The sequence below is a fragment of the Notolepis coatsorum genome (genome assembly GCF_963971535.1).
Source record: "Notolepis coatsorum genome assembly, chromosome: 18".
NCBI lineage: Eukaryota > Metazoa > Chordata > Actinopteri > Aulopiformes > Paralepididae > Notolepis > Notolepis coatsorum.
Window position 1 is genome coordinate 39276792 of NC_140182.1, and position 104113 is coordinate 39380904.

The window sequence follows — 104113 nt, forward strand, 5'->3', positions numbered from 1 at the left end:
AGCCTAGCCCAAAAGATCTGAGCACCAACACATTCACCAACACATTCACCAACACATCTACTGTCCATGATGCTGAACGGGCAAAATGTTTGATTGGGCTCTTTGTGGCGATGTTTGGCCCTATAAAAGCACCCCCCCCCCCCCCCACACACACATAAACAATCACCCCCCCCCCACACACACACACACACAAACACACGCCCCCCCCCCCCCCCCCACCCACACACGCACACACGTACACACAGCATACATCTACATTAAATCCCAGCATGCGACCAAAACATGGAACTGTCCATGGTTCTGAAATGGCAAATTGATTGACGAGGTTCTTTGTCTTGGGACTCGTTTGAGCTGAGAGACGTGCTGCTGTGACCTTGAGTCATCTATGGTGGAATTTTCCAAACCAGATGATGAACCATTAAGACAAACTTTTGCCGCAACTGCAGGGGTGTTGTGGTTCCTCCAGCACCCCCCCCCCTCCCCCAAGTGGACGCCGCATTCGCATAAGCCTAGCGACATAATAATCTGATATCCTTTTCCAGCGCTCTCAGCACTCTCTGCTAGCCAACAGGGATGGAGCTATATAAGCCCCTTTCTTCACATAATATCTACTGTTTTTTTTTACCGGGATCTGGAAACATCAAATTAGCCTTCTGGTGCAATTCATATCGACCTTCGTTTGAAACAGCGAGACTGCACCATGCTGACACCCTGCTTAAAAAAAGGCTGGTGTACATAGAGGGTCATTTAGCTCTCATCTTGATCCGTCTCTCTATAGAGTCGAGTATAAAAATAACGAGTACAAAATGATATATGTGCCACTTACCAACATCGATATGGTCGGCGGTCCCCCTCCCCTTTAAAATGCCAGCGCCTCTGATCAGATTGCTCCGAAATGAATGGTGAATTTGGAATAAAAGGCACACAACCCCGGAACGTGTGTAGAAGATACACCCCCTATTCTGTGTTCCCCCACTGCTCCACTGCTTTGCTCCCAAACAACCCACAGCCCCTCGGACAGGTTGAAAAAGCCCTCAGCTCGGAACTAGGCAAAATCTGCATATGGCTCGCCGACAACAAACTATCATTACACATGGGCAAAACAGAGTCCATTCTCTTCGGTTCAAATAACAAACTCAGCAAGACTGACGACTTCTCGGTTACAGTGGGTGACAATATTGTCACAAGGAAAGATGAAATTACCTACCTGGGTTCCATCCTAGAGGCTAATCTTTCCTGTGACAAAATGGCATCCAATGTAATAAAAAAAGTCAACCAACGAACGCGATTCTTGTACCGGATCTCCTCTCTGGTAAACAAGAATACCCTGAAGACTCTAGCAGGAGCACTCATTCAAGGGTACTACGACTATGCTTGCACCTCATGGTACCAAAGCACCTCAAAGGCACTAAAAAACAAATTACAAACATCTCAAAACAAGCTAGTCAGACTACTACTTGACCTGACTCCTAGAACCCACCTCACCCCTGCCCACTTTGACAACCTAGGATGGCTTAGAGTAGACGACAGAGTACAGCAACTTGCAATGGGCCTGGTCTACAAGATACACTACGCGACCAAGGTACCCATGTACATGTCAAAATACTTCCCAAAGGTCAGTGAATACCACGATCACAACACCAGAGGGAGCTCCACAAATCATGTAAAACCCAGATTCGGCTCAAACAAGGGACTAAACACGTTTCGCAATTATGCCACATCAATGTGGAACGCCCTGCCTAAAGCTGTAAAGGAATGTGAATCACTACCCACCTTCAAAAACACTCTCAAAAAACACCTACGTGAGACTGCAATTCGAAACTGGCCCCTACAAATGTCCTAACCTAGTTGTACAGTAAATGACCAAGTAAGGCTTTGTCAACATTCCAATGTACAGTGTAAAATGTGTGTGTGTCCCCTACCCAACCCCCCCCCCCCCCCCCCCCCCCCCCCCACCTCCAATGTACAGCCCTCACCCAACCCACCCAACCCCACCCCACCAACCTCCTCCAATGTACAGTTTCTACGCCAAATGTATATACACTCCTTTTCTGGACACTTTTGTATCACAAACAGTACTGTATTTGCAAATCTGATATGTCATAAATGTATAGATGTAGCAGTACTGTCTATCTGTATGTCATGTATGTCATATATGTTATGATGAATTGAAAATGGGGGACCCTGGTGGAAACAAGACGAAAGTCTTTCTCTGGTCTGCATCCCCTTAACAATTGTATGTATTGAGATGTACTGTACTGTACCCATTCTGCAATCTGTTAATAAACTTTTCAATCAATCAATCAAAAGGACCACACCAGAAGAATAGCCTACACACACACTTTATAATTTATACCACCTTCCAAGGGACGTAGTGTGATCGGTTCAAATAACAGCCACACGCACATTTATTGAAATACAATTAATATAAAATAGATTCCGCCGCCTGTTTAAATATTATATGACATAGAATATATATTCAAAATTATTGGCGAGTAGCTAATCAATTTATTTGTATGGGATGGCCATTTTAAGGTAGCCTATGTTATTAAATTAGGACAAACGTAGTAGCTATTAAACAAGGCTTGGCTGCGCAAAAGCAATATCCCAGAAGGAAAGAAAAACACCCCTTTTTATTTTTCGTTTGACATGTACAGTCTGTTTTCAATTAAATCTACACAGATATCTGACATATCGATGCCGAGGTGATCGATTACTACGACCTGGAACGCGTTCTGTGTTCTGCTCGTCAGCCTGTGGAGTGGTACTGTGTTGTGGATGTGAATGAAAGAGCCCAACATGCAAGCGACCACTGGCTAACGAGGTTTTCTCTTCTTTTCATACTTGGAACTCATATTCACTTGACTTGAAACACGTTCGCTGTCCCGTTGCTATTCATTTTATGATTGAGGCGACACAACAGATTAGTTGCATGTCTTTTAAATAACTAGATTAGCCTGCTAAGCTAACTAGCCAGCACGCCTTTACCACATTCGTGCTGTGCCACTTCTGCACAGTCAGGAGCTGCAGCGAGAGGACATGTGTGATTAAAGGACTTTTTTTTTTATTGGACACAACCCGACAAAAACGTTGTCGCCTCCATCATGACTGAGAGAGTCAACAAAGCCAAACACCAGCGAAGTCTGTCATTGTCCAAGAGGAAAGGAAAGGTGAAAGATGGACAGTCTGGTAACGTTACTAGTGCTGGAACAGCTCCGATTACTTCGTTCTTCAACAACGCCCCTGTACCTAAAGTGCCCTGTCCTCTGTGTGGCCAGGTGGTTCCAAAGTACAGAATCAATCAACACATTGATCTGCAATGTCGAAACTTTGAAAGAGAGGAGAACAAATCTGTGGCATTCAGTAATAGTGATGCACCAAGTGACCCCTTGTCTCCCTCTAAGACCCCTGTACGGGACACACCCTCAGCACAGCAGAACGACAACAAAGCGGAGACCAAGACCAGCCCTTACTTTAAAAAGCATCAACGGCGAGCGCCCCGGGAGACGAGTAGCAAGTCTGTGGTCAGAACAATTGATCTGGGGAGCCTCTCCTCTAAGCTCTCCGGGAGGTTTCCCAGGAGGACACGGAGCGAGGAGGACGTACCGCCTTGTCCGGAGGAGGGGACGAGCTCTGGGGCGCTAAGCAGCTCGCAGAAGGAAAATCATCTTCAAGTCTCGGATGATGATGACAGAGCCTGTCTGGAGGTCATCGATCTGACGGGTGAGATCGATGTCGAGACCCCAAGTATGAAACGGGGAGAGAGAGGAGACGAGCCTAAACGTCAAGTGTCCACACCGGAGACCTCTCGCCGGGCGGCTGCTCGGACACTGTCCTCTCCTTCCTCCAAACAAACTAAGAGAAGGAAAAGAGAGGCTTCCAGAAGCAGGGCATCCTCCTCACGCAAGAAAATGAAACGTGAGATAAACGGCAGAATGTCAGAGGAGACAAAAATGACTACAGTGATGGACGAGGGACATGAAGACAGGACTACAGTGATGGACGAGGGACATGAGGACAGGACTACAGTGATGGAGGAGGGACATGAGGACAGGCCTACAGTGATGGAGGGGGGACATGAGGACAGGACTACAGTGATGGAGGGACATGAGGACAGGCCTACAGTGATGGAGGAGGGACATGAGGACAGGCCTACAGTGACGGAGGGACATGAAGACAGGACTACAGTGATGGAGGGGGGACATGAGGACAGGACTACAGTGACAGAGGGACATGAAGACAGGACTACAGTGATGGAGGGCCATGAGGACAGGACTACAGTGATGGAGGGCCATGAGGACAGGACTACAGTGATGCACGAGGGCCATGAGGACAGGACTACAGTGATGCACGAGGGCCATGAGGACAGGACTACAGTGATGGAGGGCCATGAGGACAGGCCTACAGTGATGGAGGGCCATGAGGACAGGACTACAGTGATGCACGAGGGCCATGAGGACAGGACTACAGTGATGCACGAGGGCCATGAGGACAGGACTACAGTGATGGAGGGACATGAGGACAGGACTACAGTGATGGAGGGGCATGAGGACAACACTCCACTGGTGGAGGTACACAGGGGAGAGCAGACAGCGTCTGGTCCAAACGAACCCGCCAAGGATGCAGAGAGCCCTCATCCACCAAGGTTACCATACTACCTCCGCAACTTCCGTACGGTGCTGGAGGCCGTGCTGGAGAACGAGGACGACAAGATGCTGTTCAACCAGGAGGACCTGTCACCCATAGACTCCTTTGAGAAGCTCTCAGGTATAATGTGCTGTGCTTTTAGATTGTGTGATAAGCAGGGCGACCAGTTACTGGTGGGTGTGACCATACAATCAACATTGGCAGGTCAATGTCGGGCGGCTAGGTGGTGCAGTGGGCAAGGCGCTCACCACCAATGCGGGAGACGCTGGGTTCGAGCCCAGCTCTCCGCATTGCTATCAGCTTGGCTGGTTGTTCATACTAATACAATTGGCAGTATTAGGGGCCCGGGGTGGGAAGCTGATGGGTGGGGATCGGACGTTGTGGACAGCGACTCCTACAGGTCGGTTGGTGCGCCTGCGCAGCAGAATCAGGAAGCGGCGGGGGCGGCGTGCCCTCCAAACGCAGACCCCCGACGCTGAGAGATCGCGCTGTGCAGGTGAAAAGATGCAACTGCTGCTTCCTCGAGTACCGGAGGGGACACGTGATGTAAGGCTTAGTCCACATTGCAGCCGGCTTGTGGGAGGCATGGCCTAACAGCGTTCGAGACAGGGGAGGGTAGAATTGGACGATACGAAATTGGGATGGGAGAAAAATGGGAGAAAAAGTAGATAAAAAAAATTAAAAAAAAATTGGCAGGTCAACAACCGTCACTCAGATGTTGTATTATATTCTAATAATGGACCTATCTCAAACCCCTCCCCCTCTTTGCGTGATGATTGGAGGATCAAGAAAAGAGGGTGGGTTTGAGATAGTCAATTGGTCTGGGGAAGGGAAGGGTCAAATGGTGATTTTCCCAGATTGTAAGTTTTTCTCATCATTTTGCATTTATCTTCCTCAAAGTCATGGGACAGAAGCTGTACGTCAGACTGTTCCAGAGGAAACAGAAATGGCTCCAGGTGAATAAACTGGATTATGAAGAGATCAGCAAAGACATGGGGGCCGTCACTCAGGAGCTGGTTGAAGGTGGCCTCCTACAGACAGGTGAATGGGTTTACCCCCTCCATTTTTGGAAGTTACCGATGCAGGTAATGTATCAGTAATGGACTCTTTGAAAGCTTGTACACTGTCGTCATTCTCAATTTATTCAGGGTATCTGCGGGGTATTAAAAAGTATAAAATTCATAATTCTCAATTTAAGGCCTTAAAAGGTATTAAAAGGTCTTACATTTAATTTGCATGGGTATTACATTTGGGGGGGGGGCAGCCCAGCTGTCGGGAGATGTAATAAATAATATTAAATATATGAAATGTTTTTGTATTCAAGTCGCTGTTTTTTGCGGGGCTACTGGGAGCCTGGTGTGTCTGGCAAGAGCTTGTATGGAACACACATCAATTTAAATTCAGGTCAGAGGTCACATAGGTCGATCACCTCAAATTAACTATGTTCTTAGGAATGTTTCAACCTGACACTATAGAGCAAGAGAGACAATTGACTCTAGTCATCTCTACATGGAGGAAATGATCAGGCTACATTACTAATGAAATATGGATAAAGATTCTATAATTCTATAGTGATTCCGATCGCCTAATTCCCCCTGTTGGTGCCCTTTAGGACATCAGTAGTTATGATTACTAGTGTAGGGCAGTTGTAGACAGTGAAAGCAGTAGGCAGGTATAAATTGAGTATAGGCAACAGAGTTCAAAATGTACAATATTATTTTACGACTTTCTGTTTTATTTGGTTGTGAATAGTCGAAAGAGACGGGAAAGGGGGACGTTTAACATTAAGTCATTAATACTCACCTCAATGAATGTACACCTTAGCTTCCTGCACCCCAGAAATGCTTAATGTCCAGCAATATGAATAATAGTGTCTGTGTGTGTGTGTGATACAGAGAGTGATCTCCAGGACCTGGGGGAGGTTCTGGATCTACTTCCCGGGCCGGAACTTAAGATTCTCGCTAAGACCTTCCACCTGGGGGGTTCTGGGACTCAGAAACAGCAGCTGGTGGACGGACTCCTCCGTCTGAGCAGGCAGAAGTCCCTCTTTGCTCTGAAGACGGGTCAGAACAACATCGGGGCCGTCATCCTCAAGAGGTTAGAAGGGTTACCAGCTGAGATCAAAGTAGGAACATGTTTCTGTTTCAAACAGCAGTCTCAACGATTATGTTTGAACAGATGACCGTCCAATTCCAAGTTTCACCCTCCGTTCATCTGAGATATTACCACTCTTAACATTGGGTAAACAAAGTGCCCCCCCTACCTGCAGGGGTGGAGTGATTCTCCTGTGATGTCGCCTGGGCGCCGCTCCTCGTATGCAGACATAATTATTTTGTCTTTTTCTTTATGAGAAAAAAGAAAAGAAAAAATAAATGTTTGATGTTTTACTCAAAACTGTACTCCTGTATTATTTTATCCTTCAGGGCCTTTTTAAATCTTCCCTGAGAGGTACACAACTTCAACCCGTCACTAAGACTATTCCACAATTTAACTCCCAAAATTTAAACACATCTAGCTTTTACATTAGTTCTTACCTTTTTATATGTTTTAAGAATACACAACCCTCTTAAATTATACTTTCCTTCTCTTGGTTGAAAGAGACATTGAATACAAGCTGGTAGGTTCTTACTCTTAGCACGGAAAATTATCTCCTTGCTGATCTCCTTGCAATGATTATCTTCCTAATTTGCATCTGGCTAACTCCTTTCCTTGAACGCAGGAGGTGCAGGATTGATCAGACAAGCGTGGATTCAATCACCTAGGATATCTGCCCGCTCCCATCTGGGCATAAAGGCAACATGAGTAGATAGACAAACCCATGATCAACAATCATACGATTGGCTGATGAAACCGCGATGAACAATCGTATGATTGGCTGATGGTGGCGTTATGAAACAACCCGAGAAATTAAAGACTACTTTTCTCTCAGTGGAGCAGGTATTAATGGAAGGATATGAGTAATCAATATGGTGAAATATAAAACTGTCAAAGCACCTAAATTGAGAGAACAAGCTTGGTGCAGATTATCTAAATGTGTAATAGAATTGTGTCTAATTGCAGCACTTGTATACTGTAACATTGAAATGTAGATAGTTTTTCTTTAAAGGTCCTGTGTCTTATAAATGGCCTTTTCCAGTGTTTAGCATTGTTTCCTAGCAATGGGGGTTTGTATCAATGGGGTCTGTGTCTCTAATTCTCATTTTGGCGGATTGCTCCAATTCAGTTGAGACAATATCCTCCCCCAGTGAACTAAGCTATTCTGATTTGACTCGCTGTCCTACGTAGGAAGGAGCTGATCTGCAGTAACGCCCCCTCTATGGTTGTAGCGCAACCATTCGCTCAACAACAGAGCGAGTGGAAATACCGACACTTCCTCAAGCGGGTGCCGACAGAGAGAGGCAGAGAACAAGCAAGCGAGGGAGAGGGAGAGAGAGAGATAGAGAGGGAGAGAGAGGAACGGGAGCTTCTCTCTCTCGGGGAAACACGCGCATTTACACACACTCACACACAACCTCCCGACCGCACGGTGATGGAGCTTCTCCACTCGCATATCATTGTCAAAATATCTTTGACTCAGGGGCGCCCTCGTGGCGCACTGCATAGTGCCTCGCACACCTACGCGGCCATCCCGGGTTCGCCTCCCGCTCCCGGTGATATTTGTCGCATGTCTTCCCGGCCTCTTCTCCCATTCATCCTCTCCTCATCTGTCGGTCATGTCTGAAATGAAAAAGCAATAAATGCAAAAAAAAGAAATCTTTAAAAAAAATATATATATCTTTGACTCCGTATTCCGATCCGTGCAATAATATTCACAAACAAGTTACCAATGCATTGTTCCGTGGGATTATGCCCTCCCGCGGCGAAATTAATTAGTATCCCCCTCAATCTCTATATCTCTCTCTGTCTGCCAGTTCAGACTGTGGATGACTGTCACTCAAAGCGCTTATGGGCGGAGCCCAGCCCAAAACAGCTTGAAATGGAAAAATGCTGCTTTAGGCTTTGTGTCCACCGGGGATGTTTTTTTCAAGACTGACCGATTTGAAAAGCAAAAAAAGCGTTTTCCTGTATGTCTCGCGACTGCTGCGGCTCCGCCATTTGCTCGATGTTGATTGGTCGGTCGAAAAAAGTCACCTTGATGAGCGGCGCTCCTCTCCAAAAGTTGAACTAGTTTCAACTTTAGGCGCTGGGAGCGCTCCGCCCAAAAACGCCAGCCGCCGAGAGCACTAAAACGCGAGGCGCGGCGCTGGGAAAAGGAGTGCGCCTGTCACATCTGTAGCATAGAAATGAATGACAGAAAGGAGCTGACAACTCATAAAATGTCCCCGGTCGACACGGGCCCTTAGAGTAGGCTACTTGATTAGAAATACAAAACAATGAATTTTTTGGAAAGAAAACTTGTGTTCCATAGACTCACAGGAATTGTGTAAAGTTTCCCAAATAGTGAAAGGAATAGCAAGACATGTCCCCTTTAACTCATTGGACGCCAGTCACGAGTATAGTCGGGTTAACTCACCGACGCTTGAGCGCCAATCACGAGTATAGTCTGGTTTTAATCGTTATTTATTTTATTAGCGATATCCATTCATTTTCATCCATCCAACCTGATGTTATCGTTGGGAATGGGTCTGAGCTCGCAAAAGGGCAAATACAGCCACCTATCGTCTCCCGGATGGTATTGCACATCATTGGATTGGATTGGCTGGGGATGTGCATCAAGAAAAAAAGTCCGGTCCGGGTTTTGCTTCTCGGGCATGCAGTATCGTTGTACCGCGTTGACTGGGGGGACTGGGAGCAGCGTGGATTATGTGTTTTGGACTATAATGTTGGATCAATGGACACAATCGATATTTGGAATGGCGATCAGGAATTGGATTAATCTTTTTGCAGAACATCTGATGTGAGGTAAGGAATTTATGTTACGAATCTTGGGTTAATCAGATGTTCCTTTCACCGCCATCGGTGTGTGTGTGCGTGCCGACCAATGCACGGATAAGCGATTTTTCAGCCCGCTTTTGTATCGTGCATAAGGACACATATACTATCGATAATCTAGCGTTTATTTGAAAACTATTCATAAATCAGCCGAAAAATGACAACGTGTTTTGTGTATTCCACTAAAGGGCTATTATCGCGTCTTTCTCTGGAATTACTAGAAATCTCCAAAACTATACTCGTATTCAAAAGAGTATATATATATATAAAACCGGAAATGTACTGATGAAAATGTTGACTGCAAGCAAGTCATTGATAAGCGACAGGTGTATTAGACCCATAGCCATAATTTAAGATATATTTTAAGCAAATTTCCCCGTCCTCCCATTGATTAAAGCGCTGGCGTGGTAGCCATAATTTGGTCATATAGGCCTGGCACTGAATGAGTTAAGGTACTCTAATTGACAGGTAGAGGTTATTGGTTAAATGTGGGCCTACTGCCGGCATATGGCTTAGGCCTGTCTTTCAATTAAAACATTGTAAGAATCAAATAAAGGATCTTTGCGATTTTGCAATACATGTTGTCTTCTAATAATAATAGCGAAGTATTGGCACTTGTATATGCATGGGGAAGACATTTGCGTAAATGTGTTGGCGGATGGGGTAGGATTAAATTAGCTTGATAATCGGACTGAATTGCACTAGCGATTGGTGATTCAGCTGTTCAGTCTTCCTTACAGTACACACTACATAAATATCCACGTCTGACGTGAACTCTTTCCTCACAGGGCGAAGCAGCTTGCAGCGTCCTGCGTGCGTCTGTGTCGTGGCCCGCGGGCCGTCTTCTCTCGTGTCCTCTTGCTGTTCTCCCTGACAGACGAGGAGGAGGAGACGGCCGCCGGTGGTCAGAGCCAGCTTTACACCATCCTGCTGGTCAACTCTGGCCGCCTGGCCTTCCCCGGCTACACGGTACAGCGCCATGCCAGGCTGTTCCAGGACAGAGAGGACCTGATCAGGTGAGGACCTGACACTTAGAGGACAGTGCTAGAAAAATAGACCCACAGTACAGTATTAGAATTATTGTTAAGCCTTAAGGTCCCCCTATAGGGGGACCCTGCTTTTCTTTATCATAAATCGATCAATAGAGACCGTATTAGATCCCCAATTATCATATGATGGGGTATCATTGGAAAGCCACACTCATTGGCTACAACCTTGTGCAAAGATTTTCGAGATCGCCAAATGATTGACGGAGCTAGAGCCCCGGGAGTCGGGGGTGGTAATGTGTACTTTTGCGTACTTTGGGGCATGCCTCACATATCGGCATGTAACTCGAGAACCACTGAACGGATTTTGTCACCTGAAAGGGCAATCGACAGGCAACAAATAGGGCTTTAATTCTATCTATATATTGTATTAAAAGAAATGCACACCCGAGCCACTAGAGGTCGGCAAAGAATCGTCCATATGTGGGCCCTTGGATGTTAAGAGGTCATTGTTTTTAAATATTTTTTTTTGTAGCCAAGAGTAAAGACCATAACCCTATCAAAAACAGTAGTCAAAGTGTATATTTTCATTTTTACCGATGTTTTATATGTTTTATCGGAAATACAAATTTATCTGAAAATGCTAATTATCGTAAAAAACGCAAGAAATGACTAAATCCAGATTCAACCCTGCCATTGGAAAGAGGAGCATTTTCCCTATCCATAGATGTATGATTTGGCCATAATAAGGTCAAGTTCAAGGTCAAATATGAATTTATAATTAAAGTCGATTATCATTAATTACTGTATCTACAAATCCTTCTGTTTAATCATCTTCCCGCGGTTCATTTGCTTAGATTTTTTGTACACATGATCTCAATAAGGTGGTGAATGAGCTCAGTGAGCATTTTCTCGTGCCCCGCATACATTTTTGATCATCATCATCAAAATCATAAATCATAATTAATCATAATTAATTGATTCATTACAATTTACTCAGCCTAGTAACAGACACAATATTTCTGACACTGGAAATAAATACCCCCAGGTCCCTAGATGTTCCTAGATACCAAGAACATGCAAATTGACCTTGCAGAAATCTTCAAGTGTTCCTTTATTAATCCCCTTGGTTTAATTCAGGTTTCATAGCAGGGGGGGGGGGGGGGTACAGGTAGAATAGATAAAAAAAAAAAAAATAATAATAATAATAATAATAATAATAATAATAATAATAATAATAATAATAATAATAATAGAACATAAGTAATAATGATGATAGTGATAATAGTGATAACAGTAGTAAACAGTTGTGAATGGCAGGATTCAACCATATTCAGACAGTAGTAATAGTGATGATGGTATACAATGTAGGCTGTAGCGGTCGACTGGTTGGGCACCACACATGGTCCAAACCGTAGGAACACACTGCACATGTAAGCATACATTAACATGCAAGTCCATGCAGTGTTTATTAACACATCCACCGCCGGAAATGCTTTAAAACGTTATTGCCCGCCATGCTTTGACCGCCAGACCACGCTGTACAGCGATATTGAGATCAATATTAAAAAAATTTCGCCATGGCATTCATAATTCATATATACACCTCCGGTGCTGCAGCTGGACCCTACGGCTCAATACAACGACGGCTCAATACCGCCGCCTGGTGGATGGTCGGGCAAGTTACACTGGTAAACAGGATATGGCTGCTGTGCGTCGATTAAATTCATCCGGCCGTCAGATATTGTCGCAAGGCTCCCGACAGACACTATAGTACATATCGATTGCTTTATAAATTTAATAATCAATATGATTTCGGCGTTTATTGCGACATACAAACCGGAAATGGACCTAGGCGATCGACGTCCTATACCTGGGATCTTTCACCGCCAGTCTCATTGACGCACGGTAAGAGAACGCTGACGCTATTTTCAGCCCAATTGTTTATTTATTTCACTGCAAACCGATCTGATCAACCCATACTACATAAAGCATTTACTGATGATCACGGAATTATAAACGCCCCCCCTTTCATCCGCGCATGATGACGCATAACGTATAGGATCATATACAGTTGAATTTTTTAATATAGCGTGTATCGGTAATAAACGACAATTGATAATCTATATATGCGTTTATGCCTATAACTCACATTCTATGAATTACTGCAGAAAACGATAAAAACATACTTATATTCTAGAAGGTATTTTTGTATGAATCTATGAATGAAAAAGTATAATGTTCCTATATCCTGAACGATAGATAATCGATGTTGAATGGGCCATAGTAATGTCAATTTAGCAATACAATTAAAAAAGTTATAGCCCTGCAAAGAAGGTGAAGTTTCAAGTTTCTTTAATAGTTGTCATACAGAAGTACAGAATACTTTCATACAAAATGCTTCTTACTGTTACGCTCCAGAGACTGTGCTAGACAAGATAGTATCAAATAACATAGTATAGCATGTAAATTAGAAGTAGAAAATGAGGTCCTAGTGTTCAGTATAGACATATGTACAATGTTCGATGCAGAATAGACGTAACTGAGTTACCATATAATATACAATACTATGCAGTGTACTAATGTACAATACTATATAGTGCAAAGCAGAAATGGGATGAGGTACAATTTAGGTACAATTTACAGTAAGGTGTACGAGTTGTAGTGCAATCCTTCATCAATAAATATAAAGTGTGGGGAGTGGGTGCTACAGTGTGTTTGTTTAAAGTGAGTGTGTGCTATAAAGTGTGGGGAGTGGGTGCTACAGTGTGTTTGTTTAAAGTGAGTGTGTGCGTGTGGATGTGTGTGCTATGTGCGTTTGATGGTTGTTGTTGTGTAGTGTTCATTGTTCGTTGAGCAGCCTGATGGCTTGGGGATAGAAGCTTCTTCTGAGTCTTTCTGTGCTCGCCTTGAGACTCCGGTATCGCTTGCCTGACCGCAGCAGTTCAAAGAGGCAGTTGTTCGGGTGACTGGAGTCTTTAATGATTCTCTTAGCCTTGCCCCTGCACCGCTTGTTGTAAATGTTCTGGAGGGTGGGGAGCCCCCCTCCAATTGTGCGTCGATGCTGAGGGGGCTGTAGTCCTTGACCCCCGACCTCCTGAAGTCCACAATCATCTCCTTTGTTTTGCTGACGTTTAGGGAGAGGCTGTTTTCCTGGCACCATCCCGCCAGGACCTTGACCTCTTCCAGGTAGGCCCTCTCGTCGTTGGCAGAGATCAGGCCCACCACCACTGTGTCGTCAGCAAATTTGATGATTGTGTTGCTACTCCGCTGAGCCACACAGTCGTGTGTGTACAGGGAGTAGAGGAGGGGACTCAGAACACAGCCCTGGGGGGCCCCTATGTTGAGGGTGATGGATGAGGAGGTGCAGTTGCCTGCTCTCACCACCTGGGGTCTGCCCGTCAGGAAGTCCAAGACCCACTGGCAGAGGTCATAGTTCAAGCCCAGGTCCCTGAGCTTGGCTATGAGTTTGGAGGGGACTATGGTATTGAATGCCGAGCTGTAGTCGATGAATAGCATTCTCACATAGTTCCCCTTCCTCTTGTCCAGGTGTGATGCTGCTGTGTGCAGCACATGGGCTATGGCGTCCTCCGTGGACCTGTTGGGGCGGTATGCAAATTGCAGGGGGTCCATGTTGATGGGGAGGGAGGAGCAGATGTAGCCCTTTACTAGCTTCTCAAAGCACTTCATGGCTATGGAGGTGAGAGCTACAGGGCGGTAGTCGTTGAGGCAAGCAGGCTTGGATTTTTTGGGTACAAGGATAATAGTGGACTTCTTCAGGCAGGTGGGGATGACAGCACATCTCCATAGGCTTTTTTTTTAGAGTCGTGGCAGACTGGCTATATTGATGGATATAACCAGTGGCAGGGAATGTGTTAACACTTTGATTGCCCAACCCGAGTTTTCTCGGGTTTACCCCCCGCGGGTTGAATGCCCACTCACGAGAATTCTCGTTTTTTTTTTTTTTTTTTTTTTTATTATTAGCGATCTGAAATCATATTTCATCAACCAAGTCTACCGTTGGAAATCCAACCACTCCAGGCGCTCAGATGTGAAAAAAGCGCCCCCTATCGTCTCCCAGATGGTAATTCACCCTTTTGGATTGAACTCAATGAAAATGAATGAGAAAAAAAATCCCTGACTCCACATTTTACTTCTCACTCACACAGCCGGCGTCGATCAGCTCCACTAGAGAGCCTCAGAGCAGCGGAGATTATGTGTTTTTACAGTATACACGGTGAATCAATAAAAAGATCGATTTTTTCGAATGGCGATCAGGAATTGGAATAATCCATTTGGATACCATCTGATCTCAGATAAGGAATCTATGTTACCAGTATTAGGATAATCATCATCGTTTTCACAGAGATATAAGCTTTTATGTGATTATGTGACTGCACTGATTGACTGCGAGCGGTCAGGAAATAGGAGAATTGATTTTCAACTCGCGGCACGAGCGTGCATGCGCACACATATACTATCGATAATCTAGCGTTTATTTGAAAACGATTCATGAATAGGCCGAACAATGACAACGTTCTAGAATATTCCAGTAAAAGGTGATTATCATGGAATGTGTTCTTTTTTCCGTGAAATCGAGTGCTTTTCAAAATGCTAGAAAACGGAAATGAAGCGATAAAAAAACAATCTGCTACGACAATGTTGACTGGAAAATTAGTCTTTGATAAGCGACAGGCAGATTAGACACATAGCCATAATTTAAAACATAGATTTAGGTTAGGTTGGTGGTTCGAATCCCGCTCAAGCCCATGTCCATCCCACTGCCGTTGTGTCCTTGGGCAAGACACTTAACCTACTTGCCTCGTATGAATGTGTATGCATATGAATGAATGTTGGTGGTGGTCGGAGGGGCCGTAGGCGTTGATTATTCGCCACGCTTCCGTGAGTCTGCCTCAGGGCAGCTCTGGCTGCAATTGTAGCTTACCACCACCGGTATGACTGTGTATGAATGAATAATGGACTCTGTGAAGCGCTCTGGGTCAGTGAAGAGCGCTATATAAATCCAAGTCATTATTATTATTATTATTATTAGGCGATATTAACGTTAACATTGAAGTGGCCCTGGGCATTCAAGGAGGTAAAAAGGAATTAACCTTGGGCAATCAAAGTGTTAAGAGTGAGATAGTCCTAACAGTGTTTATTATTAACACATTCAGTGCCACGCCCCCTTTGACCATATTAGGGCTACCGTGCCAATAAGGAAGTCAATTGGAGGTCGGGGAAATTTGGCTTAAACTATATCTTAAATTATGGCTAAGGGTCTAAAACACCCCTCGCTTATCAATGACTTGCTTGCAGTCAACATGTACGAAACGGATTGCTTTTTCATTGGTACATTTCCGTTTTATACCGTTTTGAATACAAGTATAGTTTTGGAGAGTTCTAGAAATTCCAGAGAAATTCCGCGATAATAGCTCTTTAGTGGAATACACAAAACACGTAAACGCTAGATTATCGATAGTATATGTGTACTTATGCATGCTAGAGAAGCGGGCTGAAAAATCGATTATCCATGCCGTGCTTAGCGCTAACGTTACGCACACACACACACACACGTTGTGATCGCTGTGAAAAAAACATCTGATTAACCCAAAACTGGTAACATAGAGTCCTTACCTCACATCAGATGTTCTGCAAAAAGATTAATCCAATTCCTGATCGCCATTCCAAATATTGATCGCGTTTATTGATCCAACGTTATAGTCCAAAACACATAATCGAAAGCTGCTCCCAGCCTCCCCAGTGAATGTGGTAACAGATACTGCTTGCCAGAGAAAACCCCGGACCAGACTTTTTTTCTGATGCACATGCCCACCCAATCCAATCCAATGATGTGCAATACCATCCGGGAGACGATAGGCGGCGGTATTTGCCCTTTTCGAGCTCAGACCCATTCCCAATGATAACGTCAGGCTGGATGGATGAAAAATTTATGGATATTGCTAATAAAAGAAATAACGATTAAAACACGAGTTTTCTCATGTGGCAGTGAAAGGGTTAAGAATCAGATAGTCCCAACACTGTTTATTATTAAATTTTTATAGTTTAGTATTATTATTAACACTTTGAGTGCCACGCCGGGTTTTCCTTTTTACCCCCTGAATGCCACCATCGGCGCCAATGTTAACGTTAATATCGCCTAATCTATGTTTTAAATTATGGCTATGTGTCTAATCTGCCCATCGCATTATCAAAGACTATTTTCCAGTCAGTGCTGTCAAGGCAGATTGTTTTTTTATCGCGTCATTTCCGTTTCAGAGCATTTAGAAAAGCACCCGTTTTCAGATAAAAATGTAAATCGTCTTTTACTGGAATATTCCACAACGTTGATATTCGTCTGCCTTTTTGTATTTTATTTTTTTATTCTTTTTTAAAACAAACATATAAACAAACATGACAACACACGATAAGATATACAAGCATTAATTGTCAGGGCACATCCAATGGGATCACCTTTTGGTTAGTTGTTTTATATAAGATATACCCATAATACCTGTTATCTAAAAAAAAAACCCTACATACATATGCTCAGCTCGAACCCCCCCCTCCCGGACCCCACCTTGAGAAGTACCTCCACTATCCCTCGCACCTAACCAGACACTACCATTATAAGCTAGCTTTTATTCTCTCCACCACTTCTAACCACATTGACATTTTGGATTCATTGAGACCCAGAATTCTTGCTGTAGATATTTCATGGTAAATTACATCGAGATATGTAAGAAACCAAACTTTACGGCAAATTTTTTCCGGTTGAAACCAGCGTGATGCGATCAGCTTTTTGGCTACTGTGATACCCGATAAAACCAATCTCTTTAGCTGTGGATTCACTGCAAACTCAAAAACATCATTCAACAGCAATACCGAGGGGTGTACAGGTATATTCCAAGATACGAGTTTTGATATTTGTTGGGTCACATCTTTCCAGAATGCCTTAACTGGTGAGCAGTCCCAATACATGTGCATAAATGTCCCTTCGTCCCCATTTGTACATTGGGTGCATTTGGAATCTTGTTTGAGCCCCATTCGGCACAGTCTTATAGGAGTCAAGTATGTCCTGTGAATATAGTTAAGATTGATTTGTTGATGATCCGGGTTCCTTGATGTAAGTCGGACATTTGCCCAGGCTCCTTGCCAATCAAAGTCATTTTCCAGGTCTGGTATATCCCTCCTCCAGACAGAGTCAAGTTGGAGGGTTTCATACGAGGACGTTAGTAATTGATGATAAAATTCTGAAACAAAACCTCTCGATGTCTCTCTTGAGTAGAAGAATTTGTGGTATCTGTGGTGTTCAATTGGTCTGTCTAATGGAACACCGTGAGACTTCAAACATAGCTCTAACTGTTTGTGAAAAAGCCATGTGGACTTGGTGAGATAAAAATTTTTGCGTATTTCTTTATCACTACAAAAACCCTGTTTGTTAAAAATATCCCCTAATGAGTGTATGCCTTGCTCTTCCCATATAGGGAATCTTATAGGTCGTTTTCCAATTAAGAGAGCATTGTTATTGAATAAGGGAGTATGGTTGTGCCATTCTTGTGGGTTAGGATTTTTTTTTTGTGATTCACGCCATATCCGGATCGCATGAGTAATTATGGGGCCAAATTTTCGTTCACAGTGCTTGATTGGTAGTTTTGTGTATGCTATGTCCTTCAGTCTATGTGGGGCTACTATGTTTTCTTCTATTTTCCTCCAAGATGCTAATGCTTGGGAGTCAAACCATGTTGTCAATGGACTTAATGAGTACGCCTTAAAATATAGGAAAAAATCTGGAAATGCCATGCCACCATCTGCTTTATTTCTCTGTGCGGTGGATCTTTTTATACGTGGTGGTTTGTTATTCCAAATAAATTTGTATGTGGAGGAGTGTAATCTTTTCCAGTAACCCTCTGGAGGGGGTAACGGTAGCATTGAACAGAAGAAGTTGATTTTAGGTAGTACATCCATCTTAACTATTGATATCCGTGCTTGTACTGTGTTCTTAAGTTTTGCCCATCTATCAAGGTCGTCTTTGATTTTGTTTTGGATTTTTGTGTAGTTGTGCTTCACCGTTTGTCTTATGGTAGGGAATATTTCCACTCCCAAGCATCTGAAATGTTTTACCATCGGTATCTGTCCTGGGAGGGTTGTATCTTTTTTTGCAGGGGTGTTAAGTGGAAGGAAAGCCGACTTCGGCCAATTTATCTTAAATCCCGATAAATCACCAAAGTCCTCAATCAACTTGAGCAGATGAGGCAATGTGGTGTTGGGGTTTTTCATGAACAATATTACATCGTCCGCATATAAACAAATTTTTTGTTGTGTGCCCTTGATTACGATAGGTTCTATGGATTGGGATTGTCTTATATATTGTGCTAACGGCTCTAATGATAGATTGAACAGACCGGGACTAAGAGGACAACCCTGTCTGGCAGAGCGTGATACCGGAAATATTTCAGAGATGATTGTGCCTGTTATAATCATGGCCGATGGGTCTTTGTATAATACTTTAATCATATCGATGAATCCTTTTCCTAACCCCATCCTTTCTAGCACTGCCCACAGATACGACCATTCCAGCCTGTCAAAGGCCTTCATAGCATCCAGGGACAGTATCGCCTTAGGTATGGTGTCCTCTTTGTCGGCATCAAGTACGTGCAGTATACGTCTTATGTTCTCAGTGATCAGGCGGCCTCCTATGAAGCCAGTTTGGTCCGGGTGAACTAAAGACGTCATATGCTTTTGTAATCTGATGGCTAATACCTTAGAGTACAGTTTGATATCTGTTCCGAGGAGGCTTACAGGTCTATAACTACCGCACTCGTTGGGGTCTTTGTCTTTTTTAAGGAGGACTGTTATGAGTGCAATATTGTCGGTTTTATGGAAGTTCCCCTCCTTGACTGAGTATAAGATCATATTTAGTAATAAGGGGCCAATTATGTCCCAACAAGAAAGGTACATTTCTGATGGGAAACCGTCTCTTCCTGGAGCCTTACCACTTTTCATTGCGGTTATGGCCATCTTGAGTTCCTCTAGTGTGATCGGTATTTCTAACTGTTTAGCGTCATCCTCTGAAAGTTTAGGGAGAATAATTTGATTAAGAAATGTGTCCATTTTGTTTTGATCGAAGGTCATTTCTGATTTATATAAATCGGAGTAGAATACTTTGAATGTATCGTTTATTTTTACCGGATCTGTTACAAGTACTTGTTGTGCTCTAATGGTAGTTATATCTGCAAATGTTGCATTAATTCTTAATCGCATGGCTAATAGGTGGCTGGGTTTGGAACCATGAGAGTACTGCTGTTGTCTTGTGCTGCGTATTTGTATTTCCGATTGTTGTCTGTATATGTCATTGATCTCTATTTTTAGTATGTTAACTTGATTTTCTAGTCGAGTTGAGTTGTTGTATTTCAGAGAATTAAATAACGTTGAGTAAAGCGTTTCCAGCTCATCCAGTTTTGTGTTTTGATTCTTGCGCATTTTGGAGGAAAAGCTATCCGTGAAGTCTTTGATCATTCCCTTTACCGACATCCATATTATTCTGGGGTCTTGCACCGAGTTTGCATTCTCCCGTTGGAATACTATAAGAGCTTCTTTGAGTTGTGTAATGAATTCCTTGTTGTTAAGCAGCAACGAGTTAAATCGCCATCTTGGGGCTCGGGAGGATAGTATACCAAATGTACCTTTAAGGAGTAAATAACAGTGATCTGATAGTGCGTTGGGTATCATTTCCACTTCATAATTATCAAATAGTCTCTGTGATGCAAAGACATAATCTATTCTGGATAGTGTCTTATGTCTCGCAGATCGACAAGAGTACTTTCGGGTCGTGGGGTTAAGTAACCGCCATAAGTCCTTTACACCTGTAATCTTTGACCAATCCTTTAATGCCTTTGATGAATTCTTTTGTTCGCTGGAAAAGGCGAGGTAAGATTTGTCTATCCTTGGGTTCCAGATGGCATTAAAATCCGCTCCTATTATAAATGAGTAATCGGGAATGTCTAACATTGCATTGGTTAGTGTAGTGAAGAAATCTTCTTCGTACAAATTTGGGGCGTATACCGCTATCAACGCTATTTTCCTGTTCTTATGTTCTATCTTAGCTATAGTTATCCGACCTTCTACATCAGACCATACTCCCTTTAGTACAATATTCAACTTACGTTTAACGACTATTGCTACACCCCGAGTTCTCGTACCAATAGAGGAGTGACTGATATTATGGTATATGTTGTCCGCTAATTTACCTATGTCTTTCCCTAGAATGTGTGTTTCGCTTAGCAGAGCAATGTCCACATGTTCTTTTTTCATCAGTGTGAGCACGCTTTTGCGTTTAAGTTGGTTATTTATTCCCCCGGTGTTCCATATCATTATATTCAAACTAGCCATAGTCTATACATGTTGCATTGTAATTTTTGGTAATGCTTCTAGAGTGCGAGGCAATACTAGATATACATCCCACTAGTGAGGTCCCGTTGAGAGCCGAGCTTAAAAACATACATATATACAAATAAAAATCCCCTACCCTTCCCTCCCACCGAGAGTCGTACAAGATTGTGTTCCATGAACACAACCTTTGCGTATGACTCTCTCCCTTGCACCACCGGATATCCCAGAATGATCCAATTATCCTTAACATTCCTATGTATACCATAGGATCTAACACTCTAAATTCTACCATAAGTAGAATGTCGACTGTGGCTTGGCCACTTACCCGTAAAAAATAAATAAATAAAAATTTAAATGAGATAAACTAAAAATAAAGACCAAAAATAAGCTTCAATTGTCATGCCTTAATCACTTACATTTTATATGAACTTGTAATTTATAGTAATTTATAGTAACCCATGAATAATATGAAGGTATTGAACTGAAGAGAGAGCCTCAATAAATCAGAGAGAGCGGATGAAAAAAAAAAAAAAAAAAAAAAAAAAAACAAGTAAAAGGAAGAGAACATTAACTTAGATCTTAAAAGAGCATTGCTATGCTTAAACATCTAAAGTATTAATTGGAGAAGTAGTGAAATTATTTCCCATTAATAAAAAAACAATTTTTAAATACGTATATGCAGCATTTCCCCCGACCGGGGTGGGCGATGATCGTTGTGTAGAGTGATCTTTCAGCCGGCCGGCTATGGTGGCTCTGTGGTTTTGCATCTAGATAGCTGTTGATTATTCCCCCGAGGGGCTTCTGGTAGAATGAATGACCACGTATTGCTGATATTCCAGAATGCTCCATATATCAAAGAATGCTTCGATGTTCTAGATTATTCCAATATGTCATTTTTACATTGTCTGAATGTTCCAGTATGTTCTGGAGTGTTCCAATCTTAAATCCAATATGTCCGCAATAATATACACGTCGGGGAAAGTATTCAAAAACTCTGAGCACGTAGGTCTCTCTGTCCCAAATCCTTGATTATTAAAGGTTGTACTATATGGTGACCTTGCATAACTGAGATTTAAAAGGCCATTTATACACTAATCTGCTCCTGTTCAGACAGGAATTTGGCTGCCTCTTCAGGCGATTTGAGGAGAACTTTTGCTCCTTGTTTGTCGACGGCGCGAAGTATTGCAGGGTATATTAGTAGGGGTCTGTATTTCCCCAGGTATAGTTGAGACATCACCGTCTTGAACTTGGCACGCAGTTCCACTACCTCACGACAATAATCTTCAAAGCAGTGTATTGGTACCTCCATGTGTTTCAGATTGCCTTTCATCCTGCGAATTCCACGCATAATCATTTCTTTTATTCTGACTTGGCGCAGTACAACTAATATCACTCTGGGCTTAGCGTTGCTGTCACTGGAGCGGGGTCCCAATCTGAAGCTCTCATCCACCTCCGGTATTTTAGGAAGGATTCCTGTTCCCAAGATTTTCTGTAATTCTGTGGCAAACTCTTCAGGGTTTTCACATCTCACTGATTCGTCCAGACCGACAATGCGAATATTCAGCCTGCGTTTTTGATATTCCATCTCGAATATTTTGGCTTTCTGTTCTTTATTGATTCGCGTGAGCTCCTCCGTTATTTCGCTGAGCTCCGTCTTGATTTCATTGTAGTTCCCCTTCATCTCGGCAGTTAGGTTAACTGTGTTAGCCTCTACTTCCTTGTAGATGTGAGTGAATTTGATTTCGTGGGCTTCCACTACTTTCTCCAGAGCCTCGGTGCGTTTATTCTGTGCGTCGGCGTCCGCTCTCAGCGCATCAATTTTGCCTTCAATAGATTCTTTAATAGCATCTACTTTTTGAGTTATTATCTTCTGTGATTCTGTGATCATTTCCTCCATTCCCTCCATTCTCTTCTCCATTGTCTTCCCCATTTCTTCCATTTTCCGGATGATATGTTCGGTATCTGCGGAGGTCTTTGATGGGGTTGAACTTGAAGCGGCCTCTGTCGAGTCAATACTTTCTGCTGTCCGCTGTACGTATCCTGGGTCACGTAGCGGGATCTCTTCGACTGGTTTTTGGTCTTTCCCTGGGTTTTTCCTTGATGGCATCTCGATTCTTTTGGTCAATATAGTTAGTTGATAGTCTCAGTTGATATATGCGTCAAGTTTTAAACGCATTAATGGTATATAATTATGATTTTAAAACGGAAAAAAAAATAACGGGTGAGCAGCTGTGTCACATGCGACCTACTCCATTCTACAGCTAAACCGGAAGTCAAATTCGTCGGCCTTTTTATGAATCGTTTTCAAATAAACGCTAGATGATCAATATTATACGTGCACGCAAGCACATTCGGGCCGCGCACGGATAATCGCCGCGTTGATTTCCTCTCGGACTTTTACAGTGAAACCGAAAGAGTCCATTTCACAAAACAGCCTATAACTTCATCAAAATTAGTCTGATTATCCTAACACTGATAACATAGAGTCCTTACCTGACATCAGATGGTATCCAACTGGTATATTCCAATTCCTGATCACCATTCGAAAAAATCGATAAGTGTATAGATCCAACGCGATACAGTAGAACTCCATGATCAGCGGGGCTCAGAGGATCCAGAATGAACTCCGGTAACCCCGGCTGGATCAGTGGACTGGAAAATGTGGAGTACCGGATTTCTTTCCCCATCCATTTTCATTGAGTCCATTCCAAAATCCCTTATGTCATCTGGGAGACGACAGGGGGCGCTTTTTTCCACATTGATCGCCGGCGCCGCTCGGGTATACTCGGGTAGGCTCGAGTGATGCAATATGATTTCAGATCGCTAAAAAAAGAAAAGAAAAAAAAAATCCGGGAAATCTCGTGAGTGGCTTTCAACCACCTATAAATAAACCCGAATATTCTCGTGTGTGGCAGTGAAAGTGTTAAGAGTCCTAACAGTTCTCAAGTTCACCAGCTGTGAGGGGCAATTGACCCATCTCAAACCCTGCCTTCTTTTCTTGATCATCCAATCACAACTGTTGCATCCCTCACAACAGTTCTTTTTTTTTAAACAATATGTTTATTGGTATTTTTTTTTCTTTTTTTTTTTCTTTTACAGCATCAGTTCAACAGTTCAACAACCATACAAAAGGAAATGCTGCCAACTGCCCCCCCTCCCCCCTCCCTGAGCTACAGAAAAATAGATACAAAATAAACCACCCTGAAAGAAAAAGAAAAAATCAATATAAAAAAAAAAAAAAAACTCTAGGCCAGACCCCCCCCTCCCCTCCCCCAGACTAGGACCTCAACAAATTCATTTTTTTTATTTTTTTTACACATTTTGAGAATTTAGTAAACCCAGTTACACCCGTCTAACAGGTGCCCATACTTCTACACCAAACAAATAAATATCTAACGTTACATCTTTTCTCTTCAAAGAGCAACTAATAACATTTACAGTATCATTCATTGCAATATATACCCATCAGAAAGACAAAAGGGAGCTTCAATAATAGCCTACATCGTCATCCTACTATGTAATCTGTTCTAAGTATTGCCTAAACCCAGCCCAGCATTTATCAAAGAGATGTGGTTTTTTCTTAAGATTGAACATTATTTTCTCTGATGCCATGTACGAAGAGATTCCACTAAGCCACATAGACATGGGGGGGGATTCAGCACTTTTCCACAGCATGGCAATACACTTGTTCCCTGCAATCATGGCCAATTTAATGATCCGCACCTTGCCTCTCTTATCTGGAGAAATGTCAGACATGTCTCCTAATAATGCTAATTTAGGTGTACATGGGATCTCAAACCCTGTGACCTCTCCGAGAATCTCCCAAATTGAGCCCCAGTAAGGTCTCAGTTTGTTACATTCCCAGAACATGTGGAGCAGGCTACCTGTTTCCGTTGAGCACCTAGGGCAAAGGTCAGAGATAGCATCATTCATCCTGTGAAGTCTTTCCGGCGTAAAATAGGTTCTATGGAGAATGTTAAATTGCATACATTTATGTTGAGTGTAAAGGATGTGTTAGAGTATGAGGCAATGAGAACACTCTACTGCTCACTCATCTCACCTTATATCAGTTATTGTGTTGAAGTATGGGGGAATACTTATGGGACAAATATAAAACCATTATATATACTACAGAAGAGGGCTGTACGAATCACACATAAAGTGAGTTATCGAGAACACACAAATATATTATTTATTAAATCTAGAATAATTAAACTTGAAGACATGGTTAAGTTTCAAACAATGTTAATTATGTTTAGGGCAAGAAATAATACACTGCCAGAAAAACTACAAAATCTTTTTCATTTAGAAAGTGAGTTTAGTAGGAGAAAATACAATTTTAAACATCAGTTTGCACGTACCACACTTAAACAGATGTGTCCTTCAGTTATTGGTGTAAAGTTATGGAATTCTCTCCATAGCGAGCTTAAGGGATGTAACAGTGTTTATCAATTCAAAAAAATGTATAAAAAAATAATATTTAGTCAGTATGAAAATCAAAATGTGATCTGAATAGTGAGATCTTTTTTTTTTTTCTTCTCTTTCTTTTCTTCTTTATTCTTTATCATTATTATTATTATTTAAATTTTTCTTGTTTAACTGTGGATTGCGTTTCTTTTATAATGGTATAAATGATTATTTGTGTAAATAAGGTTATACGCCGACCATTAAGAAAATACATGTTAGTTTAGGAATAAGGGGCAGGTAATTATAAGATTTATTCTTCTTCCTGCTCCTTTTGTCCATGGAATGGCTATTTATGATTTTTTAATGAAGAAACTATGATTGTATTATTCCATGTGGCAAATAAAAACTCTGAACTGAACTGAACTGAAATATGAAAAAGATAGTGCAGACTCACATAGTGATTCCCATTCATCTTCATCAAAGGTACATTCCAGGTCCCGCTCCCATTTGTTCTTGGCGTTTAGGGGTATAATTTCTGTACTGGTCAGAATTCTATCATATGTTAATGATAGGATGCCTCTAGTGTGAATAACTCCTTTTAGAATATCATCTATGAGGAGGTGTTTTGGAAGAGTGGAGTTTCCTCCCTGACCTGTACCTATGAAGTGTCTGACCTGTAGGTATTTGAAGAAATTAGTAGTTGGAAGGTGGAAGGCGGCGCGTAACTGTTCAAAGGACATAAGTATGTTATTATCATATAGGTCCCCAAAAGTTTTAATTCCCTGAGTGTCTCACAACAGTTCTTGATTGGAGGATCAAGAAAATAGAGCAGGGTTTGAGATGGGTCAATTCCTATATTTACTGGATACATTTTTTTTGTGTCCATACCTGTGTATCTTACAAAACATACCACCCAACTAGTATCCATCGTTGGAGACGATGTAATGTCCATATGTCACGCCAGGTATGAGGCAGCCATGCGAGTCCTACATGAGGTGATCACAGCCACGCAGGCAGGCCACTGGGACGAGGCCCTGGAGCTTTACACCACTGCCAAGACGGCCTGGCAGGAGCTGAGGAAGACACATGACCTCAGGTAGGGAGGGACCACATAAATTACATCCATTCACATCTGTTTTATCCGTGTTCGGCTAAAGCACAGTTGTAACGACAGAGTTTCCCAGTGATAGCTTGTGTGTTGAATGGGTGAGTTCCGAATTTTGGACGCCTTAGCTCCATTTCCTACTGACCCGTGATGTTGTCAACTACTAGAGTGATTTCTCAGCACAATCCATGCTGTTCTTCATAGTGATACCCACAGTATTTAGCCACAAAACTAGCGCAACGTCAACAGGGGCCACACTCTGTACAAGCCCTTAAATAAACGCTGAAACCTACTTTGGCAGCGTTGTGGAGTATGTTTCAGCGTTTATTTATAACTAGCCAGAGCTGCAGATATACAGTATGAGGAACGACCTGGATTGTGCTTAGAAAGGACTTCTACAACAACATTGGTACGTAGAAAATAGGGCTACGCCTTTTAACACCTTCATTGTGGCTGTCTACCGATAGACAACTACACCTTTTAACACCTTCATTGTGGCTGTCTACCGATAGACAACTACACCTTTTAACACCTTCATTGTGGCTGTCTATCGATAGACAACTACACATTTTAACACCTTCATTGTGGCTGTCTACCGATAGACAACTACACATTTTAACAGTCATTGTGGCTGTCTACCAATAAACAACTACTCCTTTTAACACTGTAATTGTGGCTGTCTACCGATAGACAACTACACATTTTAACACCTTCATTGTGGCTGTCTACCGATAGACAACTACACATTTTAACACTGTCATTGTGGCTGTCTACCAATAAACAACTACACCTTTTAACACTGTAATTGTGGCTGTCTACCAATAGACAACTACACCTTTTAACACTGTCATTGTGGCTTTCTACTGATAGACAATTACACCGTTTAACACTGTCATTATGGCTTTCTGCCAATAGACAACTACACCGTTTAACACTGTCATTATGGTTGTCTAGTTACCAGGAGGAGCTGCCTGTGTTCCTGCGCTGCTTCACCACAGGTTGGACCTACACCTGCATCCTGTCCAGGGGGGTGGACATCCTGCAGAGACTGCGCCGCTATGAGGTCGGCTGACTTCACACACGCACACACGCATATGTGGCCTATGTTTTAAGCAAGATTTTATAGACCGTTTTACCATGAACAATGACTTTTGGGGATATGATTAGATTAGATAAAAATGTATTGTCATTGTACAGCACAAGTACAGTACAACGAAAGAGGTGTAAGGTAAGAGTGCAGTGCAGTGAACAATACAGTGTGTATATATAGTAATATACAGAGTAACAAGTGATTAAATGGAATATATACAACAAATCTACTGGGTAAATATGCTAATCTGATGTATGTACTGTATTATTATGTTCAGTGATACAAGTATAGATATACTATGGTAGTAGTGGTATAACTAATAAGAGTAGGTACAGTATGGGATATATACAGATATAGTATATACAGTGTGTACAATGCACATAGTGGGTATGTATACAGGTATGTAAACTGGAATATATGCAGACATATTAGAGGTGTGTCATGGAAATTGTATATTTAGTTTAGGATGTGAGGCTAAAACTGCAAGGAAATATTCAGAATTTAAGTATTTAAGTTTAATAATATTTGAATCCAACAGCCAAGTACAGAGACAATGTGAGAATGGGTTTAGGCAGAGCCCAATAGCTGAAGACAGGAGAAGAGAGAATGGAGCGTTTTAGGGTGTTTTAATATTGTTCCCCAAGCAGACAGGTTTGACATCAGGAATGTGCAACAGATATGGGTTAGAATGTTCTTGGGGGGATGAGGACAGGTGCACTCCCAGTGCAGCTGTGGGCAGAAGACACAGGTCTGTGTCGAGAGAGAGCAGGAGCACTCCTTGTGCAGCACGAGATGTCCAGGCAGGAAGGTGCACTGGAGCGGGGGTCCTGGGCACAAGAGAAACAAGATTAGAGCACGGAATAATCACAAGAGCAGGTCTAGCAGGTCTTCAGGCTGAGTCGTCGTACCTAGGTAACTAGAATAACACCACGACAAGGTCTGGTCAGAATCTGCCGGTAGATGTAGTGTCTTGCTGATCAGAGGATGAGATACAGCTGTGTTGAGTGAGGTGAGGTGCCTGGCAGCGTGTGAATCAGGAGATGAGGTACAGCTGTGTTGAGTGAGGAGCTTGACAGTGGGTGAAGGGGTGCTGCCCATATATGGATGTGAGGCTTCCGTTGTGAATGTGGGAGAGGATGAGGAGTGAAGAAGGTGTGGGGCTTCCGTGGTGAATGTGGAGGGAGGATGAGGAGGAGTGAAGAAGGCTCTCGCCGTGATTATGACAGACAATGGGATTAGAAGGAAAAAGGGTTACATAGTCATTATATTGACAGTCTCAGCGGAGTGGGGCACATTATAATAGCAACGTATGCTCATCTTTAATAAACTGTTTGGTAGGTTTGTGTTTATTTGGCAACACGTGTCTAATGGACGTCTGATATTCTCTCAGCTTCCTGTCAGGCAGAGTATTAACCTGACCCATCAGACCTGTCACACAGGCAGCCTCCATGCCCATAAGATAACAGTATTTCCTCATTAACACTTTCAGTGCCACCAGGGGGCGCACGACTTAGTGCTTGAATGCCACCATCGGCGCCCATGTTAACGTTAATATCGCCTAATCTATGTTTTAAATTATGGCTAGGTGTCTAATCTGCCCGTTGCTTATCAAATAATCATTTTCCAGTCAGTGCTGTCAAGGCAGATTGGTTTTTTATCGCTTCATTTCCGTTTGAGAGCATTTTGAAAAGCACCCGCTTTGAGGTAAAAAACAGCCCATTCTGTGATAATCGACTTTTACTGGAATATTCCAGAACGTTGATATTTGTCGGCCTATTTATGAATCGTTTTCGAATAAACGCTAGATGATCAATATTATACGTGCGCGCACGCACATTCGAGGCGCGCGCTGATAATAGCCGCTTTCATTTCCTCATGGATTTTACAGTGAAACCGCTGGAGCACATATCAGAAAAAAGCTTATATCTTCATCAAAACGAGTCTGATTATCCTAACACTGATAACATAGATTCCTTACCTGACATCAGATGGTATCCAACTGGTATATTCCAATTCCTGATCACCATTCGAAAAAATCGATAAGTGTATAGATCTAACGTGTATACAGTAGAACTCATGCTTGCCGCGGCTCAGAGTCTCCAGAATGAACTCTGGTAACCCCGGCTGCATCAGTGGACTGGAAAATGTGGACTGGAATATTTTTTTCCCCATCCATTTTCATTGAGTCCATTCCAAAATCCCTGATGTCATCTGGGAGACGATAGGGGGCGCTTTTTTCACATCTGATTTCAGATCGCTAAAAAAATATATATATATCTGAGAAATCTCATGAGTGGCTTTCAACGTAACTATCGTAAACACGAGATTAGCCGTGAGTGGCACTCAAAGTGTTAACACTTTCACTGCCACTCACGAGATATCTCAGGTTTCCGATAGTTATGTTGTCACGAGATTTCTCGTAATTTCTTTATTTATTTTTTTTAGCGATCTGAAATCATATTGCATCACGCGAGCCTACCCTAGTATACCCGAGCGCCGCCGGCGATCAGATGTGGAAAAAAGCGCCCCCTATCGTCTCCCAGATTACATAAGGGATTTTGGAATGGACTCAATGAAAATGGATGGGGGAAAAAATCCTGTACTCCACATTTTCCAGTCCACTGATGCAGCCGGGGTTATCACAGTTCATTCTGGAGCCTCTGAGACCCGCGGAATCATGTACTGCACTGTACACACGTTGGATCCATACACTTATCGATTTTTTCGAATGGTGATCAGGAATTGGAATATACCAGTTGGATACCATCTGATGTCAGGTAAGGAATCTATGTTATCAGTGTTAGGATAATCAGACAAATTTTGATGAAGATATAAGCTGTTTTGTGAAATGGGCTCTTTCGGTTTCACTGTAAAAGTCCAAGAGGAAATGAACACAGCGATTATCCGTGCGCGGCTCGAATGTGCTTGCGTGCACGTATAATATTGATCATCTAGCGTTTATTTGAAAACGATTCATAAATAGGCCGACAAATATCAACGTTCTGGAATATTCCAGTAAAAGACGATTATCATAGAATGGTCTAGAATGAACTGTTTTTTACCTCAAAACGGGTGCTTTTCAAAATGCTCTCAAACGGAAATGAAGCGATAAAAAACCAATCTGCCTTGACAGCACTGACTGGAAAAGGATTCTTTGATAAGCGACGGGCAGATTAGACACACAGCCATAATATTAAGCGTAACATTGGCGCCGATGGTGGCATTGAAGCGCTAACTCTGGCGCCACCTCGTGGCATAGAAAGTGTTAATAGGGAACAGAAAAACAACTTTCACCTTCTAGCCTGTGTGAGTATGATGGTTAGTTGAGGAAAGACCACTCCTTTAGTTTCAAGGTTTAGTTTCAAGTTCAAGTTTGTTTTTATTTGTCACTTATAAAGTACATGTACATTACAGTGAAATGCTTGGTTCTGTATGAGCCCCTGAGAATGTGCTTCATACAGTAAAAAAACCTTTAAGAGAAATAACACTTCAAATATACAGTATATTAGCAATATATTAGCAGTACTATTCATCTCAGTAAATGCAAACAGCAGTTTTAACTCTTAGTATATACAGTAAAAACATTCTTGAACAGCTTAAAATATAGTATATGCAACCTAAATGCTAAATGTCCATCACATGTGCATGCAATTTGGCTTCAGGGACAGTCCGGACGAAGATACATAATGTCTGACAGCCTGTCCATCCATGCGTTCGGTCACCTTCACCCGGTCGAGTGCTTTTGTTAGAATGTCTCTCCCACGGAAAGGCGGCTGAATGCAATAATAGTGTAAGCAGGTGTGCGAGCGCATCAAACACCAAAGATCCTGACTCAGCTCTAAAACTCACTGCAGCAGAGGACTGTGGAGACAACACCTAATTACCATATTGACCTGGATAATAAGACCACCTTCATTAGAAGACGATACCCTCCTTTTTCAAGACTCGTTTTCATAAGGAACATAAGATATAGAATATCTGACCTGAATGTAGGCTACCAGTAATAGTAAGTAAGTAAGTCAAGTTTATTTGTATAGCACCTTTCACAGATACAACATCACTTCCAGGCAAAAGGTGCTTCACAGAATTAAAAGCAAAAAAGCTACGAAACGGATAACACAGTAGCTAGCAGTATCAATTAAGAGCAGATTAAAATGAGCTAAAACTAGTTGAAACAGGACAGAAAGACATCGTCACATACATGATCAAATATATAATAATGATCAATAATGCTGTTAATTAAAAGCCTGTCTAAATAAAAAGGTTTCTAGCTGGTTTTTAAAAGAATGACAGGATTCTGCAGATCGCATCGCTAAGGGGAGGGTGTTCCACAAACGTAGTGCAATGTTAACACATAGAATAAAACATGCTATTGTTCTTTTATTTATATATTTTAAATAAAATTGTCTTGTTTAAAAGAAATAAAAATAAAATCTTTTTAATGAATTTTTGTTATTTAAATCAAATACAACTGTAGCCTACTGGTAGGCCTATTTCTAACATAATGTATATCTCAAAGTGAAAAATGGAACCATGGGTTGTATTTCATTTAGACTGCTTCATTGATCACCATGATCTTACAATGTGAATTAGTCCTCAGTCCTGGCCTTGGTTAACTTGTTTTTACTTTGAACCCTCTGAAGCCTAATGATTAGCTGGTGGCTCCTCCCACATTAACATCACTATGTACCACTGGTATCATATGAATCTTGATATCACAAGGAACCCATTGATAGCTAACATTTCATACTAGCTTACTGTGAAAGGGGCTAAACATCGCTCCATAATTTGATTTATGGCGGCACCTCGATTCGGGAGCAGGGTTCTTCCTACGAGATGTTGTTGGCGGGGAAAAAAAGAGATCCGTAATGACACAGTGTCTCTCCTGTCCTGTTTGCAGGGAGCGGTAGAAGAGCTGCGGTCCTTGCTGGCTCAGTCGGCTTACTGTCCTGACAGCAGGGGGCGCTGGTGGGACAGGCTGGCACTTGACCTTCAGCAGCACCTCAAGCAGCCTGAGCAGGTCAGCCACGGTGGTCTCACCCACCTCAACAACTTAACAGCTTTTCTGACCACGGGCCGTAATCGCTTTTCATTCACGTGGAATTTCTTTCTCTGCCCAGGCTATCTGTGCCATCAGAGACGGACTGAAGGACCCTCTGGTGCGGACGGGTCACCAGCTAGCCCTCCACCAGAGGGCCGCTAGGATGAAGGAGTCTCCCAGCTTCAAGAAGTACCGTCTGCAGCTCAGCGACCTGCCCACCATCCACGTCCAGGATGTCCCGCATGTGAGTACGGACACAAGACGCCGGTGTTTTTGGAATTCCTCCGAGACGCACTTCTCTGACTCAGTGGGTGAACAATGGGATGAGCTGTCTGTGTGTTTGTATGCGTGTCTCCCAGGTGACGATCCGCGGGCAGCTGTTCCCTCACGAGGGCGGCACGGGGAAGTCTGTTTTCCTCATGCCGGCAAATGAAGAGGGTGGAGAGAGCGGTGATGCCACTGTCATGTGCTCGGTAGAAGAGCTGTCTCTGGCACACTACCGCCGGCAAGGCTTCGACCAAGGTGGGCACAGTTCTCCCTTCCAACATGCTATTCTGTATATTCCCCATAATACAATGTAGAGACAGTGACTTTTCTATGGTCACAGGGATCCATGGAGAGGGCTCTACCTTCTCCACACTGTTTGGTCTTCTACTGTGGGACGTCATTTTCATGGAGGGCATTCCAGATGTTTTTCGAAACCCCTATCAGGTACAAGGCACCCGGTGCGCTTCAGGGTTTGGTGCGTTATCCACACGGGTAGGAGAGAGTTTCACACCCGTTGTTCTGTTCCACTTCCAGACCTATCCGTTGGACCTCTGCACTGATTGTTTCTACAGCAACAGGAGAGAGGCGATGGAGGTCCGCGTGCAGCTGTTGAGCGAGGCTTCTGTGGAGACGCTGTGTGGCATGTTGGAGGAGGCCTGGATCTCGCAGGAAGGGAACGCTTGTTCACTGGTCAACTGGGAGCGATTTTCCTCTCTGCGACAGGCCCAGGTATTTACTGTCAACAAGGTGCTATAGATACAATTAGTATGTACAGTAATCATATTTTTTTTTATATATATATATCACACAAAAACAATAGGGTTTCTGGACTTCGTGCTTGAAACCCTAATAATACATCCACAGAGCTTTCAGAAATGTGCGAAATGAAAATATAGATTTCCCCCCCTAAAAAATATTGATTAATGAATCATTGAAAAAAAATGTGCATATATTTTGTATATGAATACTTACAATTTCTCCATGTGGAATGCACCTGATTGGATAATTAGATGGTGGTGCTCTAGTGTGACATCTAGTGGCTGAATGTTATCTATAGCCCCTTTAACACTTTCTATGCCACTCACGAGTTTCCTCGGAATTATTAATATCTCGTTGAAAGCCACTCACGAGATTTCTCTGAATTTTTTTATTTTATTTTTTTTAGCTATCTGAAATCATATTGCATCACGCGAGCCTACCCTAGTCTACCCGAGCGCCGCCGGCGATCAGATGTGGAAAAAAGCGCCCCCTATCGTCTCCCAGATGACATAAGGGATTTTGGAATGGACTCAATGAAAATGGATGGGGGAAAAAATCCTGTACTCCACATTTTCCAGTCCACTGATGCAGCCGGGGTTATCAGAGTTCATTCTGGATCCTCTGAGCCCCGCGGAATCATGTGTACTACTGTATCACGTTGGATCTATACACTTATCGATTTTTTCGAATGGTGATCAGGAATTGGAATATACCAGTTGGATACCATCTGATGTCAGGTAAGGAATCTATGTTATCAGTGTTAGGATAATCAGACTCATTTTGATGAAGATATAAGCTGTTTTGTGAAATGGGCTCTATCGGTTTCACTGTAAAAATCCAAGAGGAAATGAACACGGCGATTATCCGTGCGCGGCTCGAATGTGCGTGCGTGCACGTATAATATTGATCATCTAGCGTTTATTTGAAAACGATTCATAAATAGGCCGACGAATATCAACGTTCTGGAATATTCCAGTAAAAGACGATTATCATAGAATGGTCCAGAATGGACTGTTTTTTACCTCCAAAACGTGTGCTTTTCAAAATGCTCTCAAGCGGAAATGAAGCGATAAAAAACCAATCTGCCTTGACAGCACTGACTGGAAAAGGATTCTTTGATAAGCGACGGGCAGATTAGACACATAGCCATAATTTAAAACATAGATTAGGCGATATTAAGCGTAACATTGGCGCCGATGGTGGCATTCAAGAGCTAACTCTGGCGCCACCTCGTGGCACTGAAAGTGTTAAAGGCCCAATCCATGCTTCTTCTTTTTTCCCCCTTCGTGTGACCATATCATCATATTATCATATCCACACACACTCTTAAAAGGTTTGATCTGTAGATGGAAATATGCTGTTTAGAGCTTTCCTAACTCGTTGTAAATCGTTTCATATATCAAATATATGCTTTGCTCCGGTGTTTACAAACATTACCAACATAAACAAACCTTTTACAGCCAGTGGATACAGTCGATAGAATTCTCAGTCACTCTGAGTTTAGTCACTCAACCAGAGACTAAAAGCATGTCTCTGTTCTTATAAAAGCTGTTCTATGAATGCAGTCCATTTACCATTTATGAGTAACATCAAAGCAAAGTGACTCTTTCTGCATGTTTTGTTACACAGAAGAACGCTAGATATCACTAATGGAGAAGAAGGGATTATATCTCAATAATTTTAGTCCAATTGACCATCCACACAACAACCATTTTGCCCTTATGTCATGCTCAGGTTGGGATTCCTTTTCCAGGGAATTTCTGTTCCATGGAAAGGAATCCCAACCTGAGAGCAAATGGCTGCCGTGTGAATATGGTCAATGACCCCAAAGTAATGGTCTATGTCTATACAGTTCAGTAAAGGTAATAGATTGGAACTGTACCTGATATCGGCTGATACTTACAGTTGTTAACTCAGAATCAGTATCGACAATGGAGGGAGTGGTATCGGTCCGTCCCTGTTGGATAGTTATTATTATGAGGACTTGATATCAGGATCAGAATAGTTTTATTTGCCAATGTACTGATACATCAGATATGTACTTGGCCATCTGAACAAGAACATAACGGCAATCCACGGGGTACACACAGGGTACAGGACAGAGGACATCTCACATCATGCAAAGACAGCACACAGACAGACGTTAGATTATACAACGGACATAACATGTAGACTATGTACACACACCCAACATTTTTATCAACATTTCTTTTTTGCACTTACATTTGCACGTGTCCCAAAGCTCATAGCTTGGCGTTTCCCCCCATGTCATCTTATATTACATAGTAATAAGTGTATGTCATGTTATTACATAGTAATAATTGTATGTTGTGTTATTACATAGTAATAAGTGTATGTCATGTTATTACATAATAAGTGTATGTTGTGTTATTACATAGTAATAAGTGTATGTCGTGTTATTACATAGTAATAAGTGTATGTCATGTTATTACATAATAAGTATATGTCGTGTTATTACATAGTAATAAGTGTATGTTGTTATTATTACATAGTAATAAGTGTATGCTGTGTCTGTTTGTAGAGTCTGGTGTCGTGTCTGGGTGGAGCTTTCCTAGGAGGGATAGTCACACGGATGGCCAAGGACTACAGACACTGTCGCGCAGGTCTGCCAGACCTGGTGGTGTGGAACACCACCAACAACAGCTACAAGGTGCCTTCCCAGTGGAGTGTGACTCTAATCAGATAATTATTAGATTAGATTCAAATGTATTGTCGTCGTACAGCACAACGAAAATAAGTTGGCATCTAACCAGAGTGCAAAGGTAACAGTGTGACTAAAGTGATTAAATTGAATATAATGAAGCTACAGAGTAAATATGCTAATCTGATTTTTTTTTTTTGCACTTACATTTGCATGTGTCCCAAAGTATTATTATATACAGTGATACATGTATAAATACTTACGCTATGGTACTAAGTCATACTGGCCAGTGGTATAACTAATAAAAGTAGGTATGGTATATATAGATATAGTATATACATTATAAATATTCATATTCATATAATATTAATATATTCATTATAACAGTGATTTATTTAACCAGTGTAATGTTTAAGTCTACTGATGTAGGACATGCTGCAGACTTTTTCAGATGGAGTTGTCGCTATGGCGATAACATGATGACATGTTCTGTTTTTCGCCAGCTGGTGGAGGTGAAAGGGCCCACCGACCGTCTGTCCCAGAAGCAGCAGCTCTGGCTGGATGAGCTGCAGAGACTGGGGGCTGGTGTGGAAGTGTGTCATGTGACTGCTGTTGGGGCTAGAGGAGACCGCCTAGAATGACGAGATGGCTTAGGGCTGACGGACACGGCTTTGATGTTAACGAACGACAGGGAGTTGGTCAAAATGAAAGGAGACATAAGGCAGAAGGACTTCCTTAAATCCTAGTGGTTCTCAATGACTATGTTTACATAGAGCTGCCGCGATTACCGCATTACCGCGGTATCGCTGTTACATCACGGCCACCGCAGAGTAGGTTGAATACCGCGTCCTGTTTTTTATAATAATAATAATAATTTACCCTCCTCTCGTTGGGCTTGCGGCTCTGCAGATATACCCTACTCGTCTATCGAGGTTCCAAGCGACCCTATTGGGTACCAGAAAAGTCACGTGAAACATTGCAGACCACTGATTGGTCAGAAGAGAGACGCGTCACACGTTTTTACTTCCTGAATGTCAGCACATCACAACACGGCTAATAACGTTAGCTTTAACTCTCCGCCGGAGTGGACTATCATCGCTCTTCAGGAGTACTAAACGAGACATAATGATTTTACTGTCTGCAACGAATGTTATAATAAAAGCCCTTCGTTCTATACACTTGTCTGATTGAAAACTTTATTAACAGACCGCAGAATGGGACAACTCGGCACGCTCTGAGCAAAGAAAGGAACTGAGATATGAATAGAGTATTGCTTGCTATGGTCCGGTAAATACGCTGATGTTATTGAACGCATAACTATATAATGTCAATGCCACAAAACGAATGCCTTTATTATAAAGTAGTAACTTTAGAGTAATAATAAGAAGAAAGGGTCGGGGGGGTGCCCGCGACACCGAGTGAACTGCGCATCCGTGTTTCACTTTCAATAACTAATGCGTGCTTGCCGAATCCCAAACAATATTCATGCTGCAAAGTCATCCTCTAAAGATAGACATTTAGACTAGAGGCAGGCTATATGCTATAAAGAGTAGACTACTACTAAAAAAAAAATGCATTCAAACTTTTTTTTTAATTTTTTGTGTGCGTGCGGTAAAAACCGCGGCGGTAGGAAATATTTTGCAAATTTGTGCGATAAGGAAATAATCAATACCGCGGCAGCTAGTGTTAATAGCATTGATTTATCTCCAACCCACATGAAACAACCTCATAAACACTTCAGTCAGGCTCGAGAGACCTGATCTTCAACCCAGTTAAAAGTTGAATCCAGTTGCAGCATGTTGTTTACCCTTTTTAAAAATCCACTCAAAGAGAGCATTTCAGCCTAATAGCTCAATGGAAACGGCTGATCGCATCAGACAAGTCCAACACAGGCATTTTCATCATCGGGTTAGGGTAAAACACACTGGGCAAAGACCATTTGCTCTTCTGATGTGCAAGTACTGTTACACATTAATTTGTGCTACTTTTAGGCTACCGAATTATATAGAAGAAGGAAGACGACATAACTGCATGACAACATTCCGTAGACGTGTAAACAGTCTGAACTTCTGTAAACTGTAAAACCTACTCCAATATTGAGAATATTTGTATACAGTTTGGACGGATAAGCCTCTCCATGAGACACCATAGTCCAGCAATCACAACGGTTGCTCTCCTCGGACAAACTGAGGAAAAATACTGTTTCCATTGGAAGATCAAGAAAAGAGGGCAGGGTTTGAGATCCATTAGAGAAGCGGTCACCTCAGTGATGAACACTGATGTTGTCTCCTAGCCTGGGGGATGAACGGATCAAAATGCTTTTTGTTTCTCCCACACCTGCTCAAATATAGTCCTATTCACTTTTAGAGAGGTTATTGGCAGTGTGCTGTTGAGACACCTAGGTGACCATGCATGCTTTGTGAATAGGGCCATTGCTCATCAGCCTGGTCAAGGTAATAACTGACAATTAGTTATTATATAAATTAGAATATTTTAGCCATGTGAAGAAATGCACCTCACACCTCTGTTTTGAACTGTCATTGAACTTTGTTGTAATTTTTCACCCATACTGTGTACATTCTCAGGATAACTAGATGCCAAGTGACTGTAAGTAACATTATTTAGTATGCTCTTGATGAATTACATGATGGTGTAGGAGTTTGTCATGTATGTGTAATTACTGTCAGGAGGATACAAAGGCTTGTTTTTCTAATCACAATTTATACAACCGCATCAGAAAAGCGACAACCAGATAAAGAACTTGGCCACAAGTATTACAGAGGGAGAAGAAAAAAACAGTACTGAGTTTTTGTAAAGTGACATGGTTAACACGAACAGATGTGTTGATGGACACTGTAATTGATGTGATGCCATGCAGTAATGTGCAATGAAATATTAAAAGAGATTTATGTTGTTTTCCTATGTTTGGCTGTGTCTGTCATGGAGGGAGATGCTTATCCTGTGCATGAAATCAGCACATATTCTGAGCCTATGCATCATATGCATAGGCTCAAGAGACACCTACGGGAGACTGCAATTCAACACTGGCCCCTGTAAATATCCTAACCCAACCCCCTCCAATGTACAGTCATTTACCTAGTATGGTTTTGTCAATAGTCCAATGTACAATTTTGTTTGTTTGTACAGAGTCTCCCCCCCCCCTCAATGTACAGTTTTGCTTGTTTATACAGTGTGCCCCCCCCCCCCCCCAACCACCTCCAATGTAAATTACCCAGTATGGTTGTCAATATCCCAGTGTACCCAACCCCCCCCACCCAACCTCCTCCAATGTACAGTTTCTACGTCAAATGTATATACTCCCTTTTCTTGACTCCTTCTGTATCACAAACAGTACTGTATTTGCAAATCTGGTATGTCATAAATGTATAGATGTAGCAGTACTGACTATCTGTATGTCATGTATGTCATATATGTCCTGATTAATTGAAAATGGGGGACCCTGATGTAAACAAGACGAAAGTCTTTCTCTGGTCTGCATCCTCTTAACAATTGTGTGTATTGAGCTGTACTGTATTGTACCCATTCTGCAATCTGTTAATAAAGTTTTCAATCAATCAATCAATCAATCATATAGCGTCCTACTTTGGCAGGCTGACAGGCTTTGCATGTATTTTGGGGGCGTGTTTAGGTGCCTAGGTTTGTGCTGCGTCTGACGTCACGGCGTTGGAAGAGGGGATGAGAGGATTCGGAAACTGCAATAAACACACAGGGCGTCTGCGCCTACCTACCTAACTAGGACAATAAAGTGACAAACGGTTGCTCTCGATGCTCTAACAATGGATTTACCAGATATGCTTGTCCTTAAAATATTCCTCTTCGTATACTTACTGAATCGCACCCAAGGTGAGTGAATGATTTCCAATGACCATTTTGAAAATAACTGTTCAAAAAGAAAAACACGGAAGGAACTGATGAGGAAGCTGAAAGAGGGCGAGCTAACGGGGGCTAGCTAGCTAGCTAAGAGAGCTAACACAGCGGTTAGGCCCGCTTGTTATGTAGGGACTGCACCCATTTATAGGATTAGTTCTCGTCAACAAATCGTATACCGGTGTATTTGCTGAATTGGATGTGTTTAATTGATTTAAGCGGACTGTTTTTGTGTATTTATTGGTAGGTGTTGTCACCGTTTTTATTGTCAGGTTGGTCAGTTTTGTTGTTGTGGTGCAAACAGCGCCGACAGCCATTGTTGTGAATAAGATGGAGATGCTGCCGACACCAGGGTAACGTAGCTGTGTGTGTTACTGTTAGCGGATGCTAGCTGGTGTTAGCTGGCTAGCTGTCGTTCTCCAGCTTTGATAAGATCACTTGTGTACGATCTACTGGGTAACGTTAGTTAGTGTTTCATTTGGCTGTCTGGGGGTACGTGCGTGTTTTATGTTGTCATTGACAACAAGACATCTCAGCAAAAATACGTTACAGTGTTTCAGGATTTGTAACGAATCTTCCTTGCGAATAAGAATAACAAGCCCAATACAGCGAAATATGAGGTTTAGGCGAATTACTTTAATTATAAATGGTATAACGGTACACCTAACGTTACTATTTGAGTATTTGTACACTAGTGTCATGAAAACATTGGTCCTAGGTAGCATTATTACTGCCCTTTTAGTTCTTGCATGCATTAGTCAGTGTGCAGTGTTTGTTAACTTTTGTTATAAGGCTATTGAGTCTGTTTAGAATAGGTTTCTTTTGTTGTATTAACTAGTACAATTGCAATAATTAACGTTGCAAGCCTCTTACAGTCAACCTTATTTGTACATTGCAATCAATTAATATTATTTTGATTAACTTGTGCCGAAAATGGTGCAATATCTTCAAATGTCCGTGGCTGTCATATCCATTCCCTACACATTCATCCTAGTAGGTATTTAAAAATACTAAAATATGAATGGCCTTCATGTCTTATAGCCACCGCAATAAAACAAATGTAATGTTCAGATTTTAATATTTCATAATGCGGATGAAGGGAGACATGTCTGAAGCCCGCTCTTCTGTAGTCTTCCTCCATGATAACATACACTGAACCCAAACAATTAGGGTTAGCTAGTCAAGCATAATGATGAGTTTAAACTTTTAGCCTAGCCTACTAATTATCTGAAGGCTCCTCCTTTTGTATGGGTTGATGTATCTCACATGTAGGTCTTAATGCCCAGTGAACCATGTAAAAAAAATTAATGTTGTAATTAAACTGTAATGCAGTCCTGATAGTTGGCTGCTGTGTTTTCATGGAGCCTGTAAGACTTGCTTTGTGTGTGGGTGGAAGTGAGGTGGATGCCACCCCTAATTCTATGATACAACCATACCCTACAATCTCTTCCTCAGAGCCTTCACCCCTCTGGTGGTGAAGCTATAATCTCACGATGTTGGGGGGGCTGTTGTGGAGCAAAGCTCTAAAACTATCTTTCATCAACTTGTGTGGAATTTGATTAATTTGGAAGGCCAAATCGTGTTGGCTGGTTGTCATGTTGTTAATTCTGCTCAGAGAGTACTCGGAGTACTCAGAGAGCCAGTGGTACTAGGGTAAACATGCTAAGCTTGCTATTATAGCAAGCAAGAGCTTAGTGATTTTAGGGAGGTTTATCAGAACCTTGAAATGAAGGGTGTGCCCAACGACCAAAATTGTGCTTGGGAGTCGGGACAGTACAAAACAGATTTAGGCACAGACCTGGGATGGTACATGAATTCATATAAGCATGTAGCCTAACTACATTCCTTGAATTTGGGAGGGTTCTTAAGTTTGGGAATAGATGAATATGACTGGTGTGGGATGAATATGGCTCTATTTTGGGATGAATATGACTGTAGTTTGTGGTGAGTATGACTGTAGTTTGGGATGGATATGACTATAGTTTGGGATGAATATGACAGTAGTTTAGGAGGAATATGACTGTAGTTTGGGATGGTTCTCGGACAGTTTTGATTGAAACAATAATATTTGTAAGCCCTGGTCTTTGAACCACCTCTGGTATGCATGTAGGCTTGCCTTAGCCTGAGGCTATTTCGTTTTTGTCTAAATGCTCTTTCTCAGAATGTCTTGGTTTACAATGAATTGAAGGGATTGTCAGATTAAAAAAAGGAAAGGCCTTGCGATGGATCCTGTCACTTAAAGCAGACGTGGCACGGTGGCTGCATGTAGTCACTTGTTAGAAAGGGGAGTGGAGCCTCTATCTCAGTACAGTATTTTCTGGTTATTCTCACTGTCTTGAAGAAGCAGCTCGCAAATAAAATGGTTGGACATCACAATGATATCACTGAACTGCTTATTTGCTTAACATTACTCAATGTATTTTAAAGGTGTTTTTAGGAGTAATATTAGTTGTTATTCATTTATAAATTAAAAGACATTTCGGGGCTATTCTTCCTGCCTAATTGTTGATGTGCAACTAAGACTAAGATCCTTCCGTCTATCAGTGGAAATGGAAAATATAGCCTAGTTGTTCCTGCTCGCAAATAGTGTCACAGAAACAAGTTATTAACAATATGCGAAGTACATTGATCCAGAATTCTTTTCTAAAAAGAAAAAGACTGCAGGGATATTTTTTTGTCTTTTCTGTAATGAATGCCAGTCTGTGTTTGCAGGTTCATACGTAGGTTGTTTGTGGTGGTTGGCAGGGAGCGGACAGGATTCAGTGGAGAGGATAGATGGAGTGAATACAGAACATGAAACAGTGTTTATGTGTTATTGTATTCGTTTGGGATATTTGTTTGCAGTGGATCTCTCTGATATTGGAATACCTGCTACACTGCATCACAGAAGATGTTAATCTAACACTATTGGTATCACCAATGAATGCATACTTTGTCTCAACATTTTATAGGCTATCCTGTCTGTTACAGCTATGTCACTCACACTATTATACACAAGTTGACTTGATGGGGAGAGGGACCCTTTATTTACCACCATCACCACCATTATATCAGCCAATCTCCAGGTTCCATAGTTTAACCCATTGAAACCGGGAAACACATTTGTGTGTATATATACAGGCTATATAATGCATTATTAGCAGGCTTTTTAGGTCTAAAGGGGTTCAGAAGAGTGTGTGTCTTGTTGGTGTGGGTTATGTGGGTGTCATGATTGGTTACTTTGATTTAGGAAAGATGAATTGTAATTGTCCTTGTTTGTGATTAGGCTATATTCCTATATAGAAATATTGTTTTTAGTAATGTAGTCTACTATTACTGAGGCTATGTATGTGCAGCAACCTTTTCTCTTTTTAAAGTTCTATTGAGTGTGCTCTCACTCATCCTCTGTTACCATATTCTATTTTTAATCTTTAATTTTTTTGATTGTTTTTCATAGCTCTTGGTGTGTTTTCTTTGGTATTACATTGCTACATTGCTGCCCCCCCCCAGAGATTAATAAAATACCTATCTATTCCCATCTAAGCTGTTGTATCTTCTTTCACACAGGCTACTATGGGAATCCTCTGAGCAAGTACATTCGCCACTATGAAGGTCTATCCTACGACACAGACCTGGTGCACAGCAACCACCAGAGGGCCAAGAGGGCGCTCTCCCACGAAGACAAGTTCCTCCATCTCGATTTCCATGCCCACGGAAGGTTTGTCACTTTTCCCTAGAAATTAACAAAGGCGCTTGTTAATCTTGTTCCTCCATGTCAATCCGCATGCTACACTATACGCCCACAGTGTTTATTATTAGAGGCACGTGGACCGGTTCTCAGGCGAGATTTGCAGCGTGATTGAAAGGTGTTTACATTTAATCTTTGTTTTTGGAGAGCTGCGGTGGTTGTAGAATAGATGACCTTGGTTCTCTGGGCTGAGAGATCCAGTAGAGACCGTCTGGCTGGTTGGTTCTCTGTGAGCTGAGAGATCCAGTAGAGACCGTCTGGCTGGTTGGTTCTCTGTGTACTATGAGTACATTCTTCTTTGCAAGGATATTGTTCTCTACGGCTCTGTGGTGTAGTTCAAAGGAAAGTACACCCTTGTCTCTGAGTGGGCTAAAAGCTTTGATGAAATAATGAATTCCGTACTTCACTTGGGCCTCATGCTGAACGTTTCTTGTGAGGTCCTCCTGAATCTTACGTTCGAAGGAAAAAACTAAATAGAAATGAAAAGGAAAGGGCGGTGGGTGGCGCAGCGGACAAGGCGCTCGTCACCAACGCAAGAGACACTGGTATCGAATCCAGCTGTCGGCGTTGCTTCCGGCTTGGCCGGCCGCCATACTGACTCGATTGGCAGAGTCAGCGGGAGGAAGCCGGTGGGTGGGTCTGGGTCGTTGTGGACAGCGACTCCTACAGTTCGGTCGGGGCCCCTGCACAGCGAGGGAAGGATCTAAGAGGGGTAGTGTGACCTTCCACACGTTACACCCTCTCAGTGAGAGTCCGCGCTGCCAGGTGAAAAGAAGTGGTGGGCTGGGTACACATGTGTCGGAGGAAGCATGTGATAGCCTCCGCCCTCCCAGACCGACGGTAGGGGGTAGAGTGCGCAATGACCAGGAAGGGGATTGGGAATTGGCATAACGACTAACATTGGGAGGGGAGAAAAAACGGAAAAAGAAGGGGGGAAAAGATAATAAAAAAATGAAAAAGAAAAGGGGACATAGGGAGAGGCTGGTAAAATGTGCCAATAGTCTGGAATTAGTTTGTTCACACAGATCTTTAAATGCATAACTTCCTCATATTTAGTAGATCGTTTTCAAATAGCTCCTTTTTTATTGCAGTAAATCTAGTTTCTTTGCATTGATTGTCAGATTACTTCCCAGACCAGAGAATACAAGCCTATACCAAGTGTCTTTTTATGAAATGGGTTTTTCATACCAGTGTCTCAATCGGTTGCATATTAACCTCAAGTGGTACACAGGGTCATCAGTTCTACACTGCACATCTTTTATCATAATAAAACGAGTGAAGTGAGCCCAGTGGAGCGCAAATCTCTCTATCTCTCTGTAGGCTACACGTTAGATATGGCCTACCGTTTGTTCGAAGAAATCCTGACATTATATTGGTGACAATGAAATGGCTATGTAGCTATAGCTACCACTAGAATATCATGTAGCCCATAACAGGAGGCTAAGCCTTATTGTCATCTATTATCATCCAAAATGCAGCAGAAAGGCACAATCCACGGACACAACTGTAGTGCAAAGATGAAAGAAGATGCAAATGCCCTTTGCTGCATTTACCCGCCTTTTTATAATGTGGGGCAAAACATACATAATGATGATGGACAGCTAAATGCCTCTAGAAGCATAACCAGTGAGATGAGGCTGAGCATAACGTAAAAGACCTCGGCCGCTAATGTTACTGTGAAAGAGAGAGGGAGATGTGGCTGTACATTATAACAATGTTAGCCTAAATGATGTTAGCCGCTGCTGTGAAAGTTAGAGAGCCACAATAATAGGGCTGTCTTAACACTTTCACTGCCACTCACGAGTTATCTCGGGTTTCCGATAGTTATGTTGAAAGCCACTCACGAGATTTCTCGGAATTCTTTTTTTTTTTTTTTTTTTGTGATCTGAAATCATATTGCATCACGCGAGCCTACCCTAGTATACCCGAGCGCCGCCGGCGATCAGATGTGGAAAAAAGCGCCCCCTATCGTCTCCCAGATGACATAAGGGATTTTGGAATGGACTCAATGAAAATGGATGGGGGAAAAAATCCTGTACTCCACATTTTCCAGTCCACTGATGCAGCCGGGGTTATCACAGTTCATTCTGGAGCCTCTGAGACCCGCGGAATCATGTACTGCACTGTACACACGTTGGATCCATACACTTATCGATTTTTTCGAATGGTGATCAGGAATTGGAATATACCAGTTGGATACCATCTGATGGCGGGTAAGGAATCTATGTTATCAGTGTTAGGATAATCAGACTCATTTTGATGAAGATATAAGCTGTTTTGTGAAATGGGCTCTTTCGGTTTCACTGTAAAAGTCCAAGAGGAAATGAACACGGCGATTATCCGTGCGCGGCTCGAATGTGCTTGCGTGCACGTATAATATTGATCATCTAGCGTTTATTTGAAAATGATTCATTTAATAGGCCGACAAATATCAACGTTCTGGAATATTCCAGTAAAAGACGATTATCATAGAATGGTCTAGAATTAACTGTTTTTACCTCAAAACGGGTGCTTTTCAAAATGCTCTCAAACGGAAATGAAGCGATAAAAAAACAATCTGCCTTGACAGCACTGACTGGAAAAGGATTCTTTGATAAGCGACGGGCAGATTAGACACATAGCCATAATTTAAAACATAGATTAGGCGATATTAAGCGTAACACTGGCGCCCATGGTGGCATTGAAGCGCTAACTCTGGCGCCACCTCGTGGCACTCAAAGTGTTAAATACTTCAACGCTTCGTTCGATGGGCATGGGATTCGAATATGAAAATAAAATTAGAATATATATAAAAAAAGTTGACGTTTTTTTTTTGGGTGCAAAATCAACTCTGCCTCTCTTTGTTAACTACAACAAGCAATGTTGTTTGTTATTTAAGATGAGGTCGGACTCGGCACTGACAGATTTGTGTTCATTGTGCTGTTTTTATAAAGCCTCAAATGACTGCTTACAATATTTCATGAAAGCAAAGTGTTTCGTTTGTCTAAGATTTTAAAAAGGTTTAAACTTTACAGCACTGACAAAGTTGAACAAAGTGCTGTACAAGTCCCACAACATAAATTTTTATTTTTTATTTTGATCTCGAAGCTTCGAATTAAAATCGAATCTCGGCCCAGAAGCTTCGAATTACAAAAAATGTATCGAAGGTCAGCCTTACACAATAATAATAAATTTTATTTGTATACCACCTTTTCATACAAGAATTGCAGCACAAGGTGCTCCACAGCAGTACAATAGACATACAATTAGCATACAATAGACTAGAATAGAATAAAAGCAGTGCAGAGAATAAGAAAAAGGGTAAAAACGATGCAGGTAATAAAACAATAGAATAGCTCTCATTTACAATACAGTAATCACAGTGTGGATGTAATGAGTGTAATGTGGCAGAATGTATTAAAAGGCTACGTTGAAGAGACACATTTTTAGCTTACTTTTTAAAATATTTTGTGAGCTGGCTTCCATAATGTCCATAGGTAAGGTATTCCATATCTTTGCTGCGTAATATCTGGCTAACATTACGTTAATACTGAATTTGAGATGTAACGTTAGCCTACTGGTGACGTTAACTTTAGCTAGCTTGACACTCGGACTGACTCCAGAAGTTGTTCTAGGACAAAAACTTCACCTCCTAAGATATATCCACATAGTGTCCTTCTCGCACCTGTTTTTCTTCCTTGGGCGACTTGCCCAGATCAGGCTGAGGTCCTTCATACGCTGTTTCCATGGTTCATCTATAGTTAAAGAGTGCTGTTCACAATCACTTGTATGGTGCTGCAGGCGCACTCGCTCATCCCCCCCCCCAGTAGCTCCTGGCCGCTCAGGCCAGGTGGAGTTGACCGTTGATTGGCTACAAGACTAAGATACTAAAAAGGTCACAAAAAAACCCACAAGAGGTCCTTGTTCATATCATTGTGCACAACAAATATTAGACCGACCAGTCTTTTAGTTTGTGAGATTTTCTGCAGATAGAGGTACCGTAATTTTCGCACTATAAGCCGCACCTGAATATAAGCCGCAGCAGCTAAATTGAATGATGTGTACATATATAAGCCGCACTGGACTATAAGCCGCAGGTGTTTTAATGTTTAATTACCATAATTAATTAGCATTGGGACTAGGCCTGCCACGATAACACATTTTGCTGGGCGATTAATTGCCCCCGAAAATATCGCGATAAGCGATATTATTGCGACCGGTTAGAGAATTTTTTTTTTGAGAAATTTATTTCCCAAAACTTTTATTTTGAAGCCCACCGCTCCGTCTTTTCCGGTTTTAGACTTTTATTTTGAAGCCCACCGACCGGAGCGGAAGTATTGTTGTTATTATCCTAGCAGCATCTCGTCCGGTTCTGTGTTTTTGAGCTAATGATAAAACAAATGTTGAGATTGTTGGTGAGCAACTAACTTTAGGTTAGTTTTAACGTTAGCTACTAACGTTAGATGCAGCTACTACAGGCAATCAACGATGAGGAGGAAGCGTCAAAGCCGTATAGAATAGAATAGCCGTGTGGTGCATAGGCACGGGAGCGCAACTCGATTACCTGTTATAATAAATTTATTCATGTTTAACTTGTCCCTGTGTCCAGTCCTTTGACTAGCCCCACCCGTTCATTGTAAACAATGATGCATGTAATTGTATTAACGTTATTCTGTGTTGTAGCTATGCTATACGTTGTATTTCGTTTGTTAGCTATTTAGCTAATGTTGTTGGCATTGAATGAGCATCAACACTAGATATTTTCAGTCTTTAATCTTTATTTAGCAGTCCAGTTTCTCCGGGCAGTAGCGAGTAACTACTTGGGTCTAAAAATAGCTAACGTTACACTACAAAGAACGCTATTTGGTTAAAAGGAGCAACACTATTGAGAAATGTAGTTAAGCTATATGTGGCGTTGCTAGTGCCCCACGGAGCTCCCGTGCTGTGCTCTGTAGTAAGGCCAGCGGCCCCCCACACGGAGTGACTGACGAGGGGTACTGGACTGGTTCCGCCTCATTAAAACAAACGCGCAAATAGCAATTAATCGCGCCCGTCAAAATCATTGCATTAATTTTAATTATCGCGGCAATTAATCGATTTATTGCTTATCGCGGCAGGCCTAATTGGGACACAATACTGTCGGACAAATAACAAGAATTAACTCATTTACAAGTTGTATTAAGTTTAGCAAATAAGGGAACAGATAAATAACATTTCAATGCAGTTAAAAAAGCAATATTTCGATTTTTACATTTTCGGGTTTGGTCACGTCGAGTCACATATAAGCCGCACCGTTATATAAGCCGCAGGGTCGAAAAATGGGGGGAAAAAGGTGCGTCTTATAGTCCGAAAATTATGGTATATACACACCAGACTGATTGCATGATCACCTCCAGAGTGCAATAATTATTTCGGACAAAATATTCAAGCCATATTTAAGATCAATGTCAGATTTATTTATATAGGACATTTAAAAACAACCAAGGTTGACTAAAGTGCTGCACAATACAAAGTACAAAAGTAATGTAAATACAATACTAATAAGATACAACACATGGTGCACAATTTACACAAACAGAAATTTAATAGAAAATAACAAATATTGTGACTCAAATTAATCCTTTATGACTCTTTAGGTTATAGATGTTTTTGTCAAATTGGTAGAGACTGAGGAAGGATGGAGAGTTAGATTGACCCCATAGATCAGGAAATCAATATATTTAACTTCAAAACAGCATCTTTCCCCTATGAACACATGTGATGTCAATTAGCAAATGTATTGCAATATTTGTGCATTTTAAAACTGCATGAGGTCATAGAGCCAGGTACTAGGGCTGGGCATTAGGGTCCATACCATCTATTGTTTACCACAAATAGCCTTACACACAGATTCAGGGAGTACTATTAGATTGAAAGTACTATAATAAATAGACTAACCCTGTGTGTGTATACACAACGCTCAGAGTTTAAAGTGACATCTTTGTTTCCCTGCCATCTCTCTTGATAAACAGGAAGCCACCATTGTGTCCTCGTTTTTTCCGTTGCTACTCTTTTGAGATAAAAGCTGCAGCTTTTTCCATCCAGCAACAGAAAATGGTTGAAATGTTTTTTTTTTCTGCCGAGCTGCTGCCCTTGCTTTCACCTCCTGTGTTTCTCTTCATTTGCATTCCCCCCCCACCCACCTCCCCCTAAGTCCTGGTGAATGTGCTAGCCTACTTCTCCCTACTTCTCTCAAGCAATTTCAATTGGACATTTAGCATGTTTACATGCTGCAGTGCCAGACAGTAAGCATGTTATCGGAATATTGCCTACATTTAGCCCCTCTTGCACTCTCCACCTATTCTGCTGCTTAGTAATAAACAACAGAAACTCAAATATTGTGGGTTAATTTTGATAGTTCTGTGTATCATTTTCAACTTTCAACAACTCGCCGTTTTAAACTTTCAAAGTTGGAGCTGACCTGGTATCATGTGGTAGTGTGTTCCAATGTGTTTTTGTATATAGTGAGCGAATGCTGCCCCTCTGCCTTAAAGCATTAAGTGATTTGTAGACCAGGAGTATGCTTTTAAGTCTATTCTATTCTGAAGAAGCTTGCCTACTGGGAGCATGTATAATTGTAATTAAAAAAGGCCCCAAAATGGAACCTTGGGGAACTCCACACGTCATACTTGTGCGGTCAGATATTGTTACTAACTGGGCGGCTGATTGGCGCAGTGGGCAAGGCGCTCGCCACCAACGCAGGAGACGCTGGGTTCGAGCCCAGCTCTCGGCGTTGCTACCGGCTGGCCGGTCGTTCATACTGACACAATTGGCAAGTGTTAGAGGGTGGGAAAGCCGGTGGGTGGGGATTGGACGTTGTGGACAGCGACTCCTAGAGGTCGGTTTGGTGACGCCGGTGCGGCGGGGGCAGCGTGAGCCTCCCACGCGTTACTCTTCGCCACTGAGAGTTCGAGCTGCTGCGGTGAAAAGATGCGACAGGCTGCCTCCTCGTGTACCGGAGGGCACACGTGATGCAAGGCTTCTGTCCTCACTACAGCCGACCAGTGGGAGGCATAGTCTAGCAATGTTCAAGACAGGGGAGGGAAGAATTGGATAATACGAAATTGGGATGGGAGAAAAAATTGAAAAATGGGGAGAAAAAGTTGATTAAAAAAAAGATATTGTTACTAACTGAATATCTTTAAGAGGATTGTTTTTCATTTTATTTTTAAATGTCTGAATACGAAATAATACCCTCCTGTTGTTTCCAGTAGTTTTGTTGTGCTCAGCTTGTTATTTCCCCCCTGTCACATTTCAGACATTTTAACCTGAGGATGAAGAGGGACACCACGTTATTTGCCCAGGATCTGAAGGTGGACATGGCAGGAGAAGAGATCGCCTATGATACCTCCCATATCTACACAGGAGAAATCTATGGTGAGACTGTTTTTCTTTGCACACATAATGGATCATTTATTTGCTTAGAATCAGATATAAATTTATTTGCTTTAAATTGGAGATTAATTTGAATCGGAGATTGCTTTGGTCAATGCCAGGCTGAAACTGAGTATATTTGAAAATCTCTGCCAGAATCCAAAGTTTATAATTCCGAGAGTCGTGTAAAATGTCCCGAAGTCTGAGCAAAGCTACTTTTCTGCATTCTTGGCACATAGAAACATGGCAGATCTCCCTAATGGAAAAAACGGATCATATCTCAATTATTTTTGTCCCAAGCAAAGCAACCCAATTCACTGCTGTGTGTGTGCGCTGAGTGCATCTGCCTTATGCACACAAAGCCGTATCTCGGACATGGTTCGTTGAGTCATGACTATAAATGTAAAACATAATTGTTAATTATACAAATATTGTCGTTTTATTATCATTATAATTATTTAATTCCGTGGATGTCTGTAGGATCGAAGTGACGGCAATTCCAAAGATGGCTGTTATAAACTCTGGTGCACACCAATACATCCTGACAGTCATATTTATTATCATTATAATTATTTAATTCCGTGGATGTCTGTAGAATCAAAGTGATTCTCACAAAGAAAGCTGTTAAAAACACGGGCGCACACCGGGCTGTCCGACTTACTAATGAGGACCAATGCTTGTAAGTATATATAAAAAAAAATATTACTTCCGTTGTCTGCGGCTGGTGTGAACTGGGTAGTGTCGTTTTATGAAATGTAGATGTCCATCGAAAGCCCTGGGTCTCCTCTTTCTTTTGACTGCAACGATTTCATGAGTGCTTCCTGTTCTCATGTATAAATCCTCAGATTTCCGATGCAATGCGCAGAGATTTTTTTACAAGTTCATATATTGCTAGTAACATTTAAAATCAGTGCTAAACAAACGTAGTGCTGAAAATATACACTTTGATAATAAAAAAAACACAACATCACTTAATACAGACTGTATTGATCTATTTGTGCAACATTAAATAAATCTCGGGCCAGTCGGTCTTAAGGGGTTAATGGAAATAGTATAGTATTGCCATTGGCTGTGGAAGTGGGTAGATTCCAAGGTAAACCTGAGGTAAACCTTGTATTGCCCTTTGTACACCGATTTGAGGAGGGCTTTATTTGAGAAAATTCAAATTGTGAATCCGGCTGTCGGCGTTGCGTTGCCTCCAGCTTGGGCCGGCCGTCATACTAACTCAATGGCAGAGTTAGCGGGTGGGAAGTTGAAGGGTGGTAGTCTGGTCGTTGTGAACAGCGACTCCTACAGGTCGGTTGGGGCGCCTGCACAGCAAAGTCAGGAAAATGGCGGGGGCAGTGTGAGCCTCCTACACGTTACTCCTCGCCAAATGAGAGTCCGCGCTGGCAGGTGAAAAGATGTGACAGGCTGCCTCCACATGTATCGGAGGGGACATGTGATGCAAGGCTTCTATCCTCCCTACAACCGGCCAGTGGGGGGCATATGCGAGCAACGATCAGGACAGGGGAGGGAGAATTGGCACGAGAGGTAAATTGGGATGGGGAGAAAAATCACAGAAAAAGGAGGAGAAAAAAGTAGATAAAAAAAAAAAAAATCTAATTGTAAATCCGGATTTGTTTTGGCAGTCTGAGAGTTGTATGTTGAGTTGTTTTTTTGTGAAGGACATCTTCAGTTTTGCAGGATTTTTGGAGAAAGCATGGCACTTGAGACAAAACACTATCCTATATAATTGTATATGAATTCATCTTGTTTCTTTGTTTACATACATTGCTTACAGCTTGTTATATTACGTTTTATTGTATATATATATTTTGTTGCCATCTTGTTCTATATGTCATAATTTGTCGAGTATACTATTATATACTTATTGTTTATGTGTCTTGTAAGCCCATATGGGCTGGGCATACACCTGTATGTAAGACACAAAAATAAAAAACATCAAATCAAATCAAACTATGAACTCAAGAGTGTAGCACTCAAGTTCGACACTGTTTGACGAATAATATCACGTACCCATAGTTGCCAGAGTTGTACCCTTCGCTTTGGATAAAAGTGTCAGTTAAATGTAAAGGTACCATCCCTACAGTACAGTGGAAATGAGCCATGAATACTAACCCTGCTCTGTGTCTCCCCCAGGTGAGAAGGGCACCCTGAGCCACGGCTCCGTGGTGGACGGCAAGTTCGAGGGTTTCATCCAGACCTACCAGGGCGCCTACTACGTGGAGCCCGCAGAGAGATACCTGAAGGACAAGGACGTGCCCTTCCACTCCGTCATCTACCACGAAGATGACATCAGTGAGAGCTGCTCCAGCAACACAAACACCTTTACATAGAGGCGATAATTCAGTATTATTGTTTTATCATCAATGAGAGCACCAGCAACACAAACACCTTTACATAGAGGCGATAATTCAGTATTATCGTTTTATCATCAGTGAGAGCACCAGCAACACAAACACCTTTACATAGAGGCGATAATTCAGTATTATCGTTTTATCATCAGTGAGAGCACCAGCAACACAAACACCTTTACATAGAGGTGATAATTCAGTATTATCGTTTTATCATCAGTGAGAGCTTCTTCAGCAACACAAACACATTTACATAGATGCGATAATTCAGTATTATCGTTTTATCATCAGTGAGAGCTCCAGCAACACAAACACCTTTACATAGTTCAGTATTATCGTTTTATCATCAGTGAGAGCTCCAGCAACACAAACACCTTTACATAATTCAGTATTATCGTTTTATCTGGATCATATCGAGATGACATTGTGATATTGCCTCGCTCATCTAAATGCATGATAACCACCACATATGGATTCAAATCTCTTTCAAAATTAGCTCTTGAACGTTTTGGAGTGGTATCACACTTTACATCATGCAGTTCAACATTTTGTACAGTTGGATTATTTATCTTGTGCTTTTACGTACGTGAACAGATATACAGTATATCGATATTGTTCTGGGGGGAGATTCCAGATGATTCTCATGATATGAATTTCCATCGTATTGCCCAGCCCCACTTTCACTCGCACCTTTTCTCTCGATCGCACACGGTGTGTTCCATTGGTCGCCAGCGCGTGGGAAACTGTTCGGGGAGAGTGTGAGAGTAGCGGAGCGCTAATCTTTTCATCTGCCAACCAAGCTGATGGAGACAGACTGGTGCGCTGTTTCCCCCCCAGGGAGCGGAGATACCCGGGGCGCTCATTAGCTGAGTAACACGATCCTTCATTCAGGAAACACGACTCAATTAAGCGGCCGGTAGCGAATCACTGAGCAAACCACCCCTTCCCCCTTCTCCCCTCAGCTAGTCTGATGTCATCCACCATGTAAATATGGGTATAGGGTATGTGGCTGAGGGGCAAAGTGAATACAAAACAATGTGAGTGGAACACGGAGAGAGTGATAGGTGGGAGAGGAAGGAGGCTCGGGTGACGTGTAAGTCCAACCCTTTTCTGATGGTGAGTGAGCCCTAGGAATAGACTGACTCACAGGGTTAAGTAGCTAACATTGTATCGGGTAATCTGAACAGGACTGTGTCTGCTGTCTCTCTACCTCTACATCTCTCTGTCTCTCTCTACATCTCTCCGTCTGTCGCTATCTCTCTCTCGTAGACTACCCTCACAAGTATGGCCCAGAGGGAGGCTGTGCTGACTACTCGGTGTTTGAGAAGATGAAAAAGTACCAGGGCACTGCAATCGCAAAGCCAGCCAAGGTGAATGTACACTATATACCACAGTAACACCTATGTTTTTTTTTTAATATATATTATATATATATAAATAATGTTGTACTTTTTTCTCCATGTATGTATATGTAAAATTGTGTATATATAAATCTATATTGAAGTTTGCAAATGTGTTACATTTTTAAGACCCATCGGACTAAAGATAGCGGATATTATTTATTTAAGCAGTCCTCATGTGAGAATACTGTATATGATTTATTTAACTGTCCACTTGGTGCTTCTCCTCTGCGTCTCCTCTGCTCCCGGCGCCAGCAGGAGCTCCACGCCGAGGAGGCAGACTCTAATGAGCCGGTGTTGCTGAGGAAGAGGAGGATGGCCCAGGTGGAGAAGAACACCTGTCAGCTCTTCATTCAGACGGACCACCTCTTCTATAAATACTACAAGACCAGAGAGGCCGTCATCGCCCAGGTAAGACACTTCCTGGCCAGACCCTTCTAACGGCAGACATTTTGACGTGTCGTAGATGGGTACAGGTTGGGGCTGGGCTCGTGTTGAGAGGGAGGAGGGAGCCACAGAAATGCAGAAATAAAATTAGAAGTCAAAGTATTTGGCAGTTAGATGCCATGCTTCTGGGAAAATCTAAAACTATAGACTTTTTGTTCCTCTGTCTGTGAATAATGGTGTATCTTTTGTCTTCTCCTGGTCTCACAGATCTCCAGTCTGTGAATAATGGTGTATCTTGTCTTTTAGTGTTTCAGTCTGTGAATAATGGTGTATCTTTTGTCTTCTCCTGGTCTCACAGATCTCCAGTCTGTGAATAATGGTGTATCTTGTCTTTTAGTGTTTCAGTCTGTGAATAATTGTGTATCTTTGTCTTCTTCTGGTGTTTCAGTCTGTGAATAATGGTGTCTCCTGTCTTCATGTGTTTCAGATATCCAGTCACGTCAAGGCCATTGACGCCATCTATCAGGGCACTGACTTCATGGGCATTCGCAACATCAGCTTCATGGTGAAGAGGATCAGGGTGAGTCCCCAGGAAATTACTCTCCCACAGTTTGACACGTTGTCAAATGAAACGGGATGTTCAGGAGGGACTTTTTTAATGTCATGTTAACATGAACCAGAGATAAATAAAGCAAATGTCACTGATGTTAGTATTTAGTTGTCGAGAAAAATTATTGAATGGAATGTCTGTGTAAGATGGGATGGCAGCAAAAGTTGCCCTTGGTATTTGTATATAAAAATATAAGAAAATAAATATTTAGTCTCTTTTATTTTGTTTGTATTGATACATGTGACCAGACACAGACTCTGGGTCCTTTTAGAAGGGTCTTAAATAAAAAATAAAATAAAAATAAGAGCATTTTTACATGATATGAAAGTACAAAATAAGCCATCACGTGTACAAATCGGGCGGATACTTTTCAATTTATGTCTTATGAATCATGCTGATAACGCACTACTCATTCCTGAGCTACGGGGCTTCTAAGAAACCGCGGCCATTTCTCTTGTCATGCATAATGACTACCTTACCCAGAATGTAACCCCCCCCCTGACTTGACACATTTCCCTTGTCCAGACTAAAACGATTTTGATCTTTTTCGTTTAAAAAAAGGTTTACGTAAAAACGAAAACGTCTCAAGATAATAAGTGCATGCCACAAATTTACAAAATAAATGTCTTTCCTGTTAGATGTTGCTCTTTTATTTTGAAAACCCCCGACCGGAAGTGTTGTTGTGCCGTCCGGTTTTGTGCTTTTGAGCTGACCTACTTTTCCACACACGGCGCAACCAGAGCCATCTAAAAGAGAGTTGCGACACTTCCATTGAGTTTCATTGTTATCGTGGAATGCGGAAGTAAAGCTCCTCATGGGCAATACGTAGTTCCAAGCTCAGAAAGCTTCCAGCTGAACGCCATTCATTTTCATTGTTTCCGAGGGGACCGGGACACTCGCTCGCTGGTAAGTTTACTTTATTTTACTTACTTACTGCATTTTTTTACATTTTAACGCATTAGCAGACCACTCATGGATTTAGTCAATAGTGGTATTTTATGTAGCAAGCTTTAGTTAATGTTTAATGTTGTAAGTTAATAGCTTGTTAGATTCTAAATGCAGTTGGCTAACGTTACCATACTGACGTTGGCCTAACGTTACATTTACCAAATTATTTGCAGTTATTGGTGTTCGTTAGTTTATCTTCGTTTATTAGATTTATTGTTAAAGTGAGCAACACGTAGTTTCGATCGTATTAGTACATCTGATTACAATCAAGAATCAAGAGGTTTATTTGTCACATACTACATACCAGGGCATACAGTGAAATGCGGGTGGCCATGCCCGCATTGGTTGTGCAAAATACAATAATAAAATAGGCATAGAAAAAAAAATGGATAAGACACGAGATCTGCATGGTAAAAAGAAAAGACATGCTAGGTTCCTGAGAAACTGGTCCTATATACACTTCTATACAATATACAATTTACAATGTTAACTCTTAATGTATTTAAACTATACTATACACTATACTATACAGTACCTCCTTCTTTTAAAGTGACTTCACACTTAGGTTAATGTTAGTTGAGCAACTAACTAACTTTCAGATGAAGAACCATAAAACTCTGAACAATTAATCTGTGATCATCCACATGTATGCTGCTGTTATGTTTATGTTTTTTGATGGAGAGACTTTGTAAGTGGGGCTTACAAAACTCACAAATGATTTAATTCATATTACAGTCATCGCTGACACACACAGTGTGTGGCGGTGTAAACAAAGCTGTTGTCAATCACGGCCTCACAATGGCTGAGGCTGGTCGAAGGGTGCAGCCAAATGTTGAGAGAACCACTGTAAATTAAATTATTCAAACATTTAGTTGGGATAGCAGGTGTGTACATTGGACAGTAATTCAGCACTAAACAATCTGCACTGCACTACTGCCATTGTGTCATACATGAAGCTTACAGTGGGACAAGAACTTGTTTACATTTTACATTTAGACTTACAGCTTTACTGCAGCAGATTTACTGTATTGTAGTGTAAAGTAGTGTTACAGTAAAGATTTGCCATATTTACAGTATGGTACTGTACTGCAGCATTTGGGAAGTGGGAAGCACTGTTATTGTACACGGACCAGGGCACTCTTCGGGTTCTTCACCAGATGTGGGAGGTCTGGCATGAAATATAGCCTCCTGTCTGGTCTTGCTGGATGTCGGACAGATGTTTTGTTTTGGTTCACCCCAAAGGCCTTCCACATTGCCAGATTAGGGCTGCCCATGTCATGTCGGTGGTGACATTAATTACATGTAGCCCTATGGAAGCTGCTTTGTCAATAATGTCCAGAATGATAGGTTTATAAATTGCCCCATTAGTGGAATTGCCACTGTAGTGGTAAGCCACTACTTGTTTCCAGCGTGTCGTGCTCCCTGCCAACATAAAAACACACGCATGTGTTGCCTCTCCTGTGTGGCCGGGTAACGTCACATCCCCATAAAGTTTCCCTGTCCCCAGGTGCAGCTCCACGCTGGGTGTGATTGACATCTCGTCCAGAGTCAGCACACACTCCCTCTCCATCTCTGTCAGGCCATCTACCTTCAGCTTCAGTATGTCAAACACCTCCCCTAATACTCCTGGTTCCATCTTTATATGCTGCAGGCTCCTTTGCAGGGTTCTGATGTCGGGGAGAGGAATCTCCATCTCCTGAAGCAGCCTGTAGCCTGTTGAGCCTGTGGCAAAACGGATTTTTATGGCCCTTTTTTTTTTTTTTTTTTTTTTTATATATATATATATATATATATATATATATATATATTGATCTTTTTTTTCCTCCGATTTTCTCCCATCCCAATGTTAGTCGTTATGCCAATTCCCAATCCCCTTCCTGGTCGCTGCGCACTTACCCCCCACAGTCGGTCTGGGAGAGTGGAGGCTATCACGTGCTTCCTCCGACACACGTCTAGCCAATCAACCGATTCTTTTCACCTGGCAGCGCGGACTCTCACTGAGAGGGTGTAACGTGTGGAAGGATCACACTACCCCCCTTAGATGCTATCCACGCTGAGCAGGCGCCCCGACCGAACTGTAGGAGTCGGGGCGGACCCGGACCCACCCCGCCAGCTTTCCCACCCTCTAATACTGCCAATTGTATTAGTGTGAACGGCCAGCCAAGCTGGTGACAATGCCGGGAGCTGGATTCGAACAGGCGAGGTGTAATATGAATTAAATCATTTGTGAGTTTTGTAAGCCCCACTTACAAAGTCTCTCCATCAAAAATGTGGATGATCACAGATAAATTGTTCAGAGTTTTATGGTTCTTCATCTGAAAGTTAGTTAGTTGCTCAACTAACATTAACCTAAGTGTGAAGTCACTTTAAAAGAAGGAGGTACTGTATAGTATAGTGTATAGTATAGTTTAGATACATTAAGAGTTAACATTGTAAATTGTATATTGTATAGAAGTGTATATAGGACCAGTTTCTCAGGAACCTAGCATGTCTTTTTTTTTTACCATGCAGATCTCGTGTCTTATCCATTTAATTTTTTTCTATGCCTATTTTATTATTGTATTTTGCACAACCAATGCGGGCATGGCCACCCGCATTTCACTGTATGCCCTGGTATGTAGTATGTGACAAATAAACCTCTTGATTCTTGATTGTAATCAGATGTACTAATACGATCGAAACTACGTGTGGCTCACTTTAACAATCAATCTAATAAACGAAGATAAACTAACGAACACCAATAACTGCAAATAATTTGGTAAATGTAACGTTAGGCCAACGTCAGTATGGTAACGTTAGCCAACTGCATTTAGAATCTAACAAGCTATTATTACGATAAACATTAACTAAAGCTTGCTACATAAAATACCACTATTGACTAAATCCATGAGTGGTCTGCTAATGCGTTAAAATGTAAAAAAATTCAGTAAGTAAGTAAAGTAAAGTAAACTTACCAGCGAGTGTCCCGGTCCCCTCGGAAACAATGAAAATGAATGGCGTTCAGCTGGAAGCTTTCTGAGCTTGGAACTACGTATTGCTCATGAGGCGCTTTACTTCCGCATTCCACGATAACAATGAAACTCAATGGAAGTGTCGCAACTCTCTTTTAGATGGCTCTGGTTGCGCCGTGTGTGGAAAAGTAATTTTACTTGCATATTATGTATGATATATAAATGGAATAAACTGTAAAGGTAGGTATGAATGTACTAAGATATATACAGTCTGAACATTATTAACAGAATGAACAGTATGAAAAGAGTAGTATGAATACGCTAAGATATATACAGTGTGAACAGCGTTTAAGTTAGTCATGGATGTATTATAAGAGCTTTTATAATACATCTATGGTTACAGTATGAAATGTAAATGCTAAGAAATGCAGAGTAATAACAGCTTGAGGTATGATATTCACTGCATTTCCATATTCACTTTGTGCATGTATGAATGTCTTATAGATAGCATTAAGATGTGTGTATTTATGACCATAGAAGCACGTAAAAAATATGAATGCATACATACTGTAAATGTTACAGTATGTAATGTTAGCCTATGCATTCATATTTTTCGTAACTTATCCAAGGTTATGGGACAGTCCACAGACAACAGAAAAACTGACTAATGCTGTCTCTCTGCCACTCCCCTGAAATGCTATTATATATTGAATATAAAGTGTTGTCAACATATAACTGTAATGTGGGCTGATTAATACAATTATGCTTGAGTGTTTAACAACTGCCGTGATATGGCTAATGTAAAAGAATAGTCATCAGTAGCTAGCATAGTAACGTTCGATATTGCCGTCATCGCCTAGTGATATAAAGTAATATAATGTAAATATTAAAGTAGCAGACATGTAAATGATATAACGCAACAGTGATCAATGCACATTGTGTTAATAAGTACCAAAAATTGCTGTAACAGTAGTAGTCACTGCCGCTCTGTCCCGCTCAAATCAGGTTGACCGCATGAGTGCAAAAACAAATTGGAACTATGGGAGCTACGTGATCGCGTGGCGGCGAGATCACAGTGTCGCAACTCTTATTATATGGCTCTGGGTGCAACGTACTTCGGGAGTGGAGAGAGGGAGAGAGGCCGCGGCTCAAACTACCTGTTGGAATAAATTAATTGATTGATGTTTAACTTGATGTCATTTCGACTAGCAAACGTTGTCTGTATTTAGTTGGTTAGCTATTTAGCTAATGTAGATAGCATTTTGAATAGCATCAATGCTAGCTGGCTGGCTAGTGGCTACAGCTTTATTTACTAAATTATGGAGGCTTTTTAATCGTCAAGGTAAGAGAGGATTTGTCATGATCAACTGAAGGCTTATGCTATGGAACAATATGTGCTTGGGTTTTCAGAAAAAGGCCAGCTATGTGACTCTAATCTCTAGTTAGTATCGTGTATTGCATCAGTGTAATAAGTGTAAGCACAGCAGAGCCCCGCTCCGCTTCAGACAGATGAGAGCACAGCACGTGTGTGAGCATGCATGTGTGTCATGTGTGCATCATCGGTTCAGGAGAAGACGCGGTCGCTTGTAAAGATGGTGACCCAATGGGGGGCGTCTTCAGGCGTCTTCAGAATTGCACACTCTGAAAGCTGGTATCAGAAAGTACCGTCTTCAGGCTGTCAGAATGCAGTTCCGTGTGGCAGAACGGTGCAAACGAACAAATACTTTGCCTAAATCGACCAAAATCGTTTTAGTCTGGACATGGCCTTAGTCTGAGAGCAGCCCTGCCTTTAGTCTAATGACTTGTGACCCTGTTCTATCCCCAGGCCATCAGGATGCTCAATGACTCTATGCAACACTAACCCATCCATGAAATCATAGCACTGATTGGAGACAAAATAAGTGATGAGATAGTCAAACAGGTGAAACAAGCTAAATACTTTCCCATCATAATGGACTGTACTCTTTGAAAGTTGCACATTTGTAATAAAATAAAAACTTTATTTAGTATATTTTTTGTTTGCGTCAGATTATTTGTAACATAATGGAGATGAACACTGGTTGGGGGAGAATGGCTTTGCTCCCTTTGCATAATTCACTCACAGCTCGGGCTGTCGTTGTGGGAGAGACATGATCATAATTCGGTTTTTATGCAAAAAAAAATTAAAAACCAAGCGCAAGTCGATCAGAGCTTCCTACGCTGAGATATGCAGGGCCGCGGGAAGTCCGCGGGAAGTGGGGGTGCTGAGATATCGATCGTTTTTGATTATAAAATTATTTTATTTATATAAAATATATATATTATATAATTATACTTATGTATTGTCTGCGAGACATCGCCACCACGCGACAAGTGAAAATGCTTGCTATCTGCAAACAGCTCCACTGTCTGTATGTATACTCTGCTTTGGTCAAATCACATTCAGCGTGGGGCCTGAGAGTGCTGGGGCTGACGTTCTGCAGATGGATACTATTGAGTCAGAGCGATAGTTCAACAGGGTCTGAAACGTGTTATGAGGGGGTGCTGAGATAAGTGATATAATAATAACGTCATAGGTTTACCACTCTGGTAAACCAACACTCTCGTTCACTAGAGGAGACCACTGCCCAACTCCGCGCTCTCACGCTCAGCTCTGCGGAGCGTGCGAGACAAACAATGTAACCGTTTTGATGCATACATCACAGCCCAGCTTACCCCACCTGTTGCGCCCTCCCTCAGCAATTCGTTCCCCGCATACATGATCGCCGACATGCAAAAGGTCTTCGACCACCCTCCCGGGGGCTCGGATAGTTCTCCTGGCTTGTTCACGCCAGGGAAACCGCAGATATATTCCTTTACTGCGAATTCAGCGTCTCAAAACTATTCCAGGCAATTTTTTTACCAACGGATTTCCAGTTCCGTGTTGACGCTTCCAGGCCGCGTCTATTCGAATCCCAACCGGTTCATGCGTCGGCTACACGCTGTTAATAACACTGCATTATCGAGACAGCGCCCCTATGAGGATCTGGCAATGAATTCCAAGAGTAGGGTAAATCTGCAGTGCCGCTCCGCTCTGTGACATTGAGTAGCCTCGGTTACAATGGAATAAAAGCCAAAACAACCTTGCAGTTGCAGTTACACTCTCCGCCAGCAGGGGGTGCTGCAGCCCCCGCCACACCCCCACTTGCCGCGTCCCTGGAGATATGGTCACTTTTCCGCACCTAACCTTACCAGTGAATGCGTCATGCCTCCGGGGATTCCCAGAGTTATGCGGTGCACGAATAATACACACACACACACATTTACACTTATAGCAGACTTCAAACTCCACTATCAAACTTTCCAAAGACCAGAGATGGACAGGCGCTCTTGCACGCACACACAAACACATTTACGCTTATAGCATTGTATCGAACCTAAAGGTATGAATGAAGAGAACGTCTTAACCTGTTTCCTTTAACCTCCTTACTCCCACATTGTTATTTCTGGTCTGATTAAAGATGTTGTTTGTTGCCAAACTAGATGCCCTATGGATAATTTGAAATCAATTAATTCAATTCAAGTAAAGTGGCTCAATTAGCCCTATAAATGAAAGGGCATGCTATATGTTATCAAGTTTCTGGTAATTTTGTTTCGTTTTGTATTGTATTGTTTATAAATTTATTGATGATAGATATAGATATATCTATACATATGTATAAATTATGATTGTACTCTATTTTGATAGGTCATTCATTTAGTCATATTGCATAGGCACACCTGCGTTGTGATGTCATTTCCTGCCGTGTCATTTACCTGCCAGGTGTATATAATCATCACCTTGAATTCATTTCCAGTGCTAGCCATACCACTGAAGAAGGACATTAGTCCGAAACATGTCTGCTTTGATTCAGGCTGCCAATTAAAAAAACATTGAACCTGTGAGTGCTGGTCCGGCTACCCTGCTTTGTTATACTACGCTTATAGCAGACTTAATGACTTTAGAATATTTCAGCTAATGAAGTTAAATCAACTATCCAGTTAGTTTTTATAATGTAATTTTTGGCTACTTGAGAGGGAGAGAGAGACAGCGCCGTTATGAGCCATTCAGTCTGATTTGAGGAGCACACGCTCCTGGACTTAATCTATGTGCACTGCCAGTCAGGCTTTTATGCCTGATTCAGATCAAACGGTTCCAAAGATATTAATGTTTCACACCGCCAACAAAGTAGCCTACTGAGTCAGTTGTCTCGGAATGGAAATTAGCTGTAATATCTGCGCGTCTCCCTCCGGAGTATTTAACCACACCACTCCGAGGCGAATGTAGTTCTTTCCAGTGCGTCAGAATACATACTGTCTGACGATCTAACAATAATTAACACATTTACAAGTTGTATTTAAGTTTTGCAAATAACGAAACGGAGAACATTTCAAAGCACTCAAAAATGTCTATTTCTATTTTGACCTTTTTTCTGAATCGTGTGAAGTTTTCGGCTTTTGTGAGGAATGTTAATTGCCGGCACAATCCGACTTAGACCGTGCCGGGTCACACATAGTTGCACATTTACATTTAATGTTTTAGCTGATGCTTTTATGCAAAGCGCCTTACAAGTCAGCAGGAAGGGTACAACTCTGGCAGCTAAGGCTAAGTGGTATTGTTTGTCAAACAGTGTCGAACTTGTGTGTTACACTTGAGTGCATAGTAGTATTGACATATTAGCATGATAGGTAGTAGTATAAGGATAGTAACATACTACATAGTGTGTATGTATATAACTTATCTTGTCCATGAATTGGCTATGAATCTGCTATGAATTGGCTATGAATTCGCCCGTGCAGATCAACACCACCAGCGACGAGAGAGACCGATCCAACCCGTTCCGCTTCGCCAACATCGGGGTGGAGAAGTTCCTGGAGCTGAACTCGGAGCAGAACCACGACGACTACTGCCTGGCCTACGTCTTCACCGACCGGGACTTTGACGACGGGGTGCTCGGCCTGGCCTGGGTGGGCGCGCCTGCAGGTGAGGAACGACCACTTCCATCCGTCCAGTAGTGTTGATATCCGGGCCATTAGGTGCCAGATGGGGGGGGAAACAAAGATAATTTATCAAGTGTGACGTGAGCGGATTTGTTCAGATCTTCTCCCAGACAGAACAAAACAGTGGTTTACATAAGCACCATGGCATTTTATTTATTTATAGAATAGAAATACTTTTATTATCCCGAGGGAAATTTTACACTGCAAATCGCTCAACATTTAAACATTTAGACAGAACAGGTCACAAATAAGAATAACAAAACAAATCAAATCAAGTTGCCTAAGATAAGAGTAGAATAAAATAGAATAGAAATGTAAATAAATACAGTAAAAATATACTGAGGTCTACAGTAGGTGTAATATTGCACAGTGCTGTTTAAAAACTAACATGGTAACTGTCACTCTGTGCTCAGTGATGCAGTGAGGTACAGTGATGCATTGTATAGTCTGATGGCTGTTGGAATGAAGGACTTCCTGTGCCGTTCAGTGCTGCATTTAGGTAGTGTGAGCCTGGCACTGAACATGCTCCTCCTGTCAGCCAAGTCTGTATAGTGGGTGGGATGGGTTTTCCCTGATGGCCTGGAGCTTAGCAAGGCTCCTCCTCTCCGCCACCCTCGCTAGGGAGTCCAGCTCCACCCCAACCACGCTACTGGCCTTCCTGACCAGCTTATCCAGCATGTTTGTGTCCCCTGCTCTCAGTCCGCTGCCCCAGCAGGTCACAGCGTACAAGAAGGCGCCCGCCACCACGACTCATAGAACATCCTCAACATCCTTGTACAGACATTGAAGGATCTCAGCCTTCTGAGGAAGTAGAGTCGGCTCTGGCCCTTCTTGTACTGTGCCTCTGCGTGAATATATATATTTATGTAAATTAGATGAGATATTCCTTTATTGATCCCCTTGGGGAAATTCAGGTGTCATAGCAGCATGGGGGTGAGGTACATGTATGGGCAGGGTAATAGTAATAGTTTAGTAATATACTACTAAAATAAACGGTAGACACAAGGTGCAGGTGAGGGTCTGTACCCTAACTGGCATAATATACGTTCTAGTCCGTGCATGTTTTGGTGGTTAACAGTCAGACACACTTAGTGGTCAGGATTCAGACATTCCTAATAGTTCTCAAGTTCTGCCGCCGTTAGTTCTCCAGGGGTATAGGTCTGTGGGTGAACATGCTCCTCGTCTTGGCGAGCTCCTCATAGAGGGGGTGGGATGGGTTCTCCAGGGGTATAGGTCTGTGGATGAACATGCTTCTCATCTTGGCTAGCTCCTCATAGAGGGGGTGGGATGGGTTATCCAGGATAGCAGCCAGCTTCCTTCTCATCCTCCTCTCTGCCACCACCTCTAGTTTGACCAGCTTGACTCCCACCACAGTGCTAGCCTTCCTCACCAGCTTGTTCAGTTTGTTGGTCTCCCTTGAGTTGATGTAGCCCCCCCCCCCCCCCCCCCCCCCCAGCATACAACAGAAAAAACGAGGATGCTGGCTACTACAGACTGGTAAAACGACTGCAGAAGGCTGATATCAATCCCTGTCTCCTGAGCCGTTCAGCCATTGTGTAGTGTGATGTGTGCCTGGTGCCAGTGTATGGCAGCCATTGAGCCTGCGTAGCCCAAGGTTGGGTGCTACCAGTGGTGGTGAAGGAGACAATTTCCACCCTACATTGTCGGGAGCGCTTTGAGTGTCTAGAAAAGCGCTATATAAATGTAATGATCATTCATTCATTCATACACACGTTGAAGGACCTGAGTCTCCTCAGGAAGAACAGCCTGCTCTGTCCCTTGCTGTAGACGGCCTCTGTGTTGTCCGACCAGCCTCATTTGTTGTTCAGGTGAACTCCAAGGAACTTGTAGGTCTCTACCATCTCCACCTTATCAATGTTACTATATTTCAAGAACATGTGTGAACATAACGATGGGCTTTCTTGAGGCGGCTTGTTTAGATGATGTGAATACGTTTTCACTGGATCTGCAATGTCGTTTGCTTATTAGGAAATAACTAGGGATGCTCGATATTGGCTTTTTTACCGATACCGATATTGTCCTACTCTTAATTTCCGATACCGATATCAACCGATACCGATATATGCAGGTCCCCCCCCCCCCCCCCCCCAAAACGGAATAATTTCAGGTAATTAACATTACATATATCATCGTGTAATTAACACAACATTATGCATACTTTGACAATAAATAAAATAATAATTTGTTCTTACTTGCTTGCCTGGGTAAATAAAGGTTAAATAAATGTAAAAATAAAAACCGATACAGATATTTTCCGATATCACATTTTTATGCCAATATCGATAGGCCGATAATATCAGACATCCCTAGAAAGAACCCATTCCATTTAGATGACCCATCTCTATATATGCATTTCATATTCTGTCTTTTCCCCAAAGGAGAGTAAAGTAAACACTTAACTTCCAGCATAATGTACAGTCATTTATTCAGGATGTTGTTCCAGACAAATTTAGATTCCGTTTGACATATTTAATTACAATCCCATCCTAATTATATCTATTTACATTAGGACTGTTTTAACACTTTGAGAGCCAGCCATGCGGAGCGCTAAAAGGCTCCATATGCCAGCGTCCACTTCAATGATAGAGCTCTCATATTTGCAAACGCATAAACTATGTCTTAAATTATGGCTATGTGTCTAATCTGGCCGTCGCTTATCAATGACTTGTTTGTAGTCAACATTGTCGAAACGGATTGTTTTTTAATCGGTTAATTTCCGTTTTATACCATTTTGAAAAACTCGTTTTTTTTAAGTTTCAGGAAAATATAAAGATTCTGTGATAATCGCCCTTTACTGGAATATTCTGGAATACACAAAGTTGTAATTTTTCTGCCTATTTATGAATCGTTTTCAAATAAACGCTAGATTATCGATAGTATATGTGTACTTATGCACGCTAGAGAAGCGAGCTGAAAAATCTATTCTCTCATTTCCTGATCAGCACACACACACACACGCACACACACACATGGGGCAAATCAAATCAAATTTATTTGTAAGGCACGACGACACACGTTAATGTCCCCATGGGCCGGACACGTCTTCTTTAAACAAGTCAAGAAGAAACATAACAATAAGTCAAGAACAAAACAAGGACACCATAAGGTCCAACACATTTAAAATAAATGCAAATAAATGAATGAATGCAAGCACTCCCAGACATACATACCCCACGCGAAGGTAAGGAAAAACTCACTAAAACCTAACAATAGGGTAAAAATGCTCCACAGGCAATGTGGAGGAGAGAAACCTTAGAAGGGCCATTCAAGGGGGGATCTCCCTTCTTAGATGTCGGTGATAGTAGTGTTGCAGACTAACAGTTGGTAAGCATGCACTCATGTGTGTAGTGAAACACAGATGAGTGCATGCAATAGCAACTGAACATTTTGAAAAATTAAAGATAGAGCTGATAGCGATAGCAACTGAACATTTTGAAAGATTAAAGATAGAGCTGATAGCGAATCTATTTGAGGCACAGGGGCGACGCAAAGAGGGTTGCGTCCTCCCCGTCTTAATCACGGGACGTTCAACACACCGTCATCGCTCCGAGACAGCCGGAGACAGGGAGATGGGGGCACACGTTGAAATCTCTGTGAAAAAAGTTCTGATTATCCTAAGACTGGTAAAATAGATTCCTTACCTCAGATCAGATATTCTCCAAAAAGATTATTCCAATTCCTGATCGCCATTCCAAATATCGATCGCGTTTATTGATCTGTTTATTGATTACTGGAAATATTTATTCCACGCTGTTTTGGGGCTCTGCAATGAATCCGATCCTCTCGGATGACTTGCCTGAGAAGTAAAATGAGGAAGCTGGATTACACCCCCCCCCCCCCATGTGTTTCATGCAATCCATTCCAAATGGCTGCAGTACAACAGGGAGAGACGATAGGGGGCGGTATTTTCCCATTGGAGCTCAGAGAGAATTTGCAGCACTAACATGAGACTAGATTGATGAAATATGAATTCAAATCGTTAATAAAAAAAAAAGCGAGATTTATCGTCGCTGGCACTCAACGGTCGGCATGAACTAACGATAAATCTCGTCGCTGGCACTCAAAGTGTTAATGGTGCGCTGAAGTGAAGTGAAAATGTAACTATGTTTACGTGCTGCATTCCTGAATGCAATGCGTTTTTATTGAAACCTTTTGTGCCGTGGAAAACATGCATGGCAATAAACGGGTACATTATCAATGCAACAACACATGGTATGTAAATATTTGGACCCCGTGTCCACAAGGTTGATTAAACCGAAGTAATTAGGTTAGTGCAGCTGTGTTTCACACACAAATAGGTCTATACAAACAACAAACATGAATGAGGCCCATTGTACCTTTTAAAATAAGGCGTTGTGTCACACACAGTGATTGTAGCTTACCTTTTTATTTGTTTCCCCGCTTGGAAATCTATATCGGTTCCCATTTTACACCGACGGGAGGGTTTTGGTCGTGACTTGTGTCGTTCCTTCACAGGGAGCTCGGGGGGCATCTGTGAGAAGAGCAAGTTGTATTCTGATGGTAAGAAGAAGTCTCTGAACACCGGCATCATCACCGTCCAGAACTACGCCTCCCACGTTCCCCCCAAGGTCTCTCACATCACCTTCGCTCATGAAGTGGGACACAACTTCGGCTCGCCGGTGAGTTCTGGTTAGATTACACCGTATAGACACACCGTGTGGGTGGGTGTGTGGGGAGGGGGGGAGGGAGGGAGGGAGAAGTCGAGACTTAGTTTATTCCTTTCATCCGTCTTCTGATTTGTCATTCTCTACCTCTCTCTACACCTTGCTTGCTCTCTCTACCTCTTATCTATATATATCTCTCTCTACACCTCACTTGCTCTCTATCTCTCTCTCTCTCTAAGAACTTGTTGTGATTGGTGCATAGTATAGTTAGTAACAGCAAGTATAAAACTGCACATTGTATAGGAGTGTACATAGGATCCAGTGCCTCTAAGTGATTTCTTAACATGTCTATTTATGTGGGGGGGCAGGTGGCGCACGGAGATTACGTTCGTCACCAACACCGGGAGACACTGGATTCGCCTGTTCGAATCCAGCTCCCGGCGTTGCTATCAGCTTGGCTGGCCTCTCACACTGAAGGGTGGGTCCTGGGCATTGTGGACAGCGACCCCTACAGTTCGGTCGGGGCGCCTGCTCAGCAAGGGTTGGAACTAAGGAGAGATAGTGTGGCCTCCCACACGCTACACTCTCCCCGGTGAGAACCTGCGCGGCCAGGTTGGCCTGCCCCAGGCTGCACATGCGTCGGAGGAAAGCATGTGACAGTCTCCGGTCTCCCGGACCAACAGTAGGGGAAAGTACGCAACAACCAGGAAGGGTGGGATGGGGAGAAAAATCGGGAAAAAGGAGGGCAAGAAAGATAATAAAAAAAAAAAACATGTCTATTTATCATGTCTATTCTAGTTATCTTATTATCATTGTTTTATTGCACAATCGTAGCGGGCATGGCCAACTGCATTTCACTGTATGCCCTGGTATGTATGTGATGAATAAACTCTTGACTTGACTACCTCCTCTCGTGCTTTTGTCAAATAAACGAAACCCCTTCTCTCTCTTTATCTACCTCTTTCTATCTACCTCACGCTCCTTCTTTCTCTCTTTATCTACCTCACGCTCCTCTCTTATCTACCTCTTTCTATCTACCTCACGCTCTCTTATTTACCTCTTTCTATCTACCTCACGCTCCTCTCTCTTATTTACCTCTTTCTATCTACCTCACGCTCCTCTCTCTTCTTTATCTACCTCTCTTTCTATCTACCTCACACTCTTTATTTACCTCTCTTTCTATCTACCTCACGCTCCTCTCTCTTTATCTACCTCTTTCTATCTACCTCACACTCCTCTCTCTCTTATTTACCTCTCTTTCTATCTACCTCACACTCTCTTTATTTACCTCTCTTTCTATCTACCTCACACTCCTCTCTCTTATTTACCTCTCTTTCTATCTCCCTCACGCTCATCTCTCTCTCTCAGCATGACTCTGGTTCTGAGTGCACCCCGGGGGAATCTAAAAGCCAGGACAAGAAGGAGAAAGGAAACTACATAATGTATGCTAGAGCCACGTCAGGAGACAAGCTGAACAACAACAAGTTCTCCGTCTGCAGCGTGCGTAACATCAGCCAAGTACTGGAGAAGAAGAGGGGCAACTGTTTTGTCGGTATGTTTTGTGTTTCTGTGTGTCCGTGACCTCGGTGTGTGATCCTAACTGTTATCCATCGATGAAAAGTAACTAATTACAATTACACTAGCTACTGTAATTGAGATTATATTTTGTTTGAGGGCTGGGACTTTATCGCATTAATTGCGATTAACTCATTCCCCGCCATCGACGAGTATACTCCTTATAGCCCGCCAATCGTTGGACGCCAACAACGAGTATACTCGTTATTATGATCGTTATATCTTTTATTCGCTCATCCTGGAAGGCTGTGGTACTGTGTGGCAATGTGTCTGAGATCGCAACGGTCCGATACCGCTGCCTGGTGGTATGCGGCCGATATCGTACTTCCTTTCTGACTCTGTGTATGTGGCTGTGCATCATTGAAAGTTATCCGGGCGGAGTTTTCTTGTAACGTGGATCAAGATATTCACCCCAGATCGCATTGAATCGCTTTCGGGACGCCGGATTCATTATGCTGTGGGGGGTTATGGCGTGGGCCAAATGGACATACGATCTAGCAGATGGCAATCAAATAATTGGAATATTCTTTTTGGAATATCATCGGCCACAGGTAAGAGCAATTTAACGTCAATTTCAGCTTGGTTGTGCATTTTTTTCATTGCCATCGCCCTGATCAGCGTATGCTGTTGTACTAACGAATGCTGTTATTGACGATCAATTAATCAGAAACGACCCCCCCCCCCCTTTCATGCATGCATGATGGAACATAATATACCGATCATATGCATTTGAATTTTTTATTGTAGCGTGTATAGGGACGAAATGCCATGGATTAAGTATAATATGCGTCGCAGGCTATTACTAGCCTCCCAGGAATTACCCCAGAGACCACTCTAAAACCATACTTATATTCACCACGGTATAAAACGAGAAAGTATGGATGGAAAAAATATTCCTTTTTCACATCTTGAACGATAGATAATCGATGTCAAATGGGCCATAGTATTGCATATATAGCTATAATGTTTAAATAGTTATAGCCCTGCAAACAAGGTGAGCGACTCCCACCGTTTACAGCGATGGCGGTAGCTACTACAGGATGAGGCTAATGCGTGGTGTCCAATGAGTTAATTAACTACAGAAAGAATTACAAGTTAAAATTAATGCATTTAATCGCATGATGATTTTTCTTTATTGTGTAAGAATGTTGCCTTTCAAAGGAGACCAGACTCATGCATGTGCTATAAGTATAAACTATAATAAATCTCAAATAACTTTTTTTCTTAGTCTGGTTTGTTCATACAGAATACTGAAAAAATAAGAGAAATTGAGATCAATCAAGATTATTTTTTTCAATGGTCAACTGTTCTGGAATGTACTTGAAAGTACTGCGTTTTACTTTTACCTCGAAAGTGCCTGAGTTTACAAAAGGTCCTTTGCGCTATATATATATATATTATTCCTAAAATTGCTGCACTTTGTTAAAAATTGCATTGATCTGTTGGTCTGTGTAGTAGCTAATACATGATTTTGCTGCTTAAACGTATGTATAATGTATATTCATTGATTCATTCGTATACCAAAATCCATTTGAATTGAAACATTTTGCTTTTCGCATCAAATATTTATATGCGATTAAAATGTGATTAATTTAGATTAATTATAACCATAAAGTCTCGAATTAATTCGATAAAAAAGATGTATCGAGTCCCACCACAATTTTTTTTCAATTATAGGTGTATAGATAAAACTCTTCTGTCGAGTAATAATTTATATATATATATACTGTGTGTGTGTGTATGTATATACAGGGATTAAAGCCTCCGTCTTGAGACAGATTTCCGTCAATTTGATTCGGAGTCATGACGGATTTTCCGTCAATTGGCTACCTGGTATAATATGATTTGTAGATGGGAACAAAATAAGCACCCGCCAAGGGCCAATGGCGTGTAGATTTACTCTTTGGCTGGTAAATTACGGAGGCTACTCGCCACCCTGGCGTGTACAAAAATTGGGAGCCAACTTTCTGAATTTTCATAAAAGAAATAGCTTCTGGTGCGGCCGGGTAGCGCAGCGGACTAAGCATCTGTCTACCACCACAGAGACAGTGGGATCGAATCCAGCTGTGGTGCTTCCGGGTTGGCCAACCATCCATACTAACACAATTGGCAGTGTTAGCGGGTGGGAAACCCGGCGAGGGTGGGTCCTGGTCGTTGTAAACAGCGACTCCTACAGTTCGGTCGAGGCGCCTGCACAGCAAGGGAAGGATCTAGGAGAGGTAGTGTGACCTTCCACACGATACACTCTCGCAGTGAAAGTCCGCGCTGCCAGGTGAAAAGAAGCGGTGGGCTGGGTACACATGTGTCGGAGGAAGCATGTGATAGTCTCCGCCCTCCCGGACCGACGGTAGGGGGTAGAGTGCGCAACGACCAGGAAGGGGATTGGGAATTGGCATAACGACTAACATTGAGATGGGAGAGAAATGGAAAAGAAGGGGGAAAAAGAGAATAAAAAGAAAATTACAAATTTAAAAAGAAATAGCTTCTGTGTCAGCAGTCGCTTCTATACGTGGCGTCCGTTTGTAGCATGAGAGGAGTGCACTTCTTACTTCAAATTGTATGCAGTGATGAACGGTCTTTCCCAGCGGAACACAAGTTACAATGTTACACAGCCAGGTCGAGCTATGCACGCTTAGCTTGCTAACGTTAGATAGCAGTGTTTATAAGGAGTCGTCTGCCAACAAATATCTTGTTTCAACAAATGTATTGACAAAATTGATTACCATCCAAACGTTATTGAAGACTCCTGTGACCAGTAAGTAGGTACTACTGTAATTTTCGGACTATAAGCCGAGCCTTTTATTTCCCATTTTCCGACCCTGCGGCTTATATAACGGTGCGGCTAATCTATGGATTTTTACAGCTACATAGCACAGTACATGTTCTGTAGCTACTATTGCACTAAATGGTAACACTTGAATACGTTATGCAAATATGCAACTTGTTTGTTGAAATGTTAATAAATGGGAGCTTCCTCAAACATCCATCTCTTTCCCGACAATCCCCTCTGTGCACGAACCCTTACATATGGTAATTAAACATTAAAACACCTTCAGTTTATAGTCCAGTGCGGCTTATATATGTACACATCATTCAATTTAGCTGCTGCGGCTTATATTCAGGTGCGCCTTATAGTCCGAAAATTACGGTACATGCGTCTCAACTTCTAGACATTTTCAACAAGTCAAAGGAAGACAAATATTAGCTAGCTTAACTAGGGTTAGCTCAAAAGCACAGAACCGGACGACTCTTCCGCTAGCTAGCGATAACAACAATATTACTTCCGGTCGGGGGGTTTCAAAATAAAAGAGCGAAGTCTAAAACACATACACTTTTTTTTAAACGAAAAAGATCGGTTCCCCGCGTGAATGTACGTACACACAATTGTCTATACATGCTAGGGCTGTCCCCGACTAAGGATTTGGATGGTCGACTAGGATTGGCCAAAATTTGCCGTTATTCGACTATTGGTCGACAAAAAAAATGAAAAAAATATATAATATTTTAAAACTTTTTTTTTTTTTTTTTTTTAATAAACTTTTTTATCATTCCATTTGGGCTGTGGGGGTGCTTAATGTCTGAAGGAGTCGACTGAAGGCTTCTTGTGCTTTGCAAAAGCATGCAATTGGTCCACTGATGGATACATCTTGATATTTGTCTAGTGTGTTCATTAGATGGGTGAAATCCTCTTTCAGTGCCTCTGTGGCGTCTCTACAATTCGTAGCCGCATTTCTGCAGACCCCTCTCTGATTGGTTGAGGCCATTTCTGCAGACCCCTCTCTGATTGGCCGAGCGCGCGCATGAGCCGCGACAAGCTCCTCTAGCCAGGAGTCGAAACTCCGTTAAGCTCCAGAGAGAGAGGCTGAAAACCCACAGTTGTTGCCCGACGGATGGGAGCCGAATCCCGGAGCCGAGTTTTCTGATGAATAGCCCCAAAACATGGAGGTCGCGATACGCATGGAAGTATTGATTACGCCATAACGAATCATTAAAAAAATATACCGTTAACTGGAATATGTTGTGTGTGCCTTTACACATATGTTGGATAGGATTATGTAATTGGTTTGTCATTAAAAACCAATAATAATCGCTCGCCGGCTTCGCTGACCAGAGCTCTCTCAGATTCAAAGTTTTAATTGCAGCCTGGAACATACATGTTTCGGAACCAATGTGTAACTAGACAGTTACAATATAACATTTATAAGGCGGTTAGGTGGTCGAGCGGAGATTGCGTTCGTCACCAGCCCCGGAGCTGTGAGCTTGGTTCGCCTGTTCGAATCCAGCTCACAGCTCCGGGGTTGTCACCAGCTTGGCTGGCCGTCTGCACTGATACAATTGGCTGTATCAGAGGGTGGGAGAAGCTGGCGGGGTGGGTCCGGGTCGTTGTAAACAGCGACTCCTACAGTTCGGTCGGGGCGCCTGCTAAGCGCGGATTGGACGTGAGGGGGATAGTGTGGTCCTCCCACACGCTACGCCCTCTCAATGAGAATCCGCGCTGCCAGGTGAAAAGAAGCGGTGATTGGCTGGACGTGTGTCGGAGGAAGCACGTGGTAGCCTCCACTCTCCCAAATGATCTGACTGTGGGGGGTAAAGCGCAGCGACCAGGAAGGGACTGGGAATTGGCATACGACTAACATTGGGATGGGAGAAAATCGGAGGAAAATGGAGGGGGAAAAAGACCAATAAAAAAAAAAAAAACAATATAACATTTATATTAATTAACCCAGTTAATGCCTTAAGAGAAAGAGTCTGGTGTTCAATTGCTACGGAAATGTGTCTTACTAATAATAACTAATTCCTTGGTCAATAGAAGTCTCTGTGATACTTTCTGAATATGATTTGGGAACATCAAATGGGCAGGCCGCGAAATAACAACGTTACAATGTACAGTTTCTGACAGCTGGCTGTGTTGTGAAATGTGCATAACGTTATGAATAAACCGCGAAATAACGTTATAAGCGAATCTGATAGTACATTTCCAATCAGAGAGGGGCTTCGCTCAACCAATCAGAGAGGGGTCTACAGAAATGGAGCTCAACCAATCAGAGAGGGGTCTGCAGAAATGCGGCTACGAATTGTAGAGACGCGCCTCTGTGCCTGTTTTCGTGGGCAGTTAGCCTCTGGTATGCGTGCCATTAGCGTTAGCCACGCTTCTAGGCCTCTTTTCTTTTGGAAAGAATGATAAAAAAATAAAAATATATATATATATTTTTTATTTTTATTATATTCGACTAAGAGGTTGGCCAGTCGACTACGGCTCCTTTCGACCGATTACTCGACTAATCGATTAATAGGGGTCAGCCCTAATACACGCACAAGCATACTGGTAGTACAACGGTGATCAGAATGCATGTTGCCAACACAATTTGACTTGACGTCTCGGGTTGCTACTGGATAGAACAGAATGGTAGCCAACACTTATGATTTGTGATTGATTGGTTAATTATGAAATGTTAATCTTATTGTTTTTAATAGTGTTTTTGAGAGTATTCGAATACGCGTTCGGAAACACCAAGGAGTATTCAAAGCCTGTAAATGTAAAATGGTATTTGGGACAGCCCTACACTAAATATATATATGTTTTAATAAATTATCTGTATTTCAAACAATTAACGCTGACTCATTCCTTCAGTCCACTCAAAATGATGCTAATATTCCTTATGTTGTTTATTATATTAATTGAAAATTGCATATGAGAGTATTATATAGTAATAATAACACATGGTGATATACTAAAAAGCTATTTATCATTTTTGGCTGGTAAAAAATCTGACTGGCTGGTAGTTTTTTAAATCTACCAGCCACCTTGGCTGGTAAGCCAAAAAGAAAATTGTGTTCCCATTAAAGCACTCTTTCCCTTGTTTAGTTCCTTGTTCAAGTCATAAGCTTGTTCAGTTGTCACAATGTACTGTAAATAGAAATGTGCACTGAAAAGTTACAGTATGTAGATTCTTTTTATTTGTATGACAAAGTCAGAGTCAACCCTTGCAAAGTATCAGTTTTATTTAATGAATTGACAACAGCATTGATATTACGTAAAAGCAAACTGGCAATAGAAAAGATGTTCAAAATAATCTAGTTCCCTTAAAACGCTAACGCTATTAAAAATATATATACAGTGGAGGTTAAAATAAGAATATGACTTGGCCTGAAAAAAAGTTCAGTCAAGAGATTTTTTTTGCTTTAATCCCTGTATATATATATATATATATATCCACAGAGCTTTATTGATTAATGAATTTATCATAAAAAAATACGAGGGTCCAAAATGAATGTTGTTGTTTACATGTTGATTGTAAACTGCTTCCCATTTCCCCACGTGGTAACTATGCACCTGATTGGATAAATTACATGATGGTGCTCTAGTGCGACATCCAGTGAGTCATTCTTTTTAAGTATTTGCGAGAGTATTGTGAGATCTTTTTATTTACAGTAAAGCAGTAATTCTGGACTCAACCTCTCATAACTGATATCATCCATGTTGATACCATTAACCTGTACCGGGCCAAGATTTATTTAAAGTCACAAATAGATCAATACACAAAAGTGATGCGTTTCTTTTTAAAATGTAGTCGAGAGTAAAGACCCTAACGGCAGTCAAAGTGTATATATTCATATGTTTACCAATGATTTTAAGTGTTATTAGCGAAATATGAGCTTAATCTCTGCGCATTGCATCGGAAAACGGATGATTTAGACGCGAAGACATGACGCCGTCATGAAATCGTTGTAGTCCTAAGAGGAGGCCGAGGGCTTTTGATGGACTGTATGAAATTTCATAAAACGACACTACCCAGCTCACACCAGCCGCAGTCAAAGCTGCAGCCGCTTGACGTGAAAAAAAAATATTGACGTGAAAATCGTGATTATATCTCACGGGTCGAACAAACCTCAACGTTTTTGCCATAAAATACAACATATACCGTACTTTTTGGACTATAAGCCGCGGCTTTTCCCCCCATTTTTCGACCCTGCGGCTTATATAACGGTGCGGCTTATATGTGACTCGACGTGACCAAACCCGAAAATGTAAAAATCTAAATATTGCTTTTTTAACTGCATTGAAATGTTATTTATCTGTTCCCTTATTTGCTAAACTTAATACAACTTGTAAATGAGTTAATTCTTGTTATTTGTCCGACAGTATTGTGTCCCAATGCTAATTACATATGGTAATTAAACATTAAAACACCTGCGGCTTATATTCCAGTGCGGCTTATATATGTACACATCGTTCAATTTAGCTGCTGCGGCTTATAGTCGGGTGCGGCTTATAGTGCGAAAAGTACGGTAGTTTCTTTACCTTTCCGTGAATGTCTAGGGGGGGGAAATGGCGGAGCTATGGACATTATCATTATACAAAACTTCAGTATATCAAAGCAGGGTAGCCGGACCAGCACTCACAGGTTTTATTGGCAGCCTGAATCAAAAGCAGACATGTTTCGGACAATGTCCTTCATCAGTGGTATGGCTAGCACTGGAAATGCATTCAAGGTGATGGTTAAATACACCTGGCAGGTAAATGACAGCAGGAAATGACATCACAACGCAGGTGTGCCTATGCAATATGACTAAATGAATGACCTATCAAATAGAGTCCAATCATAATTTATACATATGTATAGATATATCTATATCTATCATCAATAAATATTTATAAACAATACAATACAAAACAAAATTACCAGAAACTTGATAACATATAGCATGCCCTTTTAATTTATAGGGCTAATTGAGCCACTTTACTTAATTGAATTAATTAATTTCAAATGATCCATTGGGCATCTTTGTGAATCATGCCTCTAGTTTGGCAACAAACAACATCTTTAATCAGACCAGAAATAACAATGTGGGAGTAAGGAGGTTAAAGGAAACGGGTTAAGACGTTTTCTTCATTCATTCCTTTTTTTTTTGTATTTTATTTTTGTATTATTTTTTAAACAAACACATAAACAAACATGACAACACACGATAAGATATACAAGCATTAATTGTCAGGGCACATCCAATGAGATCACATTTTAGTTAATTGTCTTATATAAGATATACCCCTAATACCTGTTATCTAAAAAACCTACACACATATGCTCCAGCTCGAACCCCCCCCTCCCGGACCCCACCTTGAGAAGTACCTCCACTATCCCTCGCACCTAACCAGACACTACCATTATAAGCTAGCTTTTATTCTCTCCACCACTTCTAACCACATTGACATTTTGGATTCATTGAGACCCAGAATTCTTGCTGTAGATATTTCTTTAATTTAATTTAATTTAATTTATAGGGCTAATTGAGCCACTTTACTTAATTGAATTAATTTATTTCAAATTATCCATTGGGCATCTTTGTGAATCATGCCTCTAGTTTGGCAACAAACAACATCTTTAATCAGACCAGAAATAACAATGTGGGAGTAAGGAGGTTAAAGGAAACAGGTTAAGACGTCTTCTTCATTCATTCCTTTAGGTTCGATACAATTGAACAGGTGGATATAATAACATTCACGTTGCAGCAGCAGCTTGTGTCTCCACCTCGCGCTGGCCTGAGTACTAACTCTAGTCCCATATATTTGAGGTCGTTGACGGTAGTCACAAAGCCCATCTTTATCCAAATTTACTTGAATCGGAGTCTGCAGCACTGAAGGAGCTCATGAAGAAGGATGATTTAATTTTTAGAAAAGCTGACAAGGGGTCTGGTATCGTGCTCCAAAACAAGAGCTCGTATATATCTGAGATAAACAGACAATTGAATGAGATTGAGGTATATACCCTTCTAAATTCAGACCCTGTGTTCAGATTTTCTACGGAAATCAAAACAGTCCTTAAAAGCCTGAGATTGTCTGAGGCAATTACAGAAAATGAATTTAAGTTTATGTTCGTAGAGTACCCGGTTACTCCTATTATTTACACTTTACCTAAAATCCATAAGGATATGATTAACCCTCCTGGTAGACCTATTGTTTCCGGTATTGGCTCTGCCACAGAAAAAATCTCTCAGTTCATTGATGCGCATATTAAGGATTTGGCCTCTTCTCAGCGTGGTTACTTGAAGGATACTACTACTTTTTTGAACAGGCTCTCGTCCTGCAACATTAGTCCTACAGACTTACTAGTTACCATAGATGTAGTCAGCCTTTACCCCAGCATTCCACATGCAGATGCGCTGGACGCGCTGAGTTTTTATTTAAACTCGAGGGAAGTATTACTCCCCCCTACAGAAGCGCTGGTTTGTTTAACCGATCTAGTTCTAACTAGAAATTATTTTAGATTCCAAGATAAATACTATTTACAAAACAGAGGCCTCAGCATGGGCTCTCCAGCCGCTGTGAACCTAGCCAATCTTTATATGTCCAAATATGAAGTGGATCATATCTTTAATAATAACCCGTTTGAGAAATGTGTCAAATCGTATATGCGCTATATTGACGATCTGTTTTTTATTTGGTCTGGTTCATCATCCGAACTTTTTGCCTTCCTTGAGTACCTGAACTCCTGTAGAAGAACGATAAAGTTTACATTAAAGTTTGATATGTATGATTTACCCTTCCTCGATGTTCTGATCAAGAACGCCCCAGATGGCATCTCATTACACACAGAGGTTTTTAAAAAGGAGACGGATCGTAACTCGTTCTTGCATTATTCTAGTTATCACACCCCAGCCTTGAAGAACAGTCTTCCTTATAGCCAAATACTTCGCTATAAGAGAATATGTGATACTGACGATACATTTATTGCACAAGCAAAGGTACTCCGTGGCAGTTTCCACGAGAGAGGATATAGTGCTGATTTGACACTAAAAGCCTTTAATAAAACCAAGCATATCGACAGGGCCACGTTGTTTACCCCCAGAAAGAAAGAAGATAAACCTGACAAAGTATCTTTCGTGTCTACTTACAGCCCTATTACGAGAGACACGCGGAGTATTGTCAATAAACATTGGCATATTCTGCAGTCCGACCCTCTCATAGGGACAGCGTTTCAGCATTCGCCTAACTATTTTTACAAGAGACAAGCGAATTTATCTAATCTCCTAGTCAAAACTGATTTGCCCTTAAAGAAACCTTCTCATTTTATGTCCAACATCCCAGATGGAAATTTTCCCTGCCAATCCTGTGTTCAGTGCCAGGGTATGATTAAAGATCAATTTTACGCACATCCAAAAACGGGGAAAAATATCCCAGTCAAAGGACGGATTACGTGTAATTCGTCCAATCTGGTGTATTTGCTAAAATGTCCTTGTAATTTTTCCTATGTGGGCAAAACAACGAGAGCCTTTAAATCAAGAATAAGTGAACACAAATGTGCTGTGAGGAATTTAGATGTCAAGTCATCGGTAGCTCGACATTTCTCTAAGTGTAAGCATACCGTCAACGACCTCAAATATATGGGACTAGAGTTAGTACTCAGGCCAGCGCGAGGTGGAGACAGACACAAGCTGCTGCTGCAACGTGAATGTTATTATATCCACCTGTTCAATTGTATCGAACCTAAAGGAATGAATGAAGAAAACGTCTTAACCTGTTTCCTTTAACCTCCTTACTCCCACATTGTTATTTCTGGTCTGATTAAAGATGTTGTTTGTTGCCAAACTAGAGGCATGATTCACAAAGATGCCCAATGGATAATTTGAAATAAATTAATTCAATTAAGTAAAGTGGCTCAATTAGCCCTATAAATTAAAGGGCATGCTATATGTTATCAAGTTTCTGGTAATTTTGTTTTGTTTTGTTTTGTATTGTATTGTTTATAAATATTTATTGATGATAGATATAGATATATCTATACATATGTATAAATTATGATTGGACTCTATTTGATAGGTCATTCATTTAGTCATATTGCATAGGCACACCTGCGTTGTGATGTCATTTCCTGCTGTGTCATTTACCTGCCAGGTGTATTTAACCATCACCTTGAATGCATTTCCAGTGCTAGCCATACCACTGATGAAGGACATTGTCCGAAACATGTCTGCTTTTGATTCAGGCTGCCAATAAAAAACATTGGACCTGTGAGTGCTGGTCCGGCTACCCTGCTTTGATATACTGAACTTTATGGGATTACAGCACCCAGTGTGAGAACTTGTGAGCGCGGTCTAACTTGACTACATTATACAAAACTTACAGTAGATTTCACTCACCGTCTTTGCTGCCCTGTAACGGGTGCCTGGTGGTACTAAATCAATATTTAACTCTGCCATTGGAAAGAGGAGATGTGGGCCGATGCATAGATGTATGACTTGGCCATAATAAGGTCATTTATAGGCCTGCTATTCTATAGTCTATATTCATATTTAAAATGGCATGTGTCCGGATGGCAAATAAAGATGGAAAATAAACTTAATAATGATCTATATTCTCCTTTGGATCACTACAATTTACTCAAGCATAGTAACAGACACAATATTTCTGACACTGAAAATACATTCCGTGAGATCCATAGATGTCCTTAGATACCAAGAACATGCAAATAGCCCTTGTAGAAGTGGAGCAATCTTCCATTTACTTGAGTATGTACTTTTAGGTGAATCTTCCGAAAATATGGCTAGGGCTTAACGGGTTAAAAATGAGCCCTCTTCAAGCCATGGACTCAAAACTATCCAGACCACGCCCCCAAAGGAGTACTCGTTGAATGTAGGTTGGAGCATGCACAACATTATATTAATCTTTGTTAGAAAGTAACTAAGTACTTGAGTACTGTTTTACTTTTAATAATCTTCTTTCATTTGTTCAAACCTTTATTTTAACTCTAAAGGCAACTGAGGTTTCCCTCATTTACAGTCATGTCGAGTGTACAAACAGAAATAAGCACACAAAAGAACATATAAAATGATAACAAGATGAGGCAAAAAGTAAGGATAACAAATAAATTAAAACTAGTGCTGTCGGGCGATAAAACAAATGTATCTAATTAATTACAGGATTTGTAATTAATTAATCTAATTAATCGCATTTTAATCGCATACCCATTTTAGGCCTGCTATTCTATATTCTATAATCATATTTCAAATCATATTTCAAGAACGCCCCAGATGGCATCTCATTACACACAGAGGTTTTTACACCAGACCTAAAAAAAATTCAGGTCTGGTCAATTTTAGCATGGTGTTATTCACAGTCAACGATAAAAAAAAATTGTATTGATATTCTCATTTGGTTCATTACAATTTACTCAAGCCTAGTAACAGACACAGTATTTCTGTTACTGGGAATACATTCCCTGAGATCCATAGATGTCCATAGAATCAGATAGCAAATGGACCATTAAAAAAAAAAAAAAAAAAAAAAAAAAAAAAATCTGTAAATGTTTATTCTACGTTCTTATGGAATGAATGAGATTTATAAAAAAAAATATATATTTTTTTTAAATTATTTTTTAATTAATTTTGCATTAATTTTAATAACGTGATAATTAGCTGTGTAATTAATTATTCTAATTAACGCAATAAACTGACAGCCCTAATTAAAACGCATACAACTTGGAGTTCAAGGTTTTAAACTCTGCAACAGAGGGGAGAATCTCAAGCTTTAAGGACTGTTGGAGATCATTCCATGAGCTAGGGTTGACAAACTTTTGACAACCTATGTCAAAGGTGGAGTGAAGTAGCAGCACTAGCTGTAGCAGAGCAGCGATCTGTCAGTATCCATGTCTCCTGGTCCCCGTCGTCACGGCCAGTTCAGATGCTTTGATTCTTTCTCTCCCACTGCTGTCGTTGGAGAGTTGATGCTGGAGAGAGCAAATTACATGTATGCTCCTCCAGCACCCAGTGGGAAAGAGTTTTTAATTTGACATCTCTGTCCCTTTTGGACAGTACTAGTAGGTGTGTCCCATGGGGTGTCTTCCAGATGTCCTCTGAAGTCCTTTGTGATGCTTGGCTCCTCGCTCAGAGTCTTTCTTTCTTTGCCATTTGTTTGGTTTCACAGATTGTCTTTGAATCATTTTGCTCTCTGTCCTACATGGTGTTGTTTTTACCTACAGTGTTTGATGTGTATGTGTGTGTGTGTCTCTCTCTCTCTTTCTTTCTCAGAGTCTGGCCAGCCTATCTGTGGTAATGGCCTGGTGGAGCCAGGAGAGGAGTGTGACTGTGGCTACAGTGACCAGTGTAGGGACCAGTGTTGTTATGATGCCAACCAGCCTGACAACATGAAGTGTAAACTAAAGCCCAACAAAGTCTGCAGGTGAGTAACATGAACTCTGATCAACTCTGATTTGAAAAGGAATCACAAATCGAGGAAGACGCACACACTGCTGCTGACGCTCACACACACACTTGCACGACACTCCCATTGCCACGCCCCCTTTAGCCAATTGGCACGAACACAACTTCTCACACACAAACACACCTTCACCCACACACACACGATTAGGGATGGGTATCGTTAGGATTTACTACTCTTATCGATACTGCTTAACGGTTCGGTACTTTATCGATACTCTTATCGGTTCTTTTAGATTATTATTATTTAAAAAAAATTATACATTTATTATTTGAACGGCTTAAGGCTATATCTGTACTTAATGTTTGTTTGTTGTGTTGCATATTTGAAATAAACTTCAATCAAATCAAACCCCCCCCTCTTAAAAACAAAAACCTGTGTTTAACCTAGCCATCTATAAAACATCATGCTAAAACTGTGAAACAAATGTCCTACTCCCCTAAAGAAAGAAATACATAGCAAACATGACTCAGTTATCCAATAGTGCTGCTGCTTTTTATTTAGTTAATAAGACTAAAAGACTACAATATGACTACAACGATTTCATGACGGCTTCCTGTCCTCTCATTTCCGTTTCCGGTTTAACGTTACATTTTCAACAACAGATTGCTGCTAATTAAACACTTCATGGAAACGGAGTAACGTTAACGTTATGTCGAGTTCATACGTGTAGTGTAGTATGAACTCGACATAAGTTACATTAACGTTACTCCATTTCCAGTGTTGCTGCTACCGTTGCGTCACAGATAGATGGTACACTCTGTTAGCTCCATAGCTAATCCGCTCCTAGAATACCGTTAACATTACTCCGTGTCCACTGTTGCTGCCACCGTTGCGTCGCAGATGGATGGTACACTCTGTTAGCTCTGTAGCTAATCCGCTCCTAGACTACCGATAGCAGTACCGATAACGTCGGAGCTTATCAATACTTTTTTCTAATTTAGTACCGGTTCCGGTTTAGAACCGGGTTTCGGGGGGCATCCCTACACACGATAGGCCACTCCCATTACCACGCCCCTTTAGCCAATTGCTACAAACACAATTTCTCACACACAAACACACTTTCACCCACACATGATAGGCCACGCCCCCTTTAGCCAATTGGCACGAACACGCCTCACACACGAACACACCTTCACTCACACACAAACACACTTTCACACACACGCACACAAATACACACACCTTCACACACACATTTAAACTCTATGCCCAATTCCAATTTCCCTAGGGCGAAACCTGTGGCCGGCTGCTGGTCGCAGTATTATATTGAGGAGGATTCGCATTAGAGTGTAGTGTTAGTCTCTTTGTACTCCTCTTCACTGAGACGTCTCTTGTCGTTCTGTCCCCACAGTCCCAGCCAGGGCCCTTGCTGCACAGCAGAATGCTCCTACAAGGGTCGTAACGAGAAGTGTCGCGAGGAGTCCGAGTGCGCTCACCAGGGCATGTGCAACGGCAACACCGCCCAGTGCCCCACGTCTGAGCCCAAGGCCAACTTCACCGCCTGCCACGGAGAGACTCAAGTCTGCCTCAACGGGGTGAGTGAGAGACCGGCAGGCTCCCTCTGTTAGAACTAAATCATAAAAATATATATTTTCCCTTGTTTTTACCAGCAACTACACTGTGTAGTGTATTGAGAGGGGACCATATTAACTGTTACACCGCTGAACGGCATGCTGGGTACAGCTCGCTAGCTAGCCAGGTAGCATAACAGCTGGTAGCATAACAGTTTAACGGAAGAGAAAGATGAAGAAAGAGAGACGGGAGATGTTACATGGTGTTCTAGTGTCTGAACCCCCCTGTCTGTCTTCCTCAGGGCTGCTCCGGATCCATCTGTGAGAAGTACGGGCTGGAGGTCTGCACCTGCGCCAGCCAGGAGGGCACGGACGAGACGGAGCTGTGCCACGTGTGCTGCATGGAGAAGAGTGAGTCTGTTCCACCAGGAGCTCACTTCCCAGGGTGTCGCTCAGACTGTGAATGTGTGACGTGGGAGCGCCCCGGTGTAGTTATGCTGCTCAGGATATTCCATGATGCGCAGACGTAGTTATGGCCGCCTATCTGAGGACATTATGCCTTCAGTAGTGTCTCCGTGTGGATGTGTGTGAATCTGCGTAATGTCTCCCAAACTATAGGGCCGATTAGCCTGCTTTGGCGCAGAAAGTTGCAGTGTGTAAAAGTTACCAAGTGTCCAATCTTTTCTTTAAAACGATCAATTCCAACGAGGGACTCTAGTTTAGAATCAAAACACCACAAGAGACAACATAAAACGTATGAGTACATGAATGTCCTACATTCTTCATTCATTGGAGGGAACTATTTATGACTCACTAGCTTGGGGACATATGTGCTCCAATGAGCACCCATTCTAGTTTGAAATGTAAGTAACGGACCATCTATTTCTATTGTTTATTTATGTTTTGAGTAAGTGGCAGTCTCAATAAGATTTTCTTCTCCCTGCTGCTTTTCGGTCATGGAATGTGCAAATTGAGGTGCTTTGATCACAAAACACGTTTTCAAAAAAAAAATTATTAAATTCTGGAACTGTGCATTACCATGAGCGGAACAAATAACAAATTTAAATTAAATGATGGAGTGGAGTCTAAATCATACCTAAAACTTCAAATGACATTCTTATTGAATGTGGTTGAGTCTGCTATGGTCTTAATTTCAAAAGCTGCAGCATTAAATTTCAATGTTTTCAATGGTTTCTACACTGTGTGCAAACCTTGCTCCTCTCACTATCTACATCTCCACTCAACGTTCTTAACCCCACCTGGCAGGCATATCCTGACATAGAATATATTTAGAGAGATGTATGTATATGTATAATATTATGTTTTGGTGGTTGTCTGTGCTGGCTATGTTGACGGTCTGTGTGACTCTCTCCCTCACAGTGAACCCCAACACGTGCAGCAGCACGGGGTCTGAGGGTCTGGCTCGCTTCTTCAATAAGAAGGTGACCACCCTGCCGGCCGGCTCGCCCTGCAACGACTTCAAGGGCTACTGCGACGTGTTCATGAAGTGCCGCCTGGTGGACGCAGACGGGCCTCTGGCCAGGCTAAAGAAGGCCATCTTCAACCCTGAGCTCTACGAGAACATCGCAGAGTGGATCGTGGTGCGTGTCTATGTCTGACTCCACTTAGATGTGGAGCTTCAGCCATATCTTTCATTTCTTATTTTAGCCTCTGTGTTATATGATCATGGTGTAGTGATATTCTGTTGTTATATGACTGGTGTAGTGATATTCTGTTGTTATATGACTGGTGTAGTGATATTCTGTTATAAGTGGTGTAGTGATATTCTGTTATATGATTCTAGTGTAGTGATATTCTGTTATATGATTCTGCGGTAGTGATATTCTGTTATATGATTCTAGTGTAGTGATATTGTGTTATATGATTCTGCGGTAGTGATATTCTGTTATATGATTCTGCTGTAGTGATATTCTGTTACTGTTATATGATTCTAGTGTAGTGATATTGTGTTATATGATAGTGGTGTAGTGATATTGTGTTATATGATTCTGCTGCAGTGATATTGTGTTATATGATTCTGCTGCAGTGATATTGTGTTATATGATTCTGCTGTAGTGATATTGTGTTATATGATTCTGCTGCAGTGATATTGTGTTATATGATTCTGCTGCAGTGATATTGTGTTATATGATTCTGCTGCAGTGATATTGTGTTATATGATTCTGCTGTAGTGATATTGTGTTATATGATTCTGCTGCAGTGATATTGTGTTATATGATTCTGCTGTAGTGATATTGTGTTATATGAATCTACTGTAGTGATATTCTGGTATATGATTCTGCTGTAGTGCTATTGTGTTATATGATTCTGCGGTAGTGATATTGTGTTATATGATTCTGCTGTAGTGATATTTTGTTATATGATTCTGCTGTAGTGATATTGTGTTATATGATTCTGCGGTAGTGATATTGTGTTATATGATTCTGCTGTAGTGATATTTTGTTATATGATTCTGCTGTAGTGATATTGTGTAATATGATTCTGCTGTAGTGATATTGTGTTATATGATTCTGCTGTAGTGATATTGTGTTATATGATTCTGCTGTAGTGATATTGTGTTATATGATTCTGCTGTAGTAATATTATGTTATATGATTCTGCTGTAGTGATATTGTGTTATATGATTCTGCTGTAGTGATATTGTGTTATATGAATCTGCGGTAGTGATATTGTGTTTCCTCCACCCCTCTAGGCCCATTGGTGGGCGGTGCTGTTGATGGGCATCGCCCTGATCATGCTGATGGCCGGCTTCATTAAGATCTGTAGTGTGCACACCCCCAGCAGCAACCCTAAGCTGCCCCCACCTAAACCACTGCCAGGTGAGTCCAGCCGTCACCATGCAAAGTATGGACCGCTAGGGTCGGGGGGAATTGAGCTCGCAGCACTGAATTAAACTGAGATGCGTTTGTGAAACGAGACGTGATTCAATCTCTACATATATATCCGTCTGTGAGATGCCAGGCTGAGCTCACATCTTCTCCTCCTCCCGACAGGCACCTTGAAGAGGCGGCGAGCCCAGCAGCAGGCTAACTCCCAGGTGCAGGCCCAGGCCCAGGGGCACGGGGGCCAGAGGCAGCCTCAGCGGCAGCCCCAGCGACAGGCCCAGCCGCAGAGACACCACCGCCAGCCCAGAGAGAACTACCAGATGGGCCAGATGAGACACTGAGACCTCCCCGGGCCGCACAACCCCCACCCCCTCCGCCCCAAAGCCTTGGCTCCTCCTCGTGCCTCTACTGTGGGAGAAACAAACCATCACTCCATCCAAAGAACAGCCCGAACAGTCGTGGGTCATCGTCATCACAACAAGCCCTCCATCCACAGACGGACAAAACGGACACGTGAAAAAGAGAAAAGGACAGCGACCACCCGTCTGTCCGCGGCGCCGCTGGTCTCCATCTGTCTGGCGACTTCCTGGCTTTTCTGGGCGGAGCGCACTCGAACCGGCAGCCATTCCCAACCACAGGCTGGCTTCCTCTTTCTACCATCTTCTTTTTCTCCTCTTCTGCTTCTTTTTTAATTAAGGAGTGCCAAGGAGTGAAGGAAGTCATGTGTAGCTTTAGTACATTCTGTGATGTGTTTTTATTTTATTTTATTTTAATTTTTTTTTTTATTCTTGAGTGACAGGGCTCCGCTGGTGATTCATTCTGTGCTTTCTTCACCATCCTAGCCAGGAAGACGAGAGACACTCGGTTTGGGGGGAATTTGCGGCACTTTTTGTGATTTACACTTTGGAACAACGGCAAAAAGACACAGGCTCCGGTCTCTTCATGCAGACAAGTCTACTGCATGAGACTGTACAGATTTAAGTGTATCATAAGTGAAAACAAACTATTTCTTCTACTGTAAATGTAAAATTCTTTACTGTTTTTCTTTTTTTTCGGTTAGTGCTCTCAGGACTCTTAACACACAAATGAAGGTATCCGTCATAGTGAGTTCCTCCTTTGGACGCTGGAGTAGAGGATTTGATGCCGCCATGCCGGTCATGTTCTCCTGTCGGTCATCCAATTTACATCGGGACTCTTCTCTCTTAAGCGTTATGTTTAGGTTCCTAGATTTGGAATTTGAACAACAAGGTCATCATATCCCACTTTTTTATGACCTTCCAATGTTCAAACTCCCTCTTCTCATCCGATTCTTTAATTAAGTTTTTTGCTAACATCTTTTTACGCATCACTGTGTAACACGCTAGAAACTGAAAGGGAAGATCACCTAGTTTGACACACTTTTATTGTCTTTGCTGATTTTTTTTTCTTTTTTTGAATGATGAATAACCACTAACTGAAGTTGATGATATTACCTGTTCAAATATGAAGAAAAGAAATAGACCTGCCATCAAGATTACAGGTGCGTCACCGTGCGGTTTCTCTCACTCGCACTAGTGCCACCAAGTGGAATATGAACACCCACTTCCCCCAGATAAAGGTCTCGTATGCGACAGAGCATTATTATATATCCCTGAATTAAAGTCCAGGATAAATTGCTGCACAGCAAAACAAAAAGTGAAAAAGCGACCTAATTCTGCATTGGTGCCACCTACTGAGAAAGTTGGGACACCAGTGCCACCTAGTGGACAGGTTACTGCATAGAGGAAAAGACATTGGTGAATACTAGGGCTGCACCATTATGGCAAAAATCATAATCATGATTATTTTGGTCAATATTGAGATCATGATTATTTAACGCGAGTACTCGTTAACTTTGGACACATCGTGCATTTATTGAACAAAAAAAAACATGTATTTTTAACAGTGGATTTCCTTCGACTCAACTGAAAAACAAAAACATGACCTGGTTTAAAAACAGGACCTGGCTCAAACAGTCTTGAACTGGCTCAAAAACAGGATTGAACTGGCTCAAAAACAGGATCTGGCTCAAAGTACATTCTCTTGTTTTCATGATCGTTGGAAGACAAAATCGTAATTGAAAACTAAATTGTATTAATTGCTCAGCCCTAGTTGTTATTACACTAAGCAATGTAACAGCCTTGCATGTATCCAATTTTATTACATGCTATAGACGATATAACACACGTCACCTCTTTCTCATTGGTGTATTTGTCAGGAGACGCACTCCTGGTGTGAGCCGCACCCTGCCATGGCTTAACAGAAAAACACCATATCAACTTGATGCCACATAGCATTAGCGTCATTGACTTTATTGGACATTGACAAACGTATATTAATTCATCGTAGGCTTTATTGGTTGTTTTCTTTGCCTGTTTTACTTAATCTGGCACATGTCACGGTTCAGCTGCTCAACCTTTGTTTACCTCTTGCAGCCACATTGCAGGCATCACCACAATAAGCATAGCATTTCTAAGGACTCTTTCACTCATTAATAATGCTAAAGAAATAGCTACTAATGTATGCATCCACACAGTGGTGGAAGAAGTACGCGCCACTACTACATTTTACGCTAGTAAAAGTAGAAATACCCAGATAAAATTGTACTCTGCTAAAAGTCCTCCATTCAAAATTCCACTTAAGTAAAGGTAGAGAAGTATTTGATATTGAGTGTTCTTGCGTATCAAAAGTTAAAGTCTGCATTCTACATAATGTTTGTGTATTCCAATGCTTGGGAGCGTTTGACCCTCGAACCGTTGACATCTAAAGGTCATGTTTAAGTGGTATGTGGTCCAGTTATGCTGCTCTGATTCCATCGTCTTGACGTTGGCGGGCTTCAAATTTTATAATCTTCCAAAATTTTGCCATGTTTTCTATGCAAAATCTTTTTCCTTAAAGTAACTAGTAACCGATGGGTTCAGATAAATGTAGTGAAGTAAAAGTAGTTCCCTGAAATGAAAATACTCAAGTAAAATACCTCTGAATTGTGCTTAAGTGCGGCGTTGAGTAAAAAGTAATTTTCCACACCACTGTATCCACATTTCAAAACGCTATAAGCCACGGTTGAGGCAACTTAATCTACTGTAACACGCGTCACGGTTCTGCCGCTTGCCTCTGGCAGCCACATTGCAGGCCTTACCAGTGACTGCAAGGACTTTTTCATAGAACTCATTAATAACTAACAAACAAATAGCTACTAATGCATGCGTCCACATTTCAAAACACGATTTTAATTCCGCTTCAGCCCTTCCAGCAATGCTAACATAGAGTACGTGCCTCATGGCACAATTATGTTGGCTGAACAACTTACCTTTCGCTAAACAGGCAGTCCTCAAAACGGAAATTGTTCTACACACGCTTTATCTCTAAAAAGATGACAGTGTTAAGTGTTTTGGTGCTAGATCGGACGCCTGAGGCGAAGTCCTAGACCTTTACAATGTGGTAACAGACGTCTCCTAGACCTTTACTATGTGGTAACGGATGTCTCCTAAAGGCCTTTACTATGTGGTAACAGATGTCTCCTAGACCTTTACTATGTGGTAACGGATGTCTCCTAAAGGCCTTTACTATGTGGTAACAGATGTCTCCTAAAGGCCTTTACTATGTGGTAACAGATGTCTCCTAAAGGCCTTTACTATGTGGTAACCGATGTCTCCTAGACCTTTACTATGTGGTAACAGACGTCTCCTAGACCTTTAACTATGGTAACGGATGTCTCCTAGACCTTTACTATGTGGTAACAGACGTCTCCTAGATCTTTACTATGTGGTAACAGACATCTCCTAAAGGCCTTTACTGTGTGGTAACAGGCCTCTCCTAGAACTTTACCATGTCCAGGCCTTTACTACAGCTTGTCTGTAGAAAACAGGGAAAGTGAGTGCAGTAGTGGCATACTATAAGAGTGAGTGTGTACATTGTCATTGTTACAGAGCCTGATAGGGATGCACTGATACCAGTAATGATATCCGATATCAGGCCGATACCAGGCTAAAACGGTATCGGTGGCAAAACTTTCCCCAAATACTACAATCCAGTTATTAGTACTCTGTATCAGCGGTCACACAAAGCTTAGGACTCTAGATCAGTATCTGCAGTTTCAAGTATCTGCACATCCCCAGAGCTAGGTTAATAGGCTAGCTTGGTTACTACACTAGCTAGGTTACTAGGCTAGTTAGGCTGGGTGTGGAAATACATTTGAAAATAATTCCAGTGTGGATGAAGAAGATTACATGTTATTCCCATCCTTCAGATCCATCAATCTGTTCTGAGAATATTTCAACGTGGGCATGCGCACACATTTATTAAATGTGACTTCTATTAATTGACAAAAGGTCTTAATATTTTTTACAGCTGTTATTGTCGGTCTTGATCAACTGAAAAGATTTAAAGGCGTAATGTAAGACGGTGGTATTGTCACACTATTCACAAACGAATACCAATAGTAGTATGTTCACGGCTAGTAGCTTAGGGAATGAATGGTCGTTTTGTCTGTGAATCCACAATCCCTCGGTCATGCAGGTGCCTGCTCTCTCCGTGGCCCTGAGTCTCCCTTCAAAGCTCACCAAGTGCACATAGGCCTCTGTGTGGCTTAATGTGAGGGTGCTATAAGACTTCATGGTAAAGCCGGTCATTGATGAAGACTTTTTAACGGATGAAGTCTTGAGGACTAGAGATGAGACTGCCGGTTGTCGTGAGCCTGCTTGGCCTCTGGCGCTCACGTCCCCTTTCACCAACACGGCGTCACAGCTAACCGCCTCAGTAGCTGTGATGAGCGTTGCACACGCGGCTCTCCGGGGGGGGGGGGGGGGGGGGGCTTGGAACTCCTGTCCATCTCACATTCAGTCATATATTTCACGTCGCAGTTGAATTTGGGAGGTGAACGGTCGCTATATTACTCCTAATGGAGATTGTCTGTACAAAGTGGAGCCGTTCTTAATTTTCATCTCGCAGGCTAGGGCACTTCTTGCCTAGCCTAGATTATTTACGTGTAAACTTGTACAGTACTTGGAGAATTTGCGTTTCGTTTGAAGATGAAAATTACATTTTGATACGTCTGTTCTTTTTTTGTATTCTAATTCCAGAGTAAAATCGTGCAAAGATGTTCATATGTGACAAAACCTTCCTCTCTTCTAAGTTATTTATGTCCATATATGTGCTAGTTGAAACGGGGTTTGTTTATTATGATACTTTTCTCCACCGTCATCAATGGTAAAAACGATTCAGTGTGATGGACTTAATGTTTTCACTCTCATTTTTGTCTTTGTTATCCTGTGGCATGGTTTGGGTTGAAGAGAAGAAGAATGCCTGTAAATTTACTTTCATTTTTAATTTCGTAGTCTTGGTAAAAAAGATTTAAAAAAAAAAAGTTTTTAGATAAAACGTGCACTGAAATGTCCAAATTGAGTTGATATGTCGTAGGTGATATAGGCCGAAGGAACACAAGCTTAAAAAGTAATACTACTGTCTGATTTTAATGTTCACTGTGTTTTATACAGTATAAATTTTTTGTTCACTTTGAACATTTTTACAAAAACAAAAAGAAAAAAAAGAATTTCAAATTGTATTGTGCAAAGAGATGTAATTTTTTGGAGTACTTGAAATGCATTCATTAAAAGACGCGTTCAAAATAAACTAGAGCCCTGATTACTGTCTGAAGTGAGTGTTCTGTTGGCCATTTTGTATGGTTTTTGGATCCTGTTTGGTATTGCACCAGGAAGGAAAACAGGTTATTTGTAAATCAATCCAACTTGTCTGGAGTTGATTGGACACCTGGCATAAGACTATATCATCTAATGAGCTATAATGATTGCATTAGGATTAGAACGGTATGGGTGAAAGAGGACAGCAGGGTTTCATTCCAAAATACTATCCGTTTTGACAACAAAATGTTACCCAATGTTCATTGTTTAATATTTAAAATAAACACAATTGCATTCTCAAAACTGTCGGATTATTTTGTTTCCCATCAGAAATGTACCTTTCTTGTTGGGACATAATTGGCCCCTTATTACTAAATATGATCTTATACTCAGTCAAGGAGGGGAACTTCCATAAAAATGACAATATTGCACTCATAACAGTCCTCCTTAAAAAAGACAAAGACCCCAACGAGTGCGGTAGTTATAGACCTGTAAGCCTCCTCGGAACAGATATCAAACTGTACTCTAAGGTATTAGCCATCAGATTACAAAAGCATATGACGTCTTTAGTTCACCCGGACCAAACTGGCTTCATAGGAGGCCGCCTGATCACTGAGAACATAAGACGTATACTGCACGTACTTGATGCCGACAAGGAGGACACCATACCTAAGGCGATGCTGTCCCTGGATGCTATGAAGGCCTTTGACAGGCTGGAATTGTCGTATCTGTGGGCAGTGCTAGAAAGGATGGGGTTAGGAAAAGGATTCATCGATATGATTAAAGTATTATACAAAGACCCATCGGCCATGATTACAACAGGCACAATCATCTCCCAAATATTTCCGGTATCACGCTCTGCCAGACAGGGTTGTCCTCTTAGTCCCGGACTGTTCAATCTATCATTAGAGCCTTTAGCACAATATATAAGACAATCCCAATCCATAGAACCAATCGTAATCAAGGGCACACAACAAAAAATTTGTTTATATGCGGACGATGTAATATTGTTCATGCAAAACCCCAACACCACATTGCCTCATCTGCTCAAGTTGATTGAGGACTTTGGTGATTTATCGGGATTTAAGATAAATTGGCCGAAGTCGGCTTTCCTTCCACTTAACACCCCTGCAAAAAAAGATACAACCCTCCCAGGACAGATACCGATGGTAAAACATTTCAGATGCTTGGGAGTGGAAATATTCCCTACCATAAGACAAACGGTGAAGCACAACTACACAAAAATCCAAAACAAAATCAAAGACGACCTTGATAGATGGGCAAAACTTAAAAACACAGTACAAGCACGGATATCAATAGTTAAGATGGATGTACTACCTAAAATCAACTTCTTCAGTTCAATGCTACCGTTACCCCCTCCAGAGGGTTACTGGAAAAGATTACACTCCTCCACATACAAATTTATTTGGAATAACAAACCACCACGTATAAAAAGATCCACCGCACAGAGAAATAAAGCAGATGGTGGCATGGCATTTCCAGATTTTTTCCTATATTTTAAGGCGTACACATTAAGTCCATTGACAACATGGTTTGACTCCCAAGCATTAGCATCCTGGAGAAAAATAGAAGAAAACATAGTAGCCCCACATAGACTGAAGGACATAGCATACACTAAACTACCAATCAAGCACTGTGAACGAAAATGTGGCCCCATAATTACTCATGCGATCCGGATATGGCGTGAATCACAAAGAAAAATCCTAACCCACAAAAATGGCACAATCATACTCCCTTATTCAATAACAATGCACTCTTAATTGGAAAACGACCTATAAGATTCCCTATATGGGAAGAGCAAGGCATACACTCATTAGGGGATGTTTTTAACAAACAGGGTTTTTGTAGTGATAAAGAAATACGCAAAAAATTTAATCTCACCAAGTCCACATGGCTTTTTCACAAACAGTTAGAGCTATGTTTGAAGTCTCACGGTGTTCCATTAGACAGACCAATTGAACACCACAGATACCACAAATTCTTCTACGCAAGAGAGACATCGAGAGGTTTTGTTTCAGAATTTTATCATCAATTACTAACGTCCTCGTATGAAACCCTCCAACTTGACTCTGTCTGGAGGAGGGATATACCAGACCTGGAAAATGACTTTGATTGGCAAGGAGCCTGGGCAAATGTCCGACTTACATCAAGGAACCCGGATCATCAACAAATCAATCTTAACTATATTCACAGGACATACTTGACTCCTATAAGACTGTGCCGAATGGGGCTTAAACAAGATTCCAAATGCACCCAATGTGCAAATGGGGACGAAGGGACATTTATGCACATGTATTGGGACTGCTCACCAGTTAAGGCATTCTGGAAAGATGTGACCCAACAAATATCAAAACTCGTATCTTGGAATATACCTGTACACCCCTCGGTATTATTATTGAATGATGTTTTTGAGTTTGCAGTGAATCCACAGCTAAAGAGATTGGTTTTATCGGGTATCACAGTAGCCAAAAAGCTGATCGCATCACGCTGGTTTCAACCGGAAAAAATGTGCCGTAAAGTTTGGTTTCTTACATATCTCGATGTAATTTACCATGAAATATCTACAGCAAGAATTCTGGGTCTCAATGAATCCAAAATGTCAATGTGGTTAGAAGTGGTGGAGAGAATAAAAGCTAGCTTATAATGGTAGTGTCTGGTTAGGTGCGAGGGATAGTGGAGGTACTTCTCAAGGTGGGGTCCGGGAGGGGGGGGTTCGAGCTGAGCATATGTGTGTAGGTTTTTTTAGATAACAGGTATTAGGGGTATATCTTATATAAGACAACTAACTAAAATGTGATCTCATTGGATGTGCCCTGACAATTAATGCTTGTATATCTTATCGTGTGTTGTCATGTTTGTTTATATGTTTGTTTAAAAAATAATAAAAAAATAAAATACAAAAAAAAAAAAAAAACTAATTTCAATAACTTTCCATAGCGGATTTTACCTTAAAGGTGCTATAGATAACATTCAGCCACTAGACGTCGCACTAGAAGCACCAATCATTTATCCAATCGGGTATACATTCCATGTGGGGAAATGGGAAGAAGGGAGGGGTACATGCCTGCAATATGTAAACATGTAAACAACAGTAAACAAAAAAAAACATTTGGAAATTATAAATGAATTAATCAATAATGTTTTGGGGAGAAAAGCAATGCTTTTATTCTGCATCTTTCTAAAAGCTGGATGTTTTTTTTTTTATTATGATTACATAATATCTATAGCATCTTTTCTTCCTGGGTTGGAACGTTTTCTTCAAATCCTATATTGCAGGGTTTTAAAAAGTCTTACATTTCATAATCAGAGTTTTAGGCCTAAAAAAGTTATAGCAATTTAAATTTGTGCAATAGACTTCTGCAGTCATTTTACCAGTCTAGTAGCCAGCGTCCTCTTTTTTGCTGTTCTATGCTATGGGGGGCTACTAACAAGCTGGTGAGGAAGGCTAGCTCTGGTGGGAGTCAAGCTGGTCAAACAGGTGGCAGTGAGGAAGATGAAAAGGAAGCTGACTGCTATCCTGGAGAACCCCTCTATGTGGAGCTAGCCAAGATGAGCATATCAGCCACAGATTCCTATACCCCCCGGACACTCCACTAACCGCCTTGACCACTCCTTTGTACCAGCCACTAGCGGACTGGCCATAGGGAGCACCGGGAGTTTTCCCGGTGGCCTGGCAGACTGGCAGGCCACTCAACTCTGAAGCAGGCCAGGTCAGTATACGTGTTTCTATTTGCGCGGAGATGTGCTCTCAGTGGTCGGAGCTGTTCTGTGCACACACAAGGGAACATTTATGCGCATGCACGCGAGTATCCGCGGCGTCATCCCCACCATCCCACCACTTCTGATATTACCACTGCACCCCTGTATATAAGTTCAGGCAAGCAGGCAGGAATGAGTTAAATTGTCATTCACAACCCAGCACGAGTGAGCGGGCCGCGTAAAGATTTTCCCTAACGCACTTTCAGTTCCGCGTTCGGGTTCCGCGATCTGATTGGCCACAGACGTTTCTCTCAGCGCCAATCGCGTTACGCCTAGTTCTATCACTGGTTAAGCTTGGCGACTCTTTCAAAGTTGGTTAAGGTTAGAGTTTGGTTTAGAGCAGGGCGATAGACCACCAGCCCTGATTCCAAACTCTAACCTTAACCAACTTCGAAAGAGTCGCCAAGCTTAACCAGTGATAAAACTAGGCATTAGCTAGCTAGCAGGCTGTTAGAGGCATAACTAGGCGTAACGCGATTGGCGCTAAGAGAAACGTCAGTGGCCAATCAGATTGCGGAACCCGAACGCGGAACTGAAAGTGCGTTAGGGAAAATCTTTACGCGAGCGGGCCTCGGGTCCGTGTACGTTTTGATAGTTCATTTTTCAGAACAGAAATACGGAAAAAAACTGTAATACGAGGTGTTTTCCTATTTCCGTTTTAAACCAAAATCGAAAAAATTAGGAAAAACAGAAATACAGAGCTGTTTTTCGTATTTTGGTGTCAGAATCAAATGAAAAAAAGGAGTAAATAATGGTCCGATTTTGGTTTTTGAGCTGTATGTCGTCTGCATAGCAGTGGAAGTGGACCCCATGGTGACGGAGGATTGTGCCCAGGGGAAGGAGATAGATGGTGAATAGGACGGGCGCAAATACTGACCCCTGGGGGGCACCCAGTGAAACAGCTAAACACCCTGACTTGTGAGTCAATCAACTGCAACAGCTACTGGGACTTTGGAAGAAAACGGAAGCAGAGTGAGTTATTATACCATGAGCTATTCTTAATTCCTCCATATTGCACATTTTAAAAGTAAAGCTTGACCACCTATTCTGAGCCAGTATGACGGCCGGCCAAGCCGGAGGCAACGCTGACAGCCGGATTCGATACCGGTGTCTCTTGCGTTGGTGACAAGCACAATGTCCGCTGCGCCACCCAGCCGCCCTACTATGGGCTGCAATTGTTGTATGAAAGATGCTATACAAATAACATGTATTTTATTATTATTAGGGGAGAACGGGGGACGTTGTCACACTTTTTACTCTAGTGTGAATTGCTCATAATCAAAACATCTTTCAATAGTCATTCCTACATTAAATTGAAGCTTAAGATGTTGGCTTGAAATGTGTATCCCTGTCATTTTCCAACGTATTGTAACAAAGAGTTAATCACCTATCAAAGACACTCTGACACATTGTGACAACCAACCCCATCATGGGGATGGTTGTCACACACTGAGGTTGGTTGTCACCATGTGTTTTAATGAGAAAATCTTAAAAAGAAGACAAGAAGGCAGAACTAAATTTGAAAGTTTAATTGCATTGACAAGTTGACAAATACATATAATGCATCTTAACATGAACATAAACAGGAAACATATCTTTAGGCCATCCTATATAACAAAATAAGAACACAATAAATCGGCCTAACAATAATAGCCTTTATACAACGGCATGCAAATTTCTCGATTCTGATTGGCCATTTACACGTCTTTATTGGCAACAATCCACGGTCCTGGGCTCAGGACCCGCCCACAACCGAATCACATATCACTCCCCGGCTCACTCCGGGAGAAAACAAGATCGCGGACAACAAATGGTTATGTTGAAAGCACCATAACGACTAAATATGAAGCGATTCTGTCAAGGGGAATGTGTTAGTCCTTTAAACAATGTTGGATGATGTAATTGATGGGTCTTGAGTCAATCTAGAACAAAAGAAAAATCGCGGATTGATTGATTGATTAATTGATTGATTTAAATTTCTTCCTTCCTACTTTCTACTGACTGCAGCGTTCTCTCTCACACTGTCCGACGCTGGCGTACCCACAAACACACACACATACACACACACACACACACACACACACACACATACACACACACACGCACGCACGCACACACACGCACTGTGACACACACACACACACACACGCACACACACACACACACACTCCTGTCTGCAACAGCGGGGGAGTCAGACTGAGAGAGAAGCAGCGCTGTTTTAAGTGAGCATGGTCTATTGAATTGATTGATTGGTTGATTGCTAATTTTATTACTGTACCCCTGGTTTCCAACTGGTTAAGTTTAGGCTAAAAGAAATAAATAAAAAAATAGGGCGAAGAAAATGTTTTTTTCCTATAGGGCAAAGAAAACGTTTTAATTTGTTTTACCTACTTTATATAGAAGCATCTAAGAATGAAGTTCTATGGAAAGTAGGTCTGCATTCCCTTAACAATTGTGTGTATTGAGCCGTACTGTATTGTACCCATTCTGCATCTGGTAATAAAATTTTCAATCAATCATTCCAATAATACACAGTTGGATGTGTTAGTTAGTTGGATGCACTTCAAGCTGCTTCCACATGAGGCAACTTCTCTCAATCATTCCAATAATACACAGTTGGATGTGTTAGTTTGGTTGGATGCACTTCAAGCTGCTTCCACATGGAGGCAACTTGTCTTTTTTGTAGTTGTGGGAACTACTTTTTCTGGCGGATGGTTTTTTCAATAAATCTTCGATTAATGTGTGTTTATTGTATAGAAATAAGGTTGGATGAATCTGGCAGTTGTATAAAAGCTTTACACCACTTGTAGTCGTGATTTGTGACCAATAAACCATGCCTAGGGGGGTCTAACGACCCTCGGCTGCGCCTCGGGCCTAACGACCACCCCTAGGCATGGTTTATTGGTCACAAACCACTCCTGCGCGTGATGTAATGCTTAAACACAACATGTATGAATGAATGAATGAAAACTTTATTTAACAGATTGCAGAATGGGTACAATACAGTACGGCTCAATACACACAATTGTTAAGGGGATGCAGACCAGAGAAAGATGTTTGTCTTGTTTACATCAGGGTCCCCCATAGTTGTAACATGTGACAACCAACCCCAAATAAAATGTGACAACCAACCCCAACTGGAATGTCTTGATAGCATCAAGGCTAACAGCCATCTAACAACTATAGTTAGTTAGCTAACAACAATCTAAACTATAGCTATCCCTTCACAAACACAAGAAGTCCTCTCACCTCAAATTCAGCTGTTTCACTCCAAATATGACAATGTAGGTGAACTCTGACCCCAATTCTGGACATTTAAATACCAAAGTATGGGAGACAGGATCCTCTGGTGGTGAAATATAATGAATGTGACAACCTACCCGTGTGACAACGTCCCCCGTTCTCCCCTATATAACCTTTTATATAATAGTTTTGTATCCAGATGAGCATATTTGTAGTGTAAATGCTACAATGCTGACATAACAACCCTAGGAACATGTTGTGTTCACATGCCATCGTTAACATCCAACATGAAACATAGTTGCACATGGCCTGAAACATGGCATGCTATTGATTCTCAATGCAGACCTTCAGTTCCGATAGCTGGCGGTGACATATGAGCATAATCCTCTACAACAGTGGGCGTGGAGGTTCAATATTTGCTGGAGAAAGCAAGCAGCGATTTGAGTTCCACGTGTCTATTATATCGTCACCGTCTCCCCAGCAGAGTGGTCAGTTGTCTCACAATACCCTCTACGCTGATGATGTCACAATGTGTGCCTGAAACAATGTACCAGTAAAATGGAAAGACAACATCGGTACTCATCCTCCGTTCTACATGTAGAGCGTCAGCTCTCCAAGCTGGTAGCTGAGCTGGGAACACCTCTGTTTCTCCTCGCCGTGACAAGGCAGGATTGTAATGTGGTAATGTGCCTGTCGCGGGTCACCCAGGGACTGGCAGCCAGTCCTTCACACATGAGCCACTGACCCTGAAGAGTAAGCCTGTACTCTGCCCTCAGATGTATTACTGGTGACAGATATGATACCCACCGCTGTCTCCTTTATGAAAAGGTTGGATGGCCTTCTCTGGTTGAAAGGGCGTAACTATCATTGGTATTTGTTTATTTTTAAAGCCCTTATTGGTAAACCTCCCCCTTACATCACAATACTGTTGGAATGGAATCTTGGAATCTATTCTACACGTTGAAATTACTGGTTGGTTCTGCTTCTTCCATTGATGCTTCCAACACCTGGACTGCCCTCCAACTGACTCTGAAGCTGAAGGTTATTCCTTCTCTTGCTGCATTTAAAAGTATGATCTCCGAGCACTGTGTGTCAACTTGTAACTGTATTAGCTGCTTTTTATTGTTTATTCTTGTTTATTGTGCCTACATGTATGAATTTGCTGATAAACGGTGTCTTTGTAAGCTCGTTGTCACCGTAAATGAGGGTAACCTCACTATCTTATGAGTTGAAATAAAAGGTTTGAAATTAAATTCACTGGGTGTCACCAACGCAAGAGACACCGGCATCGAATCCGGCTGTCAGCGTTGCCTCCGGCTTGGGCCGGCCGTCATACTGATTCAATTGGCCAGCGGGAGGGGAGTCGATGAGTGGTAGTCTGGTCGTTGTAAACAGCGACTCCTACAGGTCGGTTAGGGTGCCTGCACAGCAAAGACAGGAAAATGGCGGGGGCAGTGTGAGCCTCCTACACTTTACTCCTCGCCAATGAAGGTCCGCGCTGGCAGGTGAAAAGATACATGTGACTGGCTGCCTCCACATGTATCGGAGGGGACATGTGATGGGCTTCTATCCTCCCTACGACCGGCCAGTGGGGGGCACATGCGAGCAACGATCAGGACAGGGGAGGGAGAATTGGCACGAGAGGTAAAATTGGGATGGAAGAAAAATCACAGAAAAAGGAGGAGAAAAAGTAGATAAAAAAAAGAAATTAAATTCACTGGAAGAAGAGGTGTAAGTGTTAACTCTCCATAGTATCACTCTCCATGCTGAATCTCTATGCCCGAGTGCTCTCTCTCTCTCTATTCATTTCAGTCGGTTTGTCCTCTGAGGATATGCACTCAAAATTATATAGGCCAAGGTTTCATCCACATTCAGATTCGTTTTGTAAAGAATTGAGCATCAAGGCTTCTACACCTCATTGAACACAGTGCAATTAATACAACCTTTTTTTACCCACTTAAAAAGCAATTTCAGAAGTCGAACTTCAGCCACGTTAAAAGAAAGATAGTGATACATTCTATCAATAACTGTTAGACTTAACAAAAATGTTTTACCAAAATGTCAGACAGAACTTACAAATACCAAGACCACTATTTAGGATGCCTGCTTCTCAGAACACACCCAGAGCCTCTTGGTGACACCTTGCTGTTAGTTGATAGCAGCTCATCTGGAAGTAGGCGCAGGCCAAGCTACCTAAACTGTCCCCTAGTCCCCTCCTGCACACAACATGCACACAACAAGAAAGGCAGGAATCAGAATGTCAGCAGTGTAGAACAAAAAACAACAGTCACGACTGACCTATCTCAAGCCCCGCCCTCTTTTCTTGAACAGTTGTGATTGGAGGATCAAGAAAAGGCGAGGCTTGAGATTGGGGTAAATTCCCAAATAACTACAACCGGGATAGACTTGATTATTTGCATGTTTAAAGTTATGTAAGCAGCGTATAACAACAAACAACTAAAGTCCCGCCCTCTTTTCTTGATTCTCCAATCACAACTCAGATAGGTAAATTCCCAAATAACTACAGCCAGGATGGACTTGATTATTTGCATGTTTAAAGTTAAGTAGGTGTTGGTTAAATGTCACTTCACAATCTGTTCTTCATACCAAACAGTTCAGCAGCCTCCATATGGTGACACAGTTCAGCAGCCTCTATATGGTGACAGTTCAGCATCCTCTATATGGTGACA

General features: G+C 41.8%; 2 protein-coding genes across 3 annotated transcripts; both read left to right on the top strand.

Annotated features, from left to right (window-relative positions):
* Positions 1–3104: 3104 nt before the first annotated feature.
* Positions 3105–36929, top strand: fan1 (FANCD2 and FANCI associated nuclease 1; the record flags this gene model as incomplete). The annotated part of the gene is made up of 13 exons (XM_084335164.1): positions 3105–4767; positions 5548–5688; positions 6543–6744; positions 10368–10595; positions 26329–26460; positions 27424–27532; positions 32460–32579; positions 32680–32844; positions 32960–33122; positions 33208–33311; positions 33402–33596; positions 36169–36297; positions 36792–36929. 13 exons carry the CDS (start codon positions 3105–3107, stop codon positions 36927–36929), a joined length of 3489 nt encoding a protein of 1162 aa, XP_084191290.1.
* A 3089-nt stretch (positions 36930–40018) lies between these two features.
* On the top strand, positions 40019–89084 carry LOC311245528 (disintegrin and metalloproteinase domain-containing protein 10-like; the record flags this gene model as incomplete). 2 transcript variants are annotated; one of them, XM_084335400.1, is made up of 16 exons in its annotated part: positions 40019–40152; positions 43723–43873; positions 51180–51298; positions 53438–53596; positions 54922–55022; positions 55308–55463; positions 55927–56019; positions 64746–64929; positions 69444–69607; positions 70961–71144; positions 84194–84344; positions 85738–85921; positions 86200–86308; positions 87278–87498; positions 88611–88737; positions 88912–89084. In XM_084335400.1, exons 1-16 carry the CDS (start codon positions 40086–40088, stop codon positions 89082–89084), a joined length of 2343 nt encoding a protein of 780 aa, XP_084191526.1. In that variant the 5' UTR covers positions 40019–40085. The 2 variants fall into 2 exon arrangements, with proteins under 2 accessions (XP_084191526.1, XP_084191527.1); XM_084335401.1 differs by having other exon boundaries at positions 55311–55463.
* Between the last annotated feature and the right edge of the window lie 15029 nt (positions 89085–104113).